This window comes from Topomyia yanbarensis, chromosome 3 (assembly GCF_030247195.1).
Source record: "Topomyia yanbarensis strain Yona2022 chromosome 3, ASM3024719v1, whole genome shotgun sequence".
NCBI classification, from domain to species: domain Eukaryota; kingdom Metazoa; phylum Arthropoda; class Insecta; order Diptera; family Culicidae; genus Topomyia; species Topomyia yanbarensis.
The window spans coordinates 258,281,305-258,425,483 of record NC_080672.1 but is presented as its reverse complement, the minus strand read 5'-3'; the positions used below and the strand labels follow the sequence as shown (position 1 = coordinate 258,425,483).

Sequence of the window (144,179 nt, the reverse complement as noted above, 5' to 3'; positions counted from 1 at the left end):
CCTAAAAACTAACGCAAGCAAAAGTGCGGGAATCGTCTTCTCGAAAAGGAACACTGAAGGACTAAGAGTTCGTTTAGGACGAGAAACAATCCAAATCAATAACACCCACAAGTATTTGGGATTCATACTCGATAGGCTTCTTGCCTTTAGAAAGTATATCGAGTACGTACGCGAAAAGGGAGCAGAAAAATTAAAAATTATGAAAATGCTAGGAAATAGAAACAGCAACGCCAGCCCAGAAACCCTTATCAAAATCGAAAATGCAATCGTAAGAAGCAAAATCGAGTATGGGGCGCAAATCTACGGTAGCGCGGCAAAATCCAACATTGAGAAACTTCAAACAATCCAGAACGCTGCCCTGAGAACGGCAATGCGCTACCTAAAAACCACACCCATAAACGTCATCCACGCGGAAACAGGACAGCTGCCACTCAAAGAGAGAACTGAATGGCTAACCATAAAAGACATCGCAAAAAGCACCTATCACACCAACCAGATCCAGCCGTTCATCGAAAAGGCGATCAACCTAGAAAAAGGAAATGGATCCTTCCTGACGAGCACCGCTATCAAACATAACGACATCGTATCGCAGATCCACCCAAAGGATGGGACGATATCCTGGCACAACAGAAGAACCTATCTCGGACTAGACACGGTAAATACTATCAAGCCGAACTTATTCGAAGGACAGAAAGCTAAGCAGGAGCTCAACCCCAAAGTTTGGCAACAACACTTCCTATCGGTAAGAAATAAGTACAAGAACTTCAATTTCCTATATACGGATGCATCCAAAACGGCATCTGGAACTGCCATGGCGGTGTTCGATGAAACGGACAACACGGTGATACGGAAGAAAATAAATGGAAACTACTCTACCACCAATGCAGAACTTCTGGCTATCTCCAAAGCTGTAGACGTGATATCGGAAAAGAACTACAAAAAAGCAGTTATCTTCACTGACTCGCAGGGATCATGCAAGATGCTACTGAACAACAACATAGTACAAGAAAACTTTATAGCATGGCAGATAATTAAAAGTCTGAAATTGACGATAAACAAACGAATCCTTATCCAATGGATCCCGAGCCACCAAGGGATACCAGGGAATGAGAGAGCAGACAAAGAAGCAGTAATCACCACCAGTGAACCCCAAAATGATTTCACTGCCCTTCCTCTCGCTGATGTCTACTCTTTGGCGAAAAACGAAATCAAGGAAAGCTCACTCAAAAAAAAGTAAACGTAATGCCTATTGATTTTACACATAGATTTTTGCAATTAACGGAGGCGTATAGACACTATTTGCTGGCACATAAACCTAATGTGTGTGTTTACAAGAAATATTAATCTTACATTCACATTTCATAACTATTAGGCACATAAAACCCCATTCTATAACAATATGCACATATAACTTATGTGTGTGCATACATAGTTTATACAGTTGACACATAGAAGGTATGTGTGCGCGTGATAACAATAGCATTTCTTCTTCACATGAATTTTAAGCGGTTTGAAGCAAATAGAATTAACGTTTGAATTTTTTTCAGTGCTGGACAAGAACATACCAAAAACTTTCCGAAGAAAAAGGAAAATGGCATTTCGAATTCATGAACGAACCCGGAAACAAAATTTGGAGCCACACGCTAGCCCTATCTTCGGAAGAAAAAATCATCCTAAATCGGATCAGAACTGGACACACCCTCACCAAAGAGCGTCTGTACCGTTGGGGATGGGAAAGCGACGAACTCTGTGATATTTGCGAAGAAACAGAAGATCTACAGCACATCCTATACTTCTGCACAAAGTACAACAACCAAAGAGTGAATTACCCAATCCTACACTGAAAAAAATCCAAACGTTAATTCTATTTGCTTCAAACCGCTTAAAATTCATGTGAAGAAGAAATGCTATTGTTATCACGCGCACACATACCTTCTATGTGTCAACTGTATAAACTATGTATGCACACACATAAGTTATATGTGCATATTGTTATAGAATGGGGTTTTATGTGCCTAATAGTTATGAAATGTGAATGTAAGATTAATATTTCTTGTAAACACACACATTAGGTTTATGTGCCAGCAAATAGTGTCTATATGCCTCCGTTAATTGCAAAAATCTATGTGTAAAATCAATAGGCATTACGTTTACTTTTTTTTGAGTGTAGAGTATTGCAAACCACTGAGAGATATATTAAAAGAAAACATTGAAAGCGATTTGAAGGAAATAGTCCACTACCTGAAGAAAATTAACATACATCTCTAACATGAACAACCAACGCAACATATACCAACCACCCAAACACACTATCACCGATGCATACCCAGACTACAAACGGCGAGATGGACCGTGAACGGTCTTAGCCGTCAAGCTCACTTGACACAACAAAGAAAAAAAAAGGCACAAAAACGATAACGTTTAGGTTTGATTTTGACCATTTTTCTGTCAAGCTGGGATATCGGCTTTCTGTTTACATTTTTCAGTCGTGCTTGTCCGTTGGTGTTGTGTTTAGCATTTGTAGTGCAGATCCAAATGAGTGGAAGCAACAGAAGGAAGGAAGAGCGTAAAAATTTGATAGGCAGTGAACAAAATCATTCGCAGAATCAGCGATATCGTGCTCAATCGCATTCTCTGTGGTGAAAGCTGGTACAGTTATCTGTTGTAAACAAAGATAAAATTTAATGCACATTGAAGACGAGAATAAATTATATGTAACTGGATAACTGAAGCACGATAATTCATAAATGGGACTCCCCGAGAATTTATATGTTATTTCGATTACGATATGAACAGCAAATATTTGGAGATCGGCAATAAGGATTGGAGCTTTCGAACAAAGAGAAGAAAAAAGCAATACGCAGATAGTTCAAGTTAAACTGTTTTGATAGTTATTCTGAAACTCGAATGAATTCTTGGTCGGTGCTCTAATCTAATCTAAGAGTGTAGATACAAATTTTTTTGGTGAGTTGGGAGTACCTCAACCGGAACGGCAGAAACCCGAAAGCTTTCAAATTGGATTACAAAATTTTACAGTTTGCCACAACGTAGAAAGGAAACTGAAACCGATACGGCATAGAGCACGATAAAATACAGAGAAGCTAGCTAACTTCAGACATGAAAGCAATCGAAGCGAAAATTGTCGTTTTGGGATCTCAAGGTAAGCATGATGATGACTGCCGTACTTCACCGTTGGCGTTTAAAGTTTTAAGTTGGTTCATCGGAAGTAGATTTAAAACGTAAGTTAAACATTGCGTTGCAATTACTGGCAATTAATTTTAGAAATCAATGCAATTGTTTAATCAGGTAGTCACCGTTTGGCGAAAAATATTGCAGTAGACCCTTTCTCTCTCTGCTACAGCTACATTTCGTTTTACATTACAAGTTAAGATAAAGTATTTAAAATTCGTCGTGAGAGCTAGTGGTAACTAGGGCGCATTTTTTTTAAAATTTGAAATGATTTTTAACTGAAGAGCTGAGATTTAACTATTTTTCAATAGCTCGATGGATGGCGTAGATAATATGGTGAGTGATGTCAGACCGGACTAAGTAGCAAAATCTAAAAAAAACGAGATATTTCTTCAATTTCTACATTCGACTTTTAACAGATATCTATATACAGAGAAATTAAATGCAACTATTTCAAATATGTATGTAACTAATGTAACGCCTCGGCTTGCCAAAATGTCACAAACACAACGATTACAATACCCTGGTAACCCGCACCGCAATCGCAAAAATTATTCTTAGCAAGCCTGAAACGAAAAAGGTGAGCGGCAAATGTATAGTAATTAGACATGAGCCTGGACATTAGGCGAAGAAAATCCCGACTTACACCCAATCCCTTGAACCATCCTTTTGCCGATAGGTTAGGCCTGATGGAATGTAGCCTCCGCCCTAGGGTCCCATTGTTCCATGTGGTTTGCCAACAATTGATGGTTCTCTTCCGAGACATACTAAAAATTCTTTGAAAGAGATAGGTCTTTCATAAATACCGTTTAATGCGCCCATTTTCTAGAGACAGTCAGCATTCTCATTTCCCGGACTTGAAGAATGAGCAGAAACCCATACAAAGGTCAAGTAAGGCCATTACAAATCTTTTTTAAAAATTATGTCCAAGTACAATTTTTTTTCTGAAGGGGGGGGGGGGGGGGCAAACAAAAAATAAATATTTATTTTAATAAACATATTTTTTTTTACATTTTCTTTCGATTGTTCTCGTGGACGTTTCCGCAGGGTGATTTCGTGTAGCGAGGTTGAGCTATTTGTTTTACTTGAAAAATTCAAGCAAATATTACTGAATCAATCAAAAGTTCATATAAGAAAGGGATGCTAAAGTTTTCGTTTTAAATAATTTTCCGAAAAGTGCCATTTCTAAATTCCCAATAAAAGCTTGAAAATTCTCTAAGAACTTAATGTAAACATTTAAGAGTACTTTAAGGTATTAACTTTTGGTTGCTAGAATAGTTTTCGTTCCGTCGTGGCGGCACACGGACCGACTTTACACACAAGGCATGAAAATAGGTCAAAGATGACCCTGCTTGATAACAATGTACAGAAACAGGATTGCAACATTTCACTTATGGACTTTTGGTAAACATTCTGGAATGAATCCTAAGGTAGAGTATGCGTCAATGGATTTATTTATCTCAGATATGGTTTTCCGTGACATTTTTTTCTATTGCGTATTTCGTATACAGTAGCCTGGCGAACGTACATCTTGTGCAATGCATACTATAATTTTTCTAACTCTAGTGGAAACATCAGCTTTGGTTTATCGCTTGTGCTTGAAGACTTGTAGATTTGTTTGTTTGGTACATAATAGTAATTCGGCTCGGGTCCGTGTACATCTTCAAAATCTTTGCATTTTCTCCATCTTGTTGCGTAGTAGGTAGCCACATCAGAGAAATTCATTTGACAATCGTACGGATTTATGAAATGTATAGCAATCATCAGTTCATTTTTGCCTTTTTCATATAAGAAAGATTGTGCAATCACTCTGAAACTCGACTTTTTAAGCTACACCCGGAGTGTCGAGTGTCATATACTACTAGATTCAGTTCGTCGATATCTGAAAATATCTGTATGTTTTATAGTATGGTTAAATAGCTTCAAAAGTGCATTGGCCCTAGGTGGGACTCACTTTTGTGCCTAACCACTACTAACAGTCCTTACTTTTCTTCCTTCCTTTTGTTCCACGAGACTGCATCGAAGCGTTCGTGGAGAGGCTGATTCAGTCTTAAGACAAAATGATACATTAGAGCGGTTTAGCTCCGAACACCTATTCGGTCAATCGCAGCGGTGAACTTCCTTTAGCCATTTGGCTCCCGTTTCTGTGAACCATTTAGTTCCTGTTTTCGCGAGCCATCTCAATTCCTCGGCGGAAGTTCTCCCGATACCGATGCCCGTTGCGTGAGTCATTTAGCTCCCAGTTTTATCGCAATCTACTCGCATAGTCCGTAAATCCTACTCAAAGGGCCAACCAGTACTTGGCGAGGACGGTTCGACGATACCGGATGGAGCGTAGCTTCTGGTTCGTTGAAAACTCGATGACCCACCGCTGGTGCTTCACTCGACCTACTCGATCTTGTCCCTGACGGTGAAACTAGTCTGCTCACATGCTTCGGTCCGGCGATTCCAGCTGGTTCGTGGTGCCCAGTACACTGGCGCCTCAAGCAAAGCTGTGGTTGCTCTCGCAGCCTTCCCCTTAACATAATCGTCATGACTTTAAAAGTTCAAGTCGATGATATATTCTCCGTCCGCGATTTTCGCCTGTTGCTGTCTTTCGGCTGCTAGTCATCACCAACTCTGCTTTATGATGAGCAATCGTCTCCGTGTCGAGTGTCTCCTCTTCTAGCGATTGTCCGATTACTTGGAACACCACATCATCCGTGAAGCCGAAAATCGTTATATCTCTGGGAAGGTTCAGCTTTAATACTCCATCGTACACTGCGTTCCACAACGTCGAGTCGAGGAACGTCAGTTGTAGTTGTGATTCTCTCTTGTCTGTCTCGTAGATTGTTCGGCTCTGAAAGTAGATCTATAATATCCTGCAGGGTTACTCATGCTGTACAGCGAATGGGCGGTTGCTTCCCAGCTAGTACTATTGAAGCATTCTTCACGCCTAAGGTAACCACCACGCAATAACGATATCCTTATCACTGCTGTCTCCACAGCTCCCACAACCGTTTGGATGGAATTCACTGTAGACCTGCCTATAAGGAAGCTGAATTGCATGACATGCCGTTTTCACGGTCCGCGTACTTCGTTAGCTTGTTCAGGATTACTCTCTCTCTAACGTTACCAAGGTATATATTGACTACGCTGAAAGATCTCCATGTTTTCCCGGCATCGGAAGCAACATCACCTTTGGTCGCTTTCAATTATCGGATCGCTTTGAACATATCCGGGCTCTCATGTATCGCTTCATTTTTATGACTTTCGACATCTCGATCAGCTGTTTGTTGGTAAATCGATCTTCATCTTTGTGATCATCCTCCCCACTGTACGGCGAAAATAGCTTCATGTTGTGGGGAAAACCTTTCGATGGTGACCTCCATCTTCTCCGGGCACCTTTCAGGTGGTGCAGCTGAGCCTTTTATCTTTGTTATGCCAACTTTGTAGGTGTCTCCTAAGGAAATTCGCGTTGGATTTGTGGCAATGCTTTCTTGTTCAGCTTGACTGCTTTGTTGAGAGCGGTTCTGAGCCGTGGAGCGCACCTTTGGGGTCATTTGGTCCGCCTTCTCTTGCGTTTTCGTTAACGACCATGTCGTTAGCGGTACTGCATTCATCTTGCTCATCGTTGGATGTTCTTATTTGTTGTTTGTGCTTACGGGTCGCTATTGTAAATCCTTCTTCATCGGTATTAGATTCCTTATTGGTGGTGTTGGCTGTTGGTTTGGAAACATTTGCTGTAATCGTTGTTACTTCGATGTTGGTAATGGCAGTTGGTTTAGTGGTACTGGAGCCGATCGTTGTTGAGCTGGTGTTTGTGAATGCCCGGTCTGCAGTCGTTGGTTTACCAACTGGTTGTGGTTTAACATACGATGATTGTATACCGGCTTTGGTCGTATCAGGTGGAATTTCTTTAGCAGTCTCTGCGCAAGGTTTCCTGTGGTGTAGCGGATGATCACAATATTGACAGGTGCGTGACTAGTGTTCGTTGAGAATATTCAACATCATGAGGTCATTTGCATGTGAAAGTCAAGTAAGAGGGAATAGGTTTTGTCGGACGCATTCTTACCACACGAACGCCGTTGCGGAGTCTTGGGAAGAAGTTCCTTCAAGTATCCTCCTTAACACTATTCACTTCTCCGTATTTTGACATGATTTGTTTGATAGCGGAGGAACTAGTACGTGGTGCCAGGTCATGTATATTTATTTCAATGCTGTCAACATCTATATACGTTGGTATACTGTATAAAATGTCATTACATTCGATGACGTGTTTCATGTTGTTCTGGGAAGCGAATGATTCTGCTTGACTAATGTTTTTTAACATATTCAGTACCGCATGACGTAAATGGTGGAACTGCACCGCATAAAGTACCGCAAGCTACGTTGAACTTCAAGTTCACCTTCAACATTTGCTCCCCTTCATGAATTGATGGTATTACCGGATATTTCGTGTAGTCAACAGCAACACAGTTTGCCCGCATCGTGATATACTTTTGCTTGGCATTATCACTCATTGTTTGTTCACGTATCACACACTAGGCAGAAGGAATCAATTTTTGCCAAGCGTCGCGCGGATAAATTTGATTACTTGCCCTGCTATTGCAGCGGAGCGATTTCTAGCTTCTGAACTGAGCGAGATGAGAAACCGAAGTGATCTCCGACTTCTTCTCCAAGCTCAGAGGCAACTTATACGTAGATCGATAATCGTCGTATTGCACCCGGAGACCGTTTCTCGGTTTCCCATCCCTTGGTATGGTCGCAATACACGCCCTTGTTAGTAGTTCCGTGAACTCATTCGCATTTAGGTTGAAGAGGATACCCTCAAATTCAAGTTCCTCGACGGACACGTTCCTGTGAAAGATCGGTGTTTTCCAACTTCATTCGTTTATATATCTCCCACATATTCAAACCATGTCCTGTAATCAATGCTATACCAGATCGCTTGGAAGTCGCTATGGATATATCCTCGCACACTTTTCAGTCCATCTTTCCGGTTACTTCAAGGCTACAAAAATTGACATCGATAATGGATTCCCGGCTCTCCCTGCGGTAAGTACCGATGATACCATTATTGGTAAGATCTATATTTAGCTTTGCTGGAGCATTCTTGATCGCTGATGGCCAGGCAAAGTCCTTTTGATTCCAGCGTCTATCTCGAAAATTTCGCATGTTTCTGGTTCTTGGAATATTTCAGAATTAAAGTCTCTTCGGCTTCTTGGAAAACGGTTTATTCGATTTTCACAAGCTTAGTCTTAAATGGAAGGTTTAATAGCAGATTTTGATCTGGTCAAGTTCATACGAATCGCACATATGGCTGCGGAAATACGGTATGAACACTACGATCCCATATGAAATCTTTAAATGTCAAAAACCTTTCGGTAAAGCTTATGTATATTGAATATTGAACCACATATAAATCTCAAGGAGTCTGATTTGAATTCAGATTGTTTCCTTATCGAAATTATTTTCGAATGCAACGATCGATTCTGTCTCTATCGACTTTTGCGTTTAAAATGGAATCGATTCAGAAGTCGGTCAGTATTAGCCTTTCCATGAGATATTTGTTTGATAATACACTGGCGGGTCCTTCCTTCCGCGACCAGCAAACGTTTCATTTGATGTTGGACTGGATTGACGATTTCATTTAAACTTCATATTTACCCGAGAATGGTCAAAATAAAAACTATCATGGGATGGTAATTTCTAAAACTACCATAATAGTTTTCAGTGACGAAAAGCAAAACTCTTTGGAAGCTGTTGTTGTTCTATAAAACATGACAATTTTTTGAATTTTGGTTATTATAAAAAAAATTATTTGCCCCCTGATTTTTTTCAGCGATTTTGAAGGGGGGGGGTGACATAATTTTTAAAAAAGATTTGTAATGGCCTAGTATGATTTTCCTGTCAAAGCGCTTAGAGTTATCCGTATGTTTTACAAGAAATACGGGGACTGCTTATTGACTATCATTCATTGTAGAATCTCAATTGTACTATCAGTAAAAATGAAATATAATGGTCTAAATGTAAAGTGTCATTAACGCTGAGGGCATATTGAATTGCAGCTAGTTCTTCGTCGTAAACTGAAGCAGGATCTTTGAGCTTGTAGGAGACGGATATAGGAAGTAAACGTAAAAAAGTATTAATTTCTTGCGCCATGTCATTAAAGTATACTGTCATAAATCTCGTTTGCGATCGAAACTTGATAGGCCTTTCGAAATTGTCAATAACTAACGGATTCATATGCTCACATCGGACGAGCAGACGAGAAGAGAGATCCCAGAAAGGGTCACCCGCTAGCACTTCGAGACTCATCGTATGGATCGAATGCAACCAACCTCAGTTAATGCGCAAACAACGATACTGCATTCGTTCCATTTTGACCATATGAGTGTCTGCGTTGAAATGAAAACAGAAACGTATTCCCGTATTCCATCACCGATAGTACCCTTGATTGAGGCAACCTTATTAGGTCTCCCGGAATAGCACCCCATCAACATCCAGTTATTGTACAAAGAAAATTAATCCTTTGTTGGCATTTAGTTAGCAGATACCTAAATTGTCCTCCTTCTGGAACCAGAACCCGAGGTACTTAAATGTCAAAACTTGGGCGATCATTCTACCCATTAGCAGAAGCTAAAATTGAGTTGGATCACGCTTCCTAGAAAAAATGACAAGCTGGGTGTTTTCTGCGGTGAACCTGCTCCCAGCTTTACATCTTACCTACCTTGATATCTTGTTGGCTACAGCGTCGATCTTGGGCGGCTTCCTTCCAGTTCCCTCGCACGTTCAGGGATCTCAGGTCCTTTTCCACTGCGTATAGCCAACGTGTTCGTGCCCCCACGAAGTCGGCGTCCTTTTCCTGCTCACTGTTAAATATTGTTTTTGCAATTCTGTCTTCCGACATGCTTACCACATGACCTGCCCATTGCGGTCTGCCGTATTTTATTTGTTTATCAATATCCACAGTTTTGTATACTTGGTACAACTCATGATTAATGTGTCTGCGTCACACTCCATTTTCGCATATACCGTCGAGTATTGTCCGCAACACTTTACGCTCGAAGACTCCGAATGCTCTGCTATCTGCCTGACAGGGAGGATCAATGTCTTGTATCAGTTGAATTTCGTTGACATTTGCACGTTGTGGGACATAAGCTGGTTACGTAGACCATAAGATACCCTGTTGGGAGCTGCAATACGCCTTTTTATCTCACGGGAAACATCGTTGTCGCAAGTCACAGGTGTACCAAGATAAACGAATTCTTCAACCACTTCAAATACTTCATCATAAAGGACTACCTCTGAACCCACACCACTAGATCTGCCTCTCTCTTTACCTGCGACCATTACTTTGTCTTGGCTGAGTTGCTGACTAAGCCTATCCTCGCTGTCTCCCCCTTAAAAGGCATGAAAGCCTCTTCCACTGCTCTACGATCGGTTCCAATTACATCAATATCGTCCGCAAAACCAAGGAGCATATGCGACCTTTCGATGATAGTTCCGTTCCTTTGCATGCTAGCTATCCTGATAGCCCCTTCAAGAGCAATATTGAACAGAAAATTTAAATCGCCTTGCTTCAGTCCATCTAAGGTCACAAATGAGGTTGAGATTTCATCTGCAATCCGAATATTTGATTTTGAACCATCTAACGTCAGTCTAATCGGTTTCGTCGGAAAACCATGTTCTGACTTATGCTACCACCGCTTACTTCTTTTCACTGAGTGGTACACCGCCTTAAAATCAATGAAGAGATGGTGGGTCTGCAAGTTGTGCTCCCGGAATTTGTCTAGGATCATCTACAGGTTGAACATCTGATCTCACGAAAGCCAGCCTGGTATTCGCCGACGAGGGACTCCTCAAGCGGTCTCAGTCTGCTAAACTGGATACGCAATAGTATTTTTTACGCCAAGTTCAGGAGAAACATCACTCTGTAACTAGCGCACTCCAGTCTGTGCCCTTTCTTGTAGATGGAGTAAATGAGTCCATCCTGCCAACTAGCAGACAATATTCTTCTTCCGCCCATATTCTTAGAATAATGCGGTGGATTATTTGGCACAGCTGCTCAGTACCGTGTTTGAGAAGTTCAGCCGGGATCTTGTCCTTTCTAGCAGTTTTACCGGTTTTCAGATCACGTGTAGGGTTTTTAAACTTAAACAGCTTAAATAAATAAATTGCCCAAGATATTTTGCAACGGTTTTTGCAAAGCTATAGCTCTGGGTCCTGTCCTCTTACAAAAACCACGCCATCGCCTGCAAGTTGTTTTAGCGTGCATGAGTTAGGCATTGGTCATCGTTATTGGCGTAGAAATTGTCCAAAAGGGGGCTTAAACATGAGCCTTGGGGAAGATCCATGTAGCTTATTCGGGAAGCTGTCGAATTGCCATGAAAGAAGTTCGTGTGTTTTTCTGACAACAAATTTTACAAATAGTTGTTCAGAGATGGGTTGGTTAAAGTTTTTCTGAGCGAACATCAATTGATACAGAATCGAAAGCTCCATTAATGTCTAAGAATATGGATGCCATTTTCTCTTAACGATCGTAAGCCGTTTGAATTTCTGATGATAGTAACATAAGACAATCGCCTTTGCGAAAATCAAACAGAGTTTCATAACACGTCGTTCGCCTTAATGCAATTTTCAAGGCGTCGTAAGATTATTTTCTCCACCCTTTAAAAGGTGATTTCTCTACCGCTAACTCCGCGCCTCTACGGTCAGATTCGACTCAGCTCACACCGTCATTCTCTACGTCTCCTGAATCAGGTTCAGATCAGACAAAGTAACTTTCTAAACTTTGGTATTTCGATTATGATTGAATAACGTACGGGTCCTTTGCAATTTTAATTACGTGTGTCGTTCGAGGGAGAAAAATCATCCAAATCCGCGAAGGTCGAGTCCATAATGTTATTCATGTGCATGTAGAGCAAACGTTACAAAAATAAAACAAAAAATAAGTAAGTGTAAAAACAAAACTTAATGCTAACTTAAAACGATTGCATAGAAAACATAGTGCTAAGACCACAAACCTCGATGACAATGACGATGACGACATACAAACGCCCTTCATGATCAAACACGTTTACATATATACGCTCAAACCCTTCGCAATCATCCATCATCATGAGCTCATAAAACCGATGATCATATCCACTAGACAACATTCCGTGGCGAAATCACCGGGAAACCTAGTGATGTGGGGGAACTCACTATCTTCTAACATCTGAACCGCCAACTGAAAATTAAATATTAGATTCACGGTCCGCGAGATTATTCAAGAGCGCACAAGAATATGCGTTATAAAGTCGGATAGATACACGCGAAGTTATGTGTACTCTATCACATGCGACATTCAAACGCTGACGCGATCGAACACTATAACTTACAAACGCTCGAGCCTTTGCGAACATCCACGCGCACCTACGTCCGCGATCATTCTACTCCCACTCTCTCGCAAACATGAAAATACCCCGGTGTTTGACTGAACGTTTTTGCACGTATAAATTGACAAACGCGGTCTCAAGCGCAAACCTTCAAACGCCCGTATGCGCGCGATCATGAATCGATCACGTCCAGAAGTTCCTTCCATTGATCCTACCAGCCATGCCTTCAGTTGGACCAATAAAGATGATGGTCATATCAACTAGACAACGTTCTGCTAGTGGGTGTCATTTCCCGTCTCATCTGCAATTGTAGTGACTGGTTCTGACAGGGAGTCCTTTCGAGAACTCAGCTCTGCAGCTCCAGTAAGACAACTCTCGAAAAAAAATGTATTTTTGTCATCGTAATTTCAGCTGTATCTTGTACCTTTCCCACCTATTAACTTTTATATTTTTTTCATTGAGTCTTATACTGCCGTTCTACACATGATTCGCATTAAGTATGACATAGTTGCACGTATAACGACAGTATAGCCAGCATTGAAATAAGTTTGGTGGTACGGTCATGTTTATTTCAAACGCGAAACGCGAGACTTACGATACCTAACTTCTTTCTATAATATATCTTAGCATGCAGTCGTGCGTTCATGGAATCTTTTATAAATTGATGTGTCTAATATTTGTTTTGTTATATACTCTCTCGCATATACCCAATTTTTTTGCTCATATACAAACACCGTCTTACATGTACACTCACGCGAACATACATACGCCCGTGCCCTTTGCGATGTTATAAACTAGACCGCAAACGTGAACGCGAACATCAAAATATACTTATCAACACATACCAACGCACAAGATCTCACCAACGCGGGGTGGACGTAGCGTAGTTGGTAAATCGATTGCCTTGCACGCAGCGTACCTGGGTTTGAGTTCCGACCCCGCACATAGGATTAGAAATTTTTCATAAGAGATTTTTCTAACCCGAAGAGACGAATGACCTTAAAGTTAAAACGTCTATAATCGAAATAAAAAAAAATCTCGCCGACGCGTAACTTTAAACGCTTAAGTTACGCGTTAGCACTTACGACTGTTCAGTCTTAATAGCGAATATGCAAACGTGCTGCACACGCAGTTAGAGAAAAGCGTTCGTACACGAACTTACCAAGGCCCGCTTGCTTTCATACGAGCACGGATAGTTCACGCGACAAGTTAACGTAACGAACATTTATCCAAAGACGCAGAGACTCAAACACACATTGAAAGTACTCTATTGGCGACCGGGACAAGTACATTTCATGCGTGGAACTTATCATTTTGACGATGGCTTTGATTCTGCGTTGCACGTATTCATGACACCATAGTCTTGTCCTTCTGGTTAAGAATGTATTATTTTTAGGGAACGAATGTTAAATTATTACCAATATTCAAGTCATCTATCCCGATGCAGCCCAGTTGATTTGTCTCTTAATTGCTCGTAGAACACTCTTGATTATCCAGCGAGAAGTGATTCATGTACTCACTCAGTTAAAATATGCAACGCAATCAAAGAATGAGTGCTATGTGGCATTCGATATGTTCGCTATTGAGCATTGGTATTTGCTTTGTGGAACCAGTATTAGTGGAAGAAAGAATAAGACAGACCAGGGTACCTTCTCATCTCTTACAGTGCATCTGCTAAAAATCACTTCGCTATAACTATCAGCAGAATAAGTAATCAATTGTTACTTAATCCACTGCACCAACAATACAGTATTGTTGTGACGGCGCCGGTGATTGAGTGGTAAGCGTGACCGCCACTCATTCCAGTTGGCCTGGGTTCAATTCCAGCCGAGGTCGTGGAGATTTTTCTGAGGTGAAAAAATCTATGGTCACGTCTTCCTTCGGAAGGGAAGTAAAGCCGTTGGTCCCCCGGTCCATGAAATTGGGTGGATCATCTAGTCCAGGTAGTCCTCTCTGGCGTCGGTAAAGAAGAAGTATATCCAACTTCTATACTCTACTAACAAAAAAATATCCTCATCCCGTGATACTTGTGGAGTGCGAAGTAGTATATACGGCCTCTAGCAAAAGCAAGTATCGGACTAACAATTCCTTCCCTTTCCTTCCGCGATCTACGTTCGGGCCTGGCCGGCGCCGGTATTGATCAGAAACACTTTAGGATTACCAGGAGTTGCACATTGAAAGATGTTTCGCTAATCCCAAGCATAATTATCTAACGATTCCCTGTGCAACTTCAGCTATAGTCCCGATCGATAACGGAGTAGCAGCCAAGGGTGGTCGCACAAGCTCAAACAATACAGTATAGTATCGTTGCCTCTGGTTGTGCAGCGAAATGAGTCAGCCACGGAATATAAATGTGGTACAGAAAATACACAAATTTGATTATTTATTGATGATTAAATACAGAAAAAAGAAAAAGAGGGAAATCAGCAAGGATCAAAGAGAGTCCATGAAGGATTGAAGTCGTAAGGAAGGAGAAAACTATTACAGTGAGTAGATCGATTGAAAATTATAAATATATAGCAGTTAAGAAAATATTGATAATATATTTCAGTTCTGGAGCTGCTACAAATAGCTGCTGCAAAATTAATAGTGTACACGAACACTCGGACCAACAGTGCATAATGTGGAATAGACTATAATAATGACGATAGAGCGTAATCTCGAGGAAGTTAGGTCAACTATACACCTACGTTATTGTGTACTAATAGAAGTTTAGAAGTTTAGTCAAGGCGGAAAACTTCTTTGCGAATAACAATATACAACACGGTTTTGAACATGACAACCTTCATGTCATGATTCCTATAAATATGGATAACTATAAAATTGAAGTACGCACACACGACCTAGCATCGCGTATTAAACCAAACCACATTAGGAGTTTCATCCTAAAATAAGAATAAATGAAATCTGTTACGTTGTTCTGATGAACAAAACCTTTACAGTGATAAATGTATTCTCAACAGCGTTAGTGTGGTGAGATTGTGGCAAACAAAACCTATCCCTTCATATAAGCCTTTTGAAGACTAAGGAGGCGAAGGCATTAACTATACGCAAATAACACTATGTACCAGCCTTCTACAAGCAACGTTAAAAAACAGCCTTTGATGTACGCTACTAAAACACAATCAAGCGACCAACTAATAATCAACTAACAGTAGAGGGATTTACAAAATCGATCCGCAAGAGCAAAAAGAAAACAAATAAGAACATAAGATGCATTTGACCGAGAATATCAAGAAAGCAGTACCTTTGACGACATGAACGTGAACGATAACGCGAGAGTAGGTATATCAAACGGACATCAAGCAGCAGTGGACAACACTGAAAATATTTCGTCGCATAGGAAAACTGCGCCTACAAGGATTCAAATAAACTCTAGTTGTTTTTTCTGCAATCTAAAAAATAATCCGTCTCGTTAAGCTAGCTCATTTAGTCCTAAATAATCATATGAAAAAAATTACAGACCATTTGAAATCGACGAAGGCAGCCAGCAGACAAAATTTATACAATATTTCGCCTTCATATATGTACGCAATGTCTAACGCGAGCTGATATACCTAGACTGGACTGTCACGTCGATGAAAGTAAGTATTCTTGACGAATATGACCAGTTCAAGGTCGACGGTGACGTGTTCGAAAGTGATGGTCAAGGCAAAGGTGTCGAGATTACGCTGAAGGATGTACTATACGTTCTAAAGCTCGATGGACAGTTGTTATCGGCTGGAGACAAAATGATTTATCATGGAGTTCAACGATCAAATTGCTAAAAAATGACAGTGAAATTTACGGATATAAAGTGAGCTGTCTTTATCGTTCGTTTGGAGCGAATGCCAGGAAGATCGACAGCATTCACCGAAAATGTCTGCACATATGGCACAGCAGATTCGAGAGTCCATTGTCTTTCGTATCATGCAGAGGGACGAATTGATGGCTGGTTTAAAGTTCCGCGGTGTGGCGAGAAGATGGCAAATGTACTGGTAGGGTAGGCGAGCCCTTATTCATCTCATTAGTCGGGATGTCACACTATTTCGTTGATAGCTCGGGGAACTGTCACTGGATTGCGCTTAAATAGGTTTCAAAATCTTTGCTTTCGTTCCTAAGAAGTAATGCAATGAAAAATCTGGCCTGGAAAATGTAATATACTCGCGTCTGAGCGAAGTGAAAAGTCGAATATAACGCACCGTTATTCATTCTACCATTTAAGCTAATGCGTTGGACAGAGATGGCAGACACTGTACTTACTAATGTGTTCAAATGGGTGGGATGAATAGAGGGTGCTACGATGAATTAGGGAACTGTTACCGTTATGTTACTGATCTATTGGTGGGCTGCGTGGAGAAGTGCAATATACGTACCCTCAAAGAACCTTGGACAAGCGCGTTATGACTCATGAATATAATTGTAGGAATAATGTTTGAATCTACCTATAACTGAGCTGATACAATAAAAAATGGGAACGTTACGTTTGCGTGCTTAATCCGGCAAAAGTTCACGTTTTATATTATTTTGCATTCTACTGAATGTATTGTATCGGCTTTACTATGATTATCAGTCATGATAAAGGAAATTCCTTCGGCAAAATGAAAGCTAATAAAAGCTAGCTTGATAAAAAATAATCTAATATGGTAAGTCGCAAGCGTGCGATAAGGCTTTCATCCGCTTTTATCGACCGGATATAACATAATTGAATGAACGGAACAATTGTCATAAGCCGTCTTATAATAGTCCGACAAGATAAATTTTATCGTGCCAAACGATATGTCAAAACGCTATTATTTAAAAATAAAACATTCTTGATTTGGGTTTCATAGCTAGTTTGCAATCATATTGGTTGCCATCTGCTGGTATCAGCATGCTGGTAACTAGCACGCTGGAAGCAGAATGTAAATGCCTACCCACGTTACTTTACATTTACTGTGAACAAAATAAAATCGTTGGCTACATTAAACAAATTATTTCTTACACACATGGAAAACTTTACTTAGATGTTTGTTCTCTGTGATATCACTATGTCTATGTAATCAGATAGTCTTAACACTACAAAATTGTACAACAACGGGTCTTTTTGTGATCGGCGGCTGCGTAATTGTTCGCATCCCACTCGTTTATCCATGGAGTGTAAAGAACAATGTAACCAATTGTTCGTATTTGCCTTAATTAAGACGTTGAAAAAATAAAAGTTGAGATTTTAAAAATTGTATATAAATATTCACTCTCAGATGCTGGTAAAGAATAAAATATTGTATACTGTTAACGATGTCTTTACCAGGACCTGCGAAGGATCTTGAAATACTATTTTCAAAAGACTCAATTGCTAATACAGATGCCAAAATTCGCCACAGTAAGACATTACTGCGGCGAATTGTTTTCTTTTCACATTTCCAATTGTCGAAGCAGGAATTAAACCTCTGGGACAAACCCCTTCAAGCTTCAACCTTTGTATCTAAGCTGAACTCTCGCCTTATCGAATGTTTACTATATATTTGCTTTATCACTAGAGTCGGATGGGCCTGCTTGGTTCGTGTGTCGTATTTAATTGTCGTTGCAGTCGATAACGAATTTATCAAAGCTGCACTGTACTTTGCCAAAATCGTCTGTGGCAATGAGTTTCTATTATTTAGGGCAGATGAGCCCTTTTTCATCTCAATAGTCAGGATGTCACACTATTTCGTTGATAACTCGGCTAGTTGTCACTAGATTGCGATTGAGTATATTTCGACATCTTTGTTTTGTTCCTAAGAAGTAGTACAATGAAAAATCTAGTCTGGACAATGTAAAATACTCGCGTTAGAGCGAAGTGAAAAGTCACTTTACTTCCTTATTCAACTTGTCATTTAAGCTAATGCGTTGAATAGAGATAGCAGACACTACTCCAACTAATGTGTTCAAATGGGTGGGATGAATAGAGGTGCTAAGATAAATTAGGACACAGTTACCCTATCTGGTATGAAGAGTTTCCGTTATCTTTCAGAAAGAACCATTGTCTGTTGAAATTTCTTAAAATAAAGGGATTAATCAAAATATAAACTTGTTTATATGTACCAGTGTGCTATTACTAACTGCGCCATGATGGCTTTGAGAGTCTGTTGCAAATTTTCGACATGTGAATATTGGATACAAAATTATCTTTCATTTATATTATTCTTGGCAAATCCATTTATTACTGAACATAAAAGTGAGGAACCCAGGAATGAATGTTAATGAATCAAGTGGTTGAAAAAAGAACAGTGAATCTAGTTATGTTGGGTATGCAAACTAGGCTTGATGGAACTATCCAAGTCAGTCTAGGATATCACATATACTTGGAGCAAAATCAGATGTTGCTTCAAACTGTTCTCAAACCCTATTCGGCAGTTTTCACGCCGCCACCCGGTGTCGAAGGGGTCAATTAAGGTTGTCTGACGTATCCTTGATGGTCACATTAGAATCGGTAGACAACCTTAGTTGATTATAGGATTAGGGAATATGTTTAATGTGATAAATAATGTCTTTTTTGCTTCAGATAGTTGATATTCGAGCCAGTAGAACTCCTGGAGCGTCTCATATACGAGTTCCGACGGAAATTGAGGATTTGATGAAAGAGATCTCTTCTATGAGACAGTCGACTGACGGCGTCGAAATGCCGGAAGAGATGAGCAGTGGTAAGCGAGTTTTACAAGAGGGAATGAGACACTTCCTATTACCATTGAAATGAGATCTGTAAGTAGCACTAACAAACATCTAACTGCAGGAACTGTACAAGATGACACTGGGCCTTCGACTGGCATTGTCCATTCTCATTAGTTCAGAAGTTTTCTTGGCTGCTGGTTGGTAAATATATGCTCCTACTTGCAAGTTGATCAATTCGCTTGGGTGGGACACATGTTGACCCTGCTAGTTGTTGACTCTTTTGACCTTGGGTATGAGGCTAGTTTAGGAAAGAAGTGCAGAACTGGCACCTAAGAGATAGTTAATTATTTATGACTTGATTATTTAACTCGATCAAGCACACTGACTCTCAGAAATGATAAGCAGCCCGAGTCGGTGTGGTCTGTTCGAGTCGAACCAGGCGAACGAGCAGTTCGACCAAACTTTATGGGGAACAATGGATAAATTGTTCTTGCAGTTCGGTTTCTCATCTCGCTCAGTTCAGACGCTAGAAATCGCTCCGCTGCTATTTGCAAAGGCAAAAATTGATTCCTTCTACATAGTGTGTGAAACGTGAACAAACAATGAGTGACAATACAAAGCAAGAGTATGTCCCGTTGCGGACAAACTGTGTTGCTGTAGACTTCTTGAAATGTCCGGTAAGACCAATTCGTGAAGTGGTGCAAATGTTAAAAGTGAACATGAAGCTCAACGTAGCAGAAGTGAATGCGGTGCAATTCCATCAATTGCGTCGTGCGGTACTGATTATGTTCAAAAAAAGATGGGTGGGTAATGTCTGCGACATAACCGGAGAGATGTAGAATACATAAGGAACACGTTCTTCAAATATGTTGATACTCATTGGAATTTTCGGACAAAAGGTGATTTGGGCGAGGAATATTTCAAATTATTCTTTACAAAAATGATGGTGGTCCTGAAAAGGACCAGTTTTGTTGGCGTTGTTGGCCTTGGTGAGGGAGATGGCTAACGATGAAATTAATTGTTAGCATGAGGAAGTCGCGTAGTACTGGCCAATGGAAGAACAGATAATAATTGATTCCTGAAAATCAATTTTTCTTTATTCATGTAAATTATACATACTTACAAATCTAACAGAAGATTCCTGATCATATTTCTGAATCATTAGTGCGAACATTGTGTAATTTGGTTAAGTACAATGAAAGTTACAAACTTTCCAAACTCGACCTTCTGTTCCTTCAGAAATATTGAAATGGGGTGTCTATATTAAACCGTTAGTCGTGGTCACAATAAAAAAAGATGGGTGGGTAATGTCTGTCACATAACCGGAGCGTCGTGATTTCAATTCGAGACGTTAATTTAAATCTAATAATATTCAACAGAATCACGTTTGAATGGGAAATTTTCAAATAATTCTCTATGGTAATAATGGTGGTTCTGAAAAGAACCTTTGGTATCGGCGTTGGTGTTGATGGTGATGCGCTGGATCGTTGGATATTTTTGGCATGATAGTTACGTGCCTGGCGAACTGTTTTGTAGCCTCGAACAAAACGACAAGACTGGCTTCTTCGGGTCCCATTACGGCTGAACTTTATAAGCTTAGCTCGACTTTGAAATCTTGCACAATCTCACGAATCAGACACTAGTAGGGCCATTTTGTTTGCTACTAGCACGGAGCTGCACAAAAAAACCATTTAATGCAGTTAGTTCACGGGGGCTGCCAAAAAGCTTGAATATAAGCATGCGACTTCAACGTTTCTCTTAAACACATGCAACAACACATTCGTTTTGGTAATACTGATAATAACAGTAGAAAGGAATGGAAAAGCAGTGCACGAAACGAGCGAGAGGATAATTTAAATTTTTGTTCCGTGTGCAAGCTACTTCTTTCCACACAACGTATTATGTTGCTTGTTGGAAATTTGCTACACACCTTAAAATGAAAGTTTCAGTTTAACTCTCACTAGAACACAATTGATTGGTCCTGAAAAGAACCGTTGCTTTTATTGTAATTTACGCCCACTCCCATAAACCGACCAAGTAGGCATCACTGGCTTCATTACGGCTGAGTTTTGTAAGCGTAGCTCGACTTTGAAGTAATACACAACCTTACGAACCAGACGCTGGAATGTTAGCCAGCGGATTAGTTGCTCCGTTGCCCTCTAGTTGGGGCGAAATACTAGCACGGCGACAGTTCCTGATCGGAAGTTGGTTGCGATGGGCCACCAGTAGCTGGGGCACTTTTGCGGACCGTCATCATCGCCAACTGCTTTCCTCCGGTGGACTGGCTGCTTGCTAGTGCTTGAACGAATACGAATGATGAGAAAAACCGACCGACCAATATTCATATATGAAAACACGAGAAAGCACTACTATCGCTCTCTCGCTCGTTTTCGTGCCATTCCTGTGCCTTTCCTGTGCCTTTCCTGTGCCTTTCCTTTCCGTTCGGCTACCAATACTAGCATAACCAAAACGAATATTCTGTCTTTCCATCGCCTTCAATTTAGTGGCCAGTGCTAGCAAACTTGCATGTTCAGTTTTTCAATAACAATATTTTCAAAGAATGTTGCAGATTTGAAAAGAAGGAAGGAGAAGATTTTCACAAATTTAAATTCTTTTGTCTTATTTGTTAGCGCTGATAAAGGCTATTTAGTTTGCTACTAGCAAGGAGCTGCACAAACAAATCGATTTATGCAGTTAATCAACGGAGGCTGCCAAAAAGTTCGAATAAAAGCATGCGACTAGTGTACTTTGCATATTCTATATTTTATCAATACTAGAGAGGATCAATAAAATAATTCAAATTGTTATAGCGACATGCAATTGTGGCAACACTGGCCATGAGATGGTGGGAGAACACGCACATTCGTTTTAGTTATGATTGTAGTAGCAGCAGAAAGGAATGGAAAAGCAGTGCACGAACACGAGCGAGAGAGGATAATTTAAATTCTCTTTCTTTCTTTCCACACATCGTATTTCTTATATAGCTTTCTGAAAATTATTTGTTATACACCATAAAATGTAAATTTCAGTTTAACTCTTATTAGAACACAATTAATTGGTCCTGTAAAGAACCGTTTATTGTTTTATTGCGGGAGCATAATTCAGACGCACTCCCCGCGGACACGGTGAGCCCGTTTAACTCTTATTAGAACACAGATTGGTTTCTCTGTTGCCCTTTAGTTGGGGCGAAATTCTTGCAGGGCGACAGTTCCTGATCGGGTTGCGATGAGTCACCAGTAGCTGGGGCACTTTTTCCGCCGTCGTCATTGCCAACTGCTTTCCTTCGGTGGACTGGCAGCTTGCTAGTGCTTGAACGAATACGAATGATGAGAAAAACCGACCGACAGATATTTATATAATCGCGCTAATATGCACTACTATCGCTTTCTCGCTCGTTCTCGTGCCGTGCATGAGCCTTTCCGTTCCGTCCGGCTTCTAATGGCCTAACCAAAGGAATATGCCGTCTTTCCCCCACCAACTGCTCTCGTCAAGCAACCCAATGCGAATAACCATAGGAACAAACATGTAGTGGACCTATATATCCCGGATGATTTTTCAAAAGGCCGTATTGACATTTTGCTTGAACAGAGAAAACTGAGGTTGAAGTTCTCTGAGTATACTTTTAAATCCTATTTAATAACTAAAATGATTCAGATAGTAATTAAAACGGATATAGTTTTGTTTTTCCATGTTCTTTAGTGGTGTCATTTTGTTGGAAAGAAATTTCAACGTTTATTATGAGCTTTAAGATAAACTTGACAATACGACCTTTGTCTGTCAATGCGACATTTTGATAGCTATACGATACGTCCTTTTTCCTGTATACATTTTACATACGTCATAGCACTTTGGACTGATTTCTGTTCAACAGAGTACATACGACTATTAAAAAATACAATTTAATCTGCTTTTAAAATAAAATAACGTTTCAATTTAAAATAACTCTTGCAATCATTATTCATTGTTCAGCTACTCCCCGAGAGAGCGCGCGACATGTTCAATCGAGTTTACAGAAAAGAGGGGTAATCGATATATGAGTGTAGCAGTCTCGACAGACGAAACGTCAATTATCATTTTCCTCTCCGTTTCTTCCCATACGCGCGATGTAAACAATAAGGCAAACGACGTAAGGAACGTTTGTTAATGTTTATTTATTTTTGTCCATACGACCTAGGCCAATTTAATGTTTTCTCCGATTTCGTGAATTTTCCAGAAGTGAATGGTGTACAGCTATTTGTTTACTCCCGAAGAACGTTGAGTGCACTGTCTGCGGCGGGAAGAAGGCAAATTTTTGTCGTGAATGGTAAGATATTACATTACATGTGAAGTGATCTATTAAGCGCATTTGTGTTATTGCTATCAAGTAGCTCACAGTTGGATGTTACCAGTGAGAACTTAATTTGAATTTCTCGATTAGTGACCGAACGTATCTAGTGCACGCTGATCCATATTGGAAAGCGAGTTGTATGTAACGAGTATGTAGGTAGTTAATATCTAAACAGACTGCGACTTGCTGTGGTCAGTGAGAACAAACCAGAGGTTCTTGTAATAAGTGGTGCCTTCTATTAAATTTTATGTTCGGAGTTCGCTCGTTTGTTTATACCAATGGGCTATTAGATGTTAAGTACAATGCCAAACTTGTAAAAAGTTCCATCATTTTTGTTGACGTTGTTCTCCTTACGCCAGTCAGTCGCGTCGACATGGTTCATGCGATGAAACGGTTTCTTCGGTGGCGGCGGTTCGAGTCCAAAGCCGGCACATTCTTTTCCAAACATAGTTGTGAGCATTTGCTTCCTCTATAACAAAAAGTATCTGTTGGCTGATTTGAATTTCATAGTGCAATACTGTACGTAGGTCGTTGATGACGTTGAATACTAGCAATATCATCATTGAATGAGAAATCTAGTCGTTCTGTCCGTATTAGAAGCATTGGATAGGGAAAGTTCATTGCAATTGATTTTTTCATGCTGGTGGACTGGCAATGCAATGGCAATTCATTTTTAAAGAGCGTATATGAAACTAAAAAATAATTTTGAAAAAGTCGGATTTCGGTCCTTTTATTATAAGCGTACGTGACGTTGCAATAATAATTTATTAAATGTCACTTACGACTTTTTGCTACGCGCGTATCTCTACATTCTTGCGATTCTAAAATAAATGTATATACGACCGTGGGAAATCAAAAGGACGTATATGTTATTTAGAAATATGTGGTGGATAAAACGTGTACGCCGTTTTATAATTTATTTTAAAATTTGGCTAAAAGTTTTATTTTGAGAATCCTGTTCGTGTGTTACGATAGTAAGGTTAGATAGGAGTGGTATGGTGTGAATAACTCAGTTTGTTTACTTTTGTCGCTTAGGACCTTTTGAAAACCCAGCCTAGATATAAACTTTTCATTATTTTATTTTTCGGTTGGTCTACCATAACGACGGCTCTGTGCGGGATGGGCTGAAAATTTTCACTTTTCCGAGTCGTTTTCGAAAGATTTTTCAAAACACAATTTTTTGTTATTAGTGCATGTTATACATACTTCAAATTTTAATACAGCATAGAGGAACATATTTGCAACAAATTGGCCTAAAAATCAAATCATTCTGTTAAGTATGATAAAAGTTATTAACGTTCAAAATCTGACGCGGCGCCGCAGCCGATATTTTGAAACGGGACCCCTATATTGAAAGCTTAAATGTATTCTACATTAAAAATTAGTCAAGCAGAATCATTCGCTTCTCAGAACAACATGAAACACGTCGTCGATGTAATGACATTTAATACAGTATCCAAACGTATATAGGTGTTGATAGTATTGAAATAAAGATACATGACCTGGTACCAAGTACTCATTCTTCTGTTATCAAAAAATCATGTCAAAATACGGAGAGGTGGATAGTGTTACGGAAGGTACTTGGAGGAACTTCTTCCCAGGACTCCGCAACGGTGTTCGTGTAGTGAGAAGTGTCCTGCAAAACCTATTCCCTCTTATTTGACTTTCACATGCACATCACCTCAAGGTGTTGAATATTCTCAACGAACACTAATCACGTACCCAGGGCAGATTCCTACATGTCAGACTGCTAAGGAAATTCCACGTGATACGACCAAAGCCGGTATACAGTCGTCGTATGCTAAACCACAACCGGTTGGTAAACCAACCACTGCGGGCCGGGCATTCACTAACCCCAGCTCAACAACGATTGAACCCAGTACCACTAAACTAGCTGCCATTACCAACATCGAAGTAACAACGATTACAGCAAATGTTTCCAAACCAACAACCAATACCACCAAGAAGGAATCAAATACCGATGAAAATTTACAATAGCGATTCGTAAGCACAAACAACAAATAAGAACATCCGACCGTGAGCAACATGAATGCAGTACCGATGACGACATGGACATAAACGAAAACACGAGAGAAGACGGACCGAATGACCCCCAAGGTGCGGTAGATAACGCACCTAATATTTCACCACAAAGGAAGAGGATCTCAAAAAGCAGCAGTAAGATGCGTCAACAAGACCCGACGAACAGACTGTAGCGATATTGTTTCTATCTTTACATATTGTAAAAACACGGAAGATCCACGGCTCAGTCGTGCTAACGCATTGAGCTGTGTCAAATGTATTCAAAATAAAAAAAATAGTTCTTATGAGATTCTTTTTCTGAAATCTTAAAATACCTTCACTCGTCTAGCTACTCAGCATAATGATAATAGAAAAAATGAGGATTTTGTCCATAATGTAGTGAATAAGTATATTGACTAAGACAAGGATAATCGAATATAAGATATAAGTTATAAGATAGTTATAAGATAGAGATGAAACAGCACAGTTGTTCTTCCACTATATTAAATAAGCATAGTGGTCTTGCAACATGATAATTCAATCTGTGCAACAACCATTTTAAACAATCATTAATACACACTATTACAGAAAGAATAGCTGGTAGAACAGCTGGAGGTAATTTAGTATTCGTGAACATTACGGTTAATAGCGCTCTCTGATTTACTTAATAGTCGATTGATCCAGAAACACCTAGGCTGTGAACCATTCGGCTTTTCTAAATTTTTAGTTAGTTTAGTTATGACAGTTCGACAGTTATTTTCTCTCGAATGGTAAAATTTAACCGAGAGAGCAACCCATTTCAAATGTTAATATTTGGATAGTTATTTAGAATTGATAGCTACGATAGCCATGAGTTGGTAGAGGTGTGAACATTTGCTGGTGAGTTACCCCTCAGGTTCGGGAACAATTTTTCACTGGTCTATCCCCATTATGCTTGTTCATATGTCGGTGGCGCCATAATTTCAAATGCGGCCACAGTCCCAACTACAAATATATTTAAAATGCCCGTTAAAGCGGGCGAAGCATTGTTTTCGAGTGTTATGTCTGTTAGTCTGTGATATGACTGCATCGAAACGTAAACATCATGAAATAACCCAAACAAATCTTGACACAACACGTTTTCGTTTATCTTTATCCTTTTATTTTCTATTAAAAAATGTTGACAACCTCAATTAAGTATAAAAAATGTTTCCACCTTTTTATTCTGCATCATGGGCAAAATTTTTAACTATCGCTCTGTCAATTTCAACCATGCTCCAAAGCAGAGTTATTTTGCAAATAACGTTCGAAGTGCCAGTTTTCAACCAAAAGTCGCCAAATGGTTCAAAGCCTTAGTATATTCAATACCGTTGGTATTTTTTTACGTTTATGGATGTCAAACATAGCACTGCGGATCCTGAGTTTCGACTAGCAAGCATTTGCTATATTTCCTCCGAAAAAAAATTGGATAAATACCATTTTGAGCATGAAGGGCAAAAGACCTAATTTCAATAACTAATCAGTACATGAGTATCGATACTACGAAACGTCGATCAGGAACCGATCTAAACACTCGATATTTTCGCTTCAAAATATCGATATTCTTGATATCGTTACCATCGTTATTGCTCCATTCTGCTATTGTCCCGTTAATTTGAGTATTTAGCGATCATTTCGTGTAGACCGGCGCACAGAGGAGTAACTAGAACAAATTCTTGGCCAATAACCATTTTTTTTTCGATTTTTTATTTAGTTAATTTTTTTTTAGATACCTAAAAGCATACTGCATATTGTGGCAAAATAAAGAGTATGCCAAAAATTGCTAAAGAATTTTTGCATGGGTGCAAAATAGTGATATTTTAAGGGTTTTTGATCATTTTTTTATTATATATCCTGCAAAATCGCTTTCAAATGATGATGACTGTATTAAATAAGACAATATTATAACAAACGTAATTGAACACAACTATTTGTAAAACCTCAGCTTAAAAATAACCGAAAATAGTAGTGTTGCTATGTATTGGACCAGCTTTAAAAACACCTTTTTTAAACAATTTATTCCAAATTTGAATGATATAAAAGTTACATTATACGGCAAGATCCGGCAAAGTTGCTGAAGCAACATTACAAAACAAGATTCCGGCTATTCAAAAAACATTCAATCTCTTCCAATCTTTTCCGATTCACAAATTCCAAGCGATTTGAAAATATTGATATTTTTACGAATTTGTGGTTCGCCAAAATGCTGTAGGGTCAAATACTATATTTGGCAAAATGAATTTTTGTGAATATGTGCACAGGTATCCCTTTTCTTCTTCCTTTTCATGCAGCGGGAAAAACAAATGTATTCACAACGATCATCTCGAAAATACTAGTATTCGTAAGGATCAAGAAAATTGACCCCTGCACTGGTAGGTGGATAGATGCCAAATAGTCCCAAAAACCAGTTATTTTCAATTTTTAGTTCATATTAAGGCATTATAACAGAAATAGCCGCAATACATAGTTTTTACCAGGATTCGACCCCAGTTACTCCTCTGTGCGGCGCCAGGAAACTTTATTAAGTTCCGAGGTGTCGAGTTGTCTCCCAAGTCTATTGCTTCATGTTCCCGTATTAGATACAGAAATTTTTTTGTTGGCGTTCAGAGAGGGTTCATGTACCCTTTCAGGCAGCTTGTTACAAGATACAGCGCAAGTATTAAGATCTGTGGCGTTGGTAATGGTGGTGGCACTAAGCAGCTCTCCGGCTACGACTTTTTTGTTGGATCCTATTTTGGACTGCGGAAATGTTTGAGGCACTGAATAGCGGCCCTTAAACGTTCAATATTTTTGCCAATACGCAGTATTGACGATATTGTTATATTTCAATCCCATTTGAAATTCACATCGTCAATACAACTTTTTTCTATTACATGTACAATACTTTTGTCAATACTCTCTAGTATTGTCAAAAATATTAAAAGTGTAAGGACTGCTAATAGGGGCCCTTACACACGCAATAAAAATGTCATTACTAAGTATTAACATTACTGAAATTGTATGAAAATTCCGTCATTACTCGCCTTACACGATCATTAAAAGAGACTGGTCAGTAATGACATTACTAGCGCCTGTGTAGGGTGAGATGCGTTCAGGGTAGCGAGTGTGATGTCACCGCTCAAAATGTTGAATCACAAGTCTGAAGCGATGATCCAAGCGGTCATCCAGATGATGAAAGTTCTGCTAGCTCCCAGGGTCGAAAAGTTGGAAACCCTTTTCGATTTCATACTTTCTGTGAAGTTCTGCCCCACAATTCAAGCGCGTGAAATAAATGAATAGGGGGACCCGGGGCTATTAAGACAGTGGGGGTAATTCGGACCCCCTCGATTTCTCAGAAAATAGCAAGACTATCTTACTATCGTATATATTCGTGGAACCGCTATTCTGAAACATCATTTTGAGAGTTGAAGTTGATTCCTTTTTTTGTAGAAAGGAGATACAACGTATTTCGTTGTTTTGCCATTCTCAAAACAAAAATCATTATAATAGAAAAACCGTGATTAAAACAAACAAATAAAAGTGAAAAAATAAAAGATAAGTGTTTTGGAAAGCTTGAGGCTCCTAGATATTTTCGAGACTTTCACCACTTTTGTGCGATATAAACGTGCGGGGCTATTCGGACCCCCTATTCCGTCAACCACCGTTCAACGGCTTGCGGCTGCGCACACCATTACACACGCCACAGTAAAGAACATACATGGGCCGCCAATCGACAGCTGTGACATACCAGATTAAGTTTTTGTAAAGCAATTTATTTTTTTGCTTCTTAAGAAGTATCTCTTGTAACTAATTCACAGGTAAACATAATTCCATTGTAAAAAAAAAAGAAAAATGACGGTCTGAATTACCCCGTAGAGAGGTCCGAAGTACCCCTACATTATAAAAGGATGGAAAACCATAGAGGATTGCAAATCGTCGCCTAGCGCTGCTATTGAGTGGTGCAAATGGCACCAAGATGTAGCTGAGGCTTCCAACTAACAGTTAGGACTTTTGACCGGTAACTTTTTTCACATCTATCCACCTAAAAGGACGATTTGCTTAAGTAGGTCCGAAAAGCCCCGGGTTCCCCTACTTGTACAGCTCCTCCATGCGATACGAGCTGGCAGAGCGCTAATTTCCCGCATTGAAGCTGGAATGGACATGAACAACTGGAGAGAATTTGGTACCAACATTGTTAGAATTCAGCACCAGGTTGTATATCATAGCAAGCAACGTCAGCGCAGTGATTGGAATGCAGAACATCAGACCAAAGGACGAATCAAGTGTAGCAGAAGGGAGAATCATCATCAACGCGCATATCTAGGTGGATAAGAAAAAAGCGTATATTCCAACCCGGGATGAACAGGACTTCTGCCGATAATGTCCATGTTTGTGTGTATCCTGGACCGGGGGCGCAAGGAGAGTAGAGTACAAGTTCCAGAAGGTCAGTCTGAATATTTCTGGCACATCGAATCAATCAAGGAAACATGCATTGTCGGATGTGTGTACCATGAATAAACTGGAACTGCGACCACAAACGATGAACATATCGAAATTGCATAAACGGTTCCGGAAGGACTTCGAGTTAAGACATCGAGTCGAGTTGACGCTATTCCACGTATACTATCGACCACGCTAGACTGAAAAAACTTCATAGTAGGTCACTAAATGGGCAAACTGCGACCGAATGATGAAGCTTGAAATTCTAAGAGCTCCGTCAAACCTTCAATTCCTGAATGTTTGTTACCTAGTTCCGGCAGGCCCGTGCGATTTTGGGGGTTCAAACCCCTCCCATAAGGGGTATGAATTACTTGTTAAAATGTATTAACTTTCTGTTTAGGAAAAAAATGATAATGAAAACTTTTCTGACACATGCAATTTCAGTCCACTAGAAACAAGTTGTTGAAGAAACCTTGTGAGGGTGGCTGGAAAGGGATGTAAGACAAGCTGCTCGGCGTCTCCGGACCAGCAGACGGGAGCTAAGGAGGCAAATCTCTAAGTCGGAGAAAATTGAGATAGCGTTTTCTGGAGATATTCTACCATCGATGATCTCTGTCAAAGTGGCTAACAGCTAAATGGCTTACGTAAATGGAATCGGTATTGGGAGAAATACTGCCGTCGAGGAACTCTTAGTACCAGCTAGCAGATAAATAGGAGCGAATAGCTCCAAGAAGGATAGGAAACTCTGCGAAAGTGGTTGTAAAGTGATGCAAATCGTTAAGGTCGGCTCTTCCAGATAGATTCGTGTCAGATGACGATATTTACAACCGACCTAAGCAAGCAAGCAAACAAAAAAGCAGCAACGAAAAAACATGAACGATTAACACAAAATAAAAAGAGCAAGAGCGTTACGGAAGTAGTACCGGTTGCCCCGGATGGATGAGGATTGCAAGAAACAAGAGGTTTAGGTTTAGTCGGTGTGCTTAACTACTACAAACTAATCCGACACCAACTGTTCGAATGTTGATGCTGATGTACGACCCATGCGTATCCATCGCGCAATTTCTGAAGGTTTTGCGGGAGTATATCTGGCGCACTGGAATTGGCTGATGAAATTATTTGCCAAGGCAAAAGTCGTAGAAATAAGACATTTTCGGAACCTGACGTCAGTTAACGCCGAGGTACAATAACACACATTTTTCGACGCAAGCGAGAAAGTGTTCGCAGTCGTTGTTTATTCGTGATTCAGAGTATATACTTGTGGCCACTAAGGCGAGAGTGACTCTACTTCCCTTCCTGTTCATCTTCTGAGCCGATCTTCAAGCAGTTGTCGGAGTGCGACTAATGAATGTTGTCCAAATTGTTTTGAGCTTCAAAGTGAGTCGGCGATTCTTCCATACTGACAACAGGAATGTGTGCAGCTGACTGATTTCCGAGCATATAAGATAGAGCCAATGTGTAGCCTTTCGACATTCATCCGAAAAAAGCATGTAAGCATATGGCATTGGACATCGACCAAATCGAACGTAGTTAATTTGGGCACTCAATGAATTCCCGGATCTCAGTCCTCAGAGCTCGTGGTTCCGGGGATCCTCGTTTCTGTCGACACCAGAAGAAAAGTGGTCTAAAAAATCCTGGCGGTATGGAACAACTGACGAAACACGCCGTCCTAATTTGCTTACACACATCCTTGCATCAAACCGTTAATCGTGCCGGTAAACTGTTCAAACTGGACGGCGTTGATGCGCCGAAGTGCACTATTTGCTCGACAAGCTATTAACGGAGTGACAACTCATTCATCTCTGACGCACGAGGAAATGACGAAAGCCAAAAATATTCTGTATCGAATAGCTCAAGCCGTCGCGTTCGTGGATGGAGTGGTCATCCTGAAAGTTAATGGCTTCACCGCAGAGAAAAAGCGCATAACGAGAAGCAGCTAAGTCTGTCGTGTCCGCCCTACATAGTCAATCAGACAATGCTTCGAGTTCAAGGTTGGACAGGAACATGTATTTCAATCTAGTTATCCTCCTTCGCGACACTCCATAGCAAAATTTGTTCTTGCATACTTTTATCGATAGTTCCCATCACCAAAACCAAGAAATCGTGGTAAACGCTCTACGTCAGCCCACCTGAAATGTACGCGATTGAAGCTTGTATATCGAAGGGTGCGCAAGGAACGCCAACAGTTCAAGAACTGTCGCACAATTCCCCGTCAACCAGTGAGGGGCGATTAGCTGCCTACTCTCGGCCCTTTACTCATACTGGCGTAGATTAGTTTGAGCCAATGTCGGTCGGTCGTCGCGATCAGAAAAGCGATGGGGTGTTCTCGCTAAATGTCTCACCACACGCATCTGCAGATCGCATACTCACTCTACAGATTCTTGTTTCATGACTCTGCAAAATATCTTCAATTGAAGATGAACTGGAACACCTTTGATAACAACGATAGAGACACAAATTTGATAGGCGCCAGAAATGTGATCGGAAAGACGATCCGAAACATTGATCAAAATAAAGTAGTGTCTGAGTTCACCTCACGACACATCGAGTGGGCAATGGACATTCACCCCCCCCCCCCCCCCTGTGTCCCCACATATAGGTGTTGCATGGGAGCGTTTCGTCAGGACGGTGTAGCAAAACTTGAGCAAGGTCTATGCTATATTTTGAACAAGGTGATAACGTCGCGACGTGAGTGGTGTCTACCGAGGTACTTGAGAATGCACTGAGGTGGAAAATATTGTCAACTCCCGGCCGTCAATTATTATTCCGGTAGATTGCGACCTATCCCCAGGGCTAATCAAATCGAAACAGATTGATAAGCGACAGATAAGCTTTGCATTTCATTTCATTCACAATGCTTCGTGTTACTATCTGTACTGAGTAAGTCAGTCAGTGTACGTCGCCGCTATGATCGTCCAACGAACACGGTGAGGATCGGCGTTGGTTTACATCAAACCTGCAATATTAAGATGTACGCACACGAGACAACAGGACACACGCCATAAACAATATTCTCTATGAATTTTTTCTAGCTATTCCAACGCGGCAACAGCAACAGCGTTGGAAAAGGTAGAACAAAATCCATAGCGAATATTTTTTGTGGCGTGTGTCCTGTCGCCTCGTGTGCAAACCGCTTTAAACCTAAGATGAGAAAGTGGACAGTTTAATTTACATAGTTCAATATTTTATGACTAAACTCTAAAAACATGAATTATTTAAATTTAAATATGATCTAGCGTTTTTAAGGTTAGGAAATTTCTCAACTCTAGAAAAAAAAAAATTAAAGGGTTGTGTACAGGACACGACCACGGTGACATTAAAAATATAGCTTTTTTATCTATCACACATATCGACACACGTTCTTGTTCACTCGCCTGTTTTCATATGTTACAATTTGCTATATACCCTCCCCATTAAAACATAATTTATTGAAGGTCTTTTAACGGTAATCTATTAATTAATCAAGTATCTCACTAGGTGATTGGCATTATTTGGCTGATCCATCTAGTAAAAATAGGCTGGTGTGTCCAGAAAATATATTCAAAAGAAAAGTTCCATATTGAGAGTTGTGATGAGGAAACCCACGCCCGCCAACGGAAATATACAGATTCTCCATAAAATATGAAATTTCATTTTCCATTTAAATTTTCAATAATGTACTAATGAACTTAAGTAAATAATCTTAAGTGTAAGTATTTCTTGATCGATTAGTGGTGGAAAAATGAAATTATTTGATAAATTACATTGTTATGCAACGTTCGCACTACCAGTTAAAACGGGTTTTTATGCTATCTTGGTGACATTTTTCTTGTTGCTAATTATTAAAATGTGTTATAACTCTGTAGTGTAAACATTGTATTATCAAACCAATTCTGCAGCGTTTTATGTTATATAGGTGTTTTATGTGGTAATAGGACTGACATAATTATATCTTCAGTACAGCGGTTTGTTTCATAATTTAAAACAGATTTATTTTAAAATTTAAATTAGTATACCCAACCGTATTTGTTGTATACCTTAAAACGCAATTAGAACTGTGTTTTAAATACATAGGGTAGGACAGATATTCTGACTGGTTAAACTGGGAAAACAATTTTAAATCCAGTAACGCTTAAGACATGGCTTGAATTTGAATCGAAAAAGAACACCCGCTTAAACTGCTGCTGGGACGGTAAGTTCTGTTTTAAAATTTTCCGTTGTGTGCAGTACGAAACAAAAGTGTTTGAAATTAGAAAACAAAAAGTTCTGCTGGGAATGTGATTGTTTCCGATGCAATTACACTCAGATTTTTCACGCAGGGGATACAAGCCATGTAAATGAAAACCGCGTAAATTTAAAAAAACGCGTTAATGAAAACCGCGTAAATTTCAAAATCCGCGTAAAAAACCTGAGTGTACTCTCCTATATAAAATACTACACTGCTGAACAGTGCAATAACTACAGAAGCACGTTGTCAGATGCCTTACTGATAAAAAACATATAACCGAAATATGAAACATGAAAACCAATAGGCTCTTTACCCTACGCAGCTACAAAGCGCCGTAAACATGGATTAACAAGTTACAACGCACACGCATGCATAAAAATAAATATATTTTTTCAAACGCAACACTCTTAAGCAGCACACACCGTATTGAATTAAATCCAAACCACCCCACCCACCCACTTTGCAAATCATTCTGTGACACCGTGCTGGTACCCGAAAAATCCGCACACGGCCACCGCTGCCGAAAATGCATAGCGTTTACCGCTTAGTGTAGTGCCTAGACGCTGCAGCCATGATCTTACCCGTTCGACATAAGAACAAAAACTGATTCAAACGGGTACGCGTCACCTCTATTTATAAACTAACCGTATATGGTTTAGTCACTTAGGTGCGAGTGTGTGCAAATGCCAACGTTACTGAAAATCGATAGCGCTTATTGCATCGCCCGGAGACGACGTTGCTCGTGTGGGATAAGAGCAACAACTGATTTAAACGGACATGCGTTGCTTCTATTTATGACTTTTCGTGTTTCATTGAGCAACTAAGCTGCCCTCTTTTGACAGCTGTGTCTGAGAAATCTGCCTCACGAATGGTATTTTTCCCGTTTTTTGTGAACTTTTTAATTTTACCAATTTCCAAAAGTCTACTTTTATTGGGGAGATATCAAATTATTACCAATATTTAAGTTAGGTGTTTCTGAATCGGTTGGTGTATGAATGATTAAAATCCATCTAGTAATATCGGAGTTATAAGCGTGCAAACCTTACATAGTTTCGTTACATGGGAGATAGTTTAGATTTTAGAATGGCACCTAGCCCCAGATAGTGGAGTAAGACATTTTTAATGTCAAAAAGAAAAATCGTTAAAAGTAAGTCATTCATCTAATCACATGCATTGCCTTATACTGTACTGTTACTATGCTGGAATAAAGGTTTTCATAAATTCACACGATTACGTTACTGCACACAACACTTCTTATTTATGGTGCTACATACTGAGATGACTGAGATATGTTAAATTTATGCAACACTTCTCAACAAACATATGATTACGGCGTAAAAGTCAACTGTCAAAATTCACTTTTGGGTGGAAATTCCAGACAAACCATTACTCACCAACAGTGATGTACCAAATCGGGTTTTTATAATTTTGGGGAAAAAACCCAAGGTTTTTTCGCGGTTAAAACGGTTTTTTCGCGGGAAGATTGGGTTTTTTGCATTTTTTGATATTTTGGTAATTGAACATTAATGTATTGTTATCCAAACATTTTTATTTTATTTATGAGCATTATTGTCATAAAGTTATGCATGTTTATGAATTCTGAATGGTTTTCCTCGATTGAATCATTGTTATAGCGGTGATCCAACATTTTTTTACAAATATTGTGGTTAAATAAGTGATAAAACTTTTCAATGTTTGGGCTAAGTCGATTGTGTTTCTTACTGTGAATCCACCTAAACGAACTAAACATTTTTTCTACTGTTGCTGATGTAGTTGATGCCGAAAAAATTCGGATTGTGATTTGTGAGAGTTCTGATTACGGTTCATACTAATGACGAATGTCAAGGCCACTCGCATTCTGCATATGACTCACTTTTCACCGAACTAAATAGGTATTTTCTAAATTTTGTTTGAATACCTACCTCATTTCGCTAAAAGTATAGCAACCCCTAAAATGAGTAACAAACAGAATAACAGTAGATTGGGCATCACACGATTATTCTAATTTTCACTTGTCAGAGTAACAATGACTATTGTTCCCAGTATTATATGAAACCAGTTGGAATATGGAATGGACCGAAATTAAAGTCGCAGGAACAGAAAATGCTTCGTAAAACCCGTATTAAATATATTAGAATGTGAAAATTGAATTTAAACTTCAAGTTTCAAAATTGGACAGGAGCTTTTCGATTATGTCCTACAGAATAAAAACCGTAAAAAAGTATATGCAGTTCTTGCAAAGGACTTTTCTTTATCCAACTTTTAATCTTGAATGTAACGTTGTACGGAATTTCCTCTGAGCGAATTATACTGGAGGTTCATCCTTGCCGACTTTTTCGGGTGAGAATATTCTAAGCGATTGTCATGCTCAAGGAGCTCTGTCCGATTTTTACGCTTGATGTTTATATTCGATTTTTACATGCTAAGATATCTGGAGTGGTTTCTACAAAGTATGTTTTATCCTTGCGACTTTTATTTTCTGTCTCAAATGTAAATGCAAGATTCTTTAACCCTCCGGAAGTCGCGCTTATAGCCCACTGAATGAGCAGCCGCAGGTGCCCTAAGACGATTTCGCTAGAATTTCAGAGCAGCATGCACTCAGTGCACTAGCGCGACTGCCGAAAGCATAAAAAACATTAAATGAACATTATACATTCGATAAAACAAAAAAACCCATATTTCGTCCGGGTTAAAATGATTTGGGAAAAAACCCGGTTAAAACCCAAAAATAAAAACCCGGGAAGATGGAATTTTTCCCATCGGTACATCACTGCTCACCAATCACAGATGATGGTAGTAAACGAAAGAGAAAAGTTTTCTCTTTGATTAACTTCTGTGAACTGTCTTCAGCCAGTAACGATTTGTCCGGAATTTTCTTTCAAAGATAATTTCGACAGTTGACCTTTATGCCGTAATCATAAACCAGTGATCTAAACTGCACTCACAGTAATCAAAACTTCCATACGCTTTGCTAATTTATTTCCTAACTTATTAATTACAAGATGTTTGAAACCATTAACAAAGCGAAGAGATAGCAATGTTGTAATCCATTATTTCTTTTACGATTTTCAGGAGTCGGCAAAACCAGCCTTGTCGTCAGATATGTTTCGAATCTGTACACGAAGGAAATTTCGCCAACTATAGGAGCCTCTTTTTTCACCTGCAAAGTTAATCTGGAAGATTTCAAGGTGAAGATGCAGGTTAGTAATGTCACAAAAGACACTTTTCATATACGATGTATAATGTGTTGTGCATATTTTACCTAGGTTTGGGACACAGCCGGCCAGGAACGGTTCAAAGCGATGGCACCACTCTATTACCGGAATGCCAACGCTGCCCTGTTGGTTTTCGATCTGACGCAGTACAACTCGTTCGTTGAAATCAAATCCTGGGTCCAGGAGTTGCAACGAAACGTTCAGGAACCGATGGTACTGTCGCTTGTGGGCAACAAGCTCGATCTAGAGGAAAGACGGGCGGTTTCTAGGGAGGAAGCTTCGCTGTACGCTACCTCGATCGGAGGAAATTATTTTGAGACTTCTGCATTGCAAGATCAGGTGAGTTTGATGGAAGGAACCATTGATAAAGTACGAAACCCAGTAAGGGGGACGAGAGCAGGTGGTATAATCAAATGTTACATTTTGTGACATGTGGGGAATGGGAAGTAAACATGACGGCGAAGTAACATGTTTTACTGAATAAATATTTGTAAAATAAATATTACATTACGTACTGAGGAGTGGGATTGTCAATTTTGGCCAATTCTTGCATTACGTAATTTATGAATAATCCCTAAAGCGATGGTAGACAACTAAACACGAATTTTAACATTTCAGGGCATAGAACAAGTGTTCATATCTATTGCTGTGGGTTTGATAAAACTGTCCGGAGAACAAGTTTGCCCATCGCTAAAACGGTACGAATCCTCCGATTCCCTAGTGTTGTCGGGATATTCTAGCGGTTGGTATTCATAGTATTTCATTTCGAACAAATTGTAATTAAATTGACTGTCCTAGGAATGAATGGTGTTGTGCAGATGGGTATACCAGTGGACTGCGATAATGTGCTAACAGATGGCACGGGTCGTTTGGAAACGCCTTCTTGGAGCAGAGATCACATAGCACATGCTGATAATCAGCGTCCTGGATGGTGCTGTTATTAAACGTGTCCCATTGAACGAAGCCTCCAGCAAAGACATTGGAATGACTTTTCCTGTGATAATTACCGAGGTCAAGTGGATTGGTTGAAACCGGAAAATGCAGATATAAGATATTAGTTTGTATATACTTTAACCAGAGTAATAGCAATTTATAACTGTAACGATATTGATCAAAAGTATTGTTTATCGGACTTGAGGTTTTGTCATGTATTTGTAAGGTATTGCTAGGGCTTCGCACGTTGTATTTCGTCGCACTTTAAAACACCTCATGACAGAACTGATCTCTCGAAAATGACTCGTTTCCAGCTACAGAGCTCAACTTATGTAGATCGAATTCATACGCGCGTAATCATGTATTCATACATATATTTATACTCATATCGCAATCCCAAGGGTCAATTTCGCACGAAAAGCGAGCAGTTGTTAGATTACTTTAGACGCTTATAAAACAATGATATTTTGGACTTTTATGAAATTTTCAATATCCGAAATTCGTTGAAAAACTAAATATCTATTGGATCGGAAATCTTAGGCAGTTTGAATGCTTTTCATTCGGACGTCGCTTCTCTCTTCACAAAATGTTGTCAACTAATGAAGATAATGGGTACAAAAATCTTGTGACGCTTGCATTAAGAAAAAATACAAAGTCCACCGATTTTACATGCGATTGACCCGGCAAAGTCCCTCCAAACAAGGTCCTAGCATGCGTCAAAACTGTTAGTGGTAGTGAACAGAGAAATCCTATAAAACATGGTATTGATGATGTAGACGCTACCATGCGCCCTTAGAAACCGTCACACATACGAGCACAGAAGCAGTTTTCGTTTTGACGTATGCTAGGACCTTCCTATATAAGGACTTTGGACACCCGGTATATCGTCAAGGAATATAAGTAGGCTGCATACAGACAAAAATTACAGCTCTATCAGTTCATTTTCGGCAACCATGGCGAAAGCAGCGAAGCAACTCCGGTCGTTGGTATGTAATTATCTCCCTCTCCACCCTGTGATGAAGAATTCCGTCATCGTGGAACACTTTATGTTGGCCGAATAAAGCCGAGCGCCCATATACAAGATACTGGCAATAGGCGAGAGCATCGAGCGTAAGCCGGGTTCCGGTAGACCAACGGTTTTGCTAGATCAGAAGATGCGACAAGCCCTAAACCGGAAGATACAAGGCAAAGTGGTGAAATCCTTTAACGCCTTGGGCAGGAAGGTGACCGGCCAGACGGCCGAAAATAATCTTGCCAACATGGACATCGGAAGCGGCTATTTCACATCCCCCACGAAGGGGGCGCAGCGACTTGTGAGTGCAGGTTCACACACTCGACCCAACTAGCTCAATAAATTCTCTCAGGGTCGGCAACCGCCTGGGAGGGACTCAAACAACCCGAAACTTACCCTGTTGCAAAGCAGATTTATCGAGAGACGTCTGTGGATGGAGAATACTGACTCTGAATAAAAAAAGGAATGTACATAATTTACAGATTTATTTTTCGATCCGGATCATCGATTCACTGCTGTCCGTCGAACGTTGGGGTCCATTATTGACGGCGGAGAGGGAGGGTAATTGAGCATACCTGATTACTCTGCAGATGTGACGAATTACCAGCCGGTAGCTGGTATTGGTCGACTAGGCCGTCGATAGTTGATTTCGCCCCGTAGAATTACTATTACCAAAACTGTGAATGATGCGCGTCGATGCTCTCGTTTGGTGGCGACGAGGTGTGCATGCCATGCCGTGTTATGTTGCAGATATCGGAGGGGAACTCGGGGGTCTTGGATTCGCTTCCGAGCGCCTAAGCGTTCCTTTAAACTGGGTCAGTTGTCCAAGTACTGTCGTCCTGACGGTGGCGTTGTCCCGATTAGGGATAATGTCGGGTTGGTTCTCTGCCAAGGCTGTCTTCGCAACCCCTTCACCACTTTTATGACTATGCGTACGACACAAAGAAAGACTAGTACGCTGCTGCACACGACTTCGGGAATTTTCTTTTGATCACGCCTTCGAGCGGCTAACGGTTTTGTCACCCTCTAAATTTTCCGTGTGGACTATTCTCAGGTTGAACATCGACTCCCTTTTCTTATCTCTTCATTATCCATCTCCTCATTACCCATCTCCTCTCTCTTTCCTCTTTCCATCTCCTTAATCCGCTCTCCCTCTCCCGCTTTCGATGAAATCAGGATGCAGTAGTGACTAGCTGCCAAAATATCCCACTGATGTGGTATAATTTTTGGCTGTTCAATCTTTTGGGATTTTTTTAAAGGGTCTAGATTTTAATGCGGTCTTTTCCGTCTTTTTTTATCGTTGCGGTTTTTCCGTTACAAATTTTTAAATATATATTTTTTTATTATTACCGTTTAAGAAGCATGGCTGCCTTGGACCCAGATAATTCATTCCGGTTCCATAAGAGAACCTAGGCTAAGCCCCAACACCTAGTATGGATGTTCCGGGGTGGACACAGAAGGTCTCTTTTGGATTTATGGGTCTTTATACAGCAGTGTGTCCGTGGTTTCTCAAACGATAACGTTCACATGAGTATTTTTTTCCGAAAACGTACGTAGTCTAATTAGAAATTTATAGTTTTTAATGTTAGTATACTTAGTCTAGGTTAAACAAAAATATGCAAAAAAAATATTACACAACAAGAAAATAAACTAACGACAATTAATAAATCAGAGCCAGATATAGAAATAGAAATTAAATTACACTTACATACTATACATTACATACTACAAACGTTATAAACTCCAACACAAACATCTCTCAATCGTTACCAAACCAAAGCGACTGTAACAGACTTAACCCTCAAAAAGGCAACCGGGTCTAAGAGGCCCGGCACATAACAATTTTTTAGTTACAAAAAAATGTGTATGCAGTATAAGCTTGGGCATGGAAATTTTGATAAGTAGCTTTGAAATCTATAACAAAAATAAAGAATTGTGAAATTTTCATCTATGGAGTGATGCGCAGCTATGTTTGAATTTTTTACATGCACAAAAAGGCAAGCCGGGTCTGGCAGGCCCGGTGTGCATGCAATACTAGGCTACTACTACTACTAGGAATACCACGGGTTTTATACATTAATATTTATCTGAAAAAAACATTTGGATGAGTTCATCGTCATATTAGCAGGAATTTTTTCATGTTTTGATTGATTTTATCTTTTTACCTTTTCTTTTAAGAAAAAAATCTTGAAAGTTTGAGCGAATTCTATACATTTCTTTTATAAGAAATGTAGAAATAGCATACGATAATGACGTGTGTCATATTTTTTTGGGTAAATACTTTTATTTCACTCACTGTGGTCTACTTGACAATTATTTGGATACAACATAACCTAACTCTGTCGTTATTGTCTATTTGTTGTCTATTCTTTCTGTTATAGTTTTCGTAATAATTCAAATTGTAGGATCTAAAAACAACAAAAAATTGAAATGGCTATAAGACGATATGCCCATGTTTTCAATCGTCTCAAAGAATCTGAAGTAATGGAAGAAATTCGAGCAAATTCAACAGCAGACGATTCCGAAACTGATTTGCAAAGCGAGGAAGAAGATGTGAATGATATTGCTTCCGATGATGAATCTGATGTAGAAAAATATGAATATGTACTCCGGTTATGCATCAGAAGAAATTGATAGCAACCCAGAAACATTTATTGGTCGTGTTCAAACGAAATGGAGCTTAGAACCAATCGACAGTCGACGTGATCTTCCGAGTACTACCCTTTTGGAAAAAAAATTGAGCTTTTTACATTCATCGCCTTATACGCTGAAATCGGGATTTACTGCGTGTTCGTACTCATCATCCTGTAATTCCGGAACCGGAAGTCGGATCAATTAGAAATTCAACAGCAGCCAATGGGAATGCTGTACCTTTCATTTGAAACCAAGTTTGTAAAAATCGGAAAAGAATTCGCTGAGAGATAGGTATGACTTTATCTTAGGAACTTGGTAAGTTCCCCCGGGGCATCAAAAACCGCCATAGCTGGCCAATGTGGTCGAAGTACCCTCGGTGGGTCATTAATGATCTAGACATGCAAAGCCAAGTAATGTTGCACATATTTTAATATATATTGCATCATTTGGACATCATGGTGGTATCAGTTTCTATGGAAATTTGCTGTGTGATTGTACTCTTCAACACCTAACTCCAGAACCAAAAGTCGGATCAATAAAAAAAAATCAATAGCGACCGATGGGAAGGCTGCACCTTTCATTTGAGACTAAATTTGTACAAATCGGTCCAGCTACCTTAGAGAAAAATCGGTGAGATTGTTTGCCACATACATACATCCATACATACATACATACATACACACACATACAGACATTTTACGATCTCGATGAACTGAGTCGAATGGTATAAGAGATTTGGCCCTGCGGGTCTCGGTTAAAAAGTCGAAATTTCGACCGATTGCATAACCTTTCTATATGAGAACGGCAAAAAAGGAGCTTGAATTTAGACGGGCCTGAGAGGCCCGGCTTGCCCTTTAATGTTAGGATTTTAGCTTGCCTTCACAAGGGTTAAAGTACATCTCCCACACGAAGTTCCCAAAAACGCTCAGTGACAATCAGTGAGAAGAGAACTGCCTATAATCGCAAGTCAGTCCCATATAGATAGGGAATTCCATAGAACATGGGATTGACTTGCGATTACGGGCAGATAATGTCAAAGCCGGATTTCTTTTCTTCGCAACTTACGGACTACGGGAAGAAGTTAGAGCGTCTGGATATCGCAGTCGCCCTCAAAAATGATAAGCCACCCCCCCCCCCCCCCCTATGTAACCCAGCATGGGTCCAATTAAAATTTTCTGGGTGAAGCCAAAGCGGAGGACAAAAGATTTGGCCAACTGCAGTAAGGCCGCCCGATAGAGATTGTTGTCATTTATGTGAAATAATGAATTACTACAGGAATCTTTTTTTGTTAGGGAAAACTTTTCCAATGCGACCACTATTCAGGTTATCTTTTGTGGCTGCCCCTGTTCACTCTACATGTTACAAATTACCTGAATCCAATGTAGTTGGAAGCGAGTTGCTTGTTTGTCACCATGTGTCGTCCCAACCGGGTAGTACATTATTAATGTAGCTAAGGATTCGTTTGGGACAGGTATGCCATACCTTGTGGGTCGTAATAGAAGCCTTCCGAAGTATCGCTCCTTTCGAAGAAATAGTATTGCACAATGGCAGAGAATATGTTCCAAGCTCTCGGGCTCTTAGTTACAGAATCGACAATTGTCATCTTGACTTGCCAATTTTCTTCAGATGATACTTAGCAGGACAATGTCCCGTAAATGAACCTTTGATTATACGTAGGCAAATCTTTTCGTTTTAGATCCATTAGTTTTTTGGCTCTCACACATATACCTAGATATACCTAGAAATGGTTCTGGTCCATTGATGAACCATGCCTGGCCAATTCGTCGGCCACTTCGTTACCTTCGATTCCTTGGTGACCAGGTACCCAGAATATCATTACTTTATTCCGAGTTGTCAGATTTCGACAACCTTAATACTCAAAGGGCTGTCCGAGAAGATTGCGATTTTTGCATGTCTGTAGTTTCGTTTCCTACAGACCTCCGAACAGGTGTATAGGGGAGAGTGGAGATAGATGAACCATTTGATGTGTTGTTATATGTATTAGACCTTTTGCGATAAAATATTCTATATGCATGAATATGAAAAAACAAATATTGCATTACTATATGCAATACCATTTGTAAACAAAAGTAACGTGTTATCAACATTATATGGATTTTTGTTAAGTATGTCAAATGGCTCAAGTATCCCCACGGTGGGGATACTTGAACCACTCCATGGCGATAGTTGAACCATTATCCAGACTATCATAAAAACACGTAGCCATAATAAAAACACGTAGCCAACCTAAAAAATTTCGTTCATTCTGTCTTTGTGCCAAAAAATTATTTCTTTCGTATGTTTGTAGTATAAAGCCCATATCACAAATTATTTGTTTTTGTTTTTAGTATTTTTGTGTTCTTTCCTTTCTCCCATAGTGTGTTTCTTTGATCAATTTCATTTATGGTGAGTCGGTAGTGATGCTACTTCTTCCTCGTCTTCTGTCCTATGTCTAGACTCACGTGGTTGAATCTTTGGGATTCCGCTCAAGTTTCTGGTGACTAACCTTCTAGAAACCTATACTTTCTGCCTGCCGATGGAACATTATAGCTATATTCAGTGAGATCTCAGACTGATTTGATTCGTAGCCGCTGAAAGGAGACTGATTTGATTCGTAGCCGCTGAAATTGTATACAACTTTTTCGAAGACTCCTGTCAATCCGGCTTTGCTGAAAGAAGTTATTAAACTTTTAATGAAGTGATGTCTGAGTCAGTTTTGCATGAGGCGTAGCAGTGCAAGGTTGTGTATTAGTAATCGATTTCCACGAACTATACATTTAAGTTAAATAATGGTTAGATTTAGTTGAATAGTATGTTCAGTGATAATAAGATGCATATAGTGCCACTTAGAAGCGAAAATGCGAGCTATTGGGTTTTCTCCATGTAAATTGTCGAAAAATCCCATATAAACTTCAGGCACTGTGGTCCTGGAGCTAGACTTGTCCGATTTGCTTCAAATTTGGAGCAAATACTCCTGGTGGGACTAGGAATCGACTCAGGGGTGGGCCGATAGGGGTCATTTTTTTGTCACTCTAATTCCCACTCCCCCCTATTGCATATACCTCTGCCTGGAAAACGGGTGGGCCACTTTCCCATTGATATCGCTTCTTTAATTTTTGATCCGTAGACTCCCGAGCCAGTCAGCTCGCCCATTTTATAACCGAATAGAATGATATTGTACCTTGAGGTAGTATGGGACCCCCTACATTCCATATCCACTATGCGTACCTCATATGAGATATCTAAGTACGGTTTAGCCTCCATTTTATCTTGAACTGTAGTCAAGGCAGGATTTAGTTTCAGTTCCTTTATGATGCTCAGGTGACCATTTAAATCTCCATCAAATAGTGGTTTACACTTTAGCACTCTCAGAGAGCGAGACATGGCCTAACATTTTTGTGCAATGAAGGTAGATGAAGCATGGCTTCCATAGCTGTAGTGGGTGTTGATTTCATAGTGCGTGTGATAGAGAGGTAGGCTAGCCTCTGGCGGTCTTTTGCTCAACGTTGGGCCACCACACAATGGAGGAATAAGTTAATCTTGTTCTGGCGATGGTCATGTAGGACCAGTAATCCAACCTCGGTTTGAGACCCCAAGTTTTCACGAAGAGTTTACTGCACGCCCACAGTGCTGTTTTTGCTTTATTAACGGCGTATGTCAGGCGTGAGTTCCATTTCAGTTTTTTGTCTAGGATAACATCCAGGTGTTGCGCTTCTTCTGCGTAGTTTATTGTAGTTCCACTTAGCGTTGGGGACCAACCTCAGTTGTTTCCTATTGGAAAACGGTACAATGACGGTTTTTGAAGGGTTTACGTTGAGTCGCTCTTTGATACACCATGTTATGAACTGCATGAAGTTGAGGGCTAACTGAATCCGATCGCATAGTACAGATTTATGTTTTCCTCTCACAATTACGACAACGTCATCTGCATATCCAATAATCTCGAAACTCATTTCAGTCAGATCATTGAGAAGATCGTCCACCACTAGCGACCAGAGCAGGGGTGATAGCACGTCTTCCTGGGGACAGGTTCCATTGGCTGTTATAGTTGCTTTCGTGTCTCCCAAACGTTGCCTTATCTCTCGACTCCTGAGCATTTTAAGAATCCAGTCCCCTATCGATTGTTCCACTCCTATTTTTGCTAGGGCCTTGTGAATTAATATGTAGGACGTATTATCAAAAGCACACTCGGCGTCAAGAAAAGCGCAAATTGCTTTTTCCTTGAAATCTAGGGCTTTCTCAATAAATGTCATTGTCGTAAATAAAGCTATGTCGAAATGAAAATTCTCGATTTTTAATTCAAGCGCTAATGCATACGAAGAAAAATACGTTCGATACATATGCAATGTACTATCGTAACTATACAAGAACTGTAATTGCTGTGCCTTTGTAATCGATCAGAATGAGTGTTTGGGCCTGATTGCCTTGTGGTGGTAGATTTCACGAACTGCAAGAATCGGCCGTGGGTTTTTGAAGTGGAGGGTTTACTTCATTCATCATCATCATCATCATTCATCATCATCATTGTAACATCACAATCCGGCCGTTCCGAATGCATTTTATGTATCCTTCACGCTCGATTATGGAATAGTGCCGCACCTCCATAATATGCCAAAATAGGCCTCTTTGCACTAAGTATAATAAATATAACAAGAATACATTCAGAATAAGTAATTAAGACTTTGCATAGGGTAATTACGGGAGAGATGCCGCGTCGGGTGATTCCGACGTATATAGGGTCACTTTTATGCATATCACGTATATAGGGTCACTTTTATGCGGTAATATGATATTGTGAGCTTGTATTTCGAAGAATCACAACACTGGAGATGTAAAATAATCCTTATCATTATCTTACGACAGTTTTATTAACGTTTGTGTGCATCCAGTTGCATCACGGAGTGTCAAAAGTTTTTCAGTACCACATTAAAATTAATCCATACTCATAGAAATACCTTACAGTTTACAGCACGACGTTGCTGAAGTGGCCCACTTATCTCTACAAAGAGCTGTGTACAAGCGCCGTTTTTTGCATATGAATTCCACGTCAACATGTAAGGAGGTTTCTGGTACGGCCTCTAAATACCCGGCATGTGCGCCAGACGACCAAGTCGTCTGCCGGGATTACAGAACAGCTTACCCTGGCTAGCTTGTATTCCTAACCCCAACGCAGAAGCCATCTCCAGTTTCTCACCAACTTCAAATCCGCTAGTACCTATTCCTAACCAGCGTTTCGAAACCCATTCCCAAAATTTCTCGGTTAAAAAAAGTCAACCTAGCTTTTCTATAGCAGTAAACATTTATTTAAACCCTTTTACATTCAATTCAAACATAACGATTTCTAATAATTTAAAAAGTTTATTTTCCCGTATTTTGCTCCTATCGCTATCCTACCTTCGTGACGTCATGTAACCTTGCTTACCTATCCGACACTAACTTAGTGACAGGAATAATCTAGTGCCGGATCGACGCTAGCTTCAAAAAACGGAGACACAATTTGTGTTCCTGAGCAAACCCTTAATCAAGCGTGATGTCCCTCAAAAGGATCTCATTTCAAGCTGATGCGAACTAATGAAATCGAAACTTTGGTTTGGCTTAGCAAGCCAATGTAAGGTGCACTACGCTATATTTTTCCTTAACCTTCCATCAGTCGCGCTAGTGCACTGAGTTCACGCTGCTCTGAAAATCTAGCAAGATCGTCTTAGAGTAGCTGCTGCTGTTCGTTCAGTGAGCCATTTGCGCGACTTCCGGAGGGTTAATGAAGAACAATTTTGGTAAAACTAATTTTTTCTCCATAATGAGAAAATGGTTTAAAACTCGCTCACCAAATTTCTCCTGATCTACATGGAACCTAAACCCTCTCCCTCTCTTCTTCCCCTACTATACAATTTCAAATTCCCTACTCTCAATTGAGTTATAACGCGCACTATGAATGTTCGTATGCATGGTTGTGGTTGGTCGCACTTAAACGAACCCTACACGAGACCGGAATATTTTCAATAAAATATTGATAAGACAGCATCAACCCTACACGAGACAAGAATATTGTCAATAAAAACATTGACAAGACTACTTCAATACGTCAATCCCACTTGAATTCTACAGAATCAATATTTTCAAAATGTCCTTACACGATCAATATATTGATCAATAATTGGTTTATTGTCAATATTTCTGCTCGTGTAGGGTCCGCTTTACAGGCACTAGAACGGTTATCTGGTTCGCTCTCGAGTGGTGAGTGGTCCAACGGTTTCGGCTCACCATCTGATGAGTTCGCTGCCCACCGGCGATGCTGCTTTGGTACTACGACTTACGATGATGCGTACGTTTTAGGTCACCGATGGGTGGGCTGTAAACTGCACCGTACCGATGTTTGAAGGACGATGTTGTGTCTGTTTACTGCGGCCCACCAGTGGACGGTAGAGATGGGCGGGTATGGAATTTTTCGTACCCGGACCCGACCCGAACCTGAATATTATTTTTGTAAGCTTACCCGCACGCGGATTTTATAAAAATTCAAAACCCGAACATGACCCGTACCCGGCCATGAAAAAGAATTATGATGTTGTAATTTATTAAGTGATCTTTCAATTGAAAAAAGTACAATTTATTTGAATATTTTTGATTAATTGGAATGATCTCGTGTATATTTTTTAATTAAACTTATCAATAAATTTTGTAAGAACGCCAAACATTTTTGTCAATAAAGCCATAAAAAATCTACAATTTTTGATGTTTGGTGTTTACTTTAGACTATTTTCCTTAAACAGATCGATAGAAGCACAGAGAACAGACATCCATGATCGAACAAAAATATTTAACAAACGTGTGTAAACATTTGATTTAATATACGATAAACACTAGCGCCGCCAAACCAACTTATCCCAACTATCCGTCAAATCCATTCCGGAACCGGTTCGAAATCCTGAATGGATTCAGTATGGAATCTTGCTCAAATAAAACAACCGATTCTGACTTTATCGGTACATGCATTTGAGCTGGGATTCATACTGGAAGTCCGAACCGGTTCCGGACTAGTTTGACTGGGTAGAGGAATAACCGCTGTCAATTCAGTCGAACTCAGCCACAAAAAACATGACGACATCAGCGCATCTGGTTTGGATATCCCAACTACCTTCGAAACCGTTAGAGATGTTTACACAAGTTGAATGCTGAAGATGGACGTCTGTTCTCTGTGATAGAAGTTATACAATACATATCTTTCCCAAAGGCTTGTTTTTTCTGAATGTCGGAAAGATGAAGAAAATTTACAACATTAATACTTCAAAAATGCTGGAAAAACTTCACAAAAAGCGATTAATGTTTCCCTGTTTAATAGTATAGCAAAATTTAGCTGATAAACTTCTAGTTCAAAATTTTTTGATGGTCCCGTTCATTCGGTACACGCTGACCTAAAGAACCAATGTATGTCAAAATGGTAATATTATGCTTGTTTTAATATTTTTCAACGAGGATAATTTATCACTTTTTGATATTGGTGGAAAATGGTCATCCAAACATTCAAATACATTTACACGGTAAATGCAAAATGTTTCGAAAAAACCCGACCCGACTTGTACCCGGAATATTTTTGCCTTTCTCATATAGAAAGGTTATGCAATCACTCTGAAAAACGTCAACCTAATCCCGGCCCGGAGGGCCGAGTGTCATATCCCATTCGACTCAGTTCGTCGAGATCGGAAAAAGTCTGTGTGTGTGTATGTGTGTATGTATGTGTGTGTATGTGTGTATGTGTGTGTGTATGTGTGTGTATGTATGTATGTGCGTATGTGTCAAATAATGTCACTCATTTTTCTCAGAGATGGCTGGACCGATTTGCCCAAACTTAGTCTCAAATAAAAGGTGCAACCTTCCCATCGGCTGCTATTGAATTTTGGATCGATCGGACTTCTGGTTCCGGAATTACAGGTTTCAGAGTGCGGCCAAACAGAAATTTCTCATATAAACTATAGGAAAAATTGAAAATAGAATTTTTATTTTTGATGCTAAATATGTTCAAGGTGCATGAAACATCGAGATTTGATGCAAACTCGAAAAAAAATTTGACGACGATTCCCTTTTTTTTTTTGGATTTTGGCACATTTTTACCTTTCTCATATAGAAAGGTTATGCAATCACTCTGAAAAACGTCAACCTAATCCTAATTTTTTTTCGACTCGCATAAGGTTTCTGGATTTTAACAGGGGTGTAGTTGATGGTTTACGGAGAGGGGTTACACCCCCCTCTACTGTTCACTCCCCTCCTTTAAAAATCTCCTTAAATCACCCCTCAGACCACCACCCCATCCAGCCCTCATACCCCTCCCTTTCAACCCCATCATCTTTAAACCACCACTATATCACAAAGCATACCAATTTAAGCTGGGGAGTCGTTCGTTCATGGGACTTTCGCTCTCCTCACATACCCACCCCCGCATGATAAAATGAGTTAGCAAGCAGATAACATTGATCTAATGCTGATTAGGCTAATGGAGTATGATATTTTTTTGTTTCAAGTGTTTCACCGTCGACACGTAGCTCATCAAGTTCGTGGCTGGCATGCCATTGTGTATAAGTGCAAAGTGTACTAAGAATGTAATGGACATTTCCACAATTATGTTGAACATAAAAAGCCTCCGTGCCATAGTTTAGAGAAATGAGAAAGGCACAATTGCACCACTAGGTGGATTAAAACAGGTTGTTTTAATGTACCCGACCCGACCCGTACCCGGTGATAACAAAACCCGAACCCACCCCGATTCCTACGGGTACGGGTTCGGGTCGGGTATCGGGTAAAAATACCTGTACCCGCCCATCTCTAGTGGACGGTAGTGAAATGCACCGTAGCGAGGCTCGACGGCGATATATACGGCGGTCTGTGCAAGCTCCCAGTGGGTGCTGGTGAGCGGATAGATTTGTTTCGCCCTTTCTGACGCTGCGTGACGACGGTTTCGAGCAGCGCGAAGTGATAATGATGCAGAATGCTGTTAGCTGCGGTGGGGTCTGTGTTCGACGGCCGACGTACTGCGGGCGGTGATCGCATGTACCAGGTGTTGCACACGAGGTCGAACGACGAGTCCACGGTATATGGCTTGCTCCTGATCTTTTTAGTTGCGTGAGTCACAGGCAAATATCCTTGGCGTTGGGCAACCGGTAATGGCGGGTGTTGCCGCGAGGCCGAGATTTCTTCTGCAGCCAACGCACTCTAGATGTGCTAATAGTAGCACGCATCCACGAGGCGATTGTAACATCTGGGGGATTACCAAGAACACCCGTGGTCATTGCACTTACCGAAAACAGCAGATTTCCCGCCGTCGCTGCCGGATGGAGTGGAGCCCAGTTGGTGTGGAGCCCGGTTAGAGTTGAGTGTCGAGGTGCACTCATGTGTTAAGCAGGTCCTTAGATCAAGATTCGTTAGAAAGAAGCAGAGGACCCAATGATGTTGGCCACAAACGTGGCAACTGCGAAACAGCCAAAAATAAATACGAACTTTCGAGTATTCTTTCCCAATTTACCTGAGATTTTTTCTGAACACTTTAATCTTTATTCATTTTTTTTCAACTCGCTTTCCTCACTATCCTGTAGCAAACAATAATTTATTACATTTAATTCACAGGGAAATTTATCACTTACAGTTTAATCCAATAGATAAGCTTTATTTTAACTCACGACTTTTAATTTAAATAATAAACTATGAAAAGAAACTCTGAAATAAAATAGGAATTATGAAAGCCTATTTAACGGTTATCCCTACTTCGGTTAAAATAATCCGTTTACACTACACTTTTTTCAAGAGAAAATTTAATGTTGTTTACTCGGCGGTTCGCAAGGGAAGAGCCGATCGATCGTGAACGACGATCTGCAAAGCTAAGCTTCTCTTCGAATCACTTTCCCCTTAATCCTGATTTCTGGCTTAATTGTGCTTCCGGTTTCTTGAATTATTTTTCTACTTGATATTCTTTTTGCTGAAGAAAGGTTTCCATTTAAGGGGTTACATTCAAAGTTGTGGTGAAAAAGTGAGCTAAGTACGTGATTTTTTAAAAGAGTTCTATGCAAATTTTATTTGAAAAAGCGAAAGACAGTTCGTTGGTAGCGCTATCAAAGATAGAAGAAAAACTTGGATTTAAAAGAATATTAAAGGTTGTCGGAGTTATGGTTCATCTTCCGAAGCGTGTTTTTGCAGAGGTTTGCGGTGAACGTTCTCCAAGCCGATTCGCTCAACTAAAATCCAAAAACTAAAAAAAATCATTGAAGAAAAATGTATTGCGGTGTATTTGAACCGATCGGTTTCTCAATAAAACAAAATTTTCTTGCAAAAAAAACATGTTGACCAAAAAATTGAGATTTGTTGTGTTCAAAATTTTAAACAAATATTCATTGCAAAGAATCGACAATTTTTTGATGAAAAAGGAACCATTCAAGTACATTTACGTTGACGACGGAAAATTATTTTTTCATATATCTCCGTTATGGTGCAATATTATTGAAAACTGATAAAACTTATCAATTTAGACTGTCTTTGGCTACGTTTTCCACGTAATTGGATTATTGTAATTATTCTAGGAGAATTGTATTCACCATTAGAAGGTTAAAATTGACCAGCTTCTAGCATTACCATGGAAGTACCTATATTTATGAAAATAGTCTTTTCATGTGTCTTGATCCCACCGTTTTCAAGGAAAAATAGTTTTGAAACCCTACATGCACTAGAAAAAAGTTGGGCATGAAAGGGTTAACTAACTGAAAAGAAATCCAAACTGTTGGTGGGTAGTAAAAGTTCTAACTTTTTATATAACTCCTTAAGATTCGAGCACTGTTCTTTACATTGCATACGTGTAGGATAAATCTACTTTAATTCCATGCTTCTATGAAACGACTATGAACTCGTTTCAAATGTAAAAAATGGTCAAAAATCACCTTGTATTTCGAAAAATGATATCGTAAACGAGCATATTGCATATTTATCTCATTTGATGCAATGAGAATGTGATGAGAAATTACATTAGTGCAAGTATACGTATAAACTTTTTCGGAAAAAATTGCAGCACGAAATTCTGGACAATGCGGAAGTATGTCTATAGCCTCCAAATGTTTATGCAAAGTGAGCTCGCGTCGAAATATATAGGATTTTCGATTGATGTGCAGTGGTGTAGTGGAGTGCACTGGTTTTGCACTTTCTAGCAGAAGCGTCAATGGAACATACCCAGTTTTCTGCACTTCTGCTAGAAGGTGCAAAAATGGTTTGCTATAAATGTCACTAGTACCGTAAATTGGGGAAACATTGATAGTACTGGTACCCATAGATTGAAAATGTTCAAATTGTTGGGTATCTCATTTCGTTTTACTATTAATATAAAATTACTTTGTTGTAAATTTTCATTCGTTGTTTTCGGGGTAACTAGGGTTACCAAATAGACTGAGAGCAAATTAAGGACATCCCTGCCAAATGTTATACCAGTGACTAATTTTCTAGCGGTTGAACTGGGATGTTGAATTTCAATCGAGACAAATTAGAATGCTGTAGTGCCAATACCAAACGAAGATACCACTTTGGCCAAACCTGATATTGAGCTATCCAACAAATTTTGGTTGCTTCTGAGTAAAACAAATTTTGGTTGCCGTTAGTCGCAGACAAAAACAAAAAATTAAAGGGTTGTGTACAGGACACGACCACGGTGACATTAAAAATATAGCTTTTTTATCTATCACACATATCGACACACGTTCTTGTTCACTCGCCTGTTTTCATATGTTACAATTTGCTATATACCCTCCCCATTAAAACATAATTTATTGAAGGTCTTTTAACGGTAATCTATTAATTAATCAAGTATCTCACTAGGTGATTGGCATTATTTGGCTGATCCATCTAGTAAAAATAGGCTGGTCTGTCCAGAAAATATATTCAAAAGAAAAGTTCCATATTGAGAGCTGTGATGAGGAAACCCACCCAACGGAAATATACAGATTCTCCATAAAATATGAAATTTCATTTTCCATTTAAATTTTCAATAATGTACTAATGAACTTAAGTAAACAATCTTAAGTGTAAGTATTTCTTGATCGATTAGTGGTGGAAAAATGAAATTATTTGATAAATTACATTGTTATGCAACGTTCGCACTACCAGTTAAAACGGGTTTTTATGCTATCTTGGTGACATTTTTCTTGTTGCTAATAATTAAAACGTGTTATAACTCTGTAGTGTAAACATTGTATTATTAAACCAATTCTGCAGCGTTTTATGTTATATAGGTGTTTTATGTGGTAATAGGACTGACATAATTATATCTTCAGTACAGCGGTTTGTTTCATAATTTAAAACAGATTTATTTTAACATTTAAATTAGTATACCCAACCGTATTTGTTGTATACGTTAAAACGCAATTAGAACTGTGTTTTAAATACATAGGGTAGGACAGATATTCTGACTGGTTAAACTGGGAAAACAATTTTAAGTCCAGTAACGCTTAAGACATGGCTTGAATTTGAATCGAAAAAGAACACCCGCTTCAACTGCTGCTGGGACGGTAAGTTCTGTTTTAAAATTTTCCGTTGTGTGCAGTACGAAACAAAAGTGTTTGAAATTAGAAAACAAAAAGTTCTGCTGGGAATGAGATTGTTTCCGATGCAATTACACTCAGATTTTTCACGCAGGGGATACAGGCCGTGTAAATGAAAACCGCGTAAATTTAAAAAAAACGCGTTAATGAAAACCGCGTAAATTTCAAAATCCGCGTAAAAAACCTGAGTGTACTCTCCTATATAAAATACTACGCTGCTGAACAGTGCAATAACTACAGAAGCACGTTGTCAGATGCCTTACTGATGAAAAACATAACCGAAATATGAAACATGAATGGTTAATAGGCTCTTTACCCTACGCAGCTACAAAGCGCCGTAAACATGGATTAACAAGTTACAACGCACACGCATGCATAAAAATAAATATATTTTTGACGTAGGACTACGTCTTTGTTTTCGATATAGGGGTGCACGTTGCAAATTCTACAAAAATGGTATGTAACGAAAAGTGGTCCAATTTTAAACGCATATAATTCAGCCATCTCACGATAAATTTTCAAATTTTTTGCACAAATCGCCCCGAAATACTTCTAAGAATAGATTCCAATAGATAAATCCAAAGATTTTTGATATCATAGCATTAAAAAATTAAATAATATACAACCTTGTCAAAATATCGCGCATTTACACACAGAAGATAGCGCTTCCCAAGCCCTGTACGACAGATTGGTGTACCTAGCGCGCTACGCTTCTATGAATGACGTCATCATCGACTATTTAAATAACGGACTTGGCCAGACACGCTCAGTTCCCTGTTGAACGGCTGGCGAAGCAGATCACTGCGCTGTGTTTTTTGCAGCCAGTGTAGCTGAGTTAGAAGTCCGTTACACTGGCTGTGGAGGAACGCTACACTGTGTCGTCCAACAGGCGACCGCTCCAGTAAATTTTTGGTTTAACTAGCACATGTATTTGCTATTTGCGCTTGAAATTAAGTAATGTAGTGGTAGTAATAAGCTTCCCATTTTGGTTTAAACGCAAGGACAGTTCTTAAAACAGGATTTGATTAATTAGTTTAGCTCATCTAAGCAATTTTATCAATTCTGTAATTTAAAAAGAATTTTACGGAACTTGGTGAATTTGGCCCCACTTGCAACTGGTATAATCAACCTGCACAAAGTGTTGCATAACGCAGAGCTGTTTTTTGGAACAAAATGTGTTATCATTCAGCCCTTCGCTATGCAAAATCACGATATTATGGCAGATGGGCTAAGCGCGGCCGTTCCTTTCAATCGGGAAAGGCCGCGTGGAATTTTGGTGAAATGCGCTAATAGTGTCGTGGTGGTACTAGTTGTCTCATTCGCTCTACCCATCATCATCAGCGTTGACTCATTTTGCATTGTACGCTTGGGATCAATGTTTGGGGCGAATGTGTTGGTAGGTAGGGGAAATGGCGGTAAAATGAACACGTTAAGCAAAGTTATTATTTTCTAACTAATAAGTGAATGAGATATTACAATCACCTTATGTTTCTTGTTAGACATGTTTTGTACATATCTGGTAAAAATACTTCGTCATAAACACATTTTTTCAAACATGATTCTTGATTTCTAAACATGTCCAAAAATGAGACACGCTATAAACATGGGTAAAATGAACATGTGGCGGTGGTAAAATGAACAGCTCCTGGTGACCTGCAAAATGTCCTGTATGTATGCAATGCGCAGCGTTGGAAAGCATTTTCCGATCAATGCTAATATCCCAACAAATCATGAGCTTTGCATACACACAGGACATTTTGCAGGCAAAAAATTGTCACGGAAGAATTGAATTTTCATGACATAATATTAACCATTTTACAATCCTGTGGCATCGAAACACATCTACAAACTTGGGGTTATCCATGGGTGTTTTAACTTTTAGTATCTGTCTGAGAGCAACTAGAAAGCTTGTTCTATACATGAGATGTGATTATATTGTCTAAAATTTGATTTTTCTTCACCGGTCCGGGTGTTTTTTCCCACACACTAAATACTAAGAAAATAAATATTTTACATTACGTAGTATAGTTCTACGTCTACAGTTCGTGCAACCCCATAGGGCTGCCCCTTGTAGTTTTTTCAAACGCAACACTCTTAAGCAGCACACACCGTATTGAATTAAATCCAAACCACCCCGCCCACCCACTTTGCAAATCATTCTGTGACACCATGCTGGTACCCGACAAATCCGCACACGGCCACCGCTGCCGAAAATGCATAGCGTCTACCGCTTATTGTAGTGCCCAGACGCTGCAGCCATCTTACCCGTTCGACATAAGAACAAAAACTGATTCAAACGGGTACGCGTCACCTCTATTTATAAACTAACCGTATATGGTTTAGTCACTTAGGTGCGAGTGTGTGCAAATGCCAACGTTACCGAAAATCGATAGCGCTTATTGCATCGCCCGGAGACGACGTTGTTCGTGTGGGATAAGAGCAACAACTGATTTAAATGGACATGCGTTGCTTCTATTTATGACTTTTCGTGTTTCATTGAGCAACTAAGCTGCCCTCTTTTGACGGTTGTGTCTGAGAAATCTGCCTCACGAATGGTATTTTTCCCGTTTTTTGTGAACTTTTTAATTTTACCAATTTCCAAAAGTCTACTTTTATTGGGGAGATATTAAATTATTACCAATATTTAAGTTAGGTGTTTCTGAATCGGTTGGTGTATGAATGATTAAAATCCATCTAGTAATATCGGAGTTATAAGCGTGCAAACCTTACATAGTTTCGTTACATGGGAGATAGTTTAGATTTTAGAATGACACCTAGCCCCAGATAGTGGAGTAAGACATTTTTAATGTCAAAAAATCGCTGGAATAAATTGAAATTGATTCTCTTGGAATAAAATTGATCTAAATAATTTAATACAGGGTGATTCGTCACGACGTTTTTTTAATCTAGTAAAAAAAAGTGAAAAATTGAGTGAATCGCGAATTGTTTATTTGTCAATCGAAAGAACATTTTTTGCCATTTATTGTTTGAAAACAATTTCTTTTAAATGTTGACCATGTTGGCGCTTCAGATAGTCCATTCGACTGGTCTAATTTTTGATGACAGATTCGAGTATTTCAAGTGGTATCTGGCTAATTACTCGAGTAATGTTGGTTTCCAATGCTTGGGGATGTCACCGCCGCTATGTTTTCTTCACTGCGTGCTAGATGTGGTCGATTTGTTCGCTAATCATCCAATAACAAGAACTACAACGCTTACTTTTTGGTTGTATAGCGAATAGTTGAGTCAGTTGGCCGATGATGTCGACCATACTATGGTCGGAATTCACAAAACACATTTCCCACAGATCGCTGATTTTCGAAATATAGTTGAACAATTTGAAGATGGTGAGCCAGTGTAAGTCGTTCCATTATGAAATGGCAAACAATACTATACTACAATAGCATGACAGTTTGCAGTTAGTACCCGTTAACTACCAGAAAATGCCCTGTTAAAAAAACTTCTTGTTGAACCATCCTGTATATGCCAAGGTTTGAGACTAAAATTAAGGACATTTGAAGTAAAATAAGGACGCTTTCCAAAAACCTCGGAAATAAGGACATGTCCTTTAAAATAAGGACGGTTGGTAACCCTAGGGGTAACTTTGATCAGCAAAATATGTCTACTGCAATGAGAGATAACGCTCGAAAAGTTGTGTAAAGAGCATATCTGCAGGCAATTTCATGGCCCAATATTGTGACGTCTCGAACGAGAACCAAATTGCTAAGAAGGAAATAGATAACTTTTATCGAACGTTTTCAGGAAAATAGTCGAAATTAAATATTTGACACCAAAAATCTCGGATTTTTAAACTGAATTATTGGACAAACATATTTACGGGTTCTAAAAAAGTGATCAGTTCAGTTGAAGTTGATTGATTTCATTAATATACAAGGGATTGTTTGAACAGACTGAAACGACGCAGTAGAGTTGTGTCATTTTCAATATGGATTTATGCTCGTGAAAGGTACATTAAATGATGAAAATTTCAATAATTAATAAATTTAATAATCGTCGATAGATGCTGAACATGTTTAAAATATGGTATGTTTTTCATTTCGATGATTTTGTTTATCGTATGTTACTGAAAAAAGTCTCATTTGATCAAACTTACCTCGCTGATCAAAGATACCCCGTTCTACGGTATCAGCACATCAGCACTGAATCAACCGATTCGAATCGATATATTTCTTCTTTACTCTAGGAGTTGAAGTTCAGTACCACAACACATGTTACCGTGGCAACGCGAAACAGCTGTTGTTATGTTCGGCATTGGATAAACATAGGCGTTAAATAGCAACGAAGTGAAACATAATAAGCGTTTATATTTGTTGACTCTTGATGCAGTCTGTTTTAATTTAAGTGATTTGTCATAATTATTGCAATTGGTTAGAATGCAATGTAACAATATGAACGTGAGCAATGTTGCAAGTGGTATAAACCCAGACTTAGTAGAGAACCGCGAGATTCAAAAAAAGAAATTCAAATTTAAATCTTGTGATGATGGGTATGTATTTTTGAATGCGCTCTGTTTTGCTTTTCTCATATAAAGAAAGGCTATGCAATCACTGAAAAAATCGACTTTTCAACGGAGACCCGGAGGGCCGAGTGTCATATACCACTCGATTCAGTTCGTCGAGATCGTTAAATGTCTGTGTGTGTGTCATTTAAACTCACACAATTTTCTCAGAGATGGCTGAACCGATTTTCACAAACTTAGTTTCATCTGAAAAGTTGCTCGCTCCCATAAGCTGCTATTGAATTTTTAATTGATCCGACTTCCGGTTCCGGAGTTACGGGTTGAAGAGTGCGGTCACAGCAAATTCCCATATAAACTGGTACAACCATGATGTCCATATGACGTAAAACATATTAAAATGGGTTCAACATTACTCTAGTTTGCGGGTCTGGATCACTAATGATCAATCAAAGCAGCTTTGACTACATTGGCCACCTATGACGGTTCATGATGCCTCCGGGGAACTCGCCAAGTTCCTAAGCTAATATCACACATATTACCCAGCGAATTCTCTACCGATTTTTACAAACTTGATTTCAAATGAACGATGCAGTAATGCCATTGACTGCTGCTGAATTTCATTCGGATTTGACTCTTGGTTCCGGAGTTACAGGTTGGTTAGTAAGGTTACACTGGAATTTCCCATATAAATCGGTACAATCGTAATACCGCCGCGTGCGCAGAAAATTCTCAAAGGGGGGAGGGGGTTGATTTTTTAACGTTTATTTTAAAAGAAATGTATAGAAACCCTCAAACTTTGAAGATTTTTTCAGAGGCCTGGACCTAGTCTTGTGAACCAAACGACTCTGCTCAACAAATTGGGTAAAAAATGTTTATTGCACTAGTTTACAAATTTTGGGTTAATTGCATGAAGTTAAGAAAAAAGGCGTTTTCTAAGTCAATTTTGGGTCGCTGAGCACGAAAATCACATCCATTTTCTTTTTCAAAGAACCGTTTTTGTGATTTCTTGAAAAAGGTGTTTTTGAGCACTTTTTGCAGTTTTTGGTCAATATCTCAGGAAAAAAATCTTCCGATTAACACAAACGACTCACCATTCGAAAGGTATTGATGTACCCACTCCAAAAATGTATAACATGTTAGGATAAAATACCAAGAATTTAGGGTTAAGAGCAACCAAAGTCAAAAAAGTAGTGTTTGGTAAAATTACTAATTTTTAGTTGGTTTTTCATAAAAAAATAAATCAATTTAAAATCTTATGTGACTGACAAACTTCTCACGTGAATTTTAAGCCTAAATCACGAAAATCCGACAAAAACTGGTGATGTTATTAAGCACCGAGTGAAAATTGCTCTGTTTTTCACTTATCTCTTTTGGTCTTAAATAAGATTACACTAGTTTACAAGAAAAATGAAGTTACGATAAAAAGTGTTTTCTAGATTAATTTTGGGTCGATGAATACGAAAATAATACTCTATTTCTCTTTCAAAGAAGTTCGAGTTTAAAAAAAAGTTTTTCTTTTACTTCCGTTTTTTTGTTTTTCCTCTATTTTTTATTACTGAAAAATAATTTTTCATATTTGCAGAATCTAATGTGACAGATTTTAACAATTTTAAGGTAATCGCGATAAGCTAAGAAGAAAGGTGTTTCCTCAGTTAATTTTGGATCGCTGAATACGAAAACCAAGTCCATTTTTTCAAAGAAGCATTTTCAAGATTTCTTTGAAAAAGGTGTTTTTGGGCACTATTTTAGTTACTTGTCAATAACTTGTTCAAATAGGATACGATCGAAACAGTTCGAAATGTATTGATGTGCCCTCTCCGAAAATGTATAATATGCGTAGATCAAATCTCGACAAACATATGATTACGGCTTTGAAAGGAAATTTCAGACAAAATGTTACCCGCCAATCACAGATGTTTATAGTAAACAAAAGAAAAAAAGTTTTCTCTTGCATTAACTGCTATGAACTGCGTTTAGCCAGTAACGGTTTGTCCGGAATTTCCTTTCAAAGAGAATTTTGACAGTTGGCTTTTAAGCCGTAATCATATATTTGTCGAGAAATGTACATTTATTATGATTACAATCGACCAAAGTAAACAAATGTCTGATGTTCGACCCTTTTTAAAAAATGCATATTACTAGTAATTTTTTTATAATAAATCAAGGACAGAAGAAAATTCTTTTAGAATCTAATGAGATAATTAATCTTTTTGCATAAATTTGAATCCAATGGTCACAAAAGTCGGATGAAAAATGTAAATGGTATAAAGCACTGAGTGAAAATTGTAACTTTTTATTTTTCGCACAATCATACTTTCGGCTGAAATAATCTTCTATACTTGATAGTTATTGCTTGTGTTAGGTACTGTCTTCTCGAGCTTGTATCCATCCATCCTGCGGCATTTGAATGGTTTAGGATGTGGAAATATCGTTGGAAAAGTTTTGTTTTGTCTGTGGTGAGTACATATTTTACGAATTAAAGGAATTTTCGCCTTCTGCTTCAACAGACTTCACAGCAGATTCTCAGTTCACAGAATATTACGTGGCTAGTGCTACGATCCCACTGAGACTCCTTCCCGATAGGGACTCGAATATTTGACGACTGGCTTCTGAGACCAGTGCTACACCCTCTAAACCGTCGCTAAAATCATAAAATTTCCATTTCGCTCAATGTGCCATAGCATCAACATTTTCCATCCGATGTTAGTGATATTAGGCTTAAAATTAACGTAAACATATTATCTGTCAGTTTAGATTCTAAAAGGTCCGAAAAAAAATTTGTTTTTGGTAAAAAAATCATTTAAAAATGAGTAATTTTTAAAAATGGTCAAAAATGCACTTTTTTAAACTCTGGTCGCTTGCAGCACTAAAAGTTTTACTTATGATCGACACATATTATATGTTTTTGGAAACGACATCTCGGCACCTTTCAACCTGATAATTAACAAAATTAATTGAATGATTTTGACACGAAATATTGACTAAAAACTACAAAAAGTGCTCAAAAACGAGTTTTTTGAGAAAATCGCAAAATCGCTTCTTTGAACAAAAAAATGAATAATGTTTCCGTGTTCAGCGACCCAAAATTAGTCTAAAAAATAGTTTTTCTTGAAGCTTCATTTTTCTTGTAAACTAGTGTTATCGAGAAGAAGTCATCAAAAACACTGCTGCATAGTGGTCGGAAACCCCAAAAACGCGAACTTAATACATATTATATGTTTTTGTAAAGGACATCTCGGCACCTTTCAACCTGATAATTAACAAAATTAATTGAATGATTTTGACACGAAATATTGACTAAAAACTACAAAAAGTGCTCAAAAACGAGTTTTTTGAGAAAATCGCAAAATCGCTTCTTTGAACAAAAAAATGAATAATGTTTCCGTGTTCAGCGACCCAAAATTAGTCTAAAAATAGTTTTTCTTGAAGCTTCATTTTTCTTGTAAACTAGTGTTATCGAGAAGAAGTCATCAAAAACACTGCTGCATAGTGGTCGGAAACCCCAAAAACGCGAACTTAATTCACTAAAGGCAAAAGCATATATTCACAGGGATACCCTGTGAATTCTACGTAAGAATATTCCCCACAACCTGATTAAAAATTAAAATTAGGCATGGCTTACTACGAGCAAATTAACAAAATTAAATTTTTATGCTGACGAGGTAGAAAGTTGGTGTCTTCGACAAAGTTTTAGAAATGCTAATAATAAAGAATTTTATTGAACTAGTTGAACTTCAGTTCAGTTAGGATTTAATGTTATCGATTTGTAAAGCGTTTTCTATGGCAACACCCTCAAATTTAGTTTTTTTTAATAAATTTTTCCACTGTGACTTTTCGTGCAAACCGTGCTCTAGACAAATATGGAGGCATTAAAACCACATAATATTGTTGAAGACTGTAAGTAAAAATACCCAAGTAAAAACATTACAAAATGAGCTTAAAACCTTCTTACCTTTATTATGCGTAGTCCGGACATTGAAAATAGTGCCTGCTCGTCAATTTTGGTTTGCACCTTTCTCTCTTATACGCAGTTGAAGTTGGTGGTAAAAAAATTAAAGTTCCTCAATAACTCTAAAACGAATGAGTATTTTTACAAGAGGTGTGCGCCGCGCTGCCGATTTCAGGTAAAATTTGTATATGCTGTTTTCAACAATATTTTTACATGCAGTCTTCAACAATAATTTAATTTTTACATGCAGTCTTCAACAATATTATGCGGTGTTAATACCTCAACATTGGTCTGGAACATCGTTTGCACAAAAAGTCTCAGCGAAAAAAGTTATATTAAATAGCTAAATTTAAGGGATTTGCCTTAGCAAACGCTTTAAAAATCGATAACATTAAGTCCTACAAGCTCAAGTTGTTCAACAAAATTCTTCATTATGAGCATTCCTAAAACTTTGTCGAAGACATCAACTTTCTACATCGTCAGTAAGAAAAGTTAATTTTTCTATTTCAATCATAGTAAACCATGCCTCAATTTAATGTTTATCAGGTTGTGGGGAATATTCTTACGAACAATTCCTCCAAAGATACCCTACGAATATATTCAATAATTTGGCCTCTAGTGACGTTTTCGGCATTTCCAACCACTGTGCGTTGAATGCTGGCTCGTGGTGGATTCGGATTGGTTTGTGTCGTGTCCGGGTGTATATGTTTCGCATTTTCCAGTGAGAAACACCACTTTGTCGCTCAAAGCCAATCACAAGACTGACACATTTTTTCTCATTTTATTTAAACCTGAAATTTTCTCTATGTTCTTGCTCTCTCTCTCTCTCTCTCTCTCTCTCTCTCTCTCTCTCTTAGTCCTTCTCTCTCTTCCTCTCACAATCCCTACATCCTCCTCTGTCTCTACACTTCATTCAAAAATATTGTATAAATACATGTCATTTAGTTTTGCTGGTTTCCGAATCTCTCTTCTCGGCCTTTCCGATACGTTGTTGCTTACGTTTTGCTCGGTCGTCAGATTACGTGGTTGAGAATGATCGGGATCAGCTTGTACGTTGTCTTCCCTCGCGGTATAACCTTGGATATCCGAAGCTACTGGAATCCTTTTCACATCGCATATATTGCGGGATAGTTGTACGCCGCTTTCGCTCCGAATTACCACCTTCGCTCCTTGCCTGGTCAACACCGTGTATTTCTCGTTCGAGAATGTCGAGTCGGGTTAGTTCACTGAATAATCGCAACAACAACCTTATCACCAACCGTAATTTCACTTTCCCTCGCTCCTCTATGTTTATCGGCGAATTGCTTACTCACGAGTTTCGAATATGCATCTTTCTCGCTCATATCACTTGTATCCAATACGGTCTTCGATTCCCACAAACTAGGAAACGTTCCTCGGTAGCGCCAACCAACTAGCAGCTCGAATGCCGTGACTCCTAGTCGTGAATGGTGTTTACGTGTATTGTGAACATGGGTGTATTCCTCTAGGGCCTCTTTCCAGCTCTTTTTTCTACTTTTGCAACCGCTAAAGCCTTGATTATGCCTTGGTTTTGACGCTCTACCGCACCGTTTGATTGTGCGCTGAGCGGAATGGATTTCTGCACGCTAACTCCTTTCGCCTCCCAATAACCAAAGAACTCGCTGCTCTGAAAAGGAGGTCCGTTGTCGGACTGGATTACTAATGGGAGTCTCCATACCGAAAATATCTTACAAAGCGCAGCATTCGTATGACGAGCATCTGTGGCTTTCATCTCGACCACGTGTAAGTATCGCGAATATGTGTCTACACATATCAACAAATAGCCAGAACCACAACCTTGGATGTGAAGAAAGTCAATTATAATAATCTCCCAGGGGGCGTTAGGAAGTTGGCGGCTTCATAGTGGTGTGGGTGGATTCCGTTTCGAAATCACAAGACACGTTTCGCATTTGGCCACAAAATCTTCCGTTTCCTTCGCCATGTTAGGCCACCAAAAGAACTCTCGAAGAATCCGTTTTGTTGCTCCACATCCTACGTGTCCCTGGTGAGCTGCTTCCTATGCCCGTCGTCGCAAACTAATCGGCAGAACTATTAAATGATTTTTGAACACCAGAAGATCCAGAGTACTCAAATACTTCGCTTGAGCTTCATAACGCTTTAGTCCGCTCGTCCATTTCCCGGATTCGATTCCGTACCTAACTTCACAAAGTTCCTCATCGCGTTCCGATGCTAGCTGGATTTCCGACCACGAAATACTCATGTTTCCTGCATCCAGTGAAAACAGCATATGCTTGTCGTTGTCCTCGTCGAATGGTTCGTTAACCTGTGATTTGTCGATGAGCCGAGACAGACCATCTGCCACATTTAGATGTCCAGGGATCCTTTCAACTCTAAACCGGTACTGGAGCAGTCGTAATTAGGGTTCGCAGTACCGACCCTTTTTGGTGAGAACCGGTACTACGGTACTGAAGCCCTCAGTACCGGTAGTACCGGTAAAGTACCGGTACTCGAATATTTAAAAAAAAAATCGAAAACAGCTTCAAAGTGAAATCGAATGCTCAAACTGATGACCTTATTCTCAGATGATTGATCAAAAAAACATGTTTATTGTTTTTAATTGCTTCGGAATGATATGACTCATTTCACAGAAGATATTTTTCGTATGCGGCACTTTCTTTTATTTTAAAATCTAGGCCACTTTGATATCACTAACTGCTAAGCGGTGCGACTTTCGTCGACTTCAACAGATGGTAAATGTAAGAAACCCTATTAATAACAGTAAATCAAAGCGAGAATGGCAGTAAATCCGAGCAGGTTGCTCGCATTTCCTCTCTTGCTTTTCTCTAAATTGGTTTCGATCATTATGTCATTTGCCTACTATTCTCTAATGCATACCAACCCAAGTAACAATTGAAGTTTAATAGCACGCTACAAGTGCAATCTAAGTTTTATCAGTGGCTATAAAACTATCATAAAACCACAATTGTTACTAGGGAAGGCTCCTTGCTTTTCCGTAATGTATTGAGTTTTCCAGCATTTTCCGATCACCAATAATTACAAATCGCCCAATTTGAAGCAGTTCACCAACTCTAAAATTATTAGCTACTAAACCGCTGTTCGTTCTTTTATAGATAATGGTTTAAGATCAAACCAAATACAGACATGACTTAGACCATAGTCTTATTACGCGCCACCCAGTGAATAATGAAAACCAATCAGAATGTCGCTAATAAACAAAATAATAGCAAATTTTTACGTCTCTTACGCTAGATGTGAATATTTTGAAATTTAGTACAAGATCGTTAAATTTTAATTTCGACAAAATAAAGCAAGAATTTAAATATACCGTTCAGTACAACGGGAGCTAGTAATGTTTTACTTCTAGAATTATTATAATGATGGCCCCACCTCATTCCCCTACAAAGGTGTTAGCTCAACGATTTATCTAGATGACAATTAATATAATTAAAAGTCATCTTGTAGACCGATATTTTGAAACCAGTCCCCCTAGAGAGTCCACATATTTTTCATAAAAAATGTATGGTACCGAAAATACCGGTACTGGCTTTTGTTCAGTACCGGTATTACGGTACCAAAAATGGGTCGGTATTCCCGGGATTTTCGGTACCGGTATTACCGGTACCACAACCCTAGTCGTAATGCCCAAGTTTCAGCTCGAGTTATAGCTCTCCTACTTGTTCTGTGTTGACCATCGAAAATGAACTCGTTAGCCTCCGAGTCTGTTCTAACTGTGAACTGCTTACTGGTCAAATAATATCTGAACCGTTCGACGCCCAAAACAATCGCTAAAGCCTCCCTTTGCGTTTGAGGGTATCGCTGTTCGGCAATAGTGAGTGCTTTGGATGCGCACGCTATAATGCGAGGTTCACCTGAGCTGCTAAATTGCACCAAGACTGCACCTATACCAATTGGAGAAGCATCTGCGTAAAGCTCCGTGTTGTCTCGGTGATCAAAGTACCACAGTTTGACAATCGAATTTAAAGCTTCTGTTTTCAGGTAAACAAACTCTTTTTCCTCCTCAGGTGTCCAGTAGAACACATCAGATTTCGTTAGCAGTCTAAGATTTTTCGTCTTTTCGGCCCTGTTAACAATGAATCGCTCTGTAAAGTTCATTAAACCTAGGACCTTTTCACTTCCGAAAGTGATTCCGGTCTACGAAAGCTTTCAATGGCCTTCCGTTTGTCGTCGGCTATGCTCCATCCGTCGTCGGATAAGCGGAATCCGATGAATTTTATGGACTGTTTTTCGAACACACACTTTGCTACATTCAATAGCACGTTATGTTCGCGCAATCGACGGAGAACATTTTCCAGATTCTTGTCGTGTTCTGCTTTAGTTTTGCCGAAAACGAGAATATCGTCCAAATAATTGACACAACCTGGACATTCCGCAACAACTACCGTCTGCAGAATTTCTTGAAAAATGTCGGGCGAGTTGCACAGCCCAAAGGGAAGCCGCTTGAATCTATAGGTAGCTTCACCAGCAAAGAAATTCGTCAAATGTCTGCAATCTTCATGTAGGACTACGTGAAAAAAAGCGCTCGACAAGTCGATTGTTGAAAACCACGTGGCTCCGTGTAATTCCGATAAGATAGCCTCGAGAGCGGGCATTTCGAAAGGTGAACGCATGATACTTTTGTTGGGCCCTCTCAAGTCGACAACTAATATTATATCAGATTTTCCTTTCGGAACGACCAAAAGAGAAGAGCAGAACGACTTGTCCATTTCGCTATTAACTCTTTCTATAATGCCAGAGGACAGTAACTCATCTAGTCTGCAATTTGTTTCTTCTTTGAAAGCAGGCGGTATGCTGGTAAAAACATGCCTTGATGGAGGAATGCTCTTGTCGTAAGCTAGCAACACCGGTGGTACGTTGAACATGGGGAACTGCTCTCTTGTGCCAATCGCACACATCTCACCACGTAACAAATGAGGTTCGCCTCGGCCAACGAGTCCCTGAATGGGAACATTTAGACCCAGTTTTAACAAACTGTATCTTATCGCTGTACTTCTACCGAGCAGAGCCTTCGCATCTTGTACTACGTAAAATTTTTCTAGACATCGCGGACGGTCCGCCGTGATGAACAATTCTGCAACGAATGTCGCAACCACGGAAATTGCCGCTGAGGTTGCGTAAGCTTTCAGGGGCCGATCTGTTCCTTTTTTAAAGTTATATATAGGGCAATGAAGAGGGTCGCTGTTCATCAACTGATCAAGAATGTCCAGGCCGACAGTATTCACGTCTGCTCCTGAGTCTATCATGAAACTTACTTTTTCTCCGGCTACTTGGCCAACGACATGACAGACAAGGGTATCTAGTTGACGGCGGTAGTTCAATGAATTTAATGAGAGTCGGTCACAATGCTCTCCTGATTCTGATTGGCGGGCCATAGATTCTACAGAAGTGTTTATTGTGTCATACGTCATAGCTTCTGTATGCATCGTTGTCGAAGAGCAGTTTTCTTTCTGCAGAATAAGAAAAAAAGACCATCAATGCTTTCATGCTGGATTTGTTTGGCCATTAGCTACAAGCTGACTAAAGTATTCTAATACAACGCTTAATGGTTTTCAAGCCTTACATTCCTAAGGACAAGAGAAAAAAAATGAACATTTGCTTATTGTCTGTTTTTGTTTATTAATTCAAAGCAAATTTAACCATTGGGTGGAAACCAAAACAACATATTGTAGTTCTCGGTTGTTGTATTTAATCTAAATTCGTCAACCTTTTTTTTGTTCTAGTTAAGTTCACTTACTGCTTTCTTCTCATCGCTCTCATCTAACAAAATTTCCTCTCCAGCTGTATTGGTAGCAACCTTTCATGACTGCGGGACCGATATTGATCCTGCGCTTTCAGCAGCGTAGCGTCTTACGACAAGCGCGTGCAATGCGACCTTTTACTTCGCAATTCCGACAGACTTTATCGATTGCGTGACAGTTATGCGGTCGATGGAAGTTACTGGAACATCTCCAGCACGGTACGCGTTTTCTGTAGCCTTCTCCAGCCGCGTTGACGTATGCGCCCCGGGTACGTGACTGAAATCCTCCGCGTGGTCGCTGAAAACCACCTTCACTCTGAAAATTTGATCCGTGACCATAGCCGTGGAAAGGATGACTGGTTGCGTATGAAGTAGCAGCAATTTCCGCAGCTGGCTGCTGATGGTTTTTGGCGTATATTTCTTTACTCTGTCGTTCTATCTCTGCCGACCGAACCTTGTCCAACAATTCCGTGATCGAACCGCCTTTGCGCATCACCTTTCGACCTGCTTCTCGCACTTTGATATTCAGTGTATGTGATTGAACCACGTCGGCTACTGTCTCCATCATCTGTTCGCTGCTATAATCGCAGAGCTTGGCGACCGCTGCAACTCGTTTTACAAACTTTACATTGGGTTCATCTGGACTTTGTGTCATTGACCGTAACTTTTGGCGTTGGAGCAGTATATAATCGCGAGAACCGTGAATCTCTCTCAAGCGATACATCGCATTCGAGTAAGGGAGTACTTTTTCGTCAGGGGCCGTACTACTTGATACCGTACTCTCTAAAACATCCAATAGATGGTTCTTCGATCCACTCATTAACCATACTGTTCCTTTTTCGGGCCATACGAAGCTTGGTTCTCAGGCGCTCATTGTGTCGTTTATCCATTTCGACCCGTTTCAATAAGCAAATTTAACAAAGTGAATTGGGTTCCTAAAATGGAAAAAACACGATTGTTTACAATTAGATTTTCTCACATCAATGTAATTCCATTTGGAATAATATTAGTCATTTAAACCCTCTCAATCGTACTGTGGGAAGCTATGCTCAATTCATTAAATTCCAACAATAGTAGTACCTTACACTCATGCCTGAGTGTGAGTCACATTCGTTCTACTAACTCTCTCCAATACCAAAAAATTAGACGCTTTCTAAGTGTGTGTCATACCAACATACAGCACACACACAAATAGCTTAACTATTTCAACGGTTTAAACCACATCCTCTTTTCCGATTGAAAAAATCTATCCACTAAGCTAGGTGGAAACTGCAGTACATGATACTACACAGGGCACCCTGGAATGCGTGTAGGATAATGAATAAACCCACCTGTACTGTTCAACGGCGCAACGTGAAGAAAAATAGCGTTTCCCTCACCGGTCCGAAATCCGCCGCTAGTACCGAAAAATCTAATCAACCTAACCTGTTGCACTCCAAGATAAGGATAGATTGTTGAGATCAACCGATTGGATGAATTCAACGTAATTGTTTCCTTTTTCTTTAATCACCGCACGTCGGAATGCGGCTGTATCGTTCACACTGAAGATTACTGATCACAATCTGATGAACAAGATTGGTGACTTATTTGTGCCGTTACAATTGAAGCAAAAACTGCAACACGCACACATGCGCGAGTCTGACCACCCCAGTCTGATAGGTGGGAGTATTGCTCGTCTCTTGGTGTGTTGGTGAATGCACGCCAAAAATATGTGACGTCACATCTTGAAGAAAGGATTTGCGATTACGAAAAAACAACTTTACAGTTGCTTAATTCTTCAAATAGTGGGCAATACATCAAATAAAATGATCAATCATCGATTGTATGTGTTAAACCATAGAAAATCGATAGTTTCATCGCTTTTTTGTCGCTTTTTCTACTTCGCTCTTCAAACGTGACAGCATACATGCTCCCGCTATTCATATGTACTATTCTGGGTCAATACAAAAGTCGATGCTACAGCGTTTATACAGATGGTAGATGGAAGAAAATAGACAGAATGTAGTGTGCGCGTTTGGAATGAATTTCGTTGGCTTATATCAATCTTCGAAGGTGGGTGGCATAATCAGTTAATCGTACTATGAGTTTACTTACACTACGACAATACTACCCAGTAAACGGTAAGGCGGCTAGGCGGATTAAACTAGATGCTTGCGAACGGCAGACTAATGAAACTTTGTTCTAGGCTACCTGCCGTAACTTGCCGCTTACTGTAGTGTGGGTATTATCTAAGTTGGCAAGTAAACACTCGATCGGAGTATAGTGCAGACGCATACATACACGAACCTTTTTTTTTGCGTATTTCGCTGGTTGAGTAAAAAGTTGATGAATCGGATTATAATGAGCGTTTGCCAGCGTTATAACGTAACTTCCAGAGAATTATTTCGCACATCTGGAGTCTTCGTTGGGATCACGAGAATACGGATTCATTTCCCTCTCGGGAGCATAGCAATTATAACACCCTCTCAGGGGAATGTACTTTAATATGGTTCCATTTCCCTCTCGGGGGCTTAACAATGGGAACACCCTCTCAGGGGAATATATTCCAATTTACCTCTCGGGGCCATTCAAAAACCATCCGCTCAGGGAATATACTTCCAGTTCCCTTTCAGGGGAATAATATTTCGAAATTTCTTTTTTTGCCATACTTCAATACAGTTCCATTTCCCTCTCGGGGGCTTAACAATTTGAACACCCTCTCAGGGGATTATATTCTAATTTACCTCTCGAGGCCATTCGAAAAAAAAACATCCACTCGAGAAATACACTTGCAGTACCCTCTCAGGGGAATAATATCACAAAATTTTTTTTTGACATATCAAAGTTGCACTGCTTACTTACGCAATTACCAAACTGCGCCATTGTCGTGTCCGGGTGTATATGTTTCGCATTTTCCAGTGAGAAACACCACTTTGTCGCTCAAAGCCAAGCACAAGACTGACACATTTTTTCTCATTTTATTTAAACCTGAAATTTTCTCTATGTTCTTGCTCTCTCTCTCTCTCTCTCTCTCTCTCTCTCTCTCTCTCTCTCTTAGTCCTTCTCTCTTTTCCTCTCACAATCCCTACAGTTTGTAGTAGTCGTTAAGCCAACCGACTAAACTTAAACCTCTTGTATCTCGTAATCCTCATCCATCCGGGGCAACCGTTAAGTACTGCTTTAGTAAGGATTGTGTTCTTGCTTATTTTGTTTTGTGTGAATCGTCATGTTTTTATCCATAGCTACTTTTCCTTACTTGCTGTCAAACCTTCGCGATATATCTCACCAGTTCAGGTCTGCTGCAAATATCGTACCCTGTTGAGACATGAACCGGCCCGGGGGTGTCGACCATAAGGATTTACATCTGTTTACAACCACCTTCGCCGGGTTTCTTATCCTTCTTGGTGCTAGTCGTTCCTATTTATCTGTTAGCTGTTGCTGAGAACTTCTTGGCGGCAGTATTTCACCCTATACCGATGCCAATTTTCGCGATCCATTTCGCTGCCACTCTAACGTCTAATTCTAGACAACGATATCCCGATTTTCTCCAACTTCGTGTTTTCCTCCTTAACTGCCGTTGCTAGCCCTCTGACCGACATCTGCTGTCTATTCACTACTTTTGCTAATATCGAAGCTTGTCGATACGTTAACCGATCCTTCAGAGAAGCCGTCCAACTTGACATACATCCCTTTCCAGCCACCCTCGCAAAATTTCGTCCTTGGTTTCTTCATTGACTTCTTTCTAAAGTGACCGAACTCAAATGACGTTTTATGTGTCCAAACGGTTTGAAGTATATTTATTTTCCTGAACAGGAAGATAATAAATTTTTAAAAGTAATTCAAAACGATCATGGGGGGGGGGGGGGGGGGGGGTTGAACGACCAACCCCCCCCCGTGCGCCCGGGCCTGCCGCAGAGGCTAAAAACTATTGAAATGGTCACCAAATTACTTCGATTCGCACGTCTAGATCACTGATTGACAATCAAACATTGTTTGGATAGGGTGACGAGCCTATTTTCACCATACTAAGCAAGGTGCCTCACTAATTCGGTAATTTCTTGCCTTACAATCAATTGAATGCGTATAAATTGACATCTACCGCTTTGCTTCGTTGTTAAGAACCAATATAGTAACACAAATGCGTTGAAATCAGTAAAATTCTCGTGTTTGAGCACAATGAAAACTCGAATCGAGTGCCCCTTTTGTTGCGCTACCATTTGACTCAATGCGTTGAACAAAGATGGCAGACATTGCTCTAACCAACGGCTTCAAATGGGTAGGGTGATAATATAAACATGGCGCAAATAGGCTCATTACCCTATATTGTATACTATCGACGATTCCGGAAGTCCCGGATTCCGGGCATATTCCACAATTAAAGTCACATCGGTTCTTAGGTGATGGCTGAAACGATGTTCTCAAATCAAGTCTCAAATGAAAGGCAGAATTTTCGGTTGAGTATTGTGTTGCCGCTCAGCACCCCTCCCCTTGCCCTCCCGCTCCTTCATCGCTCCTCTCCCTTTGGACCACCCTCACATCCGCATTTCCTTCATACACCCCGTATACCGAAATAAGATGGAGGATTTCTGACGCATCCTCTACGCCAACTCTACTAAACCCCCACCCCCTCCACTTCCAAACCAATTCCACCAACATTTCAAAATATGATCACATGAAGATAAGTTAACCCATTCATGCCCATGTTGTTTGTAAATAACAACGTTTTTAAACAGCTATAACTTTTGATTGTGTCGAGATTTGCTCACAAAAACAAGTAAGGCTCATTAATGTGATTATTGCCTTTAATTTGAGTATTAAAAGTTACAAAGATCAGCTCTAGAACTGAAGTTATTGCAATTAGTCTGATTGGATTCCGATGGAGCAGTGCTGCCAGGGACAGTTTACGTTGACGACGAAAAATGATTTTTTCATATATCTTTGTTATGGTGCAATATTATTGAAAACTGATAAAACTTACCAATTTAGACTGTCGTTGGCTACGTTTTCCACGTAATTGGACTATTGTAATTATTCTAGGAGAATTGTATTGAGCATCAGAAGGTAAAAATGGACCAGCTTCTAGCACTGCCATGGAAGCACCTATCTTTATGAAAATAGGCTTTTCGTGTTTCTTGACCCCACCGTTTTCAAGGAAAAATAGTTTTGAAACCCTACATGCACTAGAAAAAAGTTGGGCATGAAAGGGTTAATTAAATGTTAGGGGAGCCCGGGGTTAGTTGGTGGTTGGGGTAAGTTGGCGGAATCCCTTTGTCTTCGTTTCTATCAGGCATATAGAGATGCCTCTCATTATGTAGGGTGATGAGCCTATTTGCGCCAGGTTTCTATTATCACCCTACCCATTTGACGCCGTTGGTTAGAGCAGTGTCTGCCATCTTTGTTCAACGCATTGAGTCAAATGGTAGCGCAACAATAGGGGCACTCGATTCGAGTTTTCATTGTGCTTAAACACGAGAATTTTACTGTTTTCAACGCATTTGTGTTATTATATTGGTTCTTAACAACGAAGCAAAGCGGTTGATGTCAATGTTTACGCATTCCATTGATTGTAAGGGAAGAAATTACCGAATTAGTGAGGCACCTTGCTTAGTATGGTGAAAATAGGCTCATCACCCTACCTCAAGTTATGTGAAACCCATTATCCAATGCGTTTTTGTTAAAAAACATTTTGTTTTGTAGAAGTTGTGGGCGATATTGTGTTTTCGAGCATACCAAGTATTTTTTTTAAATTTTAAACGCTTTGTGTTATTTAGGGCGATTTTAAATCTATTTCCCAATTCATTATATTTTTCGATAGTGCGTAAAAAGAGCTTTCAGTATCCGTATAGATATTAAATCTATCCATGAATTAAAGTTATTTTTTAAATAGTTTTTTGAAAAAATGCGGTTTGGGTAATATGGCGGTGACGGACGCGGGGCAAGTTGGCGCTACTAATTGCAGTGTAAATGTAGTCATCAAATATTTTTATTTGTGGAATTCACTCCAAAGTAAAACTATATTGGCAATTGTCGGTTAATATACAATTTTATTGAAGAGACATTCAGCACGAACCTTTGGTGTAATTGAATCTCCATTTTCTGGCGTATTCATACATACCGCCAACTTACCCGGGGCCGGGGTTAATTGGCGGGTTTTCCGCGTCATACATCCTTGTCTATAAAAACAAAGACAATGCAACAAGCACTTTGATAAAATTCAGGTATGTTGGCAACAGCCATATATTTTGCAAGATCTTTCTACATCAAAGCTGTAAAAATGGAAACTGAAAACACCGCAAACTAGCCCCGGTTTCCCCTATATTTTTTGGTTTAAAATTAGTCTACGTCTACTTTCGTGGTAGTCGTGGGATAGGAGAAGATGGGGTAAAACGCACCCCGGGGCAAAATGCACCCCTAGATTATATCGAAAACAGCTGAAAATTTCTAGAAAACGGTAACACCAGTCGGAAATCCGCCATAGTAAACAAACACTGTCAATGTTTGATAACCGTACATCAATAGCAGCTCGAGAAATAAACAAAGAACAATAACGTGCTCTTCTCATGTCATTATTGTGGCTCGCGCAACAAGGATTTTCCGGAACACTGGAATACTGTTTTACTATTATATTAGAGCATTCCAGTTCTATTTATACCGTTGTTCATTATTCTGTTGCACTACATATGAAAAATCTACTAAATAATTCACTTTTTGCCAAATTTTTATCTCTGCTCCATCGGGGGCAAAATGGCCTTTTTCTGATTTTGCTGGTTTTTAATCGAAAACAAAAATCGTTCTGAAAACCTACCAATTGCATAACCTAAGGCTATTTAATGGCACACTTTTGTGAAATCTCGTTAGAAAACAAAACTACTTGCTTGTTCGCCGAGCATTATTCCCGCTTGTTGCTGGTTGGTTTTTAATCGAAAACAAAAATCGTTCTGAAAACCTACCAATTGCATAACCTAAGGCTATTTAATGGCACACTTTTGTGAAATCTCGTTAGAAAACAAAACTACTTGCTTGTTCGCCGAGCATTATTCCCGCTTGTTGCGGTGCATTCTACTCCGTTGTTGTAGTGCATAATGCCCCGTTGTTGTGGTGCATTTTGCCCCCGCACAGGTGCGTTTTGCCCCGCTTATTTTTCAAAAGGTGATTTTCAATGATTTAAAAAAATTTAATTATTTTCGTGAAGACCGGAAGTCAATCGGATAGAACCAGACAAAGTTATAGGCGCGTAAAGCTGAAGGTGTCATTTGCTGTAGTTGGGGTGGCTCTGTCGAAAGTGAAAAACGATTTGCATGAGGTAGGTAAATTCAACTACAGGAATTTCAACTTATAATAACACAAAATGCTGACCATTTGGAATTATGGTATTTTCGGCAAACTGGACCAGAATATTAGAGGCTTTCCGTTGAAGAACAGGCAGCTTCAGAATTATCCCGCTAGGTGGCGCTAGGGAGTATAAAAAAGACCTATAGTTTTTTTTTTAATATTGGGTCATATCTCGGGATCGGTAATAGTTGGCGGGGTAGAGTCTTTGACAAAGTAGATCATAAAGCCAAGGGCTTTTGGACGGAGTATCGTTTCATTCAGAACTCTACTACTAAGTGGTGCTAGATCACCTGGGATTTTCTAAATACATTTTATATTGACTATATCTCATGAGCGGACACACTTAGCGGAAGTGCGTCTTCGGCAAAGTGAACTATCAAGTCAAGGATTTTCCAAACGAGAACAGTTATGTTTGAAATTTTATAACTGAAGTTCGATAGGGCGAATGATAATGCCTTGTGAGCAGTTAAATTAGGTAATGTCTCGTGAACGTTACACTTGGTGAAGCAAAGTCTTTTTATAAAGTAGATTATACGGTCAACATGCTGAACATAATTCTCGCTCTCAGCAAGACATTTCTTTTAAGCTCATGGATTTTTTCCTCACTATTCAAAATACGAATTATCGTTTCAGAAATATTTTTCACTAGAACAACCAAGTTTTTACATTTATTAATTTTCGTGTATTACAAGGCCTTCCTTTATTTTGATGCGCGTTGTTCTGTGTATACTGCTGCATTATTTGGAGTATAGATAACGGAGTTGATCTTCATCTTTCGTTATTTTTTCCACAGTAATCGTGTATCAGCTTAACGCCACGTTCAGCGCAATCGTTTACTACTTGTAATGAGGCAATTTTTTTCTTTCTCTCAGTAAAATCTTCCAAATCTTCCCATTTACTCGGATCTTCCTTAAGAAAATTTGCATATATTTCGGTAATATCGAAAAAACCATAGAGTGTTAAGAGACACAGTTCAACAGCTCGTACGACTTCAACTCGTCTAATGAAGATATATTCAATTTTATTTTACGAGAGTCGTCATTCCTACGTACTTTAAGGTTAGACACAATTTTCCTCTTTTCATCAATGGATATTTCTGGGTCGTAAAGAGCCATTGCAATTAATTCATCACTTATGTACCATAAATGTTTGGATAAATCGCGAGGCCGCAGTTCTGTATATATTAATTGAACGATCCGAATAAATATCTCTAAAAACAATTAATTTCTTCCTCGAGCATAAATCATTTCGAGCAGCTGTTAAAGACGAAGGAGCGTTAAATCACGAGAAAATATGTATTCGCAAAATAAACAAGCACATAATTGGAATGGATTCCTTCTCATATTCGCTCATTTAAAACTGTTCTCTAAACAGCCATATTTTCAAGCAATATATGGATTTCGCCATTCATCTGGCGCGGTTATCCATCCATCTGGCGCGGTTATGCGCTCCTGGCGGGGTTAATTTAATTTTTTTTAGTGCCAAGGAACGTTAAAACTAAATCAAGCAATTCCTTATAGTCATTTCGTTGTTGCTTGCTCGCTATCTGCTCCTTCGAAAATCTGATCAAGTCGTGCTTTTCATCTCTAAGTTCTGTGACAATGCTGGTGTCTACCATTTTTTCTGGAAACGCCTGGTTCATTGTTGACCATGCCGACTTGAATCTTATTTTGAAATGAATCAAGTATCCCATGCTGCTGTCATTAGAATCTAGGTGATATGGTGTCTACATGGCAGCCATAAAAGTTCTCTTCCAACCGCTTCTCGATAAGAGTATAGGTTCCTTTTTTGAGTCCTGTGTTTGACACTGTGGTGTCAAACCGCATCGTAGTTATACGCCCGCTTAAGTTCCATTCTTCCATCAACTTGCAAATTTCGTTTGCCTGGTTTACACCAGTTCCCACTTGTAACTTGGGAACTCCAAGCAGCTGATTATTTGAATCTGAAGATACCAACACTGGTAATCGTCAAAGTACGTTCATAATTAGGTAGATACGCGAAAAGTATAAAATTTACCTAATTTTAGTCCAGCGCTCGTTAAAACAGCGAAAATTATATACATGGCGTTCCGATCGCTAACTCCTGCGCGATCAAGAGTCGCCGCTAACAGAGGTTTTTTCTTTGGTGGTTCGTATTTTGCCCTGATGGTGGATGGCTGGATGTCTGAAAACAAGAAAAGTATGATAATACATATTGTTATACATTACGGTGATCATTTAGCCTTCGTCGACAGTGAAAATACTTGTATTTGATTCTGATTCCAACGGTGGCTCAACGACTGGTACTTCCTCATATTTCTGCCGTTATGTCTTTGGCAATAGTTCTTGGTCTTCCTTTCTGTCGCTGCATGATCAAGAATTGCCTGTCTTTCTCGTGCAGCATCATATCATCGTGATGGGCGATGTCGAATAAGTCGTCCAAACTATGTCTGAACATTCCCGCTTGTTCGTTCTGGCGCAAATCCGCATGCGAAGAATTCTTTCTCAAAGCTTGCTTCTCCTATGTAGCCTCACAAGCTTGACAACTATGTTGTAGTCCTGTGCCGTCACTATATTATATTTTCTTCAAATCGTTTTCACTTCTTCTATTACATTTTTTGCAGCTTGGTGAACGCTTTTGTGTCGATTAACGATTAAATGTTCCAATCTACCCAACACTTCTCTATTTGACGGCAACTTCACTCCTGTTAATTTTTCTATAGGGGAAATCGTACCGCAGTAAACATTTGATTTCCGTTTTGACATAAAAAAAAGTTTTATTTTCAAATTTTCATCGACATTTGTTTTCCCATTCAAAATCATAGCCTACTATGAAATGTGTTACTAACTACAGACACTTTATACACAGCCTAGCGAACTGTCAAAAAGTGCAGCCAAACGAGCATGACGGTTTTGAGAGAGGAAGTACAAGAGGAAGCCCATGCAAAGCTTATGGGAGCTTCCGTGATGCCAGTTTACATTCATGATTGCTAGTTTTACTGTTTTTTCTTTCCGCAAGTTTGTTATATAAAGTGTCTGTAGTTACTACCTACTTATACATTCAGACAAGAAATATAGTAAATTTCACAGAAAATATCGCATATTTTTTAGCCAGAAGAAAATGTATGTAAATCATAAGACAAAAATATACATTTATATTATGTTTATGTGAATCATGAGATGTCGGTAAGAAGTTCCTTAGCCATGTTTCAATTTTGTATATCTATAGAGTGTAAAGATTTGGATTGGGTGGAATTCCGGGTAGTTTGGGGAGTTCATCCTACTTTCAAGGACGTTGACGTCATTATCCCGGCGGTACTGCTGTTGCGCATTCTTACTGTAGTAGCTACTCGTCAAATCTGGCAAAAACTTGGGAGGGACCTAATTAATCACTAGATGTTTTTAAGACTATCGCAGATGTATAACTCGGTTCATATTGTAGGTTGTGATGAAAATCGGAGTCTTACGGCCATAACTGCTGTTTAAAATCAAATTTCCATTATCCTTTCAGATGCATTTATTGAATTTGTTCAGATCCTGACCATATATCTTTCAGACCCGCGTATTCGATCATAATGTTTTGCTTTACGGTCCAGCTCAATTACTTGATAGCCCTATACGAAAACGATGACATCGCTTCGACAACACAATGACACCTCCAGGACAGAAATTGATTAATCAGATCAAAATATTTACGAAATATATTGTTTCTCTTTCTATCTCGTCAGGATTTGGTAATGGATTATGGCCCACTATTTTTTTTTACTAAAGGTTTTTAAGTTTTAAAAATAATTTTTATTTTACTTTAAAACTTTGTTAATTTCATTTCATGATATAAATTTTTTTCGTTATGTGAATTCTGCCCTAGATTTTCACCTAAAATTACTTTTTCATTTTAAAAAAAATCTCTATTTAAGGTGTTGGGTGAATCTCCAATGGATTTATGAGAAAAATGATGACAAACAAAACCTTCTGAACAACTTCTGAGCAACTCCGAGAATCAAGTAGAAAATAGAAAATTTTCTTTCTGTAGAAATACATTTAATAAAGAAAAAAAAATGGTTCAAAATGCATTTAGAAAACATAGTTACGAAAGAAATCAATTTTTTTTCGTAAACCTGTGCTATTTATAGCGACTGGGTGTTTTATGCGAACCATGGTTGAATGCATTAGACATTTCCAAGGAGCTACTTTCCAGTCACGCTCCACACACATATTTTTCTCGATTGCATACCTCCAATGACAGCAACGTTTTCCCCAAAAGTCAACGACGGTTGTCTACTGATCAGTTTAACGAGTCGCCTACGCTCTACATGCACAAAACATGCTAGTCCATAGTTATCAAGCCTTATGCGCACCTGTCGTGATCGCCCTTTTCAGCGGCTTTCAGCTCACTACACTGTTCTAACATATAACCAGTGCGAGCAATAAGCCCCTAGTCTGATTTTTCGCATCTGTTGCTCGTTGGCACTCCATATCGAACCAGTTTCCTCGTGTGTTATCTGATAGTCATGTGACTGCTGAACTGATCACCTTATGAACTTGCTACTACGTTGTGATCAGGCGATCTCTTGTTGATCGTTCCCCCTAACCTTTTGTCCTAAAGGGGGAATTATATATCTCATGCTTTCCATGAAATAAGATATTTAAACATATATTTTATGGTATTCACTATTAAACTAAGATTGCACTTGTAGCGTGCTATAAAACTTCAATTCCATATCAACATTTGAATAGGGCTAATAAGATTTGTAAACAAACTTTTGTTTTGCTGATTTCTCCTAATTTGTTATCATTTCAACACAGAAAACATTTGAAATTGATTCTACCAAGGATAAAGATTTTGATTCATGTATATTTTTCATCAAATTCAACTCGGTAGCGGAATAATGAGCGAAATAAGTTTGTTTACAAAAGTCTCATTAGCCCTTTTAAAGAATTACTATTGAATTGTTACTTGGGGCTTAGAAGCTTCCGTACTATTTTTTATCTTCTGCTGGTAGGAGTCGTGCTTAGGCAGAGTTATTACGAATTGCTTAAATCTACCATGTTTCACGGCAACAGCAGAGTCGTCCCTCTTTACCATGAGAACCGACAGCTTTCCTATCTGTATATTCCAAATCATTTAATAACTATTTTTTAAACTTTTCCTACTTAGTAATTTCTAGCTAATTTAATGTCGTTAAAATGAAAAGAAGATAGAAGTAGAATAAGTTGTTATCCAAATAAATAACATCTATATAGTTCTTCTATGGTTATATTACTGTTAAGCTTTAGAAGAAAGTTGAAAGTTTCTTTTGTTCTCGCTTTCCATGTAATACCTCCTGGAATCGTCATATATGCCTTCACCGACTGCATTAATCATTTGCAATAAAAATGTATAATTTTAGTCAAAGTAAAAAATGAAATTGATCACCAACACTCTTGTATTTTTAAGCCGGCAACCGAATTTTTGCTGCAGTTAGCCCCCCCCCCCTTTTGAAAAATGAATAACTGCTTCACTGTACACAATCACTTGTTTATCCAATGTCTGCGGGGTCCCTTATTAATAAATTTATTTATTTTTATTCTTCCGTATTTACCGTACAGACGCCTCTTAAAACTATATATATATTTTATTAATAACTCATATCGACGCTTGGAAATGTTAAACTCGAACAACAATTAGAAGTTTCGTTAAATCTGCGACATCTTTTTAATATCAAAAGGGTGCACTAAATGGCAATATGAACCCATTCAAATGTTCTCTAAGTTACATTTATGCGGATTATGACACACTTCCGATCCTCTAAAAGTGTGTTGCATTTCGCTTGACAGTGTATTGTGCATCATGCAAAATGAACATAAGAAGATGAATTTCGTTTTTCATTACACAACACTTTTTCGTACTGGCAGATTGGCTTACACTCGGTCAGCTTTAGAACACAGTCAGACGAAAGACTTGTTGAGTTGAGTCTCTTTTCTATCCGGACGTCAACAGCAAGGTAGTGACTGCACAAAATATTAACAGTCCTTCGTATCATATACGGGAAGCAAGACGTACGGTTTGGATCCACGTATCCGAACCTTGGGTCCGGATCAGGGTTGTTAATATGATACATTTTTCACGATAATTTATCGGCGTTACTCGTTAACGATAATGTATCGTCATCGGAAACTCCGTTAACGATAATGTATCGTCGCCTTCATCGTCATCGTCGATAATTGTATCGTCGTATTCATCGTCATCGTTGGTTCATCGGTTATCGCGATACATTTTGCGTTACTTTCCCGTTTTTGCCTTTCTCAATAGAAAGGTATTGCAATTGCTCTGAAAACCGACTTTTTAACGGAGGCCCGGAGGGCCGAGTGACATATACCATTCGATTCAGTTCGTCGAGTTCGGCAAATGTCTGTGTGTGTGTATGTATGTGTGTATGTATGTGTGTGTGTATGTGCGTCTGTGTGTGTGTACGCGAACACAATCTCACTCACTTTTCTCAGAGATGGCTGAACCGATTTTTAAAAACTTAGTCCCAAATGAAAGGTGCAACGTTCCCATAGGCTGCTATTGAATTTCTAATGGATCCGACTTCCGGTTCCGGAATTACAGGGTGATGAGTACGAACACGCAGAAAATGTCGATTTTAAGAAATTCTGCAATGAATGTATAAAGGTGAAAATTTTTCCAAAATGTGACCACAACTGCTTCGATTTGTAGTATTAGGTCACTAACATCCATTCAAAGTCTATTTGGCCACATTGGCCACCATCATCGGTTCCGGAAGCCCCGGCGAAAGTATCTAAATTCAGAATAACAGTCATCGGTTTCTCGGAGATGGCTAGACCGATTCGACTAAACTTGGTCTCAAATGAAAGATATTGCGTCATCGTAAATGGCTTTTTAATTTCATCCCGATCCGACTTCCGGTTCCGGAGTTACAGGCTGTGGCGTGCGATCACATAACAAATTGTGATTCAAACCGATACTCCGATGAAAGCAAAAAAGGTAAAAATTTCGCTAAAATGTCTCTCAAACAACTTAAATTTGCTGTTCTAGGTCACCAACAGCCAAACAAACTTTCGTTGACTGCATTGACCACCATAGATGGTTCCGGAAGTGCCCGGGAAAAGCGGCCATCTTTCAAAATTTACGAACTCACATCAGTTTCCCGGAAATGGTTTGGCCGATTTTCACAAACTTAGTCCCAAATGATAGCTATAATATCCCCACAGATGTGTATAAAATTTCATACGGATCGCTTATATGGGTCCGGAAATATAGACTAAATCGTCACGTCACATATGAAATTCCCATATAAGCCGGAACTCAAATTTTTTTTTCAAAGGGGGAATTCTGAAATTTCAGAAATCGAATTCGTATTTTTGATGACAAACGTCTTTAAAATGCATGAAACGTCGAGATTTTATGTTATTTCGAAAATCTTTTTTTTTAAAATCGACTTTTTGGGACTTTGCCGATTTCGCACCTTTTTTTTCAGTTCAATATTACCGTGGCTGTTTTTTCTTTTTCAAAATTTTAGATCTCGAATAATGATTTATTTTCCTGTATATAGTTGTCATGTGATGTATAATAATAAAATGTAATATATGCATTTAAAAGTTTTTAATGAATATAAACAACGCACACATTATCGTGATTCATGATTGAGAAAGGCACAATTGCACCGCTAGGTGGATTAAAATAGGTTTATTGGAGTTGAAGTTGATGCGGTTAACTTTCAATTGTTTAGAAATAAATATTTATTGAAGGACATGTTGTTGGCAGTTGAAAATCAATAGTTTTGGAGATTTCCTATGCACAGCGGGGTCCGACGATGCGTCAAAATGAAATTTTTTCAACTTTTCGGAAAAGTGTATTATATTGAAGGGAACGTTGTTGGCAGTTGAAAATCAATAATTTTTAAGTTTTGAAGGGTCGAACGATGTGTCAAAATGGAATTTTTTCTACTTTTCGAGTAAGTTGGTGCACAGAAGAGTCCCAGGTGCACAGTGTTTCCAAGCGGCAAAAAGGTGACCAAAATTGTTTTGACAATGAAGAAAACAAATTTTGAGCTATTGTGCAATTAGTAATTTTTAGCACGCAAAAACATATATTGAAAAACTACTAAACCACTATTATTAGGCCATTCACAAGTTACACTACACATTTATGTGGTGTGATGATTTACAAATTTTATTATAATTTTAATTTAAACTAGAAGATGTTGGATTTAAAAAAGGAGTATATGTATATTTCCAATGTTTGATTTCCTTTTCTAGTTGGGAAGCTTTTAGCCCCCTCCTCCGTTTCTTCTCTCCACTATGTAACAAGATGCTTCATGATTCCTATTTTTACCCTTAAATATGCAGTGTAATTTATGAACGGCCTCATAATTGAGTTCTAGTCGTTTTTTGAATACAGCAAAGACCCGTTTTTATCAGTCCTTTGGTAAATTTTAGGCTGATAAAACTATGACATTGACAAAATCGGCACATTTTTTTCTGGTTTTGAAGAGACGAAGTCGAAACGCAAACACCTGGACTAACATATTTTTTTCTTTCTTTTTAATAAACAGCAGCGGTTAAAATATTCTTCTTTAGTCCCTCGGCAAAGCCTCATAACCCGTTCTAATCATTTAGTAAAAATTTCCCTTAAGGAGGTTTTATATAGCACAATATTTTTATTTTTGAATATTTTGCATCTCTAAGATAAGCAAAATATGCTAAAAAAGGAATTTACTCGAATTTGACTTGAACGTTGGCTAGAGTTCACCAAACGGTTTTGATAGTGTTTGTTTTACAAATTCGTATTGGTACAGCTTCGTCTGCGGAAATTTGGTGCTTCCATACCAAAATATTGCTTTTTGGCCTTTAAACAGTCGATAACTTATAAGAGATACAAATAAACTTACATTACAAAAATTCTGTATTTTCTTATGCAGAACAAAATCTTGGAACATTTTGAATTTCTACAAAATTACCAGGAAAAGTATTTTGAAAAAAGCAATTTTCAGGGATATATCAAAGAAACCTCCACAAATGTATATTAAAATCGACAGATAGACACATAGTCTCTTCAGCGAAGTTAATACTTAAAATATTCTCAACTACTTTGCCAAATAAAGTTTTTTTTTCATAAGTGACCAAAAAAAAACTTGATTCTCAGCTTTAGAGGGATTAATCACCCAACTAATACTTTTTTAAATGCAAAAAAATATAAATAAACTCTACTGAAGACACTATAGCTAAAAAATGTTTTTTCGTGGTTCAAAGAATTTCTTTCACCTTTTTGCCATTTTGGAAACACTGTGTGCTGGTGGATCCTCCTGTGAATTGAAAATGTCCAAAACTATCGATTTTCAACTGCCAACAACCTGCTCTTCAATATAAAAAGTTCGCGAAAAGTTGAAAAAATTTCTATTTTGACGCACCGACGGTACATTGAAAATGTCCAAAACTATTGATTGTCAACTGTCAATAACTTTTCCTTCAATATAAAACACTCCCGAAAAGTTGACGAAAAATTCCATTTTTGCACATCGTCGGACCCCGCTGTGCATAGAAACTGTCCAAAACTATTGATTTTCAACTGCCAACAACGTGTCCTTCAATGGTTATTTATTTCTAAGCAATTGAAAATAAACCGCATCAACTTCAACTCCAATAAACGGGAAAGTAACGCAAAATGTATCGCGATAGCCGATGAACCAACGATGACGATGAATACGACGATACAATTATCGACGATGACGATGAAGGCGACGATACATTATCGTTAACGGAGTTTCCGATGACGTTGACGGGTGGTTAACGTTATCGACGATGACGATTAATTATCGATTAACAACCCTGTTACTACTACAGACACTTTATACACAGACTAGCGAACTGTCAAAAAGTGCAGCCAAACGAGCATGACGGTTTTGGGAGAGGAAGTACAAGAGGAAGCCCATGCAAAGCTTATGGGAGCTTCCGTGATGCCAGTTTACATTCATGATTGCTAGTTTTACTGTTTTTTCTTTCCGCAAGTTTGTTATATAAAGTGTCTGTAGTTACTACCTACTTATACATTCAGACAAGAAATATAGTAAATTTCACAGAAAATATCGCATATTTTTTAGCCAGAAGAAAATGTATGTAAATCATAAGACAAAAATATACATTTATATTATGTTTATGTGAATCATGAGATGTCGGTAAGAAGTTCCTTAGCCATGTTTCAATTTTGTATATCTATAGAGTGTAAAGATTTGGATTGGGTGGAATTCCGGGTAGTTTGGGGAGTTCATCCTACTCTCAAGGACGTTGACGTCATTATCCCGGCGGTACTGCTGTTGCGCATTCTTACTGTAGTAGCTACTCGTCAAATCTGGCAAAAACTTGGGAGGGACCTAATTAATCACTAGATGTTTTTAAGACTATCGCAGATGTATAACTCGGTTCATATTGTAGGTTGTGATGAAAATCGGAGTCTTACGGCCATAACTGCTGTTTAAAATCAAATTTTCATTATCCTTTCAGATGCATTTATTGAATTTGTTCAGATCCTGACCATATATCTTTCAGACCCGCGTATTCGATCATAATGTTTTGCTTTACGGTCCAGCTCAATTACTTGATAGCCCTATACGAAAACGATGACATCGCTTCGACAACACAATGACACCTCCAGGACAGAAATTGATTAATCAGATCAAAATATTTACGAAATATATTGTTTCTCTTTCTATCTCGTCAGGATTTGGTAATGGATTATGGCCCACTATTTTTTTTTACTAAAGGTTTTTAAGTTTTAAAAATAATTTTTATTTTACTTTAAAACTTTGTTAATTTCATTTCATGATATAAATTTTTTTCATTATGTGAATTCTGCCCTAGATTTTCACCTAAAATTACTTTTTCATTTTAAAAAAAATCTCTATTTAAGGTGTTGGGTGAATCTCCAATGGATTTATGAGAAAAATGATGACAAACAAAAACTTCTGAACAACTTCTGAGCAACTCCGAGAATCAAGTAGAAAATAGAAAATTTTCTTTCTGTAGGAATACAATTAATAACACTTTTCGAGGTTTTTTGAGTGGTTCAAAATGCATTTAGAAAACATAGTTACGAAAGAAATCAATTTTTTTTCGTAAACCTGTGCTATTTATAGCGACTGGGTGTTTTATGCGAACCATGGTTGAATGCATTAGACATTTCCAAGGAGCTACTTTCCAGTCACGCTCCACACACATATTTTTCTCGATTGCATACCTCCAATGACAGCAACGTTTTCCCCAAAAGTCAACGACGGTTGCCTACTGATCAGTTCAACGAGTCTCCTACGCTCTACATGCACAAAACATGCTAGTCCATAGTTATCAAGCCTTATGCGCACCTGTCGTGATCGCCCTTTTCAGCGGCTTTCAGCTCACTACACTGTTCTAACATATAACCAGTGCGAGCAATAAGCCCCTAGTCTGATTTTTCTCATCTGTTGCTCGTTGGCACTCCATATCGAACCAGTTTCCTCGTGTGTTATCTGATAGTCATGTGACTGCTGAACTGATCACCTTATGAACTTGCTACTACGTTGTGATCAGGCGATCTCTTGTTGATCGTTCCCCCTAACCTTTTGTCCTAAAGGGGGAATTATATATCTCATGCTTTCCATGAAATAAGATATTTAAACATATATTTTATGGTATTCACTATTAAACTAAGATTGCACTTGTAGCGTGCTAAAAAACTTCAATTGTTACTTGGGGCTTAGAAGCTTCCGTACTATTTTTTATCTTTTGCTGGTAGGAGTCGTGCTTAGGCAGAGTTATTACGAATTGATTAAATCTACCATGTTTCACGGCAACAGCAGAGTCGTCCCTCTTTACCATGAGAACCGACAGCTTTCCTATCTGTATATTCCAAATCATTTAATAACTATTTTTTAAACTTTTCCTACTTAGCAATTTCTAGCTAATTTAATGTCGTTAAAATGAAAAGAAGATAGAAGTAGAATAAGTTGTTATCCAAATAAATAACATCTATATAGTTCTTCTATGGTTATATTACTGTTGAGCTTTAGAAGAAAGTTGAAAGTTTCTTTTGTTCTCGCTTTCCATGTAATACCTCCTGGAATCGTCATATATGCCTTCACCGACTGCATTAATCGACGCTATCGACGCTTGGAAATGTTAAACTCGAACAACAATTAGAAGTTTCGTTAAATCTGTGACATCTTTTTAATACCAAAAGGGTGCACTAAATGGCAATATGAACCCATTCAAATGTTCTCTAAGTTACATTTATGCGGATTATGACACACTTCCGATCCTCTAAAAGTGTGTTGCATTTCGCTTGTCAGTGTATTGTGCATCATGCAAAATGAACATAAGAAGATGAATTTCGTTTTTCATTACACAACACTTTTTCGTACTGGCAGATTGGCTTACACTCGGTCAGCTTTAGAACACAGTCAGACGAAAGACTTGTTGAGTTGAGTCTCTTTTCTATCCGGACGTCAACAGCAAGGTAGTGACTGCACAAAATATTAACAGTCCTTCGTATCATATACGGGAAGCAAGACGTACGGTTTGGATCCACGTATCCGAACCTTGGGTCCGGATCCAGACGCTTGTCTGGATCTAAGCAATACTTCATGCGCTGCGAAATTGTCTTATAGACGTGTGTTTTTTTTTTACAAAACTCCATTATATCCAGCTTTTGAATGATGAATGCATATTCCGATAATGTACTGACAATTGCAAGCACAATTCCATAGCTGTAGTGTAATCGCATTTTATTCCTGCCCTTGTTTCATTTCACCAACAATACACAATCATAGTGATTTCATCTGGCAATTCAAATAGCAGAGATTTGTAATCTAGATTATCCTTTTTGGCCTTGGTAAAAGGAATTATTTGCTTCTTTTCGATGTCGTACTGGTGCTCAACTATGCAATTGATTTGACCTAAATTCAAGCGTAATTTTTTTTTTAATTGTTGCTGGTTTCTGTTTGACCTTTTGCTTGTTTAAAACTGATCTCGAAAAGCATGCAACTATACTGGAGTGTTTTCCAGAATTTAAAGATGGTAATGACTTAGGTGAAGAGTTTTATTAATTGCACTTTTAGGATGCTTTGCGCCAATTCGATAAAATATGTAAATTTTAGCAATGCATGAGGTATTTTGGCATAGTTAATATATATAATCAAGAAAGCTGTCGGACAGAGAAGGTAACGCGCGATAGTGCGAATTTCGATTTCAAAATATCAATGGTAAAATTTTCTGACGGCTTGTCTCTCGTTTTTCTGCATTACCATAATAAAAATGTGCGATTCTTGCGTTGATTTGTACTGTAGGGGAAAGTCGGCTAATACGGACACAGTGGGTAATACGGACACTATGCGTTTCTCACAAACTGCAAATTTAATTAAAAATGTAATGATACGGTAACATTTCTAAAAGATTTCAAATGCTTCTGAAAGATACTGCAATAATCAGATACACGAGATGAGAAATATAAGATACACGAGCAAAACAATTTGTTTTTTTTCGACAGCGTGGTAATGGACATCATTTTTTGATAGTAGAAAATAGCGATTAAAACCTGCAAATCGTTGATCTCGGGAAATATTTCTAAGTGAGCATGAGGTACTGGGTATTTAGCACTTGATTGGCGAAAAAACATAATTTACATAATCATTCCGAATTTAGACACATTTTTTAAAATTTGTGTTATGTTGGGTATGACGGACACAGTAGGGTAGGGAAAGATGAACATATTTCTTACGCCAATACAAAGCAGAATGCCGTCAAACTGCATAACCTTGGGCTATTTTTTGTTATCGCTACATTGTGATGTATTGATAGAAAACAAAATTTATTGGCTGAGAAGTGTCTCATTCTACCCTTATCCCATATCCATCTTTACCAATGCTGCATGTTCATCTTACTCACCCCAGGTGTCCATTTTTCCCACAGCACTTTTGAAATGACGATTTTGAGCCTCTTTTTCAAAACCATTTTAAAAATATTTCTGTTTGAAATTTTATTAGTACAGGTTCTTATATTGATCCAACATGATCTCAAATCACGGTTTACGCGCAATTTGCGAGTAATGCATCTATGGATGAGTCGAATTTGCTATTTAACCTTAAGGTGTCTACTCTTTCGCATTCAGTATTGGGCTGTTTTGAATGTTAAACAAAAAACGGAAACTTTTTGTTTCCCTTTTCTTGAACCCAGAGGATTTAAATTTTCTACATATCGTCGAAATGAAGTGACAGTCTTAATGCGCAAGGATACTTCTTCAAATAAGGATGCGACCGAAACTTAGATCCATCTTTGAAAGTACGTATTGTACCATCGCTTCTTGGTTCTATACTTCTTGTATCTGGATTGCTCATTATAAGACAAAGCGTATTTTTTAAATTATTTTATGACCAAAATGGTGACCGCATCTATGAAACATCTTATTTTTGATTTTGAAATTTTGACTTAACTAAGCATACTAGTAACGACGCACAGTCAGCAATAATTTGATCCAGAAAAAAATACTTTAATGATATGTTGGTCGTTCATAATTATCCGGTTGTTATATTCCGGCTAATTATTGTCTCAGCGGCTGTCAACTTTTTCCGAATGTATACGACCTTGCAGATCCAACCGGAATGTCTTGGGCAATATTTTTTAAAGTATCGATACTGATATATCGATATTTGAAAAACTAAAATATCGATGCACTAGAAATATCGAGAATAAATGATCGCTACTCTCGGTATCGATTTTAAAATCAATATATTTAATCACATTATATTTTATCTCATATTATAGGATTTCGGAAATGTGTATTGTAATTACATTCAGAAGAAAAATACTAAAGTAAAAATCTGGGGAAGTCGTTATGCTTTGATCCAAATTAAAATCCACTTATTCTGATTTATTTTTTTTACATAACTTCACTTATTTTACAAAACGAATTAAGATTTCGGCGCCCCCAAAGCTGGCGCACTTGGCGGGCATCAAGTCGGTCGACCACATGCTATGGCGCTGTTTCTATTACAAAAATAAGCAATGGAGAGCTTACACTCTAAATTTCATGTGGATTTTACATGCAATTCTTCCTTCATCGTCCTCATCAAGTTTTTAATTACAAATAAACTCTGGGGATAAGTACTGCTTTCTCAGTTTAAGGTTTCGTCATTGAAGCCAAAGTAATAATCTGGTAACATTTTTGACAATTTTGAGTTTTTTGTGTTTAGATACGGTTGGTTTCAAAATCGTCCAATGAGGGACGTTCGTCCAAATAACCGTTTAACAGACGTCGATTGTTAGACCCATGCTGGACGACTTTTAAACAATTTTTTGGCTAATTGTTTTTTTTTGTTAAAGAGGTCGTATCGATAAAACTATCGTAACAGAAGTCTCGATTCTGCAAAATATCGACCTGATGAATATCGATTTCAAACCTCGATATTCTGGCTCCCAAGTATCGATATTCTTTGTATCGATATAGTATCGCCCAATACCGGATGTTGTTGAATTGACTTTGAGAGTGAGCTGCCGGTGGTCACAGACGATTACGCCGGTTCAGAAAGTGATGCACTTACGGAAGGTTATGAATAAGTGACAAGAAAACCAATCAGTTGAGACTAAAAAAATTCAAGCTACCTTTTCTTTTACGAATGAAATTATTTGTTCGGAAAACACCAAAATCCCTTACAGACACTAAATTCAAGTGTCAATCCAGTGTATGCACTTAATAATTTTAATTAATTTAATTAATAATTATACTTGAATAATAATTTAAAAAATCACTATACTTAATCGCTAATTTCAAAAAATCTACAAATGTGCTCATCATGGGAGAAAAAAAAAGATCCATTTCAGTCACAAACTACCCAAAATAAAGTTACGAGTGTAATACCACGTTCACACTACAGAGTTAAAACACGTTATAATAATTAGTAACAAGAAACCATCATCAAGATAGCGTTAAAACACGTTTTAACTCGCAGTGTGAACGTAATATAATACCCATTTTAAATTAATAGTCATATCTCATATTAAAAAAGTGCCCAAAATTTTGTTCGCACGATTACTTGACGCTGGTGATTTTTAACCCATGGTTTGGGTACCCCATTCTTTCCGTGTTGTTTTGTAGAATTGAATAATGACGCAATATGTCGCCAACCAAATACATAATAAAACTGTTTATTGGGTTGTTTTATTTGACATTGCATTTGTCCTTTTTAAATTGCAGAATTTTTTCAGTTTTGGTATAATAATGCGGTCAGGGACTGTAGAATTTATAATAATTTACCTTACTTTGCCGATTTTTGCAAATTGAAACTAAATTGTTAAACTAAATTTTACCAAGCTGGCGAAGAAATGGTTTAACTTTGTTCCTAAAACTTGCAAAAATGTATGTTTCCGCCACCCTTATATTTGATGACTTTTCTAATGACGTTTGTTCTACAATGTACTTACGATGACCATAATTACTCACCTAGGTTTATATTTACAGAACCCTACTCTACATTCATCACACCATTTGTAATGACGGGAACACGTTGCGAATACGGTTTATTCATGTCTGTTTCAGTCATAATAATGAAAAGTTAATCGCAATCGATCATAGGTAAATATTACAACATAATTATTTAGAGTGCATTAATTATGCAAATTATCTTTCTACAGAGGACATATTTTCGTGTTTAATTTAGCGAGTGAATGCTATTGGGTACTAACAGAACACATAGAGGGCATCACAGCAGCAGAATGCATTCCAGAAACCAGCCATCTCGTCTTAGGCAACAAAAATGGCCTTATGTGTATTATCGATTATGGTGAGTGTTGCCGTTAGTCAACGTTTTGGAAGGGAAGATTCTGAAATTATTAACCTTTATCGTAATAAAGGTTGGGAGGTGTTGTACTTGATCACGCTAAGAGAAGTTATAATTTTCCTGTAGGAACAAAGATATACATAATAAGCATAATTATCTGCATTTTAACCTTAATAACTAACGCTAACTTACATTTAGTTTCCTTCTAGTGTAAATAATTCCAATTTTGCAGGCACATGATCTTGTAATTCTATGCAGTAATGTTTTTGGCCACATTACTTTAGCCATGAGCTATGCAGATACTAGATTGTTTGCCACACAAGATATAATTAGCTTTAGTTTCAATATTAGTTTTATTATTATATTATTAATTTCAGTGAACAGTTTTGGTTACAACGCATTTCAAGCCTATTGCATATATTAAAGTTACAATAGTATCTTAATATTGATGAATAATTCACAATAATGAGCAATACAAATTTTATTCGTGTATTTATTTCAGAGGTATCAGCTTCAAGCTGGTTCAGATATGAACAATAATCAATTTTCGGAACTTATATAAATTTGCAGTGTTTAGGATAGGCTAAGTATTGGGCTACGAATGTTACGTTCGCGATTGCACCTTGTTTGTTTCGGAAGCAAGTCACAGTACATGAAAAATTCTTTCTCTCTTTCTTGCATCAGATAGTTTGCGTAGTTTAAGCTTTGATAGCCAAAAGAATATAACTATTGAGTTGAATAATATGGGAATAATTCATAGTAGAATCAATAATATTTGTATATTCGTTGACTGGATAATAAGAAAGTTGATCATTCATTTCATGGGCTGTTCTTCAAGTCAATTATTGTCTTATTGGACCATTGCAACATGCATGTATGTAAATATTATTCAAATATGTATTATCTATGCCCAAATACAAAAGAGTTTGGCCATGGGTGCGGACATAGTATAGTTGGTAAATCGATTGCCTTGTACGCAGCTCACCTGGGTTCGATTCCCAACCCAGCACATGGAGTTAGACATTTTTTCAAAGAGATTTCTCTAACCCGAAAAAGAGATGAATGACCCTAAGGTTGAAGAATCTAAAATTAAAAAATCCCCATGGTCAGCGTTCGCTTCATTTGTTTCAGCCAAAATTTCTTCAAGTGTATGTAGCAGTTGCAGGATACAAGATCAAAAAAGGGCAAACATTTGCGCTCTTACCAACCCGCTGCCATCGCCGTCGAAAAATGGGTTTCTTTAAATTATACAGCAACATGACAACTTATGCCTAACATCCATAATACCTACTGTTTTAACGTTTTTATTCAGCGTGTTACAGTATAGCCCAAAGAGTAAAATAATTCAAGAGAGTCCATCGTTTGCAAATCCAGCAACACTTTTCTGCTTTGAAAATCGGCAGCTATTAGCTTAGTTTTCGGTGAAGTGCAGTGCGCTACAGTGCCATAAAAAGACACATCAAACGTTGCTCATGTCGCTTCGGATTATTAACAAGTACAAATAACGTGCGGAAGTTGGCCAGTAGCATCGTCTCTGGGAATGGTATGATTGTCTCTAACCGTTGTAAACTTATTAGAGAAATTAGCTCGGTGAAACAGTGAATCGACAAACCGGTCCAAACCGGAAACAACTCTAAACCAGTGACTGTGACGAGTAAAGAGAAAACACTCGGAAGTCTGGCCAAGTTGACCAGCAATGACCGAGATATACATAACTCTGGATAAACCGTCTACCAAAATCATTGCAGTGAACATTCAAGCGCACTAGAAATCGTGAACCCGAACTCGGAGAACGACGGCTGAAAAAAACAACAAAAGGCGCTGAATAAGAGGGTCCTCTTCGGAACTTTCCTTTTGGGATCTTTTCCTTCGGAACTTCTTTTTGGGTTTCCTTCTAGGGAGCGTCCTGGCTGAAGCGATCCTGTCGGACAGACCAACAACACAGTCGAAGAAACATGAGAAGTGTAGTGCAATCCTTATTAATGGTGCATGTTGATTATTGCATCGAAAGGTTCGGTTAGGCACGAGTAGAAGCATATGGAACGTGTGAAGTAAAAGGGGCTGACTGTCGGTCATCGATAGTACGGCGTCTCACTCTCGGTTTGCATCAATTTGGTGATCACGTACTGGCAAAGGTAGTGGCGTAGCCAGGGAGGGGGATTGGGGGTTAAACCCTCCTCCCCCCAAACCAAAATTAATTGGATTAAGCAAAACATTTAATGCTGACTAATTTAATTAGATATAGCATAGCAAAAACGACCGCACTCATCATGGGTGGCTGATACAGTGACATTTTTTTATACAATAGTATAGTTCACTGCACACCTGGCCATGTCCTTACGATCGTCAAAGGGAAGGGAATGTTAGTTGAATACCTACTTAGGAAGATGCGGGAAACCCACGCAATCTCCATAGGCATTACGGATGTTAGAATTGGTTAGTAGGGAAGGGAAATGGGATGTGGGTTTGGGGTGATTTACATAATATTCAACTAAATGGATAACAAAAATTAATTATGAATTAGATGGATCTCACCAAATTCACTTGGCTGGTCTGTAACAGGTGTAGGCTTTCGGAACCACCGTTATATCACTTTTTTCGAGCATTCCGCTTAGGTGGAATTCCGCAACAATAAACAATCTCAGGCGAAGTTGACGAAGAAGGCATCGTTGATGATCCGGGTGGTTGGTCTGACTGCAAACCACTAACAGATCAATACCGATGCTGGCGTTTTCACCAAGCTGAATATATTATTATGGAGCTAAACACAACAGATTCGAATGTGCAAGAATATAGCAGAGTTTTCAAATAATTTGAAGTATCACGAGGATTTTTCGAAAAAACTGTGGGAATTGTATCTTGTAACTGAACTTCGACGTCCCATAGTTGTCAAATTATCATGAGCTCTTTTTGCAGAGTACTAGCGCGACTGCCGGAAGGTTAACAACGATAACAATATTTTGGAAAATAGAATAAAAATGACGAAAAATGACGTTTTCCGTTTGGTTCTAGAAGGTCAGGATTGGTTTTTATGAGTACTTGATATTTGATGATATTTGATGTCAATTATATAAATAGCCTCTAAGCAGGATAGGATGTAATAAATATTTTAAAATATTTCAAGTTAGTGGTTATTCACGGTGTATATCTGAGTGTTAAATTGAATGGTATGATAAAATGTTGTTGGACTCGTTTTGGAGTTGTGAGCTTTAATAATGAAGGAAAGTAAAATTACCGCTCCCAAAAAAAAAATTATCACATCACATTATTTCGAAACTGTCAACTTTGTATGTATGTATGCTTGTATGAAATATATTACAACGTAAAGCAGCACATCTTCTAATAAAATACTTTTGAAGGTCAATCCTCCTAGAAGTAATTAAAAAGTATTTATTCCTCAAATAAATTTAGTTCTAGATTTAATGTCCACAGCAAAGTTTTCGAAAAGGCTTAGTTAGCGTAGTTGTTTATTCGATTGCCTGGTACGCAGCTTACTTGGGTTCGCACATAGGGATAGAAATTGTTCTAACCTGAAAAAAGAGCCGAAAACCCCTAAGTTAACGTTAGGAGTTTCGGCTCTTTTTCATGTTAGAAAAATTTCTAACCTTATTTACGAACCCAGGTAAGCTGCGTACAAGGCAATCGGATAAACAACTACGCTAATTTTATTCAAAATGAAAAAATACTTTGTTGAAAACATTCCATAACTAATTTTTAAGAAGACATAAATACTCCGCCTGTTCAGAATATCGATATATGTTAGACTACTATATGTGAAAGAATACTTTGAAAACAATTTATTCTAAGCTAATTCTAATTCTAATTCTAGTGATTCTGATTATCAATTACAATTACATTACAATAGATTAAATCATGATAATATGATCTACAAATTGTAGACTACAATCAGGAAATATATACAATTACAATAAATCTCTTCTGCTGTGTATAAGCAAATATATTCACATTTTATTAAAAGGAAGCCTCTAAAATCTAGTTTTATTGAAAAGAACTGGCTTTAAGAAAATTTCTTAAATATCGTTTTGTATCTCGATGTATTGCATTTATGTAGCCGTCATGTTTTCTACAAAGTTTTATAAAAATGACATTATCACCAACTTTGCTCAAGACACAAAATCTCATACTATTTTTGAAGTTGCTTCTCCATAATTACTTCTAGGAAATTTCATGACCAAAATTAATATATCAAAATATGCCCTTTTTATGTTGGAAAGCTTCTTCGAGTTTGTTAAACCTTCAAAGTTGATGATTTCGAAATTATGTGATCTTGACCGTTAGAAAAGTGTTTGAAGTGGATTAAATCACTTTAAAAATGCACTTTGTATTTGCATTCTACAACTTCATTAACATATTGTAAAAAAAAATTATAAAAGGCATCTGGTATACTAATTTTCTTTCTGAACTTTTACTAATTTATCCAACTTATATTAAATTTTAGCGTTTTCGAGAAAAACAACGATGTTTATCAAATCCTCCCCCCCAACCAAATTTCTGTTTACGCCACTGGGCAAAGGCGATGGGAGGGCTCAGGGAAATTTAAGTAAGGTAGCCTTAAACATGCGGACTCCTACGAGGATCGTTACCGTCGACAGAGGAGATATAAAATACAGAGATGTGAGTTAGACTGGTTAGTCTAGGAAATAGAGGAATTTAGAAGAAAATGAGAAGGAAAGCTTGAGTGTAGTGCGAAGGGGTAAAGGCAAAGATATGCTACTAAAATATACAGGTCTATTGGGTTAGCAGGCCGATCTTACTTTACAAAGTCTTTATGCCTAACGACCATTATACCAAACGTACGTAACAACACCCGTATGTCCAACGAATTTTTGAAAGATGCGGTACACCCGTTTTACTTGTATCTAACGAAAGGTTCTCGAAATATTCGAATCTGGAAGAGGCAGCAAACAAATGCAATACAATTTCTGAGCGAGAGCTCTCACAGATCGTTTGATACCTACACTGTTATATCCCTGTATGCTGAACCAAGGGTGACGGGTTCCTTATGACGTAATAATGATAGAAATAGAGAGTGAGAACCAGTTCGTTTGAAATGTTCACGAACCAATGGAGGTACATCGGAAAACGCGTGGTGAGGTAAAGCCCCTCTTTGCCCTTTAGGTTGCTATGGTTCTGTCGGTATGGTGCAATGTATCCCTGAGCGTCATGAATAGACAGCCTCTGAGCCGCCATAACGCTCATGAGAAGCCGGTTGCGCGGTCATGAATGTTACCATAACGTACTGCACACACCGACTAGTTAAAAGGTGAGAAGTTAGGTGTGCAGTTAATGTGCTTAGGTTGCAGAAATTGGTTGTTGAGTTAAATAACAATAACAATAACATTACATGATTGTAAACCTGGAATAAGTGTTTAAAATGGTATTCGAAACGGAGTGCAATGGAAAACAGTTCATCTCACCGAAATTTCTAAATAAAAAACTACAAGGGGCCCTATGGGGTTGCACGAAGTCCAGACGTAGGACTACATTACTTAATGTAAAATATTTATTTTCTTAGAACATTTAGCGTAATAATAAATCAAATATATTTCTTACGTATAGTTTAAGCACAACCAATCAACATCGAATATTACATATTGAACCAAACATTCTTGGTTATCAGGTCATTTCATTTGTAGTAGGTGATCGAATTCGATTAAACTTATTTGAGAAGATCTGAAGAAAGAAGACAGAAACCCGTTACCAAACTAATATCTGGAACTAAATCTTTATAGCACAAGTTCAGCTTTTAAAAATTGTAAAAACTTTTCGATTGTGTAACCTGGACCGGTGAAGTACGCATACAAATCGCGGTCCTAAAGTACGCATACAAATGTAGCGAATGCAGTGGTCTTAAACATATATCGAAACTATAAATATACAAGAATCGAAAACAATTTTATTTATTGACTTAGATGCGTTTCGTTGTGCTTTACATCGATCCGCGTAAATTTGTTGCTAATAAAGTTTTCGTCTTTGCGCAACGAAAGCACATATTGCTATCATGCAACTGCTAACAAATTAGATATTCTCCTCAAACATTAAACCCAAGCACACAAAGCAAAATGAATCAACGCTGATGATGATGGGTAGAGCGAAAGAGACAACTAGTACCAGGACACCGTGTTTCCAAATGGATCTCGAATGCACAAGTGATTTTGAGTACGAATAATTGTGTTCGAGATTGTACATAAAAGTGTGCTGGAAACGAGCACAACACAAAAGAAAACATGGTGTTTGAACAGACAAGCTCAGTCGCGTGTTGAACGGCACTGGGTAGCGTACCTCCACAGCCAGTGTAACGGACTTCTAACTCAGCTACACTGGCTGTGAAAACACACAGCGCGGTGATCTGCTTCGCTTGCCGTTCAACAGGCAACTGAGCTTGTCCAGCCAAATAAATAGTCGATGATGACGTCATTCATAGAAGCGTAGCGCGCTAGGTACAGTCGGGTCTCCTGCAACGCGAATTCCTACAACGCGGCTTCCTACTGCGCGGATTCCTACTGCGCGGTACCCGCGTTGTAGGATACCCATAGCTTATGGGATTTCGACTAATTGGGGCTGTGGCCGATTATTTCGTCCGTGTCAACATATAGCGCCATACTTTCTTTGGCAAAGTTGTTGTATTCACTTGGGCCTACAACTTAGTGTAATTGGGTATCCAATTAGTTGAGAACTATGCCGCTAGGGGTGTTATGAAGAGAGAGTAAATAAATCGAAATTCTCGTCGTAATTTCGACTATCATCAAATGGATTCAATGTCAAATATATCAAGACCCTGATTATTTTGAAAGGTGGTGTCTTCGGGGAATTTATAAAAGAAGTCCAGAGCTTCTGGATGGTAGAAAGTATAACTCGCAATTACCCCACCAGGCGGCGCTAGTGCCAATGCAAATATTCAACACATGTTAAAATAATTCTATATATTAACAACGTGATTAGATAGACTAGTACTGTCCCCAACAAAGTTGCTCGAGAGGTCGAGGACTACCCAACGGTGACAGATTAGTTTGGAATATTCTCACTATGCGGCGCTAGTGAGTGTAGAAGCTTTCAACATATGGTAGATTATGATGTATCTCAAAAGTCTAATAACTTGGAAAAATGGTGTTTTCGGCGAAGTTCTCGAGGAGGTCAAAGGCTACTGGATTATGGATAGATTAAACTGGAATGGACCCGCCAGGCGGCGCTAGTAAGCATTTTCTTTCAAAGCATGTATCTCGAGATCATGATCATTTAGAAGGGTGGTGTCTTCGGCAATATTTATAGGCAGGTCGAGTTCTGTCCTACGGCGAACAAATTAGTTCAGAACTCGCCCACTAGATGGCGCTAAAGAGAATGAAACTTTCTGAACATTATAGATACATTTCTAAAGTCTGATAATTTTGGAAAACGCTGTTTTTGGTAAAGTTCTCTAGGGAGACAAGTGCAGTTTGACAATGTATAGGAAAATTTCGATTTTACCCACTAGGTGACGCTAGTGAGCACGAATTTTTTCTTTAAATTTCTGCATCTTAATATAAAGGCAGTTTAGAAGGGTGGTGTTTTCAACAAAGTTTCTCGAGAGGTCGAGGACTACCCAACGGTAACAGATTAGTTTAGAATACTCTCACTATGATGCCCTAGTGAGCGTAGATGCGTTCAGCATGGAGTAGATAATGATATATCTCAAAAGTCTAATAACTTAGAATGATGGTGTTTTTGGCAAAGTTCTTGAGGAGGTCAAAAGCTACTCGATTATGAATAGATTAAAGTTGAATGGACCCGCCAGTTGGCGCTAGTGAGCATTATTTTTCATATCCTGTATCTCGAGATCATGATCATTTGGAAGGGTGGTAATATTCATAGACAGGTCGAGCTCTGTCCTAAGACGAACAAATTAGTTCTGAACTTGCCCACTAGGCGTCGCTAATGAAAATGAAACTTTCTCAACATTATATATTTCTAATGTCTGATAATTTAGGAAAACGCTGTTTTTGGTAAAGTTCTCCAGGGGTACAAGTGCTGTTTGACAATGTAAATAATATTTTGAATTAACCCGCTAGGTGACACTAATAAATACGCATTTCTTCTTTCAATTTCTGCATCTCAATATAAAGGCAGTTTGGAAGGGTGGTATCTTCGACAAAGTTGCTTGAGAGGTCCAGAACTACCCAACGATTAATTTAGAATACTCTTACTATGCAGCGCTAGTGTGCGCAGACTTTTAAGACCTGGTAAATTATGATACATCTCAAGAGTGTAACTTAGAAAGATGGTGTTTTCGGCAAAGTTCTTGAGGAAGTCAAGGGCTGCTCGATTATAGACAGACTGAATTGGAATGGACCCGCCAGGTGGCGCTAGTTAGCAAGCTTTTTTCAAATTTTATTTCTCGGGATCAGGATAATTGGGATGAGTGGTATCTTTGGCAAAATACATCGACAGGTTGAGTTTTATCTTACTGTGATCAGATTAGTTCAGAACTCACTCATTGCTAGGGAGAATACAACTTCTACTACGTAGTAGCTTAAGTCAAAAGTTTGATAATTCATGAAAATGGTGTTATCAGATTAACGTGGATTTCAGTTACTAGGTGGCATTAGAAAGAAAAAAATAATTTACGTATTTTAGCACCTCAGAATCATGACAGTTTAGAAGAAGGCTTTCTTCGGTGAAATTCATCGGTAGTTCTAGAGCTGTTTGATGATGGCAGATTGGTTTTGAATACTCTCACAATGCGCCAGAGAATGGGTTGATGAATTTATCCTCTTATTCGTTTTGAGGCTACTTCAGAAATTTGAATAATATTAACAAGAATCAGAGCAGTAAATAATCTATTCATAATCGAGTAACCATTATTCTTCCTCAAAAACTTTTCCGAAAACATTATCTTTCTAATTTAGTTGACTTGTATTTGTATTTGTATAAAATGTCCAACTGACAATTTGTCCAAATTAACTAAACTAAACTAAGTTGAACTAAACACAATTAAACTAGTGACAATACACGACGACGAAACTGCAAAGAATTCATGACGAAGTCGAAAATTTCAGCAAACTCGTTGAAGCGACGACTCATTGCCACACAATTGGACAATTGTAGCGTACTTAGTGCTGCGCATTTCAGAATGCAGCAGGGCTCGTGGGCGAAGAGAACGGGTAGGCGCGTAGAGGCTGATTTGCGCTAGTAGCTCCGGATCATCATATTCAGCTAGCAGAATCTTTGACACGAAGGTAGCCTGCACTGCATATATCCGATGTGTTAATGTATTAAGTACTAAAAGACGACAACGGTCCTCGTACGGTGACAGATTTAATGGATCGTTCCACGGTAATCCACGTAACGCATATCGTATGAATTTACGCTGGACTGCTTCGATCCTAAGGCTCCACGTTGCTTGATAGGGGCACCAAACGACATTTGCAAATTCCAACTGCGGGCGCACCAATGAGCAATAAATCTGCCTTGCAACACAGAGGATCCCGAAATTCACTGGGAATTTTGAGAATAAATCCCAGTAATCGATTGGCTTTGTCGATGGGCGCAGAGACGTGATGAGTATACGTTAGCTTTTCATTAAGAATGACTCCTAGATCCTTCACGTGGTCAACGCGTTGCAGCTGAGTTGCTGCGATGTTATAGTTGAAGGTAAGCATATTTCTCGTTCGAAAATAGCTGATGACAAAACATTTTGCAACACTAAGGATCATCTTGTTTCTTACACACCAGCTATAAAAGGTGTCGATAAGATGCTGTAGCTCACGGCAATCGGCTTCATTTCGTATAACAAGAAAAAATTTTAAATCGTCGGCAAAAAACAGCTTTCTTCCACGCCTTAGAACGAAAACTGCATCGTTCACGAACAGTGAAAAAAGCAGTGGACCCAGCGTACTACCTTGAGGAACTCTGGAAGTGTTGATAAAGGATTCTGAAACAATATCTCCAATTTGAACAACGACTTCACGGTGTACAAGGTAGGATCGAAGTCGATGGCAGAATCTAGTAGAACACCCTAGCTTATCAAGCTTTGTTATCAGTATCTCATGATTAACTCTATCAAAAGCTGCCTTTAGATCAGTGTAAATAGTATCCACCTGCAATTTCTTAGACAATTGTTCCGTGAAAAATGACGTGAAGCAGACGAGATTCGTCTCGACCGAACGTCCGGGGGAAAAATCCGTGCTGGGATGTACTGATGTAGTGTCTACAAGCAGAAAATAACGCTTCGTTGATGATTGATTCAAATACTTTAGATTCGACTCCAAGCGAAGTGACTCCGCGGTAGCTCTCCATGTTGCATCTGTCACCCTTCTTGAATACCGGGAACATTACTGAGCGTTTCCAATCCTCAGGAAACGTTTGCTGCTGAAGCGATAGGTTAAAAATATATGCAAGTCCGAATTTTTTTTCAATACAGTTGAAGGTAACATTTTAAAGTTACATGAAAACAACCAAGATATGATTCAGCTATATAGTTTAATCAACAGACCCTATGGTTGAAATATATTTTGGTTGCTTTCATGTAACTTTCAAATGGTTTACAATATCGCCTTGATGTCAAAGAGAAAGTTACACGAAAGTTTACGGGCCTTTTGAAAAACCTATTATTGTTGATGGACTAACTTATGAAAAGGTCGTAATAAAACAAAATAATTGTGCTGTTAAAACAAAAGTTAAACTATCTCGAGAACTACTACATTTTAGAAAATTTTGTTAAGAGCATTTCGATTTAAAATGGCGTGTAGAATCATATTCAAAAAGAAAATTGTATTTTTGACTGCAAATAGTAAGAATTATAAAAAAATGTCAAAAGTTGTTGTTAGGAAAACTTTTTTATTGAAAGCATCTCCAGGATCCAAATACACTAAAAAAGTTGCTTTTACGTCTTTAAAGAGATAAACATTAAATTTTTGACATTTTGTGATGGGGTAACGCGAATAACCTTTAAAAAGAGCATAATTACACGAATTAATTGTTTTTGAAGTAGAAAAATTTCAAATATCTCGAAAACTATCGCATTTTGGAAGATTTTTGTTAAATGCATTTTGATTTTAAATGGTGCTTAGAATTATATTCTGTAATAAAATTATAATTTTGTATGTCAATTAGTATGAAATTTAAAAACATGTACGAAGTTATTGTTAGAAAAACTTTTTTACCGATTTTTTCTCCATCATGCAATCACAATCAAAATGTTTCTTTTCTCTTTAGGTTTTTGGTAACAAAATATAAAAAATTTAAAAAAATGGGTTTTTTCGCAATTTAAATTTTTATCATAAATTTTTGTTTTTTTGAAAAATGACATTTTTTTCAGTGTATATTTTTTTGGGACAGAAGTATTCATTCCCTGTAACTTGTTCTCAGATAGTTTTGCTGTATAAAATACAGTAATCGAACAAAAAAAATTTGAAATTCATGCACGTAGAAACGTTTACGCCCTTTTGAAAAATTACTCTTGTATCAAAATATTCCAATTGCCAGAGAATATCATGGAGATTCATACAGCGAACACACCTGCAAGGTTTCGTTCGAATCGACGATGGTCATATTTTGCGGTCGGCCGGTTTCTAATGGAATCCCTCTAGTGTCACCAAGACCACGTGCTTACTCGCGTAACCTAGCAATTACCAGACTTTAAAAAAGATCTATAATATTCTGAAAATTTCATAATCGTTAGCGCCGCCTAATAGGTGAGTTCTAAACTAATCTGCTCACCGTATGGCAGAACTCGACCTGCCGATGAATATTACCAAAGACATCACCGTTGCAAATTATCATGATCTCGAAATACAGAATATAATATATACTTGCTCACTATCGTAACCTTGCGGGTCCATTCCAAGTTAATCTATCCATGATCGAGTAGTCCTTGAGCTCTTCAAGAACTTTGCCAAAAGCGCAATCATTAGACATTTGAGATATATCACAATCTACCACATGCTGAGAGCATGAACGCTCACTAGCGCAGCAAAATGAGAGTATTCTAAACCACCCTTCTAAACTGCCTTTATGTTGAGATGCAGAAATTGAAAGGAAAAATGCGTACTCACTAGTGTCACCTAGCGGGTAAAATCGATATTTTTCTATACATTGTCAAACAGCACTTGTCCCCCTGGAGAACTTTACCAAAACAGCGTTTTCCTAAATTATCAGACATTAGAAATATATAATGTTGAGAAAGTTTCATTTTCATTAGCGACGCCTAGTGGGCAAGTTCAGAACTAATGTGTTCGCCTTAGGACAGAGCTCGACCTGTCTATGAATATTGCCAAAGACACCATCCTTCCAAATGATCATGATCTCGAGATACAGGATATGAAAAATAATGCTCACTAGCGCCAACTGGCGGGTCCATTCAACTTTAATCTATCCATAATCGAGTAGCTTTTGACCTCCTCAAGAACACCATCTTTCTAAGTTATTAGACTTTTGAGATATATCATTATCTACTCCATGCTGAAAGCATCTACGCTCACTAGCGCCTCATAGTGAGACTATTCTAAACTAATCTGTTACCGTTGGGTTGTCCTCGACCTCTCGAGAAACTTTGTTGAAAACACCACCCTTCTAAACTGCCTTTATATTAAGATGCAGAAATTTAAAGGAAAAATTCGTACTCACTAGCGTCACCTAGTGGGTAAAATCGAAATTTTCCTATACATTGTCAAACTGCACTTGTTTCCCTAGAGAACTTTACCAAAAACAGCGTTTTCCAAAATTATCAGACTTTAGAAATATATCTATAATGTTCAGAAAGTTTCATTCTCTTTAGCGCCATCTAGTGGGCGAGTTCCGAACTAATTTGTTCGCCGTAGGACAGACCTGCTTATAAATATTGCCAAAGACACCACCCTTCCAAATGATCATGATCTCGAGATACATGCTTTGAAAGAAAATGCTCACTAGCACCGCCTGGTGGGTCCATTCCAGTTTAATCTATCCATAATCCAGTAGCCTTTGACCTCCTCGAGAACTTCGCCGAAAACACCATTTTTCCAAGTTATTAGACTTTTGAGATACATCATAATCTACCATATGTTGAAAGCTTCTACGCTCACTAGCGCCGCATAGTGAGAATATTCCAAACTAATCTATCACCGTTAGGTAGTCCTCGACCTCTCGAGCAACTTTGCTGAAGGCAGTACTAGTCTATCTAATCACGTTGTTGAGATATAGAATTATTTTAACATGTGTTGAATATTTGCATTAGCACTAGCGCCGCCTGGTGGGGTAATTACGAGTTATACTTTCTACCATCCAGAAGCTCTGGACTTCTTTTATAAATTCGCAGAAGACACCACCTTTTAAAATAATCAGGGTCTTGATATATTTGACATTGAATCCATTTGATGATAGTCGAAATTATGATTAGAATATCGATTTATTTACTCTTTCTTCATAGCACCCCTGGCGGCATAGTTCTCAACTAATTGGATACCCAATTACACTAAGTTGTAGGCCCAAGTGAGTACAACGACTTTGCCAAAGAAAGTATGGCGCTACATGTTGACACGGACGAAATAATCGGCCACAGCCCCAATTAGTCGAAATCCCATAAGCTATGGGTATCCTACAACGCGGATTCCTTTTTCACGCCCCCAGTTAATCGCGTAGTAGGAGACCCGACTGTATACAAATCTGTGTATGGACTTGGACTTGAGAAGCGCTATCTTCTGTGTGTAAATGCGCGATATTTGGCTAGGTTGTACATTATTTAAATTTTAATGCCATGATATCAAAAATCTTTGGGGGTAAATATTGGAATCTATTCTTAGAAGTATTTCGGAGCGACATGCGTAAAAAATTTGAAAATTTATCGTGAGATGGCTGAATTATATACGCTTAAAATTGGACCACTTTTCGTTACATCCCATTTTTGTAGAATTTGCAAATTGTACACATATCGAAAACAAAGACGTAGTCCTACGTCAAAAATGTTTCATTAAGTAGTAGTAAAAGCATAGCATCGCGAAAAACTTTACCGAAACGGATTTTTTTTAATAAACGCGGGTTTTAATAAATCAACAACCGCTTTTCGCAGAGTTATGTTCACACTACAGAGTTAAAACACGTTATAATAACTAGAAACAAGAAAAATGTCATCAAGATACCGCCAAAACACGTTTTAACTCGTAGTGTGAACGTAGTATAAGATAGATTCTTCAACAAGTTAGATTTGATTCCATCTTACTCCGGGAACGTCAAATTGTTACATGATAAGATCAGGGGCGGATCCAGAAAAAAAATTCGGAAGGGTCCGAAATTTCGATTTTGAAATGAACATTGTACAATTGGTAATATAAAATTGAAACTCATTTAAAATTTCTCAGCAAGTAAAATAATTTCGGAGGGGGTCCGGACCCCCAGGACCCTCCCCCTGGATCTGCCACTGGATAAGATAAATATGCGACGCGATAGATTCTCAGCACCGGGACAGAGTCCTGGACGGATTTTCTTGGTGAAAGCGAATTTCCAACAACTTGAATATTTCATGCTTCCGTTGGTACTGTTTTGGTTATGCATATATCGGTCGTTGCTCTAAAGAGTGCTTATTGATGTTTCTTTCGTGAATCCGTCTACGATGCGTCACCCAGCTATTTCTTTTTACATTCATTGTCTTTTTTAACTACATTCCGCATGAAGCTATCAGGTGTTCCATCCTTCAGGAAGGTGTCATACGCGGGGAAAAATACTGTTCAGATAACGTTCAACAGTTTAACCGAGGAAGAAGCGGTCGTCGAATATGACGAAGTTTAAACACTCGCACTTCAACATTGTTAGCTCTTGATTGTCATTTTATCTTTAGTAATTACTTTTTAGCTGTATTTATTAGGATCCAATTCTTATTCTGAAGGGTAATACCAAAAATTTTCGTAAAGCATTGCTTGTCAAAAATGTAATAAATGGTGGTGGCATTAGGATATCTTTCTTAATAATTTGTTTTATATTTCTGCTATTTTTACGACATCTGATAACTTAGGATGCCTGCCAATGGCCACTGCTTTATACGTAGTCCTTCATCGGCGAAACGATCCACAAAATGTTCTCAAAAAGTGCTCAAACTTGTTACCACGGATCTCATAGATTTTTTCTCTTTTTCTATTCATTGTCTAACTTAGATTCCGGCAACGAATTAGTTCGGCTAAAAGCTCATCAAACACGAATCACAACGATAAAGTTTCCCCCTTGGTACGCGAAAAGTCATCGTGAGCAGTATTCAAACCGCAAAATACTTTTCCAAAAATCGGAATCTGTAGAACCTGATAATCGTAATGATCAACCAAGAGCAAAACCAACTAGAAGCTCACTATTCCTTGTGCTGACGGTCGATTGTGCAAAGTTATACGATAGACGTAATTTCGTCGAAGTGCACCGATTAAGTTACGGATTGTCAGATGCAATGAAGCGAATCGATCTGTTTCAGTGGGTCCCAAAAGCGAGCATGCTAATGACGTGTGGAGTAGATGGTATAATTCGAGTTTGGACGTGTGATTTTAAACTTGTTAAAGAGCTGAACATGAAGAAGCTGAAGGAAAACTACTTGAGGCAGTTTAGAACAGATCCTATTAGGTGGCAACCAGAGGAGGGCATTCTGTGCGAAGGAGGCAATTCCCATAACGAAATCGAGCGATTGATTCAGCACATGATTATCGATGAACGTTCAAAAGGATACATTAAGTCGGCTCAATTTCTTCCAAGCGGGAAGTTTTTGATACTAAATTGTTTGGACAACTCTTTGATTATAATCGCATGCGACGCTTGGCAGATTTGCAAAATACTCGCGCTTACCAATTTTCACCTTGCTCATTTTGAAATAGTGCACATAGATCAACCACCTTTCCATTTCCGGGACGAATTTACGATTTTGGCAAAAACGGTTGAGGGTGATTTGCTACTAATGAATTTAGAGAAAGGACATAAAACCTACATAGAACCTAGAATGGAATCCAAATGCTATAAATTCCGTCTCTCGTGCAACGGTAAAATGCTAGCCAACGTTCTGAAAAGCGGCGAAATTTTACTCCACAATTTGGAATTTCACTCGCGTGCCTTGGAAGCGAATAAATTACATCAGCATTTGGGTCCAGCGAACGAGCCAACTGGAAAAATACATCCGCGCCCATCGCATGCGACTACATGTGTTCCGACAGCTGCTCAACGTCGTCCGTCCGGAGATCTGGTGACGAATAGTAATTTAGCCACCTCTTTACCGAGCTCGTCGTATTCTACACCCACAAAGGTTGCATCATTTACTTCAACGAATTCTGTCCCGAGTGCGTCTGTTTTCCGAAATGAGAGCAAACTGAAATTAGACAAACGGTTGGAAGAAATTCACGATAAGGTAAGCTATTATAGTATTACGCTGTTCGAAAAAAACATCTGTGTCCGCATATTGTTTTTTGGCAAGTAGACGGAGAATGGCGAAAAATGGCGTTTTTTGTGCCTCTAGTAGGTACGTCAGGATACGTTTTTATGAGCATTCCAAAATTTTGCATTATCAAATATAAAACTAGCCACCCAGTGGGATTGTAAATAAAAGCAAAATAAAAAATCAAGTAAGTGACTATTTTTGGTGAACATTTGAGTGCTGAGATGAATGGCATAATTAGAATTTGTAATATCGCGTTCTCAAGTTATTCACTTTTCACGACCCGAACACTGAAATTATTGTTCAAAAACATATTTTTACGACAACGATCACATAATTCAGAAACCGTCAACATAGGCGTATTTTCTAAGAAATTTTATAACATTACTAGCTAATAACCATCGCGCCTTGCTGCGACTTTCAACGACATAGGAGTTTTGATCCAAACCGCCGATTATCTTTCGCAAGTTATGATTAGAGTTATGCATGTATCGTGATGTATTACATATTTAATGCACAAATCTTTAATAGAGAATTTTTAAAGCTCTATTATTATATTCCAGAAGTTTATTCGAGGTCTATAAGTATAACCCTGAACCCTAGATAATGGCCCATCAATACATGGATCGGGATCAATGGCTTTTTTATCTTCCGACGGGAGATGTGAACACATATTTTTCACCTCAGATTACAATTTTAATTATATCACACAAAATGACTTCAGAAAAGCATATAGAACTCATTGTCATTATTGATTTTAGGAAAAACTTGTGAGAAAACTAGATTTTACTGCAGGATAATGTCGCAATACATTCCTCAATTCTTTCCATGCATCAGGAAACATCGATTTGCTTCGGTTCGAAATATAACACAAAAACTCAAGTTCACGTTGATTTCGGTCGTTAAACTATTATATTAAGATTTTTTATGGTGTACGATATACTTATTTCACTCACTATATGTCACTCACTTTTCTCAGTGATTGTCGAATTTAACAAAGTTATACTCAAATGAAAGGTATCATCGCAAAAGGTTTCTATTAAATTTTATTTGGTTCAGAGCTCTGGTTCCGGAGTTACGGGTTTAAAGCTGAGGCCACACATCAAATCCCCATGTAAATTATTAATACCATGACGAAGTCCCTAAAATAAATAATTGTCTGTTTCTTCGGAACGGCTAATTCGATGTTCACAAACATAGTCTTAAATGGAAGGTATAGTAACCTTACTTGCTGCTGTCGATTTTGGATCGGAGTTATGATTCCAGAGTTATGAGTTGAAGAGTACGATCACACACAAAAATTCATGAGCCTGTTTCCCTTCTCATATAAACAAAGGCTATGATATTACTTTAGAATCAATTTTTCAACCGAGGTTCGGAGGGCCGAGTGTCAGGTACAATTCGGTTCAGTTCGTTGAGATCGGAAAATGTCTGTGTGTATGTATGTGTGTGTCATTTAAACTCACAGTTTCTCAGACATGGCTGAACCGATTTGCACAAACTTAGTTCCAATTTAACGGTATAACTAGGGCTAGACTCAACTCGAGAGGAAATCTTCGTATGTTCTGTAAGAAAAATTCAATGTGAGTGTAATATCACTGGGAGCAAGATTATCTTCACCCCTATGTAACCAGGATGATGATTGGGCCGATTTTCACATATTTAGTCCCAAATGAAGGGTATTTTTTATTTCAATTATAGAGGTTTTAACCTTAAGGTCATTCGCCTCTTCGGGTTAGAAAAATCTCTTAGGAAAAATTTCTAACCCTATGTGCGGGGTCGGGACTCGAACCCAGGTGCGCTGCGATTTACCAATACGCTACGCCCACTCCCGGGAATATATTAGACTGACCAGAAAAAAATGAATATTTGAAAACTCAATCGGCCTGTGGTCGCATAGAGGGCGCCAACGGTACCTTTGCATAGAAGAGAGATGGAATATCGAGATGTTCGGAAGAATTATTGTAAAATACCTGTTCTACAACTTTGTGGAAGATAAATAATTTCTAAATCTCTCCGTTGAAAAGTTAGTGTTGGCGCCCTCTATGCGGTAACATGTGGAACTAAAATGTTCAAACCAAAACATTACTCGTATTATTTACTGTAATTCTTCTGAAAATGCTATTGAGCTAAACCTAACCATTATTTCACAAAAATGTTTAGTGCATGCGAATCGAGTACTGATACACAACCATGAACTGCTAGGCCCCATGACTCAGACATCGCTTCGCTAAAAGTTTAATAACTTCTTTTAACAAAACAAGATTGACTAGCAGTCTTCAACAAAGTCGTAGACAATTAAATTATCTTTCTTATTTCCACTTACAGTGATAATTCGAAGTATACAGTGCCATCTAGCGGTGAAAATGCCAGCTAATGGGTTTTCTCCATGTAAATTGTCTAAAAATCCCATTCAAACTTCAGGCACGTTGGTCCGGTAGCTAGACTTGTCCGATTTGCTTCAAATTTGGAGCAAATACTCCTGGTGGGACTAGGAATCGACGAATTTTTTTTTCTTGTTACTCTAGTATATATATCCCCATAGGCGTGTATAAAATTTCATGCGGAACTATAGAAAATATCCTTAAATTGCATGAAACGTCGAAATTCTATGTCATCTCGATTTTTTTTAACAAATATCGACTTTTTGACCGATTTGGTGTTTAAACCTTTTGAACATCAAATATCGGTCCTACACATGGTGCAAATGTTACCCTTCTTCTCTCATCAGCTGATAAAGGCAACCAAACTGAGTCTTAAACCGCCGATTGACGGTTCAAGTTTTCGACTTGTTTTTTCTTGTTAATAGTTGTCATGTCATGTATACTAAATATGTTATATAGGAGAGACCGGGGCTAGTTGGCGGTGTTTTCAGTTTTCATTTTTTACCGCTTGGATTTTGGTAGATCTTGTAAAATAGAACACGTTGCATGAAAGGGCAGACTGTTGGCAACATTTCTGAATTTTATGAAAATGTTTCATACGTTGGGGTGTGGGGTAAGATGGCGGAATGCCAACAAATAAGCAATCAAATGGAAATTCGATTACATCAGTGGTCCGTATGAAATGTGCCAATTGTCTTTTCAATAAAAATGTATATTATTCGACACTTTTCATTATATTTCAGTCTCAATACCCCGTCATATTGACTTCGACGCGCACTCCATATTCAAAAGCAAATTTTCGAAATTCTTCAGGCGATTGGCCGAAATAATTGTCCCCTGCATTGACGAGAGACACAAGAAAAAGTCTCTCTTACTTTGGAGTGAATTCCAGAAATGAAAATATTTGATGACTATTTTTGCACTATAAATAGTACCGCCAACTTGCCCCGTGTGTGTCACCGCCAACTTACCCCAACCGCACTTTTTATAAAAAAAGGATTTAAAAAATTACTTTTGTGTATGGATAGGTGTAATATCTATACGGATACTGAAAGCTCTTTTCACGCACTATCGAAAAATATAATCATTCGAGGAATATATTGAAAACCACCTTAAATAACACAACATGTTTAAAATTAAGAAAATTTACAAAGTATGCTCAAAAACACAATATCGCCCACAGCTTCTACAAAATAAAATGTTTTACAACAAAAACACATTGGATAATGTGTTTCACATTACTTGAGGTTCACAACGAGAGACAGCGCTTTATGTCTAATAGAAACGGAGAAAAGGGGATTCCGCCAACTTACCCCAACCGCTAACTAGCCCCGGGCTCCTCTACATTAAACAATTGATAATGAACATAACCAACCATGAAGTCCTAGCTGTTCATGATTGAGAAAGATACAATTGCACCGCTAGGTGGATTAAAACAGTTTTTTTTTGACTAAAATGAGCGCCATTTCGCGAAAAAATCCTAGTTGCTTGCTATTGTTATGAGAAATCGAAAAAACTTTAGCTTTAAGATCTAGGTTAAAAATTACGGGAGCTAGGTTTCCGGTCGTCGATCCTTTCCAAAAAGAGGCGTCTTCGGGAAAAGGCTGTACAGCCGCAATCTTGTGACAAAATCACTTCAAAAATAATTTTTTATGCTTCCTAACTAGTACTATAAATTTCATATGACAAGATCTCGATTCACCTTTTTATTGCGTCTAGAAAAATTCTTGAAATATGCCTATTTTTCCAAGTTCTTCAGTATTGGAATCCCTTAACTGTCCAAATTTTGTAAAGTTTCTAAATTCCCAATATTTAACACTTTCTAAAGATTCCAAATATCTAAAATTTCCAAATTCCCAATGTTTCGAAATTTTTCGAGTTGAGGTCGAAAATTTGTAAATATAAAGTGCTAAGGTTTTGTGTGTATTAATTTTAAAGTTTTTAAATTTCTAAAGATTCATAGGGCCGTTTTCTTCACGCTCGCTTAACGTTTAAACCAGCTTTAAACGTACTGGTAACCCGAGCAAATACTCATGGGTTCAAACACCACATAGCCCCTTGAAGACCCACAAAATAGTCTCGATTACCCATAAATATACCAACATATGGTATTTTATATGGGATCTACCAGACCGTGGTGATGGTGTTTTCATGGTCTGAATCCATTTCAAACACCCATGTCAAACCCCATGACCGTAGGGGCATTATGCTTTAAAAGTTAAGCGAGGGTGTAGAAATCGGCCCTTAATTTCTTAAGTTTGTGAAGTTTTTAACTTTCTAAAGTTAATGTAATAAATAATCAAATTCTCAAGCCCAATGTTCTAAAATTCCACGTTAATAAAGCCTATTGTTCTGAAGTCTAAGTCTTAACATTACAACATTGCTTGATTTGAACCGTTGTTGTGGCTTCGATTTGAACTTTTGGTTTCAGTCTTCGTACATGTTTATTCAAGCATCATCTCTTGTATTGCCTCTATCTAGGGCTCTTGCAAAATCTAAAACGAAATTAATCGATGGGCCTGAAAACCTATCACATCACATCATATATGCACATTCGCACACATCCCATCAGTAAAATAGATGCAGAGCATCCAAATCATCCCATGTTTTCATTTCGTCTGCTATGTGTATATAGTTGCCGACACAAACCAATTGCCTTTTACGATCTATTGCAGATTTCCAAAACACTGGACAAAAACAGACTTCGGCCAATACTGAAAGAATTTGGCGAATACCCCGAAAAGCATCGGGCCACTATTTGGCGAGCATTGTTGGAGTTACCACAAAACTCCGATTGCTTCAATACTTTGCTGATGAAGGGGAATCACGCTTGTGTGTCTGACTACGATGTGAAGTTTTCGAACTTTGAGGCGCGGATTGTTCGAAACGTTAAAAAATGTGTATCCTGTCTCGCTCACTGGTCATCGGTTTTTGCTCATTGCGATTTCCTGCCGTTTTTCGTGTTTCCCTTTGTAAGGATTTACCACAATGATTCGCTTACTTGCTTCGAAACCGTTGCCACAGTTTTGCTCAACCATTGCCAGCTGTGGTTTGAATTCGTTCCACTGGAACCGTTCAATTATTTGGGCATGATAGAGAATATCCTGTGCGAGTACGAGCCTAAGTTGATGATTTTTTATCGCGAGCGCAATGTGTCTTCGCGAATTTATGCGATGACAATGATGGAAACTGCCTTTGCGGAAAATTTCAATACTAATCAATGGAGTCGGCTATGGGATCATGTGATTTCGAATGAGCCCTATTTCATGGTATTTTTCATCGTAGCGTACAATGCGGGTCACAGAGCGACCATCATGAAGTGCACCACGGAGGATGACATAAGAGCATTTTTCCATGAACCATCAGTGGCAGATATTAGCCGGGTGCTGAAAAGGGCATACGATATGATGGAAAAGTGTACAGACAACAATCATCCACGATATTATATGAAATCCTTCCGCTCTCTTGGTGGCATAACGGACTCAGAAAAGGGCACTAATGAATCATATCGTCAAAAATCCAGCCGAAGTAGTGGAGGATCTACTTGCAATAGCACCTATAGCAAGTTCAGTAATTTCCCAAAACAGCTGGTTGAAATCAGAGCAGATGAATTGAATTGTTTGAAAACAGAACAAAACCGACTCGAAGCAAAGATTTTGAAAATGGAAAAGCTGGAGAGCACGCTGCACAATCGAATGATGGATAGTTTGGTACAGGAAGAGCATGCCAAGCGTATGAAAGGTAGGTTTTTCATTCCAACGACTAGCGTCACTGGAAAAATACAGAAATACAAATTGGTTTTATCTAGTACGTAATATTAAAGGGATATTTTTTGTTCCTATATTTATGAAACTATAAATTACTACAGTGCACATTAAAATAAATCACATATACACATTTAATTTTTTTTTGGTAAATATTGGGTAAAGAGCATATTTTTGCCCCATTACGGAGGACGCCTCCCTATTTTATTAATTACTAATTAATTATTAAGGAGGGAATAAGGGTTTCTGCGTGAGAAAAACACTTTTTTTGCGCAAAAAGTGTTTTTTTCACGCTGAAACCTTTACCCCCTCTGTAAGAACCAATATAATAACACGAATGGCCCAAAAACTGTGAAACGCTCGTGTATGAACGCAACGAAAACTCTATTCGCGTATCCCAATTATCGCCCTACCATTTGACCCAATGCGTTGAACAAAGATTGCAGACGCTGCTATAATCAATTGCTTTTTAGGGTAATAATAGAAATATGGCTAAAATAGGCTCATGACCCTATATTTGAAGCTTTCTCACTTTACCGCCATGGTTTTTTCAACCGTTGTATGGTAATTGTAGCTCGTAAATCGACCGAATGCAAAATGAAAATATTGATAGCACCTTTAGATTTACCGGTGGACATCCAATTTTTCACCGGCAAGTCACTGAAGTAAAATGATAGAGTAATATACAATATACAAAGAAGATCCACAAAATACTGTCATAAATTTTGAAAATCCTCGTCCATTCTTTTAGGTAGTCAATGGTGAGAGGTTATCTATCACGATTCTTTTAATGTAAATTTAAATGGAGTATGAAAACAGCATGAAGAATAAATTCTGGTCCATTACAGAGGTGGAGCGGAAATTCGAGGAGGCTTTGGCAACAGAAGTGAGGAGAATTGATATGCAGCGTAAACTTTTGTTGCTTCATAAGAAACAACTTCGAGAGCGAGAAAATGAAGTTTTGTTGGAAAGTAGGAACGTCCAACTGCGACATAATGCTGCAGCTCGGGAATCTGAACTTGACAGGTTATTGAAAACTCTGCAACGCGAGGTGAGTTATATCTTAAATTATAAATAATATTCTTGTTACCAAAAATGACCATGCTTACGTCCTAACGAACAACTAATAATGATTTTAGACGTTTTAAAAGCTATATTTGGCATAATATATGGTTCCATTATTGCTGTGCCATGAAATTGCTTTTTTACTTCTGTTGTGCATTGAAAATGCTGGTTACAGACATGAAGTTTGTAAATACTGATTCATAACAGTTATGTAAGAAACATGCTAATACCCTGAAACAAGCATCAGAAATGCAAATAGTGTGATACTTTATTGCATATATTTTTAACTTATTACAGACATTCAATTAGCTAGAGATTACTGAGTAGGGAAGGTTATGAAAATTTAGAGCCATAGTACTCAAGAGAGAGCTAGGATGTGAAGTACACAGATCGGAAAACTAGAAGTGGCAGGATCATTAGAAACAGGCCTAAAATCTTACGGGCTTATCTTTTGTCTTCTGCTGGCATATCCTAATGCTACTTTGGTCAATTTATCGTTATTGCTATCAGCCATCCGTGTGCGGTACGAAAATATCAATAACTAGTTCAATCACAAAAGGATCTGCGCGGCACCGATAGCTTGCTGTCGATTGAATGCATACGTCACGGCTTGATGCTAGCAGAAAGGGAACATAATGATCGCACGGTCGTTCTAGGCGAGGATTTGTGTCGGCGGTAAAACATGACGATGAGTAATGTTATATCAACGACTATGCGGTAGACTTGGGTGGAAAGCCCAACTCCTACCAGCAGAAGGCAAAGGATTCTTGACATTTCCTTTCGATCATGTCCATATGAGCCTGCCTAGTCATAGTTTTCCGTTCTAAATTTATAATGGATTCGCTCTAGAATACCTATCCGTCTTTCAATTTTCATTGCATTCGTTTCTCTTAGTCTTAAACTTACAGAAAATAGGAAAAAATACGATACAGTAGAACCTTGCGGCACTTAAAACATAGTAACATAACGAAAATAATTTCATTTTACGATTTACTACAATACTACAATGGACCTAATGCAATGTTAAGGTTTATTTATAAATTCATTATGAACGAAAACTTTATTTTTCTGTGACGTGGAGCCACACATACGAGCGTTTAAAAACTACAGGGACAAAAATGTTCCCAAAATCGTTAATAAAGTGTCATGAATTCTGGAATAATCACGTTTTTACGTTACAGGATCATGAACAAAAATCGTCTGTTTTATAATTATGTTAAAATTCTCTTCAGTAATGCCCATATAACGCTTTTATTAGTGGAGATATTTGTTTTTGTTTTGTAAACTTCTGTCATAGTTTATGTCATTACCAAATCAATTTCCTGTGCGTGAATTAGTTTACAACTCCATGAACATTATTCATCAAACCAAAAGTTGACTCGTGGTTTTATTTATTGAATTAGAAACATCATTCAGAGCCCGACTATACGATGTACTAGTTTTCGTGATTGTGAATTAGTTCATAAAATCTAAACATATTTTCTCGTGAACTATTTCACGAAACTCGGAATATTATTCATGAATTCTTCCAATCATCGTGAACTAGTTCATGATTCCTAATATATTAGTGACGATTCAATACCCGTACTACCGAAATAGTCCACAAAGTTATAAAATACTTTTCATGTATACGTGAACTGAGTCATTATTTCTAACGTATGAGTCACGACTCATAATTCTTACTCGTGAAATAGTTCACAAAATCATAATATATTACTCATGTATTCGTGAACCGGTTCATCATTCCTAGTATATTAGTCATAATTCACCATTCGTGCTCTTGAAATCATTCGCAAAAAAAATATATTGATCGAAACGTGAACTGGTTCATGATTCCTAGTATTATAGCCTTATCATGCGTGCCCGTGAAAATCATAAAATATTGTTCATGTATCATGAATTAACTCATAACTCCTAGTATAATAGTCACGACTGACCATTCGTGCTCGTGAAATAGTTCGAAAAATCATAAAATATTATTCAGGTATTCGTGAACTGGTTCATGATTCCTAGTATAACATTGATTAATAACCATTCGTGCTCGTGAAAGAGTTTACAAAACCATAAAATATTTTTCATTGATTCGTGAACTATCTCATGATTCCCAGTGCATGAATCACAATCTATATATAAAACTCAATGTTTGTATTTATATAATTTATGAACTCCCAAACGGCTTAACAGATTGCCGTAAAATTTATACATAGTAGGCATTTGTTATTGAGCGTGTTTGTGTGCTATTGGTTGGGGATTATCTGCCCGCCAGATGGCGCTGCGGAACAAATTGCGTTTTCCTCCTACTTCGTTAAAAATCGCAGCAATGCGCGATGTGTATTAGCTAGTTCAATATAGATTTGAGTGCTTGTGATATTTAGAACATTTAGAACATATTTGCTAATGAAATACTGGGATGCACTGTAGTAACGGAAGTAGCACTTCCGATGGCTGACTGGCCGGAATTCGAATTCGAATTCGAGATCGATCGCGAACGACTTTCGTACATATAGCTTAGATCATATCACAGATAACAGACATTTTCACATACAAACGTTTGCCAAACGTATTTCAGAGTCTGATTTATTCGGAATTTCAGTAGGGGGTATTTACACATGATTCGAATCGAGCCTAAATGTCTATTATCTATGATCATATTGTTTACCAAGACATACCTTCTGATTTTTTCCCTTTCCTAATAACACAATTTCTTTCCCGTGATGCTCATGTTGATGCAGAGGTAGTCTCGATCTCTATCAATAGCGAGTGCCGAACTAACATTTCTTCCCTTCCTCGGTAGAACAGCATTGGTCGTGGCCGGCGTCGTTATTGGCCATTTTTATGAAAGTTTTGAGTCAGTTAATTATTTGCTCCTCCCAAGCATCACTTTTCTGGTTCATTGCGTAGTTTCACTCAGTCGGTCAGCTACGACGTGCAACTACGGGAAGTCTACATAGGCTAAGCTAAGCTAAGCTACTTGCATTTTAAATTTGACATTTTCATAATGATGGGAATACATTTATTTAATTATCCACAGAGATTGCGAGACGAAACGGATATGATGTTTGCCGAAGAGGACATCAAGTTGAAAGAAATGGAACTGCAAGCACATCAGCAAGAGACAAATCTTAAACTCGTAGATGACAATTCTTTGGAGCAGCGATACCATCAGTCTATTCAACAATTGGAACGCCAGAAACGGAAACTCCAGCAGGACATTGAAAGGGTAATTTTCTCGTTTTCCTTGCATTTCGACTACATGCCATCGGTATGTAAATGACACACATAGGAATAACTGAGGCGGAATCTTTGCCGAAATTATTTATTGTTACCCTTGGTGTTATTAAGCCTTAATATGCACTCAAAATAGATAATAACTTATTTTGGGCACAATTTGGTATATTGGTGCAGGGATTTTTTTTATATCCTACTAGTTTTACTGGTACTATCTAGATGCGAGCGGTAAGAATTTTACTAAAATACAAAACATTGCAGATTACAAATTAATGCACTAGACCAATCATACAAAGTGTAGGTCTGTGATAAGAGAACTACGAAATATATCTTCGGATTTCTGTATTGACGGTTTTGACAAACACGTGTGTATATATCTCTAAACGTAGTAGCTGGTGTAAAATCAAAGAAAATACAAAACTTTTGGAATTCATTCAAGAAATGAACAAAATGTATATTCTCCTGTTTTGAAATTTCTATATTAAAATCTCCCGAAACAAAAATCGGAATATTTGGTTCAATATCATGAATAATAACCATAGTAGATGCAATGGTCCTTCGATAAATTGCTACACTGTCAGATCTAGAATGGGGGTGCTTAGATTCGACGATGGCTTAGAACAATAGCCTTCGACTGACGTCACAATTTATTCAGTTCAAGATTTGCGGCTCGGTGCATGTTAGCGAGAACTTATTACGAGCAAGTTTCGGTTAGATGTTTTAAAATTGGTTTTTTGTTAGGTATGTTACTTTCCAACCAACGAAATGAAAATCACATTTGAACTAAAAAAAATTTGAAAAAAAAATTCTCCTGACTGGTTTGATAACACTAATAAATGCTTTTTGATTTGAAAAGTAAAAATTCTCCAAGTGGGTGATATTTTATTCAACAAACTAAATACTGTAGTCAATCCATGGAGGCGGTCGCATCCTATTAATCGTTTTCTTACCCTGTGTTAAAATACCTAATTTTATCCAACTGGCGTCGCTACTAGCTAACGCACCAAAATCTGAAATTAACCCTCGGATGAGTCATATATCAGTAGGAGAAGACCCAGCCAAGCCTACCCGTATCTACTGATCACAGAACCCGTAATATCAAACGTATGTGCAAATAAAACATAAGCAGCTATAATGATAGTTACCTACAAACCTCCAAAAAATATTTTAGGACATGAGAATTCCACCATCTACTTTTTCATCTTATCACACGAAAATAGGGTAAAGAGCTAATGTTGGTCCTATTAGTGAAGGTGCCGCACTATTTCATTAATTACTCGGCCTATAATCGATGGAATGCGTGTAAATTATCATAAGCATCATTACTTTGTTCTTATGAGCTAATATAACAATCTGGACACGATAAAATGCTGTTTAACCGTTATGTGTCCAACAAAAAAAAACCTTTAATAGGCTGACGAGGGTACCCGGGTACCCACCAATGGAAATGCTTATAACTTTAACTTTATTATAACTTTCTTTAACCGATTAGGACACTTTAAGATGTTTTGGATTCAGGAGCTCGTCCACTTTTTGATTCTGTGAAATTGAACCGAATGAATGGATCTATCCGGATTTTCCGGAGCAATAGTAATCCGGATTTTCCGGAGCAATATTCCACTACTGGGGCATGATTCGTAAATTTTTATAATGTCCCAGCAATCTGAGTATCATTATTTATCATTATTATTATTCATTTGTTGCGGGACCATATGGCAATTGGACCTCGGAATGGCCACTTACGGCCCTACGGGAACCTGTTCCGGAATGTCCGTTCCGGGGTCAAATCACCAAATGGTTCCAAATCCACGAGATACAGCCTACTGAAGCAATTACATCCTAGCACTAGAACAACTAAAAGTGGAGGGGTTCCTAAATCCAAAACACCCAAAAAATGTCGAAATCGGTTGGAAATTTCCTTCAATTAATGAAAATCCAATGGTTTATCCATAGCTGGAAATTGAAACTTTGTGACATCTTAGAACTTCACTAAGCCATGTTTTTGGGTTAATAATATTGTTGATATAGTAAGGGGGGGGGGGAGTAAGGAGGGTCTCCTGAATTCTTTTACAACGTAACAGGCCGACGAGGCTACCCGGGTATCCACGAAAATAAAATCTATTGTCATTTTATTTTTGTGGGTACCCTCGTCGGCCTGTTACGTTGTAAAAAAATTCAGGAGACCCTCCTTACTCCCCCCCCCCCTTACTATATCAACAATATTATTAACCCAAAAACATGGCTTAGTGAAGTGCTAAGATGTCACAAAGTTTCAATCTCCAGCTATGGATAAACCATTGGATTTTCATTAATTGAAACCTGAAAAAGTAAACAGGTACCGCGGCGGACACATAACGGTTAAACGCGACGAAAACTACCCAACAGCTTCAAATGGATAGGGCGATAATAGAAACAGAGCAAATATAGGCTGATTACCCTATACAACATAAGTACATCAAACGTTCAATAGTTTTTGCAGCTTCTAGACAAAAAGAGAAAACTCTCATTGTGCTAGGTTTTGAAATTATAGAAATTGTTACACACAAATTATAATGTACCTAAAACGATAGTATACATTTTGGGAATTTTGGGTATTATTTCCCAAATTTAATAAAAATCTATTATGTGAAGACGATGATTTTTAGGTCGCTGTCCAGTGACAGATTTTGTCGGAAAATTTTAAGTAGAACTGTCAGATTTTTTTTGAAAAGTAGTTGCAATCCTGGGTACATGTGGTACTAGCATCCAAAAAGGGCTACTCGGCTTAGATGTGTACAGGTTTATGCTAACACAGCTGAGATTATTTTTCTTCACCGTCTGCACCGTTTCATGTGTTGCTCGTTCAATACCCAAGCTACGAATGATAGAAAACCAACAAGCGGGACTTTCGTATTCGTCTTTTTGGTGCCACATATTGACGGCTCTGCCTGAAATAGGCAGTGAAATTACGTTTTTCCACTTCGCATTCGAAAGATTTTCTGAAAATCAGTTTCAGTCTTGCGTACTAAAAAAATAATATAAAGTGGATGCGCATTTTTCTGGCTGGTTAGCACAATCATGGTGTAATTCCGTTCAGTACAATGAAAGATACAAGCACAGAGAACAGACGTCCATCTTCATCATTCAACTTGTGTAAAATCTCTAACGGTTTCGAAGGTAGTTGGGATACCCAAACCAGGTGCGCTACTGTCGTCATATTTTTTTGTGGCTGAATTCGACAGAATTGACAGCGGTTATTCTTCTACCCAGTCAAACTAGTCCGGAACCGGTTCGAACTTTCAGTATGAATTCCAGCTCAAATGCATCAACCGATAGAGTCGGAATCGGTTGGTTTTTTGAGCCAGATTCCATTCTGAATCTATTCAGAATTTCGAACTGGTTCCGGAATGGATTTGACGGATAGTTGGGATAGGTTGGTGTAGCGGCGCTAGTGTTTATCGTATATTAATTCAAATGTTTATACACGTTTTTTTAAATATTTATGTTCGATCATGGATGTCTGTTCTCTGTGATACAGGCATTCAAAAATCCACCGACTGTTTCTTCCGAAATTTTGAACAGGGGCTCAAATATTGAAAGGCGCGTTTTGTTGTGGTCACTACAAAACGCGTGTCGAATATTTTTCGCTAAAGAACGCAAGCATTTTTTTTTAAAGGAATCTAAAATTTGTTTTTTATTCTAACGCAGAATGACTCTTGTATATTAAGCGTAAATCCTGAAATTGACTGGCGATTGTTATATTTCAAAACGTACTTTCTTCTATTTTACAGGTATCGTGTTATAATCGATCAGGCCTGCTATATGAAAATTGTAGTAGTATCAACAACCGAATGGCGCCTACAGAAGGCATTAAGACTGCAAAAGGAACGGAAATAGAAGTATGTAGATTTTTCAAAACAAGCTCTAATGAATTTATGGTAACCCGCTCACAAAATATTAGCATGCTTTTATATTCAATTCGTCCATTTGATATGGCATGTATATTTTAGTTTGACGGTGCTAATTTCTTTAGATTTCTTTTACATTGAATTTATTTAAACTAGGGGAATACAATCTAAATATTTTTTTTATATTACTATAAAGATGAAAGAATTTCATACATCATAAAAAAATTCGAGTACGAATGTTTTTCATGCTTACAATTTGAGGTTTCCACTATGTTGGTCTTTTATAGTTTAGCAAATTCACATTAGGAAAAATACAAAACATACACTGTTCAATAGACTGGTTCAATTTTTGACTTTTAGCTCCACCAGGCTCTACTGATTCCTTGTATGGCCCTTAGTAATTGTGCAAATTTTGGTACCGATCGGTTGTGTCTACGAAACCTTCAAAAACTTCAAAGTTTATATGGAACTTTGTATGGAAAATCGGTTAACATTGAAAATAAATTCATAAAAAATCACCTCATCAACCAATTAATCAGAACACTATATATTTCTAAACGTATTCTTCTACTGAACATATTCTGGGAACATTGCAAGTTTATGAAAATTCGTTGAGAAAAGTTATAAACTAAAGAAGCAGTATGACTTCAAAACAAGTGGATTTTTTTAGTAACCATAGCAACCCTGTTTGAATAGCTACATCGTTATACAAGTGTAAACTAGACTTGTCACCCACCACTTGCGTATGGCAGATACAGCTATTCAAACAGGGTTGCTATGATAAATAATAAAATCTACTTGTTTTGAAGTCATGCTGCTTCTGTAGTTAATAACTTTTCTCAACGAATTTTCACAAAATTACAATGTTCAACGAATGGGTTCAGTAGAAGATTACCTATATATAGTGTTCTGATTAATTGATTGATAGGTGATTTTTTAAGAATTTATTTTCAATGTTAACCGATTTTCCATACAAACTTCCATATAAACTTTGAAATTTTTGGAGGGTCCGTAGACACAACCGATCGGTACCAAAATTTGCACAATTACTAAGGGCCATACAAGGAATCAATAGAGTGGTGGAGCTAAAAGTCAAAAATTGAATCAGTCTACTTGTCTTGTCAGTCTGCGTAGTGATAGTAAATGTATTAACGTAGATAAAATCAATTCGAAAGCTTTACAGTTCAGCGAACTTGAATAGAAAAATGAATTTTTTTAACATTATTATTAACATATCGATCACAGCATAAATATTGAAATTTTTTTTATGAAACAGTTTCACCTTTTTATAGAAAACTAGGAGAATTCGCCTATATATATCTAAAATACTAGAAAAGGGTGCAGATGAAACAGAGTTAGCTTGGAAGTATTTTTGATCTAATGCTATATCTTGCAGGAATGATATGTATTCGATTTTATTCTGGGATTCTCAACTTCATAGAAATCAAGTTATTCTGAAATCACAATAAGACGACAAAATCACTGACCGGATTCAAGTTCTCAACAAACATATGATGACGTCATATAGGCTTAATTCAGTTTGTGCGAAATTTCCAAACAAACCGGTACTCAATAATCACAGTTGTTGATAATAAACAAAAGAGAAATGTTTTATTTTTCGGGGCTGATCTTTTTTGTGATTAACCAATAACAATTTGTCTGGAATTCCTCTTCAAAGAGAATTTGACAGTCAACTTATACGCCAGCATCATATGTTTGTCGAGAGTTAACCTTTTCTGACTTGACTAAATTGGTGATGTTCGATGATGCACCATCGCGATGTATCGCCGTCCAGAATCTTCACACCTTCGGATTTGCTGAAAGAAATTTAATTGTTTTTTGAGTAGTTCTTTTTATTGTGAATCATACTCCGGCGGTCTATATTCGCACCGAGTGCATATCACCGACGCCTGGGAGGTAACTCCGCCTTTTAGACTCTAGGTATCGACCCATTACAACACATGGACCGGAACCAGCAGCTTTACTCCCACTCCGAAGGTAAACATCAGCAGACATTTTTCACCTCTGAAAATCGAACCCACACAGAAAAAAATATTTTGTAATTTTAAGTATATTTTCATGCACATATTCGGAGCATGAATATAAATGTAAAATTAAGTTCCACCAAAAATCCATACGACTTGTCGTGCTTTCTTCAACTAATTTTATTATAATTCTACACGTGAATTGAAAATTACAGTTTCTTCAAACGGAAAACCAATGGTCTTCAATGTATTTTTACACGTATATTGCTGTAATATGAATGACATGTAATATTAAACGAATGAAAGTGTAAAATTATATGCTTTTTGATGCTCCAATTGAGTGCATTGATTTTAACGTAATTTTCAATCAAAGTTTTGATTCAATCTTTGTATGTTTACATTCGTATTAATTTACATGTCGTTTAAATTTCATTATTTGTGTGTGTGTTTTCCAGTATCCACATCGATAGCCCCCAAAGTGTCTCTTCTTAGAATACTCTGCAGAGGAAAAGATTGGTGTACCAGAAATTCGATTACTTGCCGAATTTCTCGCTAAATCGTATTCAGAGTTGGCAGCACCCTCTCAGATTTTAATCAAACTTTCTGTACACGAGAACTGTGTCACAAAAAGCCACTTTGCATACTTCGTTTATCCAAAAATGATCTAGACTGTCTTTAGAGAAGGGGTCAAACTTTTTTACCATTTTTTTTCAAATAACTATAGTTTAAAAATGACAAATCCTACAAAAAAAATGTTGTAGGATTGATTTTCACAATTAGTCAAATTTTTTAATAAAAATATTGAAAAAAAAACTTCATCGACTCCTACACTGACAAAAATCAATTTTAAAAATTTATAGTCGATTTACAAAGAACCCCCTTCTTTGATTTGGATGAAATTTTGTTGCAAGATAAATAATTATGTTCGCTACATACCGTCAAAAACTCAAGGCACTTTCAAGGAAAAATAGTTATTTGAAAAAAACTTTTCCTTGCTTAAACTGAATTTTTTTCGGCGCATTTTTATCGACCAATGAAAGTCATAATCATCTCAGAATCCAATTTTCCAACTGCTAGTGTCCTGATACATGCAAAAAATATCTAACGAATTTGGTATGTAATCATAAAAAGCTTGAATGAAGACTGGAAGACTAGAAGACTGGAAGACTGGAAGACTGGAAGACTAGAAGACTGGAAGACTGGAAGACTGGAAGACTGGAAGACTGCAGTTCAGTTGTTCATCTCAAAAAAGAATGCTACGCCGAAAAAGTCATAGAAACGTGGTAGAAAGCTCACGGAAAGGAGTACTCCCGAGAACATCGATTTGAAGGTGAGAAAGGGAGCAAAACAGAAAACGCCAAATGAAACACCGAAGAAAGCGCCAATTCCATCGCCTGTATCATTAGGAATTAGTAGCGACTGGCTCGAATAGCACGTTCCCCATACTGATCGGAGATTGGTGCTTTTCCGTGATATGTCTTTTCATCACTTTCCTCATGTGAAGGATTGGGGAAGTGATAAGATTAGGGATACGAAAAATGGCCTTCAAATTCGACTTAAATCGGTTTAGGTTTATACAGTTTCGCCGTGACATTCTGGAAGCCATAGTTCAATTTATAACCCATTTTCGCCATGAAATTCCAGAGATCGGTCTTCGATACTACAAAAATATTACTGTATTTTTTCGATAATCGACTAAGTTTTCAGAACTTCTCAGCAAACTCCGCGAACAAAAATTATGGATATCTAACCTCATGAAAGCATCAGAACCCTTCAAGCATTCCTTTGGGATTACACGGAATGTAAAGGTATTCCTTATTTTGGTGATATTATATGGTTCGACAATAAAACGGAAGAGCGGAGAAAAATTTTATTGAAAACTATTTTTTCTTCACTAAGAAGAAAATTGGTCATGGAATTTGCGTTTGGACTTCGTTTCATCAGAATTCGATACTAACTTGATATGACTCAGTTAGTGCCGGATTGACGTTAGCTCCAAAAACCAAAACACGATTTGAGTTTTTGAGCAAATGCTTTGCATGGGCTTGTCCCTTTAATTCCCTTCACAAAACCGCATGCTCGTTTGGCTGCACTTGTTGACAGCTCGTTTGGCTGCAATTTTTGAAACTTTGCTAGTGTGTGTGTAAGGAATCTGTATTTAATACCATCTTTCTGTAAATCTGCAAAGACATTACTTCATACTTCTGAACTTTTAGTTGTTTTTCCTAGGGGGTTCAAAATCGAGAACAAATTTTTTGACGAAAAATATCTCTTCAGAAAATTGTTCATAACTTTTTTGTTTCAAACTGAATGAGTATACTTTCATCTGCAGAAAGCTGAGTATTTGGTACACCTTTCGAACAGTATACGAAAGTTGGCATAGACATGAATCAAACTTCACTAACAGAAGAGAAAGCTAGGTGAACACAAAAAAGTTACAGCTGTATCAAAATATTTGGTTGTAAAATTAACCATAAACACGATCGTCACAGTGGTCGAACTACTATGTACGGTTGATTTCGTGCGCTTCTTCGAGATAAATCTAAAGGTTTGGTTATATTCGGTCAACGTATATTACACAATTAGGTGAAATTCAATAAATAAAATGAATGGATAAATCGTTATTAGCAAAGTTCAATAAGTTTGTTTTTCATTTTTATATCTTATATCTCAACAAATTAATGCGATGGGAGCCTTGTTATATTACAAATTATTTCTGATATTGAACTCTGATCGGGATTCCGTTCAACCTAAATATTACATGAATTACATTATAATACAAATAACAAATGCAAATGAATCTTTTTCCAATCGAAACTCTCGAGTCGTTTACATTATTTACAACCTTTGTTTTGTTTCAATAGGAATATTCGGAAAGGATGAAGGACATTTATGCTCAATTGGAAGCGCTGATTGACGCACAGCAAAACGAGATTAACCATTGATGCAGTATGGAGCACGTTTTTACCACATTTAAAAAAAAATAAGTCAAGCCATTTATGTATTAAGCACGTTTCTTCAAATAAAATATACATTTAACAATGCGTTTGATGTTAGTATAACTCTACAGATGACATTATACCCATATACACACACGTCCTTATTTTATTACGAATATGAGTGAGTCAATGTTTTCCCACTTATAAATTAAAAATAACACAGGTTGTGTACAAGGCGCGACAACACAGTGATATTAAAAATACAGTAATTTTCTCGAGCGAAATAAAGATGGATGTTAAATGCTGTGTTATATTGTCATACAAAGTAGAACTCGAATATTTCGTTATTTTCAATAAGAAATTCTTCAGTTGTACTTTCAGCTAAAATATACCCCATGTTCAATTTTTTGAGTGGTAGTAAAATGATGAAAAACTTTAGAATTAATTTGACTGGAAGATCAGTAGCTCATGTAAAGTCATTATTTGAATATGCAGTATATTTATTAACAATTTTTCTAATAAAATCTAAAAAACTGTTTGAAACTCCTTCTCTCACAACTCTCCGTCTCAGTCGTTTTGTCAGTAGTCTTCACTACTGGATCTCATTCATCGCATTCTGAATGTTTCCTCTCAGGATTTCAGCGCAATTGTAACAACTGATCCTTAAACCTATTCACCCAGTATGGGTTGTTGCATTTGGGCTGGAATTCCAGCATAAATTAGCCCACATTCCGAATCTCATTCTGCATGTGTTTACAGAGAAGAGGTTATTTTATAGTGTGATGCCATATAGAAGCTGTTGTTTTAGGGGCCATACACAAATGACGTAGCTTTTTTTTCGGTGTTTTTCGACCCCTCCCTCCCCTCTCGTAGCATTTTGTCACAAAACTCTAACCTCCCCCTTGTAAATAACGTAGCATTTCTGACAACTCCCCCTCCCACCTTTCCAACGCGACCGGGGGATGAAAAAAAATTAAATATGCTTTACAATTCTTTTAAATACATGTACAGTCGAACTTCTATCTAAACTTAATTTTTATATACCTTCCCGGCAGTTACGAATCCGAAATACATTTATAACAAACAATTATCGTACAAATTATGCCAAGTTTGGACCATTAAATCAGATGATGGCAACTTACAACAAGCACTGCGAAGCTATTGACTTAACAATGACAAAAAGCAAATTAAAAAAATATTTCAATTCTATTCGCTTATAAAGAACATCCTAAAGTAGTGCTATGTAAACCAGATAGTGTTTAGTTTAGTTATTAGTATTTTATGTTTTAAGTGTATACTATATTTTATCGTTGTAACAAAACGGTCTACTCTTGTTTGACGACAATAAATAAATTCTAAATTTTTAAATTTACAAAATGTTTGACGGCTTTTATCTACATTTTCATTTTAAATACAAAATAAACCCATTTCATGACAAATATCGCGTTAATATTTTTGTTTTGAGTTTTATATGTCATGGAACCTGAGTAAAAGATTTCTAAGTTCACAATGCTGCAGCTGCCCATGATTGTTGAATTCATACATTCAACAAAATTACTAAATTTTATTTAGTTGAATCCGAAGAGAAAACTTAATTCAGCTAACAAACTAAGTCTACTAGTTAGTAAGATTAGCTAACTAATGTAGCAAGTTAAATCCGCATACACGCAAACTTACCACATTAAAAATTTCATGAAAACTAACTTGTGTGAATTTACATTTATTTCTCTTGGAAATGGAGGAACATCAATTTTTTCTGATCAATAGGTTTTAATTCCCGTAAAAAAACTTAATGCTACGTCGCGCAACTTCTAACCCTACCCTCCCCCTCTTCACACTTCATCACAAATTTAGTATACCCCCCTACCCCCTAAAATGCTACGTCATTTATGCATGGCCCCTTACGTATATTACCACAACGTGTCCATAAATTGGAAAAAGCGCATTCTTTCATATAAGGTAAGCAGAAACGACATAAAGTAGTCAATTCACAGGTACTGGTCTATTCAAATGATTCGGAGCTATTCGATGCGCAGGAAGGCGAGGAGCAATTTGAAGGCCAGAAGGAGATTAATATTCCGAAAACTGAAACAGAATCTCTTGATAATGAGAAGGTCGTATAGCCGAACATAGAAGTAGTTGAGCTTACTCCATATCACGATCCCATGAATGAACCACCCAAAATAAATAATTCGGGACGCGGAAATGACCTGATTAAACCCATTCCGGAATCGGTTCGGATTTCTGAACGGATTCAATATGGATTCCATTTGCATTTGAGCAACAGCCGATTCCGACTCAATCGGATCCGCGATCGGTTGTTGCATTTTAGCTGGAATCCATAATTCCGAACGGTTTGATCGGGGAGACTTAGAGACTAAATAAAAGGGCTTAGCAATTAGAAAAGTTGGGAGTTTTAGTACGAGAAACTCGAAGTCGTCGAGAATCGTCGACTGAAAGAAAAAAAGGCAGAAAACTAAAAAAGCAGCTATAAGAATTGGAAATGGAAGAGATTTGTTCTGATAACCACGCTCTGCGTTTGTCCAATGAATCGGTTCAGCTTAGGGATCATTAGAAGGTTCCACAGGTAATGAAATTCATGAAATGATTAATTTTTGAATGATAAATTTATAGCTAATCTCAAGGCGAAGTTTACCACAGCAGATCATATTAGAATTACCGTGAACGAATTAGAATAGCATGTTTGTAGGAATCCTTCCGTTTCATTTCATCGGATCGGGAAAAACAGAAAAAATGAATGTCGCTGGATAGACCTCACATCGTTTTGCTGGATATTAAAAAGCAGATGGCTCTTTACAGTACCCGCTACTGAAAAGATGAGCCGACAATTTTTTAGATCATCAGCAGTTTATTTGTGTAGATGTAGAACAAAAGAAAAATGTGTCATTTTTATTTCCATATAAGCTATTAGAACGAACCGCAATACGCGTAGGATCGGATAATGTGATCAAAATTCGAACACTCATCGATGAAAAATTTGTCAAACGTTGTATTGCACAGAAAATATCCAACCTGCGAAAAGTAAATTCCAAACTAACACTTACAGCTAAATAATCCTTTTTTTCAAAAATTGAAAGAGAAAGTTTGGCATTTCTTACAAAAGAAAAGTATAGGATGCGCTTATTTTTTTTAATTTTCCGCAGACGAGGCAACAGCACATGTTCTCTAATACTCATTGTACTAGAAAAAAATCCAGCAGAACAAAAAATATTCGAGGACACGCGGCACGTGCTCTGTTCTCCGTATATGTTGCTACGAATGAATTAAATTGGTGGTTACGTAAATAAAATAACTAAAAATTAAATCTGCGTCTGCGATTACCAACCATAAACTTCTGTGCTAATGACTTACGAATTGTCGGGAATTAAAATAAAAACCTGTTTGTTTTATGGACATGAAGATAATACTGCATCTGATCTTCTTGAAAATAATGTGAAAATCTTATTCAAACTCTATACATGGTACAGCATGACTTATAAATTGCACTATTTATGCTGTACTCTATATGTAAATTTTTAAATAAATTTTATAAACCACGGTTTAGGGTAAGTTACGGCAAAACTAGGAATTATGGTACGAAGGTAAATATAGGATTAGTCGTTACATTGCCATGTGAAAAACAGGATCATAAACCAAATATTTCTGTTATTGTATACCTAAAATTTTGTTCGAGAAAATTCCAGTTTTGGAATGGTAAGTATACCTAACAACCTATTCCGCATAAACTAAACCTAGCAGTAATGATAATGGAAATTATTCATATGACTGAAGCAATCTTAATTGTATGATTTTTTAACCGTTTACGTGAATCTTACAATCAATAGTTTTTAATATTTTTTGTGCGATGACAGTAATCATATATTTATGGTTTATGCGGGTAATGCGATAGAAGCTGCCACAGGCATGTTGGTCCATACGGGATCGCGGCAACGCTAGCTGTTTACGCCTTCAATCCGTTGTTCGAAATGCGTGCGTTGCGATGTTCGGCGTGGTATAACTTAGTTACAAATGGCAGGGATGATCTTAGGCACTAAAAGTAGTATATGGGTTTTTTCGACCAATTAAGGGCTCAGAACCCCTATTTACTTCACTTTGTTATAACAATTGCTTAAAAAATATACAAAATGGTGACTTTTCGGATCGAAAAAATCACGGACAATCTGTGACATACAACAATTTCATTGTTGGTTAGTTCGTTTGAATCGGTTTATTAGGTCGCCCGCAGTGTTCTTTTTTTAAATAAAAGGGCTAAAAACTTCAAAAAATACATCAAAAAAATTGAATCTTGCAGCGAAAATCTAATTTCACCTTATTTGAGTGATCCGTTATAGAATTTTTGACTCTACTGCTTTGTATATGTATGTCAGAATTGCATACAAATAGTGAAATGGAATCGTTTTTTTTTTTGGAAAAGTGACGTTAGCCAAATTTGCAAAGTTTTTGCAAGGCAATGAAAATTAAAGCAATCGGTTCCATGAAGGATTGTACACGTTTTGTACATAATAGAAAAATTGATCATTAATCCTGATTTCAAAACCGTCACGAAACACGAAAATTGATTTCCTGAAAAATATTCGTACTGGCGTTAACGTCACATATACATAGAAGGGGGCTCTGCCGCAACAGTCCTTTTTGGAAAACTAAATAGAATTGAAACTTTTTCCCAAAAGATTTTTTATTTGGAATAGACCAAATTTTGCACAATACCTAACATGAAAGATTGGTTTTTAGTGTTTTGGATTATCCTCGACACTAGCGCACAGTATCGCCTAGCTGGACAAAGCCTTAAAATTTTAGTTTGGATTTTTCACTATTTAGCATTTTTCCTGTTTGTAAACAGGTTTAATAGAGTCTTCACAAAACATTTAGTCTTGAGGACAAAAGTTCTATTTTTAACAGAACTTCAAACGTGAAAAAGATTTTTTACAGAATTTGGTGAAATAGATGAGGCAGATTTGTGTAGCTCTTTGCCCCATCCTACTAACAAAAACTTCCCGTTGCAAACGTGGAGATGCAGAGGTATACACAGTCCCCATAACAACGTTTGTTATACTAACATTCCTTTCCTTCCCCAATGACTGTAAGCACGTGACCAGCGGCGTTATTGGAATTTCAAAGTATTGAACTCTTGAAACGTGAACATTGAAGGTGGATAGCTACTCCCAGGCCCCATTCATTGATTCTCGGTGCAATTTCGCTTGTTCTTTTCAATCACGTAGTAGCAACTACGAATTGTACGATCATCATGCTCAACTTCAAAGGCGAATTTTGAAAAAAACTATTCTAACTTATGTTATTCAAATGAATATATCTTGTTAGTTCGATTTGGGTTGAACTGGTTTCATTTGAAAGGTTATTCGTTGGACTTTAACTTGCCATTCGATTTAGTTGATAATAGCTATTCTTCTCGCTCAGACATGAAGAACAAACAATAAATCGAACATTAAATTAAATTTATAATGTTTAAAGTGGTTGCACTTTTTCGAAACAGTTCGGAAAGATCACTTGTAGTTCATAATACTTGAAAATTTGTGTACTTTCCGAAAACGAATGTATTGTTTTGCCCCTTTCTGCTCCGAGGTATAAATAAGGTAATTTGTTATAATATGTTTGAAGTAGATGCATGGTAGTGTTTGATTATCCAGGGTTCATAATTTATAAATACCTCTTTGCAATATAACCAAATGAAAAAATGTGTATTCTGCTAAAAATTAACCATACCTATTTTTTTTTAAATGAATTTTCAGATATAGTACGCTTTATAATCTTAAATGCTGAATTTTTGAAACCGCCCTAAGAGCCAAAATCTTGAGGCAAAAAAAAAAAAATTACATGATGATAAAGTTTTTATCAAATTCGGTATTTTGTTCGACTTTTGTACGAAAGTGAGCACTGTGCAACGTGTAGTCCGTTAGATAAGTCCAAACCAGCTCCAAATTGGCCCAAGATAGACATTAAAACCAAAAAGTCACACGTATTGTATGAACACTTAAGCAACTGGCTAGTTCTGATTGATGTCTCGGTACCAAGAACAATAGTTCTAGTTGATCGATGAGAAAGTTGAATCCAAAACTAGTCTTTTGGTTTTTTTATCTCAGATCTCAATTTTTTTGCCTAATTTGGTTTTATCCTTTCACGCAAGACGTGCGACTTTTTGGATTTAGTATCTAACTAGCGCCAATTTGCTGCTGGTTTAGACGTATATAACTGCTTCCAAGTTAATTCACCTTAACTTACATACTGACGAGGAGAATCAGAAACACTAAAAACCAAACTTTTAAAAAGAATTGATTTTCATCTAATTAGACCAGGAGAAACATTGCGCATCTCGCAACGAAAGGCTTAGGGTGCTTACAGAGTGGCAACGAGAAGCTGAGCTGGCGCTGGAACTGACATTAGAATGCGAGATGCGAGAAACCTGCTTGCTGCAAACCAAATGGGTGATGTCATAGTGAAAGCCGAGCGGATCTGCGTCGACTGCCCGCTTTCACTCTGACATCATCCCTTTACTTTGCTGCAGGCAGGTTTCTCGCATCTCGCATTCTAATGTCAGTACCAGCTCCTGCTCAGCTTCTCGCCGTCACTCTGTAAGCGCCCTTAGGGTGCTTACAGAGTGGCGGCGAGAAGCTGAGCTGGGGCGGGTACTGACATTTGAGTGCGAGATGCGAGAAACCTGCTCGCAGCATATCAAATGGAGCCTGTCAGAGTAAAAGCAGGCAGTCGGCGCCGATCCGCTCAGCTTTCACTCTGACATCATCCCTTTGGTTTGCAGCAAGCAGGTTTCTCGTATCTCGTTAAGTTTTGGATCCAAAGTTAACAAAGTTCATGGAAACCTGACCTGCCATGTATTCACAGTATATTGAAACCATTTCTTTTGATAAAAAGCTGTCAAATGTGAAATAAATACGATAAAAACTAAAATTGGCCATTATATTTGTCGATGACGTTAAATTTTCGGCATGTGGAAAATAAGGTCTTTTGAGGTGAATTTTAATTTTATTTGGTATTACATCATAGTAATTGAGCCTCTTGGAGATATTTCACCGCAATAAGTAGGGATCAGGACAAAATGGCTCAGTCGGAGCGGCTGTTTGAAAATAAAATGTCTTTGGGGGTAAAATTAACAGGTTGTAGTGGGGGCAATATGAACCATCTTGTCACTCCAAGTACCATGCCTCAAAATTAGTCTGAACGCTAACTTCAAGTTGGTATATCTTCACCGTTCTTCAACAGATCCTAAAAGTTTAAAAACCCATGGATAACACCAAGTTTGAAGATGTTTTCCGATTCCACAGGATTGAAAATTGGTTAATATTACGTCATAAAAAGTTAATTATTCCGTGGAAAGTTTTTTTTGCCAATAAAATTCCATGCAATGCTGTATGCAATGTGTATGCAATGCTCCTGATCCGCTGAGACATCAGTATTGCTCGGAAAATACTTTCCAACGCTACGCATTGCATACATACAGGACATTTTGCAGGTGACTAGAAGGTGTTCATTTTACCAGCACCGCATGTCTATTTTATCCTCACGCTATAATCATGTCTCATTCTTGGACATGTTTTGAAATCAAAAATAATGTTTAAAAAATGCGTTTATGTCGAAGTATTTTCACATAATATGTACAAAACATGCCTAACAAGAAACAAATAAGGTGATTGTAGTATCTCAATCACTTGTTAGTTAGAAAACAATGACTTTGCTTAACGTATTCATTTTACCACTAGTTCCCCTATGCATAAATCAGCGCTGAAAATCTAAATCAAAATCGAAGCACATCAGTACGACTTGTCGAACAAAAGGGGTGTCCACTTTTGAAAAGCTGGTTTTAAAACTATATAAATAGTACCGCGTTTGAATATTAGTACTAAAATCTGTGCCTATTTTCCGGATACGTTTCCACATCGCGAACGGGTAGGTGGACCGTGCTGCCTGCAAAGTGAACCGTGTGAATAACAGTGTTTCAAGAAATTTAGGCTTTATTTACAAAATTGCGAATATATATTTTTTGCAAAAGGCGTCTCATTATTTTCCAGTAATTTGGATCCGGTGATTATTGACTGCACGGTCATCCAGCGACGTATTTTCCATTTTGTCGCCAGTCAATAGCAAACGTTTTCTTTCATTTTTTAATATCGTTATGGTGCCAAACAAAACCTTTATTCCTCCGTTTAGGGTCGACTGTTTCAGAATATCCTTTATGGTCAACCATCGTACAGAAACAGGAAGGATATTGAAGTTTCCCATTTCGTAAATTTCCACAGCTGCAAAACTGGCTGTTACTTCACTTACTGTTGGTTATGAGGTGATCTCTGATGTTAACACGGTGGCGTAAAACCGGCACAACCATGTGCCGGAGAGATGATTTGATATTTTCCTCGTTTATTTCCACATCTTGTCCACATCGATGAACCAGTGAATGTAATCGATGAGTAACTTTATTACTTTTTAACGGTGGATGTTGGAAAAAGAAAGCCAGTCCAAAATCATCTTCGATATGCTCCACTTGGGGTGTCTCATCTAACACATAGTGGCGCAAATAGTTTTGGACATTTTTATATTCAGTGGTTTTTCAATAGCATCACTGTACAGTCGTCAATACTGATCGAGTTTCAAATCTAACTTTAATAGAAATTAAATTTGGCAGTTATAGAAGACGGACCTGTAAGGATGATATCTAATATGTTTCGAACCATAGTGTACGAACGATAAGAGTTTCAAATCAATGAGTTCTAATAGCGATAACAGTGCTCAATCGATCGATTTGTGCGATTTACTTCTGGTAAATATATTTTTATGGAATGGCATGACATTTTGGAGAAGCACAAAAGGACCAGAATGTTGTAATCCGCTTGAATAAGCATTGCTTGAGAATGTACACGCTTATTTTGAACGATGTAAAATTCTATTGCCCCATCCAAACGGCGCACCAATTATATCTTATTGGCCATTAAAGCATTTCATTTTTTTACTAAATGAAAACAGTTCTTAGTACTGCAACTTTTTTTTATGTTGAAGAAAAGAACCGTTCAAAACTGTGAAGTATTCTTGTTCGAGCGTGCAACATAATATTGTCAATTTGGCGAAAACGTCAACGTCGGTATCGGTTTGTTCTTTTATTTGCAGTCAGAATCGTCACCCGGGTCTTCATCGATGCCTTTTTCATCAACTCATTTATGTGGTGGCCCATCTAAGCGGAATGCTCGGAGAAATTAGTCTGTCAGTAGTGCCCGTTCACCTTTCACCCAAATCAGTTTGGTGAGATCAGTCCGATCACTTCAAACCCACGCCCCATTGTCCTTCCCTACTAATAAAATCCAACATCTGTAATATCTAAGAAGATTGCGAGGGGTCCCCGCATTTAGGTATTCAACTAACATCCCCTCCCCTTTAGCGATTGTACTACTGTATAAAAAGATTTCACTGTATCAGCCGCCCATGATGAGTGCGGCCGTTTTTGCTATGCTTGCTATGCTATGCTATCCTATGGTTCACTAACCAGCGAATTATCTTATGTTTTCAAGATAATACTTTTTAAGTACCATTTTTACGGTCCATCAGAACTGATTATTTGGTCTCTTCTGTTAAATAAGAATGAATTTTAATCGGTATGATAACAGTTTCCCATTATTTGAAAATATTTACACAAAAGAAGCAAGAAATTTTTTAATTTTTCATATTTTTGAAATGATCGACCATCTTCAAAACACCCCTTGGCAACTGGATGTACCGTAAAACGGGGTATCTTTGATCACCGGGGTAAGTTTGATCAAATGAGACTTTTTTCAGTAACGTGCGATAAGATAATTGCCTCTAACAAAATCATCGAAACAAAAAACAAACCATATTCTAAACATTTTCAGCATCTATCGGATTATTTCGTCATTTATTCTATCTTTTATGATAACAATTTGATCCTTAAAGATTTCCAGCATCGGAATTCCGACGTCGGATTTCTAGCATCTGAATTCAGACGTCGGAGTTCTAGCAATCTAGCCAACAAAAAAGGCGGATGACCAACAACTTGTTGGTCATCCGCCTTTTATATAATGTTGGAACTCAAAAAAATCGAAATTTTTTTTATTGAATATTCTGTCAGCATATGCTTTTAAAAATACCTATGTGAAATTTAATCCAGATCATGGCACTAGATTTAAAATTACGGCCATTTGCAACGCACTGGTTCTTTCACGAATGAAGTTAACACAAAACTTTAAATGCAATTATCTTGGAATGATCTTGCTTGGTTGGTTTGTTTTATTAAAGAGGTTTTACACTGCACGTGCATTCGCCTCTTCAGGAATGAAACTTTTTGAAAAGTAACGTTTCGGTGAACGTGATATCTCAAAAGATAATCATCCAATTTTCAAAAACTTTGTTTTTGATTATTTGTATTTACATTCTCGTTACTTGAATGATTCCTTTTTCAAATTGTCAATCCTTGTCATGATTTTGGTTTAAAATTTTGAGAACCTCAAAACTCAATTTTCTGTTAAACATGGATTTTTCGCACGAAAAAAATTGTTTTCGGGAAACCGATTCGTTGAAGTACACCATAATACATTTTTCTTCATTAAAAATTCTTTTTTACTTTTTTATTTCAGTTGATCGATTCGCCCTGGAGAGCGTTCACAGCAGGCCCTTACCAAAAACACGCTTCGGGGTGGGGCCATAGCAACGCCACCCTTGAATATTTTTTTAATTCAACATGTTTTTTCTATCTTTGATAGTCCCACCACCGAACAGAACATTATTTGGCTTTTTCAAATGAAAATTGCATAAAACCCTTTAAAAAATCACAAACTTAACTCACTTTTTCGCCACAACTTTGTATATAACCTCTTAAGTCATCCACGATTATCTGAAAACGACAAAAAGGTACTCCGTTTTGCGTGGGTATAACTGCAATCGGTTGATTATTTACTCCATCTCGTATTTCGTATGCTTCTTTTGCCAGTTCCTGTACATTTTGATTGATGCACTCAAATATGGTGCTTATAAATAATTTATTTGTGATTTTCTCATCGGAACCCACTTTGTGTAGCCCTGAAAACCAATTTTCATCAACGAATGAGGATTCAAAATGAAAAAAAAACCTTCTGCAGAGACGACGCATGAAAACGCAGAAAACTCACACCACGCGCATTCTTTTTCATGAATATTGTATATGTTTTTGATGTGCATTTTTTATGATAGGGTGATAAGCCTACTTTCGCCATGTTTATATTATCACCCTAGCCATTTGAAGCCTTCTGTTAGAGCAGCGTCTGCCATCTTTGTTCAACGCATTGAGTTAAATGGAAGTGCAACAATAGGGGCACTTGATTCGAGTTTTCGTTGCGCTCAAGCAAGAGAATTTCACTGATCATTCGTTTTCGAGCTCTCCATCGAGACAGATGTTATTTTTAGTCCGTAGTGTTGTGTATAACGATAAAGAATAGTGATAATCCGCATTCAAGGTTATTTTGCCAGTTCGGTTCGGTCCTCTGTCTTTTGTTCGCGTGTGAGGATTAAACAATAGACAGCTATATAAGCTGGATCGGTTCGAAGTTGGACACCAGTTTAAAGCTAAGTGGTTTTTGTCTTTTGTAACACATTTATTGCTTTCTTCCGTCTGCGCGGGCGCTGACCCCGTGCGTTGACGTTTTCTATGGTTCCTCTTTGGATGGTCAAATGGAAGTTGAGTCGGGTTTAACTTCTAAGCAGGGTTGCCACTATTTTTCAAAGAAAATCTGGCACTTCAAATAAAAATGTCTGGAAAAATCTGTCACTTGACAGCGACCTCAAAGTCATCGAAATTTGGCATACATTTTTGTCTTAATATAACAATAATCGATTTTTGTTTGAGAAAAGATGACCCAGATTTCCAAAATTTGTGTGTAACACTCTATAATTTAAAAATCTGGTAGAATGAGATGTTTGTCTTTTTGCTAAAAGCTTAAAAAACTCTACCTGTGCCAAATAAATCTTGCATAATGGCATTCCCTTTGGGGTGTAACGTAGAATTCAGAATATCTGGAAAAATCTGGCAAAAGTTAATAAATCTGGCAAAATGTCTGGCTTGAACAAATGTCTGTACAGTTGGGAAAAATCTGGAAGATTCCAGATAAATCTGGAACATTGGCAACGCTGCTTCTAAGGCTCCCCCCGGCCCAAATGCTATCCAGAACTCTCAACTGGTCCATTTGTGGTCGCGTACAAACCTCGCGGGGATAAACTGAAACGTTCCCTTGCGGGACGATCCAAACATTCTTTCGCAGAAATGCTAAAGAAAGCTATGCCACCATCCTCAACAAACATCTATGCTCACTTGCCTCCTAACGATATTACTGATCCTATTAAAAGTCTTATGTTAGCTTTTCTCCCTACAGTGAGAACATTTTTGAAGCAGTTGACTGCTAAATGACCCCTCCTCTCAGCGAGTGTATCCTTCGATGGCTAACTCATCGAACGAGGTCACGGATTTGATCACTGTTCTACAGTGGAATTGCAGAAGTATCATCCCGAAAATCGATTCCTTCAAAATTTTAATAAATAATTTGAATTGCGATGCATTTGCATTATGTGAAACTTGGTTAACTTCCGCTATAGATCTTAACTTCCACGATTTTAATATTATTCGCCTGGATCGAGACACCCCCTATGGAGGAGTGCTTTTGGGGATCAAAAAGTGCTATTTCTTCTACAGAATTAAGCTTCCCTCGATAACAGGTATTGAAGTTGTCGCTTGTCAAGTAACAACCACAGGCAAAGGCCTTTTCATAGCTTCCATATATATTCCCCCCAACACCGCGGTTGTGCACCGACGGCTACAAGACATCTTAGAATCCCTATCAGTACCGCTACTAGTTTTAGGAGACTTTAACTCTCACGGTACAGTATGGGGTTGCTTCTATGATGATAACCGGTCTTCCTTAATTCACGATCTTTGCGATAACTTCAATTTGACAATTTTAAACAAGGGTGAAATGACACGGATTCCTGCTCCTCCAGCGCGCCCAAGCGCCTTAGACTTGTCCCTTTGCTCAACATCGTTGCGGTTAAATTGCACGTGGAAGATAATTCCTGATCCCCACGGGAGCGACCATCTGCCAATCGTAGTCTCAATCAATAACGGTTCAAGGCCATTGAAACCAATCAATATTTCGTATGACCTCACACGAAATATCGATTGGAAGAGCTATGCTGCCGCGATATCCGACAACACCGAATCTACCCAAGAACTTCCTCTGGAGGAAGAGTACTGCTTTTTGGCTGGCTTGATTCTCGACAGCGCGAATCAAGCTCAGACTACGCCAGTACCCGGCGCGACCATACAAAAACGCTCTCCTAATCCGTAGTGCGACAGAGTGCGCAGACGTGTATGCGGAGAAGGCCGCCGCGTACAAGACCTTCCGGGACGACGGGTTACCCGCTAGGTATCGACAATATGCGACGTTAGAAACGCGAATGAAGAGTTTGATCAAAGCCAAGAAACTGGCGCCAGTTCGTCGACGGACTAACGAGAGAAACATCGATGAGCACTCTTTGAGGCACGGCCCGGCGTTTGCGAAACCGAAACAGTACTAACGAGAGTGCAGAATATTCAAACCGTTGGATATTCGATTTCGCCAAGAAAGTTTGTCCGGATTCCGCCTCGGCACAGAAGATTTACTGCGCCGCGTCCCCTCACGATAGCGCGAACGAAACACCTTTTTCGATGGTGGAGTTCTCACTTGCTCTCTTGTCGTGTAACAATAAAGCTCCAAGGCCAGACAGAATCAAATTTAACTTGTGAAGAATCTGCCAGACTCTGCCAGGAGACACTTGTTGAACTTATTTAATAAGTTTCTTGAGGCTAACATTGTCCCACACGATTGGAGACAAGTGAAGGTCATCGCCATCCAAAAACCAGGAAAACCAGCCTCCGACCACAATTCGTATCGTCCGATCGCAATGCTGTCCTGTATCCGGAAGTTGTTCGAGAAAATGATCCTATTCCGCCTCGACAGCAAATGGCTTACTGTCAGATACACAATTTGGCTTTCGCAAAGGCAAAGGGACGAACGATTGTCTTGCGTTGCTCTCAACCGAAATTCAAATGGCCTATGCTAGCAAAGAGCAGATCGCATCAGTGTTCCTACATATTAGGGGGGCTTTTGATTCTGTTTCGATCAACATTCTTTCAGAGAAGCTGCACCAGCATGGTCTTTCAGCGACTTTAAACAATTCCTTTGACAATTCCTGCATGTTAAGGCAACTTGCAGACGATGGCGTGGTGTCTGTTACGGGACCCAAAGCTGTTGATCTACAAAGACCATTACAGAATACCTTGGACAATTTCTCTGCTTGGGCTATTAAGCTGGGTATTGAATTCTCCACGGAGAAAACTAAGCTAGTTGTAATTTCTAGGAAGCGTGAACCAGCACAACTACAGTTTCTATTAATGGGTCAAACCATCGCTCAGGTCTTCACAGTAAAATATCTAGGAGTCTGGTTCGACTCGAAAGGTACTTGGGGATGCCATATTCGGTATCTGAAACAGAAATGCCAGAAAAGGATCAACTTTCTTCATACAATAACCGGAACATGGTGGGGTGCTCGCCCAGGAGACCTAATTAGGTTGTATCAAACCGATGCTTCTGTTTTCGCTCCGCCGCGAACATACATTCCATCAAACTCGAAAGAATTCAGTATCGTTGTTTGCGTATCGCCTTAGGGTGCATGGAGTCGACCCATACGATGAGTGTCGAAGTGCTGTCGGGCGTTCTTCCGTTGAAAAATCGATTTTGGGAACTCTCATATCGATTGCTCATTCGATGCGATATCTTGAACCCGGTGGTGATTGAAAATTTCGAAAGGCTTGTTGAGCTCAATTCTCAGACCCGTTTCATGTCCCTGTACTTTGACTACATGGCGCAGAATATTAACCATTCTACTTACAATCTCAACCGTGTACATTTCATAAATACTTCTGAATCTACTGTTTTCTTTGACACATGAAAGACGAGATTTGTGGGATTTCGGACCACATACGCCCGCAAGTGGTTCCAAACATTTTTTATAATAAATTCCGAGAAGCTGACTGTTCTAAGATGTTTTACACTGACGGATCAAACCTTGAAGGGTCCACTGACTTCGGTATTTTTAATCAAAAGTTCACCGCCTCCTACAAATTCAGTGATCCTGCTTCAGTTTACGCTGCAGAACTAGCTGTCATTCAGTATACCCTTGGAGTCATTGAAACATTGCCCGCAGGCAATGTTTCGGATAGCCTTAGTTCCATTGACGCCAGGCACGTAGCCAGAGGGGGGGCTAGGGGGCTAAAGCCCCTCCCGAAATTTTTCAAAAATGAATTTCAAAAACCGGCGATGTTTAACAAAATTTGTTGCTCATGTGGTTTGAACAAATCTTTGAGAAAAAGTTGAAGAAGGCTATTTCTAACCACCAAAGGCAATGGTCACGAAATTCAGTCACTTTATGCTTTTGCTCGAGCCAGTGCGACGCGAACGATAAAAATAGTAACTTTTATATTGTGTGTCTTGCCTAAAGAATAAAAGAAACTGTTACTATAATTGTTGCTGTAGTAATCTGTCGAGAAGCAAGAAGTGGTGCTCCAGCCAAATACGGTGATTATAAAATTATTGATGATTCGCTTAGGACCGAGTATTCATAATGTGGAACATTTCCTGAAGGTGTAAATGGAGGTTGGACCTTCGGAAGCGAGTTCTACCATGTCAGGCATTTAGCGCTCAACAAATTAGCCC

General features: G+C 38.2%; 3 protein-coding genes across 5 annotated transcripts; 2 read left to right on the top strand and 1 right to left on the bottom strand.

Moving 5' to 3' along the window:
• The first annotated feature begins 2,482 nt into the window (after window positions 1–2,482).
• Window positions 2,483–41,070, top strand: LOC131690083 (uncharacterized). Of its 3 annotated transcripts, XM_058975589.1 has the most exons (6): window positions 2,483–2,964; window positions 3,037–3,160; window positions 37,226–37,353; window positions 37,420–37,707; window positions 37,987–38,110; window positions 38,167–38,925. In XM_058975589.1, exons 2-6 carry the CDS (start codon window positions 3,118–3,120, stop codon window positions 38,310–38,312), a joined length of 729 nt encoding a protein of 242 aa, XP_058831572.1. In that variant the 5' UTR covers window positions 2,483–2,964; window positions 3,037–3,117; the 3' UTR covers window positions 38,313–38,925. The 3 variants fall into 3 exon arrangements, with proteins under 3 accessions (XP_058831572.1, XP_058831571.1, XP_058831570.1); XM_058975588.1 differs by having other exon boundaries at window positions 2,483–3,160; XM_058975587.1 differs by lacking the exons at window positions 2,483–2,964; window positions 3,037–3,160 and adding an exon at window positions 23,260–23,463 and having other exon boundaries at window positions 38,167–41,070.
• Window positions 41,071–58,851: 17,781 nt separating this feature from the next.
• Window positions 58,852–128,475, top strand: LOC131691949 (TBC1 domain family member 31). The gene is made up of 9 exons (XM_058978730.1): window positions 58,852–59,017; window positions 92,470–92,583; window positions 92,643–92,791; window positions 107,908–109,130; window positions 114,217–115,282; window positions 116,154–116,356; window positions 119,402–119,590; window positions 123,369–123,476; window positions 128,335–128,475. The coding sequence occupies exons 1-9, from the start codon at window positions 58,905–58,907 to the stop codon at window positions 128,413–128,415; spliced, it is 3,246 nt and encodes a 1,081-aa protein (XP_058834713.1). The 5' UTR covers window positions 58,852–58,904; the 3' UTR covers window positions 128,416–128,475.
• Window positions 68,678–70,189, bottom strand: LOC131691950 (uncharacterized). Its single transcript, XM_058978731.1, has 2 exons — window positions 70,026–70,189; window positions 68,678–69,629 (listed from the first exon to the last, which is right to left on the bottom strand). The coding sequence occupies exon 2, from the start codon at window positions 69,512–69,514 to the stop codon at window positions 68,789–68,791; it is 726 nt and encodes a 241-aa protein (XP_058834714.1). The 5' UTR covers window positions 69,515–69,629; window positions 70,026–70,189; the 3' UTR covers window positions 68,678–68,788.
• Window positions 128,476–144,179: the final 15,704 nt, after the last annotated feature.

Excerpts from the sequence above, each read along its gene's own strand:
- LOC131690083 (XM_058975587.1), top strand. The coding sequence starts at position 23,304 with ATGTTTATTTATTTTTGTCCATACGACCTAGGCCAATTTAATGTTTTC. Across the intron at positions 23,464-37,225 it reads GCAAATTTTTGTCGTGAATG|GAGTCGGCAAAACCAGCCTT; the intron begins GTAAGATATTAC and ends TACGATTTTCAG. Across the intron at positions 37,708-37,986 it reads CTTCTGCATTGCAAGATCAG|GGCATAGAACAAGTGTTCAT; the intron begins GTGAGTTTGATG and ends TTAACATTTCAG.
- LOC131691949 (XM_058978730.1), top strand. The coding sequence starts at position 58,905 with ATGCAATGTAACAATATGAACGTGAGCAATGTTGCAAGTGGTATAAAC. Across the intron at positions 92,584-92,642 it reads TTAATCGCAATCGATCATAG|AGGACATATTTTCGTGTTTA; the intron begins GTAAATATTACA and ends ATCTTTCTACAG. Across the intron at positions 92,792-107,907 it reads TATGTGTATTATCGATTATG|ATTCCGGCAACGAATTAGTT; the intron begins GTGAGTGTTGCC and ends TGTCTAACTTAG.
- LOC131691950 (XM_058978731.1), bottom strand. The coding sequence starts at position 69,514 with ATGAGTGGATCGAAGAACCATCTATTGGATGTTTTAGAGAGTACGGTA.